At 43.1% G+C, this 141,776-nt stretch overlaps 2 protein-coding genes and 1 long non-coding RNA gene across 4 annotated transcripts; all 3 read right to left on the reverse strand.

Annotated features, from left to right (window-relative positions):
• Nucleotides 1-15,638: 15,638 nt before the first annotated feature.
• Nucleotides 15,639-107,102, reverse strand: BCL2 (BCL2 apoptosis regulator). Its single transcript, XM_052697633.1, has 2 exons — nt 105,367-107,102; nt 15,639-20,432 (listed from the first exon to the last, which is right to left on the reverse strand). Exons 1-2 carry the CDS (start codon nt 105,931-105,933, stop codon nt 20,298-20,300), a joined length of 702 nt encoding a protein of 233 aa, XP_052553593.1. The 5' UTR covers nt 105,934-107,102; the 3' UTR covers nt 15,639-20,297.
• Nucleotides 107,103-110,503: 3,401 nt separating this feature from the next.
• On the reverse strand, nt 110,504-133,394 carry KDSR (3-ketodihydrosphingosine reductase). Of its 2 annotated transcripts, XM_052697631.1 has the most exons (10): nt 133,228-133,391; nt 127,606-127,695; nt 127,150-127,206; nt 123,691-123,756; nt 123,408-123,503; nt 121,888-122,079; nt 120,780-120,863; nt 118,001-118,084; nt 116,072-116,173; nt 110,504-115,731 (listed from the first exon to the last, which is right to left on the reverse strand). In XM_052697631.1, the coding sequence occupies exons 1-10, from the start codon at nt 133,333-133,335 to the stop codon at nt 115,612-115,614; spliced, it is 999 nt and encodes a 332-aa protein (XP_052553591.1). In that variant the 5' UTR covers nt 133,336-133,391; the 3' UTR covers nt 110,504-115,611. The 2 variants fall into 2 exon arrangements, with proteins under 2 accessions (XP_052553591.1, XP_052553592.1); XM_052697632.1 differs by lacking the exon at nt 123,408-123,503 and having other exon boundaries at nt 133,228-133,394.
• A 2,263-nt stretch (nt 133,395-135,657) lies between these two features.
• Nucleotides 135,658-137,432, reverse strand: LOC128087761 (uncharacterized). Its single transcript, XR_008209976.1, has 2 exons — nt 136,980-137,432; nt 135,658-136,689 (listed from the first exon to the last, which is right to left on the reverse strand). It is a non-coding gene; the product is annotated as an uncharacterized LOC128087761 (long non-coding RNA).
• Between the last annotated feature and the right edge of the window lie 4,344 nt (nt 137,433-141,776).

The raw sequence follows: 141,776 nt of genomic DNA on the forward strand, positions 1-141,776 counted from the left end.
GAGGCTGCCCAGGTCCCCATTCAACCTGGCCTTGAGCGTCTCCAGGGATGGGGCACCCACAGCTTCTCTGGGCAACTGCCTCACCGCCCTCTGAACAAAACATTACCTTCTCACATCTAAGTTAAATCTTCTGTCTTTTAGTGTAAAACCATTCCCCCTTGTTCTACCACTATCAGTCCATGTACAAAGTTCTCCTTCTTGTTCCCTTTAGGTATTGGAAGGCCACAGTGAGGTCTTCCTGGAACCTTCTCCAGGCCAAACAATCTCAGCTCCCTCAGCCTGTCTTCACAGGAGAGATGCTCCAGACATCTGAGCATCCTAGTGGCCTCCTCTGGACCCACTCCAACAGCTGCACATCTTTCTTGTGCGGGGGGCTCAAGCCTGCCTGCAGTTCTCCAGATGAGGCCTCACAAGGGCAAAACAGGAGATCTGCAATCCCATACTGCGTTTTCTTTAACAGTTTACAATTTAAAAAATATTAGGCTGAAAAAATATTTCAGGAATGAAATTTGGTTTTCAAAGACACTTAGAACCTGCTCAGATCCATGCCTCGCTCTAGAAGTCACACTGATATGGCTTGATGAGGAGCCTCTGTCTTTATCTGTCTGGAGATCTCTTGTCCCAGGCATGTTTCTGGGTGCCAGCTTGTAAATCACACAAAAATCACACAAGAGGAGCTATCTGGGAGCTCAAGCCACATCACTGTCTCCTAGCATGAATACATTACATTCCAGACTTTTATATGAAAGAATTTATATTAGTAAAATATTTGTGAAGTTTTACTAACATGGTAGGAGCTCTTTCCTCTTTTACAAGAGGTAAGAATTATGAGCAGTCTGCCTTCTCTCTCATTTTATCTGCTCTCCCATCTACTGTTTTTCTTCTCTCATCTGAACACAGATAAAATCCAGTAACAGTGGATATTTGTTTTGCGGTCAAAACTATCAGGATTGGAATCAACACTCCTGGCAGCCATTGGGAAGAGTTCTTGTCCGTAGAAAATTTATGAAGGCGCAAAGATGCTGTGTTCAGTAATGTAGCCTTAAAAGGTATCCAAACATTTTGTTCCTGATTAAAGCACACAATGCTGTGGGACTGAGCTGTTTACATCTGGACTGCCTGGGGCTGTAACACTGGCAAACGTCTACACTAAAAAGGGGGAAAGAGGCATTAAACTTAGGTATCCAGTTCACACCATTTGTCGCAGTTTCGTTTTGACCTCCTGAAAAAGAAATGCAACAGTGGCATCCTGTGGCCTGAACAGCTAACGACAGGTGTGCCTGCTGTGGGGCAGCGTCTGCACTGAGTTCTCCCTTCACTGAGTGGTAAATGGAACGATTTCTATAAAGCTATTATTATTATTTTTTAAGTCTGTAGTACTTCCTGCATGTACGCTGTATGTTTTTAGTCTGAAGGAAGAGGCTAAAAACTGCCCATGTTTTTCACTGAAGGCTTTCTACTGACTGCGTGATCTAATCACTAATTTATCTTACATCCCAATGCTTGTTTTCCCACCAAACTCTTGGGGTGCTCGGGACAGAGGATGCCTTCAGTTGCTCACCTAGGAGACAGACTGCTGGGTAACAGTCTTGTTCTGCTGAACGTTTCCTTGGAGAAAGGAATAGGCTGAGAGTGCCCTGCTTTCAAGTACCCCACTGTTTAGTGCACTATACTCGGTCTGAAAATGAGCATTTCCAGACGGTCCAATCGAAAGACTGGCAAGAGTTGTTTTTACTTGCACCTACATTGTATCCTAGCACGTGTGTGCCTATGTGAGTCTCTTGTGCTTTTGAAAGCCCTAGCCTTTACTTGTTTAACTTGGACGGACTGCAATTTGCTTACCTCCTTACCAGCAGATATTGGCAGCTGCGATCAGCAGGCGTTCTAAAAGCTTGCATGCCTGCCAGAAGGCGCTTTAATGAGGAACATGCAGGCTCACCTGCACTCCTGTGGAGAACTGCCAGAGAAGCTGCTGATAGCCTCATCTCTCCCTCTTCTCTCCATGGTTTTGCCATCGCTTCCCTTTGGGAAAAGAGAAGATATCAAGGTGGTATCTTTAAATCTCTTAGTTTCTACTTCTTACCTTCAGATTTAGGGGTGTAAATGCTACCAAATGCTCAGCGTAGGAAAAAAAAAAAAAGGGGGGGGGGTGGGGGGGAAAGCAGACCTTACCAGCAAATGGAACAGCTTTGATCATTTATATTTTGCTTTTTCCTGTGTCCAGAAGACTTCAGCCCTGTATGTTCTCGTGAGAAGCAAAACACAAGAGACAGGAAAGGACGTCCCTGGATGTCTGTGTGTGGAAGAACCTGTGAGCATTAAATTTCCCATTGTGCAGGAAAGTCACAGCAATTCCCTTCTTGGGAATGTTGGAGTTTGAGGCTGGGGAACCAGAATAGCAGTGGGCAGGGGTTTAATTGCTGCCTTTAATAATGAACTTGAACTCATAAGGTTTTCATGGAATTGTTTGGCTGAGCTTGCACCAGTTTCTCACCACTATTTTTCCCTGGGCTGTCTCTTATAACATTCACATGCCTGAAAACAAACAAATGGTAAGTCTTGCTGTGGCTCCAGTAATGTTAAACTGTGCTCCTTTTTGTCAGTTAAACTGACAATGAAGATAAGAGAAGCCGGTGTTGGTATCATCTGTTGCATAACAAACCACTCTTGACAAAAGAAGCAGCCTCCTGTCAAACGAATTTCCTTTACAACTGCCAAGGGGACTATTTTTAGTTTCATCTGCCATTCTTTACTCCTTAAAAGTCTGTTTCGCTTTTTCAGTTTTTGTCTGTTTTCCTCTTTCCCATCAGCTCTGATACCAGGTGATAATTTGCTTCAGAGAAGCCACTGGGTTCTCTTCTGTGCTGAAGGCCTGTTCCTGGGGCTGGGTGCTGTGAGCACATGTGCACTCCATTCTGCTGCCTTGCTGCTGTATCCAGGTCAGCTCTTGGGAGGGAATATTCAGAGGAGGATGAATAAAAATCCAGACTAGGGGTTTCAAAGACAAACAAGTAAATTAAATCATTTTTTGTTGGGGCCAAGACCCTGTTCAGAAAACATTGTAAATTGTACAAGGGAAGCCACAAATAGTATTTAAACAGCGTCACAGGCAGCAAACTCTTCATATTCCATTAGCAAAGCAGGGCTGAGCCTGGTTTTTTTTTTTTTTCCAGAGATAAAACTGAAGTGCTTTGGGAATTATGGTGTTTATTCCATAGGTCTTGACTCTGTAGTACTGGCTGTGTTCCCTTAAGGTCTGTTTGACCCACTACATGTCCTTTGAGAAGCAGAATGATTCTTGTCTTCTGGTTGAGATATAAAACAGGAGTCCTGCCTATCTGTAATCCATTAGAAATACTGTGGTGTTGGTTGCAAAAGTAGGAGTGTCGTAAGGCTTTGATTGTTCTAGAAATAACAGCACTTTGCTCAGGTGCACATCGTAGTTCTGTCAATTTAAATCAAGTAATTGTCATCCTCTCCATCCTCCTTCTAAAGCCTGGTTCACATGGGTTATTTTATACTTTATACCTTCTTCCTCCATGGTGTACAGGGGTGTAACAATAATGAGTGGTTTTGTGCCCATGCTGTTTCTGTAAGGTACAAGTTGCTATAATACTCATTTTATAGCTGGAGTTGAGGAGCCCAGAAGTATGTGAATAGCCTTAAGTCAACTGGGAGGTATGGCAGCATATTTGTGTCTCTGTCTTCCAACTGAACAAAACAGTCTTGAAATTAGCATACTAACATGTCCCAGGAAAGTGACACAGTTCTTATGAAGAAGGAATTGCTAGAAATATGGTCAAAAGTTCTAACCATTAGTTTTTTCTTAACAAATCAGAGTTTTCAAATGCTATGCAATGTTTGCAAAAGATTAAAACAAAGCAAGTTAGGTTTATGATTGAAATGTTCCAACCTATTTCTTTTTCCTCAATGGAAAAAAAAATGAAGAAAAGCTACTGAAGAGAAAAGCAAAACAGGGACCTGATTTCTCATCTCGAATGAGAATACAAACACATATTTTTATGGGAGAAAAAAAAAAGTACTTTTTTTTCGTCATGCTTTCCCCTCTCTAGTCTTAGTCTATTCTTCACTTTGGAATATAGCTGACTAGTGCAAGAGTGGCCAGTTTCCATGTACCAAAACTTTGGACAACACTGTTTAGCCAAGTAAAGTTAGAGTTAGAAGCGTTCATGTGGCTGGTGACAGCAGCTTCTTACATGTCTGACTGCTTTGCTGTCTGATGGGATCGGACAGGGATATCCTCAGCAGTCTTTGCTGGCTCACCTCCTCCTGCTAAATGGGTTTGGATTATGCAGCAGCCCCCACATTAGCGTACCCATGCTGTGAGTCACCTGGTGAGATCCCAGCCTGTGCATAGCAGAGTCGTTTGGGTATCCCAGGGCTTAAAATGTGAGCTACCCCTTGCTGTGGCATACACCTCTGAGCAGTCTATGGGCTAACATAAAACTGTGCCTGCTCTTCTATTCCTCTTTGTTCCATTCCTTTTATCAGTGCTACTTTTCAGTTTCTCTCTGCTTTATTTTTGATTCTGCAGTTTTCAATCCCCTGAATTAGATTTTGTTTCAATGGCTGGAAGTGGAGGAAGCACTCAAAGCAAGGCTGGTTTCTTATTTTTGAAAATGCTTGAAAGTCTGCCAGCGAGCTGTCAGGTTAGTGATGGCTTGTGACATATCAAAGCAGACAAGTGAGGGTTCATAATAATTCAAGATCTGTTAAAAACAGCATTGAAATGTGGTTAGCAGTGGAAGCTTTTTAAAGAGAAAATACTTATTGTGGGTGTTCAGAGTCGTAAGTAAATTTCAACCATTGCTGTGTAAAAGGTCTATCATTTTAGCTGCATGTATATCTTTTGGGTTTTGCCACTCTCACTCAGATTTTCAGTGTTTTCATCCCAGTTCATCTGTCTCATTCTTTGCCCTGGTGCCTGAAGGGAATGCTGCTCTTACTTGTCTGTACAAGGGGAATCCAGGTTTCCGTGCCACCTATGTGTGCGCAGCCTTTCTTCAACCATTTATTGCCTTGTTCAGTAGTTCCATTTTCTGCCTCTGTAGCCTTTTGTCATTCTATGCAAAGGACACGTTGTGTTTTCTCCTGGATCAGTGGCACGAGAAGTAGCAAGAAACTTCTTGGCCAAGAGCCTAAAAAAAATCATGTAGTTTCCATTGAGTGAAGGGAGTCTGACCTTCAGAATTTCTCACAGCACGCAAAGAGGTTTTGAGCAGAAATGTCCAGAGGAAACGAGAATTCTACTTTCAAAATGGATATGAAATGAGAAAGCTAAAGAAAAAGATAAATTTTCCTCTTACTCTGTGTAAAGGGCCTCTATGCTGAAGACATCACCAGCTGAATGCATATAAGAAGTCGCCAGCAATCATTAAGCTCAATTAATCTTATTCTCGCACGCATGATAACAGCTGTGGATTATTTAAACAAAGCAATGGTGGGCAAGCAGGAGAGGGAAATTGCAGAAAAGAGGTTCTGCTGTAAACACTCGTACCACCATCACCCAAACTACACTGTAATATAGAAACTGGGTCAGAGACACCCTTCCCCCTCCAGGCTGTCAAAGTTATTTGAGCTTCTATTGAAACCATCACAATAGAAGAGTTTGGCTCATGCATTCACTGAGCAAAACTGATTTGTGTTTCTTGGTTCAGAAAAAGCTGTTGGGTAATTTTCCATGCAAGTACAATGCAGCAGTTCAGCTGATCCCTGAAAGCTGATTTCTTGGTGATTTGCCTTTCATTTAATAAGGCTCTTCAGCTTTTATTTAGCCTTTCTAAATTCACATGGTGAATCTTTGTTTAGAAGCCTTAAACCTCTCTTGCTTGTTTCAAGTTTAGGAACTGCACTGGTAGCCTTCGTTCAAAGTCCAGAAGATTGCTGTAAGTCTATTGAGATGCTTCTTGTTTGATTTTCTTACTGGCAGTATAAGTCTAAGTTAATTGGTTTATTTGCTTGTAGGATAATTGAATTAAAATGCATTGTTTAGGAAGTATGGCTTGATTAGATACAAACACAGCTCTTTTGGACTCTTCTCACTCCCCTTTTTAATCCCGTATTTAAGTCTTTCATCCTTGTTTACAGTCCTATTAGTGGTCTCAGCCTTCTGCTGCACTCCGTCTGCTCTGGTTTTTGTGTGTTTTGTTTTTTTTGGCTTCTTTCAGGGAGTCTCAGTGGCTTCCTCTTGTTCTGAGAAAAAACCTAGCCTACTGTTTATGCCCATGATGAGAGGCTACAGAGGTTGCCAGCAAGCACAGGGCCTGGGAGTTACGCTATCGAAGTGGCATTAGTTGGCGGTGCTCATAAGCCCTTATTCCAAAGGTGTCACAAATGAAGTGAAACAACAGGACAAACTAGGTGAAATAAAGCCCCAGTGTTAGAACCTGCTTTCCAATGCTCAGTTAATACATTCTCTAATTTCACTTCCCCTCCCTGCTGCCCTGTGTGTGCACTTTCACCAAGCGAGCGCATGCACTGTCACTCTTCTTTCTCCTTGCATAAAACGCCATTCGTTTCTTGAAAATCACCTCACTCAATGGGCAGCGTTGCTAGGAGGTGTCTGTGGGGTCTACTCAGACATGGAGCCAAGAAGGCTGTTTAGGCTGTGAGTAAGCAGCTGCGGTGTGTTGTATTGTGGAGTGATGTGCTGTGGTGTGTTCAGGAGCTGTGTTTGACTGTTGAGCAGAAGGAACAGCTTTTCCTTGAGTACACTTTCCAGATGAGAAGCTGGTCGTTATGACACAGCAGTGAGAACTTTTCTATCCATTCATGTCCAGCTGCTTCTCAATCTTCACTTTATTGTATATGGTAATAAAAAAAGAGGGGGAAAAAGTGCCCCAGACTGTATGCTAGTTTCAACAGTGAACGTCTTGAACTAGCTTTCTCCAGCAGCACACTTATTGGAACTGCCCATGTTCGTATGCCTTCCTTGCAACCTCACTATCTAGAAGAAAAACAGAAATTCTTGCCATTCCACCCAGCTGCCCAAATGAATAAACTACAGAAGTGATTTGGGAAGAATCTCAAGCAAGGGAGCCATTTGCACTCTGAGGTTTGACAGCAGAATGCCTTCTGTTGTTATCAAGGCTTATCACTCTCTCTGGCAAATGCTCTATCTATAATAATCAAGACTGTGCATATGACATAGTTCTTTGACAGGTCAATATTTCTCAATAATTTAGTAGCACCGCACACTCATGAAAATAGAGTTATAATTAGCTCTCATCCCTAAAGTTGGAAGAGCTTTTCAGTTTGCTGGGGGCTGCTGGCCAATTCTCTTATCTAATTGGATGAAGTTCCTACTTTCTCCCATTTGTATGATGTCTGCTTTTACACAAACTCATTAAGTGCAGCTGTACTCGAAGTTTATAACAACAGCCCCAGTGAAGCCTAGACAGAAGTTTAATAGCAGATGTGTTCTCCCTTTTTCATCTGGTCTCAGTCCATTCAGATGGTTGATGTATGCCCAAATATCTTTCCCTAGCACCTAATTCTGCCCCATTCAGCTTTTAATTATGAATTATCTTAACAATTAGAAACCAGACAAATTATGTTAGATTCCTCTGTTTGTTTTGAAGCCTGACAATTTACAGCTTGCTTGAAGGAAAATATATTTTAAAGCTTTTTTTTTTTGTTTTCTGGACCGATGCATATAGAAATGGTTTTTTTTTTTCCTTTTATTTTAAAGCTGGTGTTAAGGGGCAATCAAATAATGGCTATATCATTTAAGTCTTTGGCAGCATTGAACTGGCTATACAGTAGAAATCAACACCAGAGTTAATGTTTTTTAGACCTTTTTTTTGCAAAAAAATATATATATTTTTGCTTTTGTCAGGATGACTGCATTTTTCTCAAGATCCCGTGTGTAACTGTGATTTTTTGAATTTCTGCTTAGTAGAACATATATGATAATAGAGAAACTTTGTTTTCCAGAACTTGAACTTTTTCTTACTTTGTGGCCTTTAATACAAGCTTACTTCACTCTGCAATACAGATATAGCAGTTTTAGTAGCTTTAGAACTTCTGTAGATTTATACTTTTTCTTGCACTGGAGTGCTATTCCAAGGTGTTCTGGGGAGCTTCCAGCTGTGTAATATCCTTCCCCTACCATGTTCCATAAAAGAAAAGGAAAAGAAGCACAACAACAGGACTCCCTCCTAAGCAAAATTCAGCAGAGAGGGAAAATTCTGTCTGCTGGTGTCTCACCTCCCTGCATCTGCATTCCCTTCAGGTTGTAGTGCTCTCTCAGCTTAGAAGGTCAGCAAAGGCTTGACCTGCATGAGCTTCACAACACCGTTGTCTCTTTCTGTGATCTAAAATTGCAAACATCTTGCAAAATCAAAGCCCAGAAGGAGTAGGGAAGAAAGAGAAAGGAGGAAACCCCTCACCTGCATGACTGAGTCCTGCTTGAACTCACGCTGTGCTGCAGTTGTCTCTTGGATCATGCAATCATCAAAAGATAGTGGAGCTAAACATTTTGTTTCTATTCAGAGCATGAAGAATGAAGAGTGTTGTAACCAAGTCCGTGGTCACTGCTGTCAATGGACCTTTATGGCAAAGTGGATGTGTTCATATTCATTATCATTCTTCTCGCTGGTGACACCAATAGGTGGTTTAATTGATTGTTTTAAAATAAAACAACCTCAGCATGATTCACAGTTTTGACTGGTGTCTATACTAGAAAAATGAATTTTGCCAACATCTCTTTTTTCATATAGTTGGTTTTGTCTGTAGGCTATTATGTGCTCAGACCATTTTTAGACAAATATAAGATACAGGCATCCTTATTTAGTGTCCTGTCCCTTTTGTAGTTTTCATACGGGGCTGCTACCTCAAGCATCAGTAAGGTAAGCTTCCCTCAGATTCATAAGCAAGGGCATTGAGGCCTCTTCTAACAAGTAGAGAACATCTCATTTATAATTCTCATTTATAATTGACCTCTAGCACTCTGTTGTCTTTGAAATATGCGGGCTTATTTTTCTAGGAAATGCTTTATGCATTAAAGGGGCTATTATAACACCAGAACATTTGTTTTGCCAGATACAGTCATCATGGGCACATCATGAAAGTGACAGCAGTAGCTGCTCTGTGCTGTCTAATTTTGCAATGTTTTGACAGAAATTAGGATGTGAATGTATGTTTGTGCTACCAGTCATTAGTGAATCATAGCACTTAATTGGAAGGGTCAACAAGACCAACAGATGTGGTCTTCAGGAAATGAAAATGTCTTCTTTCATTTGTGATTTTGAGCTTGTTTGTACACTGCATTTGTTGGAAGTAGGCTCAGCTGACGGAGATTAAAGAAAAAGTAGCGAGCTATTTTCCCAGCACTTGAGTGAGTGGTGACGGTTGTTGGAGGATGTGATGACAGAAGAGAAGTGGGTTTTAATTTTGTTTTTGAAGTGGGTGGGGGTTGGCAAATGGATGCTTAAGACATATTAATGAAGTTATGTTGACAACTGTTAAGTGTGAAGTCTGTCATGTATCTCCTTGCAATGAATGTGTCTTTATGAGCAAGCTGCCTTACGGACATCTGTGCAATTGTCAGCTGTAAGGAAAGGAAAGGATGATTCGGCAGCGGACACACAGTTGAAAATGAAGGACAGGTATTTATTTGTGTGGGTGTGTATACTTCTGTTTGCCAAAAGTGACATATTTTTGACTGTCTGTTCTTCCCAAGTAGTTAGTAAGTGGAAAAAAAGGAGTTGAGCCAGGGATGTTGTTTTTTTTTTTCTTCCCAATTTCTCCTGTACCAGAGAATTTGAACATTTTAGGGCAAATGGATCATGCCTTTCATAGTCACTTTCTGAAGATGCATGAAGATGTGAGCTCCAGAAAGAGTTGGGAAAGCTTCAGGTAAAATATCACTAGTCAAAATAACAAAATAAGCGAAGAAACTGGTAATGCTTAGATCTGACCACATCTGTGTTTGCACGAGCTGTGCTCACTTGCAGTGCATTTTGCAGCTGTGTGTTATGTTCCATTTTTCTAGTACCTTTGTGACTGGTTCTTGGTGTGGTTCTCAAAGGGGCTTACACATACTGTAAAGGGACAGCTGTGTTTTTGCCAGAGTAAGGGAGGAGCAGGACTTGGGATTGTTCCCTGACTCTTTCCAACTGTTTCCTGACTTTTTCCAGTTACAGAGCTCTCCCCCATGGTCAACTTGAGCTTAAGAAAAGCAAAAATATTAAAAGAAAACCTTTGTTTTTCTTGGGTAGCTGAATAACCTTGTGTAACAAACAGTTAAATCTGTTCTGCTGCTTATCAGTGGTTCCATTTCAAGTGCATGCAGTAGGTGTTAACCCAGCTGATGCTGATGCAGTAGATAATGGTGGGAATAGTTCTTGAGTTAGATGCATGCTTTGAGAAGTGTGTGATGTGAAGAGGATCCTGGATCTACCTGAACTCCAAAGACTGTCTCATCTCTTTCTGGAGGTAGTTGTATCTTTTTTTTTTCCCCCCCCATGTATGCTTCTTCAGCATTTTGAGCATCTCTGGGTTTGCCTTACTTTCCCCCTCCATCTTGGTGGAGAATAAGGAGGCAGACATTAAGTAACAAGGCTGAAATCTAGTTTCACACCTGGAAGCTATTCCTGGGATGTAACTGGAAGCAGTGCTGCCTCAGTTAAAGATTGATTTTTTTTTTTTGTCCCTAATGCAAATACTGGGAGGATGTAAAAGAGTGCTGAAGTAGGTGGTCAGCAGCTGGCATGAAGGGTTTGTTAGATACCTCTTCTGTGGGAAGGAGGAACCAAGAGGAGCTAAAGTTCAGCCCCTTTGTTTAAAATACATCTGTTTCTTTCTTGTGCTCACATTTTTTTATGTGTCAAATATACCAGCTTCTTGTAAAGCTGTGGGTTGGAGGAGTCTGTGCATTCTGCTAGCACTAAATGAATTACCTAATGAGAAGAATGTTTGCAAAGCCTGGAGAGAAGTAACAGCTGCTTTTTCAAGTGCAAAAAATCCCTCTAACATTTCAAATCCATAGCAAGAACAGGGATTTTTTTAAAGACCTGGATGAAAGGAAATCAGTAATGTGTAGGGGGTGCTGAGTGGACCAGACACCTCACCTGCTTTATTCCTAGGTGCAGAGGGAATTCAGAGTTAGACGCCAGATGGAAGGCAAGCTCAGAACCACATGAACTACAAGCCTGTTTCCTTCAGCAACATTAATTTACAGTCTCATGAGAGAACACCTTGGTTTTCTGCCAGTTTTGGCTTCAAGCAGAGTTGTGAGAGGACAGAACAGAGCAGTCAGCAGTCCCTTTCAGGCCACACCGTCTGCGCACTGAAGCAGACGGCACAGGCTGTTAACAGGGCTCTGCTGAAAGAGTTACAGAAAGCGTCTGTGCCCCTGGTCCCTGGTGAAAAGCGTCCAAGTACATTAATTATGATGTGGTATCCTGGCTTCTCCTCTGCCTGCCGGGCATTTTACAGGGTGCTGGCATCTTTATGCTGCAAAAGCTTGCTTGCCAAAACTATTGCTTTAGGTTATTTGATGTGTTTTGCATTGCTGGTTCCTGCTCTTGAGTTCTTTGTTGCTGAGTGGATGTGGAGCAGGTCGAGGAGAGACTTATAAGTCATTCTGATTTGCCTTTAACAGTGCTATGGGATCGCATCACTTGGGATCACAGTGTTGTGATGCAGCCTTTTGGAGTGATACTGTTTTGGGGGAAGTGATTGGAAATACACTGTAAAGTTTATTTTCAAAATGCCTTGTCATGTGTTGGGGCATCTCGTGTGATCCTTTGGTTTACTTTCCAATTTCACACTGTTTCCTTTCCAAACTACCCAGGAGTCATCGTTATGATTATTATTCTTATTACTATCTTTGTATTTCTTCTTCTTTTTATTTGTCAGTTCATATGCATAGGACACACAGCTTTGTGTGTGCAGATTTCTTGTTGCATTTTGGTAGCACAGTAAATCTAAGTTGAGGGCTCATGGTACTTGATCAAAAAAAGCAGTTTTGAAGAAATATGAAGTCTTTGCATGCCGTGCATGAATATAAATGCACTGCACAACCTGCTGCTCCTGTGTAACCCCTGCTGGCTCAAGTTGACCAAATTATTTTTTGAAGGAAAAGTTTATTTTCTGTTGTAGAGTTTTACGATAAATGGAAAACAGCCTGTTTATGTCATTCTAACTAGTTGTTGCTGGCAGGTGGAATCCATCTGCCTCCAGCCAGGCTAAATACTTTAGTATGGACTGTGTGCTGCTTTGACAGAAACGAGATCACACATCTTTTCATAATCAGGGTGATCGTTGTAGATATACAAACCAATAAATAGATTGCCTGGCTTTCCTTTCTGTCACCTGTGGCTTTATAAGGCTTTGCATCAGTTCTGGGCTCCAGATGTACATTTTTATGTGTATGACCATGACTTGCTAAAGATAGTGTTGATTTCAGAGTTTCTCACCATAATCAAGACATTGTGTTCCCACTGCTGTAGTCGTGTGCAGTGGGAGTTCTGGAGGGCACATGTGGAAGAGGGCGCATGAATGCATTTCTCTCACATATCCGGGTGGCAGAGTGGCAATTCAATGCATTTTTAATGAGTTGCATGGGTTGGATCCAGAGCAGGTTTCCCATTGAAGGGGAAGAGGCATCTTCTGGTTGGACTTAGCCAGGAACCCTTCTTAGTAGACAGAATCATAGAATATCCTGAGTTGGAAAGGACCCATAAGGATTATCGAGCCCAACTCCTGGCTCCACAGGATAAAAATAAGTGTGCTTGTACCTTGAGAAGTCCTGAAAAAAAGAAAAAAGAAAAACAAACAAACAAAAACAGGCACTGATGGTTTTACTGACTTGTGTTTTTATCTCCTTAAGGTTTTTTGGAGCCATTCTGAATGCTCACACTCAATTTTAGCAAGCTGCTGTAAACTAAGAACCACATGATCTTTTCTTGTCTGTGCAAGTCAGTCTGTTGCAGTGCACAGATCTTGACTATTAGATCTTTTGCCCAGAATAAGGCCTCCTCAGAAGGAGTTCTTGATACCAACATGTTACTTATGAGCAAAAGGCTAACTCCTGTTAGGGTCAGATATAACACAAAATTTAAATGGCAAGCAGTTATCCAGCAGCTGTTGACACTGGAATAAATTTCATTCTCATTAAATATTGAATAAGCTCAAGAGACAACAGCAGGAACTACCGGTACTGCCAGGCTGAGAGCCTGCTGTCTCAGAGGGACTGCAGCACACTGCCAGCAGTGGAACTTCTCTGAGGATTTACAGTGCTTGAAACCATTGGTGTGTATTTTGAAGAGGGAGACCAGCAAAGCTGGCTTTAGAAGTGCTCCTACCAGTGTGATTTTCAGATGCCAAACCCCTCCCCAGCTATCCGTCTGACGTTCATTTTATCTTTATTCTGACCTTTTCTGTTCTTTGCACACTGTGCTTTGTCCTGCTACTGAGGTAGGCATTTAATCACAGGTGCTAGCCTTCCAGCTTTTTACAAAAACTGGAACGTCTGAACAGGCAGAAAAAGGAGTCTCACTAAATTTACCTGGGCTTTCTAACTTAGTTTACCTCCATAAAGAGCCTTCAGCACACCTTCCTTCCTTAGGTTTTAGCTTGAAATAGGACAGTGCTGAGGATTCTTCCCTCCAAGTCCTTTCGGTCTTCTTTCAGTCTCACAAAATAATCAGGGAAAAAATGGCAGTACGCGCAGAACTGCGGATTTGCTTGCCTCCTGACTTCTAAAGGAATTTGCAGCCTTGTTCTCTGCTCAGCAGAACTGGAACTAGGAGGACAAAATCTATTGCATTCTTCTGCTGTGGCTTCTTTCAGAAAGCTTCAGGCTGCCTTCTACCTCCTTCTCTGTCTTTGAGGATGCAGACATAAGGGCAGATGTTTGTGCATGTGTGTCTAAATTCTTCTTGAAAGGGATTAAACTACTAACTTGAGGCATTCAATAGCTGGGCATGCATGACAGCACACCTTGCATGCTAGGCTGCAAAATCCCCTCAAGTAGTTGGGTAAATTCCTAGAGTTAAATACTCATTAACAAATTCAGCTATTATTTTGTACATGAACTACAGCCACAGAATGTGTGTGACAACATCGGCAAATTAAGGGCCAGTTAAAATGAGCCTTTTAGAGGCAGATTAGCCAAACACCTACCCGTATATAAACAGCACTGTAAAAAACCTTCATCAGTAATGAAAATGCTTAACTTTCTTTTTTTTCCTCTTCCCTCTTGAGATTTGCTGATATGCTCTTACAGCTCCTTTTTACCAGGATGGAAAGTAGTTCTGTAAAGAAATAGAAGAGTCTCATGGCACTTGTAACAAGACTTTGGGAACATGATATAGAGCAGATGGCAGCATCCTCAGGTCTTGAGGTATATTATATACCTGTGTACTGCATTTCACACTTAGCAAAGCTGGGTTACTCCATCTTGAAGCACAGAGACCTATGAATGCTAGGGAATACTGATTGATTGTAGCTCTTTCTGGAGTTTTTTTTACTTTCTTGAACCAGTCTAAATGCAGGTTCATGGGGTTTTGTCCTTAGATGTGATATTGGATGCTCTTTTTTGGGATCAAGAGAAGGAAGAAAAGTAGCAACAGAACTTAACTGCCTGCACGAAAGCTAAACCCTGTCCTTTGTTGGCTGCTGACAGTACAGATACTTCCAAAGCATGCCTGTAGTGCATAATTCACATAGTATTCACAGAAGAAGCCCGCTGGTGCTCTTCCAAGTACTGCCCATAGTAAACCCCGTTTAGAAGTGATTTTGCCCCAAAGTGTCATTTGGAGCTCGCAGTCCAAAGTGAACCTGCCTGAAAGGAGCGACGTGAGCTGACAGACTCACTAAATCTGTGGTTCCAGCCAGCGTGAACTACAGCGAAGGAAAAGACTATGTCAGAGCTGCAGATAATCTCAGCTGAGGTGCTGACTTGCAGCCCTACAGCTCTGAGTGTTGTAGTGAGCGTGACAGGGTGCTGTGAGAGGAAGTTATAGCTACGAAACATGAAGCACCCGATTAACCGGTCTGCTAATGGTCAAAGCAAGCAGAGAGTTCTTCCATCTTCTGCTGTGACAGTCCAGGCAGACCAAGGAACCACCTTAACTACTCCGAATATCAACTCTCCCCCAGCCTTAAGGGCAGCCCCTAAACAGAAGCACGTTAGACCATCAAAGGTGAATGTTATAAATACATTCTTGCACATCTATTAAACGTTTTGATATTAGCTTGAAAAATGTCACAGCATTAAAAAAATAAAAATTCAAAATTTTGCTTATGTGCCTCTGTTACATACATCTCAAAGATGTACACTTTGTTTTGTTTTGTTTTCCTTTTTAAAGCATCTCTGCTGCCTTGAAGTTTAGCAAGGGTCATGTTTGTTTTTAGGAAAGCTCAAACTCAGTTGCCTTCCCAGCTCCAGGGGGCTTTACAAAATCATCAGATATCTTAGATTCAGAGAACACATGTGGGTAAGCTGTGCTTCAACAATGTCACTGTAGCCTGAAGACGTTAACACAGAGCAGAATGTCAACAGAACAACCAGGAAGGAAACACTACATTTCATTGACAAGACTGCCCTCATAACTATTGGAGCTGTGTTTTATCAACCAATCCTAAACAAGTCCAATGCAAAACAAGTCTTAACTCACAGTGTGCTTTATTATTTTTTCACAATATTAACTAGACAGACATGGAAAGTTTAATGGCAGCATGTTCTTATAACATTTTAAAGACAAAGAACGACATAATCATATTAAATGATGATAAACTGACAAACTACATTACCGTACATACATCATCCAAAGGTACTGGATAAACGATATCTGCTTATGTACATTTATGCTGGTGATAATTAAAATTCAAATATTCAGAAGAAAAAGAAAAAAATATGCTAATTAAATTATAAAAATATACATTTTTTTTTCCTGTGGAATTCTTAATGCTGTATAACTTGCCAAGAAAGGTTTCATTGTGTGATGAAGCTGCATTAACTTAGTATAGGAGTGTGATTTAAAAGAAATACAGATTAAATTGGCTCTTTGTCTTCCTTTTGTTTAGCCTTGATTGAAAGAGAGAGAAGAATGAAAAACAAAGCTGGGTTTTTGCAGTGAGAAAGAATTTTTATACTCATAAATCAGAAGATGTTTAAATTTTCGAATACTACTGAGCCATTAACTTGTAATACAAATGAATCATTTTGCTAGCTTGTTTAAAGACAGAGAGAGGAAAAAAGACAGGCTTTAAACATGCTACTTCACTACACTTATAATCAATAGGAGTTCTAGGCTGGTGAAGTCAGATGCAGGTGCATGGCTAACCATAGTGTCATGCTTTAGGGACAAAGCATGCAGTCCTTATGCGCATCTGACTCCCACGGACTCAGCTGGGGAGACTGTGTGCAAGCAAGGCTTGGGTGTCCTGAATCTGTATTCTTGGAACTGTACCACATCAACGTTTCCTCCGCACATCTGGTTTCAAAGAAACATTTTTCCATTATTGTTCTCAATTAGTGCAATCTTACTCAGGCTGTTTAATCTCAAATCACAGCAGCAAACAAATGAGCTCTTGTAACAAGTGGATACTTTTAGAATAATTTTAAAATAATTCTGTAGCTGAACATTCTTAGTAATTGCAGTCACATCATAGTGCATGGTTTTGTAGCTGGTTTTAGTTAAAAGTAATTTTCAGACCATCACGGGTGGACTCCTGCATCATCTGAAACTTGAGATTTTCTTACACACCAGTGTCATTCTCCGTATCTTCCAGCCCCCTTCCCTATCTGTATATTATTCTCCATTACCTCCAAAGCCCTGTTTCTCCTTTCTTAGATCCAGTGCTTGTTCTATTAAGAAACGTTCTCTGTGTCAGCTCTGATTCCAGAACACTGAACTTGCAGATTATTTTCCTTGTTTTTCTGTTTATTCCCAAGATACTGATCTGTAACAGATCTTAAGTGACTGTACAGATACTTTTTTTTTCCAGGGATAAAACGTTTTCCTTCATTATTTTCTTAATAAACGAGGTGGAAAAGAATTAATGACAAATAAATAAAACACAGTCAAATAAAGTATTACTCTCAAATTTCTAAGGATTTTCTGTTATGCAAAAGACTGCCTTCAGCATTAATGAAGTTTTATACTGAAAAATAATTGTGATGAGTCTGTAATGGGTTACTCTGCCCTTGCATTACCCTTTTTCAAGGGGAAGAATGAGAGATGAACCAATTCCTTGTAACAGTCATCTTTAAGCAGGGAGATATTTCAGTGTTCACTTCTCTCTACTTCTTGACCTCTTCCTTTGTTGTCCTCTGGTCTTCCACATCTAACCATCTTCAGAAGTCTCCCTCTTCTCTTCACTTTTTGCTTTGACAACCTGGATACACTGGGAACATTCAGGAGCGTGTGTTCACGTGGTGACAGAGGATGAATTGTCACTGAAGTGTAGTCTTAGAGCATGCAAGTCTATAAGGCAATTTGTGGGAAAAAACTCTATGGGAAGATGTAATGAGGAACAGAAAAGACAGGAATTATTGAGAAAGAAATGCAAGAGTGAGAGGAGAGGATTTTATTAAAGAAGTTCAAGCTTTTATATACATTCAACGTTTCTACTATGTTTCTTAATAAATGTATTATCAACTACCATTATACCTAATGCAGCCACAATACTGTACTATTCTGCAGTCAGGATGGGAAAACTCCGTTAACTCTTTAATAAAATAAAATCATCAACAGTCATCGTGACTCTTCTTTTTGCCTGGTTTTAATTAATACACTGGGTAGTCCAGTGAGTAGACACAGCAGAACACAAATCCTCAATATTCATTTAAATGTGTCGTCATGTGTCGTCTTCATATTATTTCTAAAGCAGCTTTAAAAAACTTTTGCCATTGGAAGGTATTAAAAATAAAACCCATTCAAATTATCCTGGTAGTATAGCAGCACTGGAATTGATAGTTACTCTTTTACTACTTTTGACAATGTAAACCTTTAATAAAATAAACAATTTTGAAACAATTTGAGGTCTAATAGTTCATGAACTTTAATGGGCGTACGGGCACAAATTGAAACGAAGACTAGATTGTGAAATGAAACATTAGCTTGATAGCAGCCAATTCCAGTTTTGAAATCAGCTTCAGACACGTTCAGCTTCGCAGCTGAAAAAAACAAAGCCCACACTCAATCCGCAATACTTGGTTGCTCCCATTTCAGATATTTCTCATATGAATCCTGCACACATATGCCCACTTCTGACAGAAGCTCTAAAAACACCGCAGGTGTTTCTGGTTCTATGAATTTTTTTCTTTTCTCTTTTTTAAATCAATTCTAGTTTTAGTCACACTTCTGTGATCTTAGAAACACTTCCTTTGTATGTTTCTGTGAAATTGTAAGTAATTTCAAATTGGAAAGGTAAGCTCGTTCCATCTTTGCTCATACAAAGTGTAGGTGCCATGACTAAATAGCAGTAAAAATGCTGAGATGTACAACTCTTAAAACAAACAAACAAACAAAAAAGCAGCTTTGAAGACACAACATCAACTACAGCCTTAACATTGAACACGTTACATTCCCAAGTTAATGGAGATATTTTGCATATAATGCCACAAAGTTATCCATCTGAAATCTTGAGGTTGAACCTACAGTTTATTCACTGCATTTTTTTTTCACCCTTATAGCACTTTTGTATTGTACGGTACGTTTCATTCAGAGCTTTAAAACCTTTTCTTTCTATCTCTGAATGTCCATTCACCCACAAATCCCAGGTTTCAAAAGTTTAGTAGAAAAAATAGGAGCGTTTGATTGAAGATGGTGATGTCCATTACACAGAGCAGTCCATGCAACGCACCCGGATTCTTCTGCTTCGTCAGCAATTCCGGCCCCCTCCGAGCACATGGAAAGCCCTGCTCTGACATACATCAACACACCTGGTCTTAGAACACAGGTCTGCTTATAAAACTGTATACCAAGGTATTCTGCACTAACTGTACTTGAGTTGCATTTCTAAGAGGGGCAGATGGCTTCACCCTCCCCTTTTTCCTCCACCCTGTTTTCGCTTGAAACGACAGTAGGCACCTGTGCGATCGAGGTGTCAGAGAGTCTCTGTCCAGATAGAGGAGTTGGAGTTTCTTCTTCATCTTTTCTTCAGTAGACAGTCCTAGGAAATTATTAGCATGAAATGACTTTGAGGGCGAGGGGCAGGAGGATAAAGCTCGCTTTCTTTTTGTTATGAAAATGAACTTGATTTTGGTGTCTGGTTTGAGAAACAAGGATAGTCAGAGCTAATTTGCAACTCAGCTGAGGTCTGTTTCTTGCCAAATAAAATTAAAATCTTTTTCAACTTTCAGGGATTTGGAGACCACATTTAATTGGTTTCAAACCCCTGGAGGAACTCCGTAAGTAAACAGGATTAGTTGCAGATATGAGCCCTAAAGTGGGACGCAGGTCAGGTCTTCAGACTCCAGCTCTGCTCTGTAGAAGCAGGCACTTAAGGTCTCCTGATGTTTCTGTGTCAGTAGCCGTGAAAACTTTTTACTGCTAAGAAAATCACTGGAACAGTAACTTCCTGCAAGCCCCAAAGATTTAACTTCACACATCTATAAAGAAAAGTATTTGAGTTGACACATAGTAGGGTATAGGATGATACTATCATGACTATGATGCGATGGCACGACTGGTAACTTGAAAATGCATGTCTACAAGGCAGAGGCAATTGTATTTCAAGCTGTAGGGATAGCCAAGTCTCCTTCAAGAAGTTGCCATTTGGACTGCACACACGTACCATGTTGAGTCGCTTACTCTGACCGCTCTTGCTGGCAGGACAGGATTAGAACTTTGTTCACGTTGACCTCATCTGTCAGAGCACTCCTGGCCATCCAAAAATTGCAAGGAAATCTACACAATTACACAGCCTTTAGCAGCTCAAGTAACTGCCTTCCTAAGTGTAAGCAGGTAGGTCTTTGTCAGTATACTTGCTCTTCGCAGATAAAATAATCCAGACAACTGCATTAATTAAAAAAAGAACCGAAAATACTTTGGGGCTCATTAAAGTTAAGAATAACAACATGATGTGACGACAGATACAACTTGCAGAGTTTCCGAAAATAGCAGGTTAAAATGTAAATATATTTTAATAAATAATTTTCCTGCAATGTAAAAATAAATGATATTTCCTTTGGCAGTAATAGCTGATTTAATCTTTAGCCAGGAAGTTGTTTTGCTCATAAAATACCATTGTGCTACAGAAAAAAAATATTATTTTGCTGTTTTGAAAGACTTTTGTAATCCACGATAAACTGGGTGACTCTACTTATGTCCAAGATAAGCGCCAAGAGTGATGCAAGCTCCCACCAGAACCAGGCTCAGGATGGTCTTCAGAGAGATCCAGGAGAAATCAAACAAAGGCCTCATACTGTTGCCATACAATTCCACGAAGGCATCCTAGAGAGGGAAATAAAGGAACATCAGAATCACAGTAACTATCGAAGAGAGGGAGGAGAGCTTCCACATGCAGCAATCCTCCAGCAATCCCTCCAGTAGAAAAAATCTCACAACACATCAACGTATGAAAATAGTGATTCGGGAGCTATGTTTTTACGTGGTGCTTAGCACAAAGACCTCCTGCCTATTTCTTAACAAATATTGCTGTAATTACTTACACTCTTACATCTGTTTTAAGCATGCCCCGTCCAATAGCAAATATAGTAAAAGCATTTTTAAGCATGAGTAACTCCCCTTTGGCTCCTGAATGTGTATACACAAAAACAGACAAAGGAAGGAACAGAGGAGATTGAAACTTCATTCTCCGAAACTTTTGCTTCCACTGGAAACTGGGCATCTATTTTGCTAATCAGTATTTAGTGAGTTCCTTAGGGATGGATTCCATGTAGTAGTCACTGAGATGTTTCTTCTGTGTGAGTTGAAGCTGTTAGGGTGCAGTTCTGTGTTACGTCACTGCTGGCCTTTCATGACTCTCACCGAAAGGGGTGACACCTCACTCCTGTGTTCCTCATAGTCATTCCTTTGATGTAAGAGTGGTCTGTTTTTGTGCTCCATAAATACAATGGGATTTTGACTGGGTTAGTGATCAGATCGGTAACACTCTGTGCTTAATGTGTTTCTTTCAAACATGAAACCTGAGAACACTCAGAGAGGTAAACCACACTGCACTGCATGAAAGCAATGAATAATGAAGCTGAATGACTTAAAAAAAAAAGAAAAGAAAAAGGAGAAAAAATAGCAGAGGTTAGGACAACTCTTTCCTTGTGCAACCAATTAAGGTCTGCACCCAAACCACAGAGATAAACCCATCAGACAGCTATCCATTGTAGGGTTTACATCATTCTCTATTATCCTAGGCTTCCAAATTTCTGTAAAAGCAAACATTCTCTGTTTCTGTTATGTTGCCTTTAGACATTTTGTCATGTTACTATGCTAGGCACTAACCTGCCTTCTGCAAATGCATCCATGTCGTGGATTACAGCAAGAATGAAGAGTAACAGCTCTCTGCCATTCTCAGAAACCTTTCAACCAGGTGCATTTCCCATAAATTACATACATTAAATAGCCTTCATCATTAGCCTTTTCTAGATATTGTTAAAATAAGTGCATTTATGGTTATACCACGAGAGGGCGTGTAAGGGTTTTTTATATTGTGCCATTTTGACTCCTGTCCACTAGAGCGAGATGCAAATAAATGAAATGTTTGTAATCTCAAAATGTGCTTTCATATTAAGTAATATTGGTGCATCTGTAGGTAAGAGTGAGTGTGTCAGTAACAGAATAGCTACGGGGTTTGCCCAACAGTTTGACCCAAATCGTCTTCCTCCTAATATTTCTCAATGCTTCCTCCTCCAGGTAATCATTTTCAAACCTGAGTATCCAAGACAATATTGTTAAGTGAAGGCAGTTTAACCTTTGGGGTCAATGTCTTAATGCAAACTGTTCTTCCCTGCAAAAATTCAGCAACTTTTGCATAACTGTGTTGTGTTTGAAATAGACATTGCCAAACCCTGGCCTCAATATTCTGCTGTGCTGATGAAGAGCCGAGAAGTACAGAGTTTGCTGCGCAGTTCTTTGGACGGCTTCCTTTATTTCTCCTTAAGGCTATGAAGTAACACAATATCCTAAAATGTTACAGACTGGGCTAAATCCTGTTGCCGCCAGTGCAGACTCACTGACTTCCATGGGAGCTTTGTCTGGATAGAGAGTTCAAGATCATGCCTTATAAAAATACAAGAAGGGTAAAGTTCAAAACTTGGTGATATCATAATGGGTGGAAAACAGAGGAAATGAAAAAAAAAATACCATGGAAATGCAAGTCATGTGAAAATATTTTAATGTTACATTTCCATGGTTTCTTTCTGTGGGCTGAGTCTCACTTCTGTGTAGTTATGACAGCCGACGCACACCCAGTACCAACTGCAAAATGAGCACATTTTGTGCCTTCTTTCTACCCATGTTTAGCAACGTTCAGCCCAGTTTGCCCGAGAGGCCATTTCTAATAGTTCAGTAGAACCCTTGGAATTCACTGTGAGGATGGATAGAGGGTTACAGTGGAACTTGAAGACAAGGCAAACGTATGCTACAACGTGTGGTTCAAAAGAGGAATGCTAACAAAAAATGTGCAGCATGCAGTACTTTTTTTTCTGAGATTATACAACAATAACATGAACCCAGCCTAATGGTGTCTGCACTATATATTACAAGTAGCTCTTTATGATCATTCTCCCTCCCCTTCTCAAACATCCTGATTAGGCCTATTTCCGAAGCTTGTTTGAACAGCCTGTCACTATTTGTTTAAGTTTCAAACCTGTTTTAAATAAACACATGTCCATTTTATGTACTAAAACAAGGAGAGGGGGAGGGACCCATTACTGAAAATTTTTAGCACAAGGAGAACCCTAAACAGAATCCTGACTGTTTCATAAGGTTTGCCTTCTATAAACCCACATATTGGTCACTGGATTTTTGTCACCTAAACCAGTCTGTTTAAAATAGGAGACTCTGCACTAAAACAAATAAGCTTAACAAAATTGCTTGAAACACTTGATGTCGTCTGAAAAGCACTCTTTGTAATGAAAGCAAGGGTCTCCTCAGCAAATGGACCGAGGCAAGTTTTGGCTTGGTCAGTCCTTCTGGAAATCTCACAAGGTTGGAAACAAAAGGGTTGTAGGCCTTTATTTTAAGACCTGACTATTTAAAATTTAATGGAATGTTATATCCTGGATGTAAAATTATATCAGGGCAGTTAAAAATTATATGGAAAAGAGCTCTTCATTCGGACCTGTAAGTTGCTCGAAAGTAATTTCTTTAGAAGCTTTTATGAAGTCCAATCAGCCTGTCATTCCTTTATGGCCTGCATTCACGCTGACCGTTTCAACATAGCAAGAAAGATGGAAGTGGTAAAGGGAAGAACGCTCTGCTCAGCTCCTCATGGTCCCCGTGCAGCGAGGTGCACGCCTCACCCATCTGGGCCTACATGGTGGGCCAGGGCCAAGAGCCCCACTGCCCACCGAGCTGCCCATGGAGAGGGCAGGTCCCGAACAGACCCCGGTGGAGTTTGGCACCCACGGAGGATAAGGAGGCGTGATGGTGATGATGGTGTCCTGAGTGGTGTCCTGGTTCAGACCAGAGGCTCTCGATTGCACTGCCCCTCTTGCCTGCTGGCCCAAATTTGGCAGTGCTGATCCAAGAAACAAATATCATCCGTAACTACACAAACGTTTGTTACTTGCATTTGGGTTTTAATTAGTCGAAGTCCTTTTGCAGCTCGGCCTCCATCCCTGCCTGAGGGGCAAGGCCTAGCCTCGAGGCTGCAGAGGAGTCAGTACTTCCCATATGCTGAGCCCAGCACTGCATTACTGGCACGAGTGCTCCCCCCGTCAAGGCCAAGGGAAAAGCCAACCTCAGCGTGGCATTATGCATTTATGGCTGAGGGGGTGGTAGGGAGAGCAAACATGAGGAAGTAAAGACTTCCTTTTTCTACCTGAATCAAACAGCTGTTGAGGAAGTGACTTTATTTCCCTCGTTATCATTGGTTTGACAGGATATCCTCTTGAGCCACATTGTACTGAATGAAGAGCTGGTGAGCCTTCCATTTTACTGAGCGGGAATTGGCTCGCAGCTATTCTCTGCTGCCCTCTCTTTGACTCCAAAACAAACAAACAAATACCAGCTCCAGACTTTTGAAGAAACCTGCCCAGGTCTGAATGACACCGTGCTGCCATCTGTCACGGCGGGAGAGGGAATGACATCCACTCCAGTGCCAAGATTTAGCGGCTGAATGACTTTTCACTCACCCCTGCCTCAATATGAGTGACAAAAATTCTCATTAAAGCCTTCGTTCCTGCACGGTTACTCATTCCAGAGGTGATTTGAGGAGGGAGGGAGCGAACAGAGCTGCTTAAATCGTCTTGTATTTTTTTATGCAGTGAAACCTCATTAAAATGTCATCTTGAAGCTAATGAGAAAAGTTCTTGGAACATAAAAAAAAGCAGACAAATCTATCGCAGTTCTTCTCTTGAAGAGCTCACGAGTCCTCTATGGAAACCCAAGTACTGAGGAGATGCAAATCAGGGCAGTTGAGCCGCTGATGGTGTTGTGCCAAGGTGCGGAGTTTCATACGGCTGGTGTCTTTAGACGGGCTGGTGTCTTTGTACGCCCGGGAGTGCTGACATGCCGGCACTCCAACCTGGTCTACTTCATCAAATCATAATGTGCAGGAAAGGAACTGTCACCACTGACCACTGGCAGAGGTCGCACCCAGGGACTGGCTTCGGCACAGCTACACTGATCAAATCCCCATCCAGGTGGGGCTTTTTAACCCCTCACCTTTTCCTGTGGTAGAAATGGATCCGTTCTGGATTCTCTGTTTTCACAATACAATACATAGTCCTAGAGCTGCAGCTTCAATTAGTTTGTGTCTTCATACCCTTTTTTCTATCCAGTGATACCTGAAGTTTGTGACTGGACAAAACTGGTTCTTGTCACAGCAGTCTCACACATCTTCTTCGTTCCATGTTTTTTCTTTTGTTTAAATACTTACATGGTGACCCTATGTTCTGGGGCACGTCTTGCAGCTCTTATTGATGCCAGGCTCTCACTGAAGAATATGTAAATTCAAATCAATGGAAATACTATTTACATAGGGCTGACTAAACACAGCACTCAGTTGCAGACATTTATGGGGTAAGGAATAGTCGCGGTTAGATTTCTTCATAGGAACTGATGCATGTGCTTAGAAATGCATAAATAAATCTGACTGGGTATAGCAATGGGGGTGACTGTTCCAGTTCATGCTGCTGGAAAGTGAACCTGTTGGCAGATAGATTTCCTCCAGAGCTGACAGAGATGAAGGATAAACCTACACTATGGGGAATGGTCAAGCTATTTCTCTTTAAATATGGGTTTAGTAAGGTGCGGATCATTCAGCTTGCATGGAAAGCCATGCAGTGTTCAGACAAGGCTGCATTCTTGTTAAACCAAGTCAGCATGAGAAATGTTTCAGCAATTTTGTCTTGGCGTCTCTGCTTAATTCAGTTAGACGTGGCCCTGCAATATGCAAAAGCCCAGACCTAGGGGAGGTTGCCTGGTTTTCTTATTCCTGGAAAGGCCCACACTAAACTGAAGTATTTCTGGCATCAGCTGTGCAACCTCACTGCAGCAGTTCATTGGTGGTATTTAATGGGTGCCACTTATGGGGAAGCAATACTAGCATTAAGGAAAGAAAGAAGGCGAGGAGGCAGTCTGGAGAAAATCCTCCATGTTCAAACTGCTCTGCTCAGTCCTTGACAAGTTCTTCTTTTCTGCAAATTGGTGAGCCCATTCAACCAATTTTCTATTTCTTTATATTGATATATAGCAGCCTTAGTTTTAACTTCCAAAGTTACACTACTTGGGCTGAATGGTAGAAGCTGTATGTAATTCATACATAGAAAGAAATTGCAATGCATTTTCACCCATCTCAGTTGCACCAGAACCATTCAATTTTAGGCCATCTTCTTCTTCCAGTCAAATTTATCAAACCATTTTTAAGAAGTTTACATTCACATACAGAGGTAAACTTAGGAAACGCCACAGAGATTTGTGGACCACTGTGGAGAACAGAACAGGCATCACAGAACTGGTAAAGGAGCTCATCCTCTAACACCACAAACTTGATGATCCTTGGGGTTCCTTCCAACCCAAACCATTCTATGATTCTGTGCACACTTTGCAGAGAAACACCGTGCTCTGGGACCACTGACACAGCTTTAGAATGATTCTAAAGTAAAAATAATGGCAAAATGGGCCTGAAAGATGACAGGCCTGATTCTCTCAAAGTCTTGTCTAAACTCTCAGTAATTTACTTTTAATGTGAGTGACCTTACACTGGAAATAGTCTACCTAATTTAAAACCCCAAATTTGAACATTTGGTTCTGGCAGGTATTTTGCTAGTAATAAAGGGAAATACGTATATGTGCACACCATTATGTTCCCCACATGCTCCAGCTGCCAGCATCTGTCACTCTCAGGATGCAGCATGAGAGTTAAATCATGTAACAGTCTGAGAAATGGGAACTGAAAGTAGCTGCTTGTAGAAATGCTCAAAGTGTTTGGCACAGCTTTTGTCATCAGCCCACCGCTTGGGCAATGGAGGGCTTTGTTTAATAAATTTATCCTGCTGTGCCATGAAAGGGCTCAAGGCATAGGTATTAGCTGAGGTAAACAGGTAAAAAAGAAAGACAGAAGGAGAAAGGGTTTGCCAAGGCAGGGCTCACTCAGAGTGGTCTCTGCCAGGACAGGCAGCGCATGTGAATGTGGAGGGTGGAATCGAACTAGTCTGAGCAGGTTGTGCCATCAGCTGAGCCACGAGGGACCAGTCACACATTTTCCCTGCTGCCTGTTTTAACATCTCTTAGGGAAATACTCGATCGGCTGTTTGCTGTCTAAACACAGAGTTCTGATCCCCAGACCCCTTGGCTTGCCTGCCTTGCACTCCGCCTTGAGTGCAGCACACAGAAGCATTGCTGTGGCCATAGCGCTCTGGCCCCACACCGGCCAACACTGCACTGCTGCAGAACCTCTGGTAGAAGTTCAGGCAAAGCCACTGGCACTGTCTTCAGAAATGCCACGCATTCCTCACATGGCTCATAGTAGGCTTTTGCTGTTGTTTTTTTTTTTTAAGATCTTGTGACAATCAGTTGATTTACGAAGGGAAAGAAACAGCGAAGGTTATCTTATGATAAAGTAATCTTATGATATATCTGCAACTTAGCAAGTAAGCACCAAAAAAAAAAAAAAAAAAAAGAAGAAAGAAAGAAAGAAAAAAGAAAAAGAACAAAAAAAAGCTTGAGCAATATAAAAAATGCTGTAGGCTTAAATGGGCAGGTAGAAGCTACCAGGGACCATATGGAAAATATGAATGTGCGTGTGTTTTCTTTGGCGAGCAGCACCTCATTAGCAGCCCAGTCCATTTTTGCTCACCTGTGAAAGCCTTATTTGAGGAAGGGACAGGCAGAGATTTTTGGTAATGGATTTCCTATGCCATTTCCTACACCTATCCTTGTGTGCTGTGCCCCAGCTGGTGCTGTAGGAGCAAGCTGTAAGCCCCCTGCCATCGCCCAGCACACAAGGGGGGGAAGACCTCTGGCATCAGCACACAATGCATTGCTGGATCACCTTGTGGGGCTGTTCTACTCTGTGCTGTTCCTGAAGGCCTCTCAGTGGCTTGTTCTATGTTTTTATCATGTCACAGCCAAGTGGTAATGGGGAATTAACACAATGGGAAGTTCCTGGCCTGCATTGGCTCAGAAGAGGTTTTTTTTGGTCCGAGTGCCTCCATTCCACTCCTCCTGTCTATTCTGTTCACCACAAAACCACGAGACCTGGGAGACTAGTGATGGGTGACCAAGCAGGGAAGGAAGCTAGAGGCTGTGCAGACTGAGGAAAGTGGGAATTTAGGCAAAGTCAACTGCCTGTCACCTGTTGTCAAGGCAGCTTTATGAGTTGCCTGACAGGCACTCATAAGGGCGGGCTGGGAAAACCTCAAGTATTCTTTCATCTAGAAAGCCGTTTGGCAAGTACTGTCAGGTAAGAGCTAATAGGGACTGTATGAAAAGAACAAGGAAAATCAGGGTGTGAGGATATGGTTCACAAACTGATTGAAGGGCTTTGTTTTGCTATTCAAAACAGCTCTTAAATTAATTTGCATACACAGTTGTAACACATTAACTACAACCATCAGGTTTATTTAAATGCCACCATGCAAAAACAAAGTAAGAAGGCTTAATGAAATGCAAATAATCTCTGTCCCTCCATCTCCAAAACCATCAGCAAGCATCCCACAGGAGAAGTGCTAATAATTCCCTTTCCCAGGACCCACCTGCTCTTTCCTCCTTTCTAATCCTTCCTCCCACCCAGAAGCAAGTACCATAGGGATGTTTGACAGAGACACACCTCTGACCCTTACACATGCTTTAATTCCTCTGTAAAAGGTAATGATGTATAGCTGATACATGAAAGGGCACGAAGTCTGTGTGTTTCCTCCCAGCGGAAAGCTCTGAAAAATGTCAGACATTGGTAGCAGGAGAAGAAGGGTCATTTTCTACAACAGAAGCTGTGCCAGTGTCACTGCTCTGGCCAAATCCCTTGATGGAGACAAGGCTTACACCATCAAAGGAAGCTCCAGCATGCTTGAAATACCTCCCAGACAACATGAGCTGCACTGACAGAAAGACTCTGCTACCCCGTGTTAAGTCCACATAAGTCTACCTAGTGGGAAGGGGAACCGTGCCAAAAAGTTATCTCTGCAGACTACCATAGTGATTTTTTCCCCTTGAGATAGTTATGCTGGCCAGACTTCATCAGGTAGACCTAAGGAACCATTATTTGCAAAATAAGATTGTAATTTATTTTAACCAGATGTTCAGCACTGATCTGCGTCTGTGCACTCAACCTCATTTTTACTGTGAAAGAGATATACCTTGGGCACCAGTGAGGTTTTAAAAACTTAATGCTGAAATCTAAGGCTGTAGCGGGTTCTTCTTTTCTTTTAGTGTTTATGCGTAGTTCCCAATGAAGTAAGCAGGTGTTCCTGAGCTTTGCTGCTATCAATCGGATCTCCTGCAGGTTTTGCAGGGCAGAAGTCTCAGCTCTCCTGTGTACCAGATGCTCGCATTAATTGCTGGAGCAAGTCACGTGCTGCTCCTTACAACCTGGCAGCACTGGCTGCTCAGGGTGAGGGCTGAGGCAATCTAGAACACCAGCCCTCTGAAACAACAGGTCCCTCGTGGTTTTCTTTGGAGCCCAGTGCTTCTGAGAGGAGACAGAGGCTGTGCTGCTGCAGGATGATGGACACAAGGGCGGTCACACTGCTGTCACCGGAGCCTGAAGCACCGCTATCAACAAGTTACACATACACATCCTTGGGAACAGCTGAAATACAGCTCAACCTGCATTCCTATGGCCAGTCATTCAAAACAGAAACTAAAGGATTTGGTTAACTGCTTTTTTTTCTTTCCTTTTTTTTTTTTTTTTTAAATGCCTGCATGTCCTTGCAGATCATTCACAAAGAGCTGAGCATTTATATTTCCTGTTGACGAACTTTGAAAGGGAGAATGCCAATGGAAATTGGATCTCTTAATGAACAAGTTCTGTGGACAGCAAGTCAGATGCAAATTCATGAAGTATTTAAATCTGTCGTTGTGACCTTGAACTAACACTGCTAGGAAGCAGAAAGCCCTTCACTTAGGCAGGAAAGACTGGTAATTACTTGGTGCGTCGGTGTTTCCAAGGGAGCAGAAATGTCATGCTAAAGTTCAGATACTCAAAGGAAAGACTGAGAAACAAAATCGTGAATATCAGCCAAATAAAAAAAGAAAAGAAAAATGCATTACCTATGAAATCAGTGCTTGAAAGCTTTCCCACTTTTTAAGACAAATACGACTTCACAGATTGGAAGCTGCAGATCAAAATGGCTATACAGGCCAAAATCAAGCCATTTGCTTTTCTGAAAACTTCTACATGCAGGTGGGCCTATATGGCAGAATGCAGTTCTAAGGAGAAAAGAGGGAGCTGACCTCATGCCAAACAAGCTGGCCCAGGGGCAGGTGTATGGGTGCAAGTACTGTAGGTGCATAAGAACAGTACAGCGAGCAGGCTAACTACTCCTGCTGTGAAACTTGTGCAATTATTGCATAGGCACAGTTCATCTACCAGAAAGAATTGCTGGCTTCATTTGTGCACAAAGAACTACAGCACTGCCTTCTCTGTGTAGCAATGCGCACAGTGACTCCTGCCCAAGCAGCTGCTGCTGCAAGGCCAGGTTCTCTTGCCCAGGCACTTCCAAGTAGCCTCAAGAATTTCATTAAAGCATTCACCTGCCCTCAATGAAATGCCAGAGGAAGTGGTTGCAGGAGCTGAGGGATTCATGTGTGGTGGAGGGAAAAGGGCCAGATCTGGAAGTAGGTTTTGCAGTTATCTAGAGGATTAACCACAAATAACTCTTGTTTGCCACACCTCCTGTGCCTGTCTCTCTTCAGATGATGACCTGTGTTCATCTAGACCCTCTTTGCATCACAGTTCAGCTATTACGGTCACCTTGCTTTTTCTTCATCAAGCATTCCATCGCAGATGTCTGCTGCTTCTGTCCCAGAGCGGGAAGCCACCAGGTCTGTTTCCACTGGCTTTGCAATAGGAGGAGCTTCCTGCCACAGCAGCAACCCTCAGTTGCTGGCAATGAATGACTGGAATCCAGAGTATAAATGACATAACCCCCCTCGGGAGATGCCTTCAGAATCTCCTCTAATCAACTGTTGCTGCTATAAGTTTAGACAAATCCAGGAAATCACATGCAAAATGCTGTCTGATTTTCTATCTAATCTTCTTCTATCTAGGTTCTTGTACCACACACATTGCTGTGGTATCTGAGCATCTTGGTGCCTGGATGCAACTCAGTCGAACCCTTTTCAAGCTAAGCTTCTGGCCAAACACTACTCCTACCTGCAGCCAACTGTTTTGCTATGAACAAACGGCGAAGAAGCATCTTCAAAGACTCCCCCAATGTACCAGCTTCTCTTGTCTTCCTTTCCCAGATAATGTAAGATTGGGAACCTTGCCAAGCATCACACTAAACCGAAAGAGACATTCAAATTGCTGCAAGTATAAGAGCCAAGGGAGCCCAGTCTGCCAGAATGTTATTGCAGCAGTCTCAAGGAGCTGACGGCATTAAGACTTCATTTTGTTGTGTGCCTGCCTGTCTAGGAGATGCTTCACTGGAGGCCAGAAAAGCATTGCTTCCTCAATATTAAATCCTAGCGATTTGGACAACTGCAAGTCATTTGTTAGCTTCAAGCTTTTGAATCAGTTTTCTTTCTTTTAAGATTGGAGGCATCTGATCCTGTGGTTACTGTTGCTTGAAACAGAACAACTGCTTTCAGGGGGGTTTCAAATACACGCCTTTCTGGTGAGCATATAATCAAAGCAGGAATGCAGAAAGGGACCAACAGTCAGAAAGGTGATGAAAAGAAGCTGTGTTATATCTGGATGAGAAATACTAGACATAGGTTTGACTGATTTAAGCCTCAGTAAAGGAAGAGAAAAGTTCAGAACTTATCTACATTTTAACTGCAAAGAAGCAATCCTCCCCCCAGGATGAACAGTTTATACTGTTTATATATCAAAGAGTATTCTGAGTCATTAACTGAAATATGTTGTGCTGGTAGAAGACAGTTATATCAGCAAGATTTTGCCTACATAAGGATTTGCACCAGCATAGTTTATATCCCTAAAAGAAGTCAAATGATGAACCAATACCAGCATAACATACAGTGCAAACAAGGCCAACGTTTTAGGCTGTGCGTTTGTCTTTACAATTTGTGTTTTAAAAGTTCCTGTATGTGTATAAAGACAGCAGTTAAAATAAAAAGCAATCACTTAGAGCAACAAGAAACTAAAAGTAATCTAAAATCCCTTCTTTGTTTTGTCTATTTATTCCCACAGCTTTATTTGCAGAGGTGGTGGGAGTCAGCAAAAGAAGCTGAGATGAGCCTATGATCATAGTATTAAGTTGATTTGACTATTAGATAACTTTAATTTAAATGTTCCCCACGGGGTTTCTAGTATTTTTTTTCCTTATTTACTTCTCGAGACTATTTAATACTTTGACCTGAAGGAAGAAGATTTTGTACAAGCAAGAGGATTAAAGGTTCAAATTAGTTAAAGATGAAACAAATCTACTGATTCAACAAAGCCCTGTGTTCCCAGTGTCACCAATAATATTATCATACATTAAACTGTTAATGTGCTTGAAATGCCGAAAAAAAAAGGCATTTAAAGCATAGGCTACAGGTAGCATTTGCTTCAAAAAGAAGTACTGTTCCATTGCACACTTTTTAATCAACTTCTCAGAATTGCAGAATCACAGAATGGCCAGGGTTGGAAGGGACCTCAAGGATCATGAATCTCCAACCCCCTGCCACACGCAGGGCCACCAACCTCCCCATTCAATACTAGACCAGGCTGCCCAGGGCCCCATCCAATCTGGCCTTGAACACCTCCAGAGATGGAGCATCCACAACCTCTCTGGGCAGCTGTTCCAGCACCTCACCTCTCTCATAGTAAAGAACTTCCCCCTGACATCCAACCTAAATCTCCCCTTTGCCAGCTTTAAACCATTTCTTCTTGTCCTGCCATTATCAACCCTTGTAAAGAGTTGATTCCCCTCATCCTGTTTGCAGGCTCCCTTTAGGTACTGGAAAGCTGCAATGAGGTCACCTCACAGCCTTCTCTTCTCCAGGCTGAACAAGCCCAGCTCCCTCAGCCTGTCTTCGTAGGGAAGTTGCCAGCCCTCTAAACATCTTCGTGCTCTCCTCTGGACCCTCTCCAACAGCTCCTTGCCTTTCTTGTACTGCGGGCTCCAGACCTGGACACAATACTAGAGATGGGGCCTCACAAGAGCAGAGTAGAGGGGGACAATCACCTTCCTGTCCCTGCTGGCCACCCTTCTTCTGATGGGAACCAATGGGAACTTCTATTCCACCCAAGTGGACATCCTATATGTCTGTAATAACCATGGGTTGTTAAATGGGCTCTTGTCATCCCTGTTTCACCTGGTATACTGGTTTTATCATCTTTGCCACTGATATCCACTCCTAAATTGTATGTACCTCTAAAACTTCACTCTTTTTGTATCTTGGGTTGGTTTGAGTGTTTGTTTCTTTTTTTTGGTTTCTTTTTCTTTTTTTTTTTTTTTGCATTCTCTGTCCAGGTACTCACTTTCAGTGTGTTTCTTCAGCTATGCCACGTGTGATTCCCTGTTCCCTATGAGGACAGATTGAGAGCTGAGGCTGTTCAGCCTGGAGAAAAGAAGGCTCCAGGGTGACTTGATAGTAGCATTTTAGAATCTAAAGGGGGACTATAAGAAGGAAGGGGACAGTCTCATTAGCAGGCTTTGTTGTGACAGTAGAAGGGGAAATGGTTTCAAAGATTTAGATTGAACATAAGGAGGAAGATTTTTACAGGAGGGGTGGTGAAGTACTGGAACAGGCTGTCCAGAGATGTGATGGATGCCCCATCCCAGGAGACACTCAAGGTCAGGATGCATGGAGCTATGAGCAACCTGATCTCACTGTAGGTGTTCACTGCAGGGGAGTTGGACTAGGTGGACTTTAAGGGTCCCTTCCAACACAAACAATTCTATGATTCTATGATTCCTTCCTTCTATGCCTCTGTGACCTTCCTTCCTTCATTGCCTGTTTTTCTTATTCATTTCCACGCACGCAGTATTGCCTTGCACGGTTTCTGCAAAGTATGCATGCATACAGAAGTTACACCTTTTCATGCTGATATATTGCTCTACAGAGTCGAACTTAGTACAAACACAAGGTTGCCATTGTGCTAGCTAATCGTGCTTAAGCTGTGATCCCATCAGGCTTTAACTGCAGCTGGATGCCACAGTGCTGAGTGCAGCTTAGGTGAGCGTAATTGCTAAGTCACATGCACTGTGAGGCTGCACAGTTCTAGTGGGACTCTTCAAAGTTGCGTTCTGACACAGGCAGGAATTTAACGGGAAGAACAGCCCTGCTTAGTTCTCTGTGAGGCTGCAACATACATTTTGCATCTAGGATAAAGCTAAACTGCAATAACGATCCAATAAAAGGAGGCAGAGTTGGGCACAAGTGTTTGAAACCAGTTGTAGTTGGTTTGCTGCGAAACCGGCAAAATACCCTGCTGGAAAGCAGGAACATCTGGGCACTGAATAGCTGTAGTCCAGCCCACTCAGTGAATACCCAGCATACAGCAGGTGAAACACAAGTGGTAAGCTTTATCGTTAAGCTGGTAGCCACTGAACTATATGATCTGTCCGAAGGTTTTCAGTCTCCTGGGTAAGGGAACAGCTTCTCAAGTCCTTCTTTTCTGGTCATTTTTTAAGAGTAGACTCAGAAGGAGAAAGATGAAGTTGCTCCTTGCTTGATTTCCTAGGTAGTAAAGTATGTTCTTATGTAACAGTTTTCAAAAAATTTGAAGTAATACCACCTTGCAGAGATGAAAGTTTTGATCCACGTACATAAGAGCTGCTCAACTGAATCAGCCTTGTGATCCATCTGGACAGTCAGACTTATTGAGCCAGCTAATATCAGACTGTGAGTAATATCAGAGTTAACACTACTTTCTTCCTTTTGGGTTTCACTTTTCCAAGAAGATGTTGCACAAGGTGTCAAGAAATCTCTTCTAATACCTCCTGATCTGATCAAGCCTAGGGGAGTAACTGAAGTTCAAGTTACTACAGTTTTGTTAGCAGCTGGAGTTCTACACTGTTCACTGTTTCCTCTTCTTGAGTTGGGGATTATCAACAAAGACCAGCTAATGTCTTTACTTTCCTGAAGTTGTTAAAATGCTTCTGAATTTCTAGTCTCGAATTTCTTTGTCTTTGGAGATTCAGTTGTGTAGTGCTTGCCACTTAAAGGTCATCTAAATAGTGCGTATGCTATGCTATGCTTCCATACAGAAGCATCTCCTCTGCTTCTACGGACCAGCCTTTCCTTCCTCAACACTTTGTAGGTCAATATAAGGTCAATATAATGTTGTAGCACTTTATTTCCCTACTGCCCACTATAATTGAAATCATCCTCCATGGCAAACGCTCCGATTGTTCTTTTGCTTTTAAGCTTGTTAAATTTGTTTAAATACTTACACTTACTCAACTCTTACATCCAATACCTTCTCAGTTTTACTGAATTCCCTTTTATGCTTTTACCAAAATTACGACTCTCTGATGATCGTAACTGGCATCGTGTTCTCTGAATTCACAAGGTGCTGCCATATACACAGATGTCTTTAATAGACATATCTGACTAATACGTTCCCCAGATCCTCATAATTTCTTGCTTATTTGCCACGTCTACTTCTGTTCTGATTCTCTCCATTTTCTAGGCTCTCCCTTCCCCAGGTTTCCTCATTATCTCTCAGAGTTAAATGCCACCTCACAAAATCTTTTTGGCCACGCTCAGAAGTGCAGAGCTCCCACTGCTGTGCCAGGCTTGCAGATGAAATCAGGAACGACTTAGTCAAAGCGCTGTCTTGGACCTAGAGTTTGCCCATCTATCTAGTCAAATTAAATTAGTTCCCAGACAGTCTCCTGTTCTAAGCCAAATTCCTGTTCTTTTGACTGCGTTCCCTGGGATGATTGCGGGTGTTTGCTTTGCTGGTCTCATTTTGACCGATGGGAAACCATCTTCTGTGATAGCATCTTCAGGAAGGTGATCTAACCCTTGGCTCTGGCTTCTTAAAACAAAGTCTTGGCCAGGCTGTATCTAAGGGCCACCCTCCCCTCCCACATGATGTTAATCCTCTGAGCTTCCTCAATTTCTCACAGACATTTCTGGGATTTCAGAATATTTGAAAGCGAAGAAGCAGAAGTGTTATGAGATGTAAGGTCCTTAACAGAAGATAACATGTTTTAAGCAGTTCCCTAGCCAAAATAAGAATTGCTATCTTTTTATCTGTCCCCCTTCAAATAAAATAATTAAAAATAACTAAAAAGTGAGCTTTTGGTTGTGCAAAAAAAAAAGGTCAGTAGCAGCATTTCCCAAGAGTGTTCCTTCTCATTCTCACTGTGATGTATCTCATTTCCTTCAACCTTCAAAAAATAAGCTTTCAAGTTAGATTCCTAAACGCATAAGTAGGCACTTAAATGAACAGACTGGTTTTCCTCTTTTGGTTGCCTGAGGACAGTTAGGTGCCAGCCTTTGAAAGTTTTGGATGAAGGAATACATATCAAAGCTACAGTTTGAATGGAGACAACAGAAGCCAAACTCATGGTTCCAATTCTAAAATATTCCGCATTGATAAACATTGCATTGATAATCATGTAATTAAAAATTGTTGAGGCATTTTAAAAATCTTTTCTGAAAATCATGCTTGCATTTCCTGCACTATTTATTTAGCGGGTACCAGAATGGACAAATGAGATGGTGAGAACAGAAAAAACTTTTCAGTGGGAAGACAGAGGGAACTGGAGCTAGTCCTGTTAGTAAGTAACCAAACAACTGAACAAGGAATCCATTGAATAATGAGTGACGGGGAGAGTGAACATAGCTATGGAGTCTCCACACTCCCAGTCCCAGGTACTTCAGTTACATAAAGGAATGACAGCAATTCAAGACTGGTAAGACAAAGTATTTTTTGCACAGAATCACAGTTAGACCATCAGATTCATTGTTACGGGATGCTGAGACAGTGAGTTTAGCAAGCTTCAAAAAATATTACATTTCTTCTAGAGTGAACAAAACCTTATAACAATTAGTCTAAAATCATAAAAATTGGGAGAGTTCTCCTTGAAGGATTTCACCAATCTCTGAATTCCTGGGATGAGTTCTTCGTGAGGACTATGCAGGGCAGAGGAGGGGCTGGGAAAGAGATTACTCTACATCTGCCTCTTGTGTGTACACTGTGGGTACAGCTTGTGCTGGATGGATCACGATTTTGTTGAAGAACGTATTTATTAATACTTGTGTATTGGCTGGGCAGGGGAAGTTTGTGTTCCTCAGTGTTTAAAGAGGATTTTCCAAACTTTTTAGTATCCATCTGACTAAAAATGGCTCTGGCTGAGACTAAACCCATGGGAGCCCTCAAGTTAAGATTCATACAGAAATTTTAAAAACTAAGCAACATTGTACTCTTAAGAAAAAACAATATATATTTATCCAGAAAACAAGTATTACTATTTAGTATTAAAAAATTAAAAAAAAAAAAAAAAAAAAAAACTGCTGGAAGTTAAATGCAAGTCATCATAACAGGGTCAAGAGAGATTTTTTTAAATGGAAAAGTTTTTTTAATCTTAAAGGGAACACTTTATTAAAATCCGTAATGAAAACTAAACAGTTAACAGTAATTATTTGTTTTTATCCAAATTGAAGAAATAATAATTAAACATATAATGAAAGTAACAAAAAAAAAAAAAAAAGAAAAAAGAGACTGCATTAAGAAAAAAAGATAATTATGCTCTTGATTTATTTGAAAACAAAGCTCAACAACCTGCTAATGGATCTTCAGCCTGTGCCAGGGCATAAGAGCTACTGTTCACATGTGGCTGCCCTCACTTTTTTGGCCATCTACAGCTGGAGGCCACCTAGAGAGGCTTCCCTGCACAGTGTGGGGTCAGAGATAACGTGTGGGTGGAAAGCCCCAATGCCACCAGTTGTCCCCTGGGCAGCATGGCCAGTGGCATCAGTTAAGGACACTGGAGTACATAAGGCTCCTCCAGCCCTTGGAGGTACAGCCAGACCCTGTGGACCCAAAGCTAGAGGGGAGGCCTTAGTGTGAATCTCTGCCAGGTGCTGGTGCCCTCATGGAGATCATCCATAGGATCAGGACCCTAGACTGCCTGCATGTGATGGTACTGCAGAAAATAACAAAGCCATGTTGAAGTCTACAAGGCTGCATCAGTCTTATGCTTGCTCTCTACTCTCCCAAGGACTCCTCTGTTTATTTTCATTTTTCAGACTTCCTTGAATCTCCTTCACTTCCTCTCCTTCTCAGCTCCACACTACTCCGTTACGTATTTTTGGAGAAATGCATGTGTGTATTTTTAATGAGATTAACTATTTCCTGAGAATAGAAAACAGGTGCACAGAACTGTGTCTGCAGTGTGCCAGGGGCAGCACGCTGGTGTCTTTCTCACCGTCGGCACTGCCTCCCCAGCTCCCTTCCTCCCTGTGCAAGCACTTTCACTCCTTTCCTTTCAGACCACTAACCAACCACTGTTGATCACCTCTCAAGCCCCAGCCCACCACTTTCACTCTCAGTCACTTGCCCACTACTATCTCTCTGCCATGGTGCACCTCACCCAACCCTAGCAGACGCCCACTCTTTCTTGCTCACCTCTTGAAGCTTTTCATGCAGGCAGTGATATTTAACCAGGGGTTCAGAGAGAGCTGCTGGCACTGTGGTAGATACAGACAAAATTCAAAGCACAGAAGGAGAACTGAGTGACGGCGGCACCTGGGGACATGGCATAATGGGCATGGTGAGGAGAGACTTGATAATCTCAGAGGTCTTTTCCAACCTATGATTCTAGGTGGGAAATTCCTTATCCAGAAGCTTTGGAAGGTATGGCTGTGTTAGAGGAACTGCAGGGGTTCAGCTGCTTCAAGCACTTCCAATGCAACGACTACACCCACAGGAAGATTCCCTCAGGTTCAGTGAATATAATGACAGAGAATGAGGTACTCTTCCAGAAAGTGAGGCTGTTCCAGAGAAGAGGGAGCCTAACATGGGTATCCCCAGCTGCCTTCTGGAGAAACCTCTCCCTCTGTTGACTGTACAGGGAAAGTCCTCGCCTACATACCCGAGTGTGAATGCCCCACGTAATCTCTGTTCATCATCTGGGGATGGTGGTCATAAAATGCTTGACTGAGGCATGTGGAGGAGTGTTCCTGGAAGGTGAGTGTTACTGCAGCTGTAGATCAGCTCCCACAGTGGGAAATTACAGGTTTCTCTGCATGTGCACAGAGCTGGGAAGTCCCATGCAAAGATGCTGTCCATGCCTGCTTAGACTAATGATACATATGAACTTCTCTGTTAGTATGGCAAAAAATGGTCATCATATTTTCTTTTGCAAGTTATATATCACAGCAAATGTATTTGGTGGTTTTATATTCCTGTATTAGTTTGCTCCAGTAAAATGAAGACTTCCATTTGCATTTGCATCTCTCATGATTTTTGCACGTAAAATAATAACGAAAAGAAATTTCTCAACTACTCGTCAATCTGAACTCTGCTTATCTTTTCTTTTAGCTTGCCGTTAAATGAAATATCATTTCAAGTTGAGGAAGGTGTTATTTGAAAAAACAATAGATATCACTCAACACCTGTCAAGTTAAAGAGTAACTGGAAGTTACTACATTCTGATCCATTTATTATGTGTTACGCAGAATCCATATGTACTTTTCCATGTAAATAAATATTTAGACTAAGTACTAGAGATATATGTACATAAATATGTATTTATATATACTTATTTTTGTAAAACTGTGTCTATATATGTTTACTGCTGAATAGATTGAACAAGTAAGTGAAAAATCAAGATCACTGTAAAGAAATTACTGTGTTACTGTTTTCCCAGCTAATGACCATGCTCTGAAATGGTAGGTTGGTTATAGTAGAGCTGAACACGGAGTGCTTATAGATGCAATATATCCATCTTAGACATTTTAAAGGCTGAGAGCTGAGTTTTAGAGCCTACACTTTCCTTACGCATTTGTTTCCTCCACAGATTTGATGTCAACAGAAAGAGCTCCCCTGTTTTCACTTGGATTTGGTCAGATCTTCAACAACTTAAACTGAACTTATCCAGAGTTCAAAGAAAACTCTCTCATCTATGAAGAAGACCCCAGAACTATGCTTGTTGTGTTAGCAGGGTCTGAGTAGTATCAGCAAAGACAGCAGGCAAATTCTGGGAGAGGTCTGTCTTGGAAAACTCATGGAGGCTTTCCATTATGAGGTTCACTTGACCAAAAAAGAAACGATGTTTCCTTAATCTTCCTTGATTCTTCCTATATTTGCAAATGTCACAGAGCCATCACACATAATACTGGTTTATTTGAGCTTCCGCCTGGGACTGTGACCTGACCCCAGACCACTGAAGAATCGATCTCATCCCAGCTAGCAATTGCCTGTGTGAGACCTCACAGTCCTTGTCCTTCACAAACACTTCTTAAAACTACTGTCAATTAAATTTCCCAGAGTGAGGCAAAGAATGATAGCAGCATTTTATATGTTCACACATTCTCCAGACTGATAGAACGCTCAGTATATATTAAAAGGGAGCTCAGTCCATTCACAACACACAATAAGTGTGCAATTCAATTAACTAATGCAATTCATATTTCATTAGGACAGAAGCTGTTTGTGACCTTAAACGGACAACAATTTCATGACAGCATTGTAGAATTTTAATTAGATAGGAAAATAACAAAGAGAAATGAAACAGAGGGAAAAAGAGCTGCCTGGCAGAATTGTTCCAAGGAACTTAAAAACAAAAGATGCATTTGTTCTCCTATGTCCTCCTCCTCCTTCCCCCTTACTAATGATGCAGAGAACAAAACGTTATTGCTTTTATTTGGCTCTGATTAACCATTTGTAGAGAAGGCTGTCATCTCAGCATTGAGGGTATGCACCTGGTGGCACCAAAAGACACAGAAAAGAGAAATGCAAGGTCCTGCCTTTACCTTTTGTTCAAGAGTGTCTAAGTGAACAGCAACTCCCTTAAGACTTAAGAAGAATTTTATACCAGTTTTATACCAGTTTTTCATTTGTGAAGGGAAGTGGTAAACTGGTAAAAACAACAGATGAGATTAATAAAATCAAATGTTAATACGGTTGTTACAAAATAGCACACAGAGTCACTGTGCATAAAGGGCTGTGATTAAAACTGAGATGGATTCCAAAGTTAAGCTGCAATTGCTTCAGTATTTCTTTCTGTGATACTCTTAAGAAAATGAGAAGAGATTAATAAGGTTAGTTATTATGACTCTGTAGTAATTTAATATTAAATCTGAAGTATTCCCATCTATGCTGACCCCTATGTGAGAAAAATGGCTTCCTGCAGTCTGTAATTCAGTTTCATTAATTGTGTATCGCCAAAACAGTGCCCTGTATTACAGAAACATGTAGGGAAGGTATCCTTTTTGTTTTATACAGTGCATTTAAAAAGATGGTAGAAGAATGAAACTACCAGGTCAGAGTTCATGGTCTGTCGGACATGACCCTCTCCCCTCACCCCTCTCCTGGACAATGGCTTCTGCTTCTAAGATACAATCAGTACAAAAATTCTGTCAGATTTTGCATTAAAGGCAAGATTCTGCAATAGAAAGCCAAAGAATAGCAAGATATGTCTGTTTAATCAGGATATTTGTTGATCTGGGTCAGTAACAAGACGGTTATTTGTCCCCGACCAGTGGGTGGCAATGGCAGCAAATGGCTTAGAGGAGACAAGAACTGATTTTGATAAACATGTCCAGATGGGTATGATTTAAATCAGTAAATATATTGCTCTGTGGAAAGAGAGGTTTTAAAAAGTAATTTTAAACCAGTGTTTACAGTAAGTTGCTTGTATCTATCAGTCACTAAATGCTATAGATATACTCTTAAAATTAAATTTAAGCCAGCAACGTGATCAGCGAAGAAAAAGAAAACAGCTTTGCCTTCTCCGATCCTAGCACCTCCGATGTTTTTTTCTTCATAATGTATTATACCAAAGACCCGTCGTCTGTACCAGGAAGTCACAAATATCAATATTATTTAGTACTGTTCTTCTCAAACTCACTCTGAGCTAAGGCTCATTTTACTGGAATGGACTTAGTTATTTTATTGGCAGTATCGTCAAATAACTTCTTAGTGCAATGAAAGCATCAAAAAGTACAGCTGCTAGATGAGAGAGATCGTGAAAAGGGAGTTTCCAGAACTCACTGATATTAGCTGCTCACCCATACATTCCCTTCCTCTCAAGTTTCAAGATGAGATTATCATTAAAAAAAGGCCGACTTGTCAAAAAAAAAAAAAAAAAAAAAAAAAGAAAGAAAAGAAGAAAAAAAAAAAAAAAAAAAAAGAAAGAAAGAAAGAAGGAAAGAAACTGTCTGAACAAATCTACAAATAAACCAGCTTGGGGAATTCCCACGTCTGTGCCTGACCTCAGCGATCAAAATAAGGCATCCTCAGTGCGATAAAGCATTGCCGCCATTTGTTGCCCTTAACTCTTCCCCGACGCAGTGTGTGACCACCACAGCTCGTGCTTCACCAAAGCTGCACCTGAACTGTGGGCAGCCCAGCCTCTACCAGACCCACGGCTGTGTGGGGGTGACACCAGCAGGGCCCAGCTCAGGGAACAGAGTAGTAATGCTGGGACCTATGCAGGAGCCCATCCCAGGCTACTTACTGTAAGGAGAACTGCTGTGCTGCCAGATTGCTCTGTATGCCTTCCTTTCGATCTTTGTTCCTCTTAAATTTTTGGCTTTGCTATTGGAGGAAGTGCATCCCAGCAAAACCATTGTCTGTCAGACCTGCTGGCCAGGGCTGACCGCGATGGAGACACCACAGAAAGCTGCTGTGTTAGCTGGGTAAGAAGTACCGCATAGGCCCATCAGTACTATGCCATTCAAGTCTTCTTTTTAATTGTTTTTTGTGCCTTTTGTATGCTGGGATTTACTAATTCAATGTGTAGCTTTTCTTAGAGTGTTGCAAAGCTGGAGTCAGTCCCTGCGCAGTGTTGGGATCTGCACCGAACAACCACTGATGCCACCGACAGCTTTTAGAGAGAAGGAAACTGAGGCTAAAGAGCAAAGTACTTCTTGCCTTGCATTGTTCTTGGAGACTATTTCTGATGCACAGGAAGGACTCACAAAATCACTATCATACTTATTTTTGTTAAGCCCGTACGTGACTTGAAGTATTCCAGAGGTGTGTGTCAAGCTCTGAGAACTGATGGAAAATTTCATTCGCTGGTTAGAGGTAGGAAAAGAAGTATGGCACTCCTGGGGATGGCTGGAAGAGCTCTATTATAAATGGAGGGGAAACAGCCTTCAAGCGCTACACGAGAATATTAACGGGAGTAGCTCCAAATATTGTAGTCTAAAACGAACACTTTGATAATCACAACAATGTGGTTTGAAAAGCATCACTTTAAAAGGTCAGCTCTAACACCCTCCGACTGCACATTGAAAGCATAGCGGATATATTGAGTCATACATATTGTTCATTGTCATTTGCATTTGGTGAAATCCCTGTATTTTACCCAATTTAGCAAGCAAGCACCGCCTCGGGCTCCCTTGGCAATACTGAGCCTAAATGTTGTCACTGTTTGTTGCTCTTAAACAACATCTTGTCCCAGCCCACTATATATCACTCAGCGTTCTTTTGATAAATTTTTGTCATTTAAAGCACGTGAGTCATAGTGCATAAATGGAAAGAAGGGCAGCAGCACACTAAAGCGAGATGGGCATTTTGGGATTCACCGCTGGGATACTTCCACGCACACTGCTCGGAGCAAAATGGCCATCTATGGCAGCCTGCAGGCAGCCACCAGTATGTGACAACGCAATAACCCAACTTCGCAATTGTGTAGATAAAGACCTTCTGCTTAATTCTACAAACACCACGTAGCTTCAGGCTGTACTTCGAGAAAAGGCTCTTGAATTCAATAAACACTTTATGCATTCCAGCAGTTTTCTTAAAATGTACTCAGGATTTGACCTCACCCCATTTTCTCCTCATTTTTTGCATATTGCCACGATTAGGGACTGCCTGACTTTCCAGCCATCATGTGAGCAATGTTTCCAACCAGAATATGGCGGAAGCTGTCCTCACCCTTCCGGGGGCTACACCTGAAGAGTAAGCAAATTTTGTGGGTATTTTAAACCTTTTTTTATTTTCTATGAGCAATGTGAAGATGACTCATTCGTGCTTGGGCCGGAATATACAGTTGGTAAACATTGGTGGTGAGAAATCCTATTGCTACATTTGTAAATAAACAGTGCTGGCCTTATAGAGGTGTAAATAAAAACAGTGCTGGCTGCAGTTCTGTTAGTGATGGGAGTTTTGGGTAGGAGAGGCAGGGAACATTGAGTGGCACACACAGCTGGACATGACTGCTAGGGCACACGACCCCAAGCCATCCAGCCCATGGGAGATAGCAGGGGGAGAGGTGCTCCTCTGTGTCACCGCACTGACACGAGCTGTGAAACAGTTCTGAATGAAAAGAAACATAAAAGGCCTTGTGCAGATGAATGTATACAGAGCAATGCAGAGCCTAATGCAAAGGCCGCTGAAGCTAAAGAGCATTCTGCTCTGTGCACTTAGTTTACCCTCCATACACTTTGCCTTAAACTGATGATTTGAAGAAGACATTAGCCTGTATCGTGGAAAAGCACATGTCATGAAAAAACTGCTCAGGAAAGTAATTGCCTTCAAGTGCATGTGCTCCTGTAAAACATAAGGCTTTTCTATCATGATGTTTGCAAGGATTACATTAATGTTCTCCATACACAAGTCATGTGCCTCAATATGTACAGAAAGACCAGCACAGAGAGAACTTCATGTAGACCCCTAACCCAAGCTTCTCAATCAATATGGAAGGGAAATGTGGAAAGGGAACCTGGTGGTTCGCTCCTTCTCTGCTCGCCAACAGGACTGCACAGGACTCCAACTGTGGCAAGATGCTGAATGCCAGACATGGAGCCTTCTCATTTTCCTGGCTTTGTTGTGTTGGGGCTACTCCAACGCCGTCCTGCCCAGCAGGCCGAGTCTCCCTGTTCCCACCCAGTGACTGCAGCTCTGCATCACTCCACTACTGCCTGGCCATGCAAAGCATGTGTGAGACTCAGCACATGCCTTCAGTGACACTAGATTGGAGTTACCCTGATGAGTAATAGCGTGTAAAAGTCAATTACATTCAGATTCATAGGCGCCTGCTACTTCAAATGCTAAGAGTGGGGAAATCTGCCCTACAGGAATGAGATGGGGGCAAACTTTTATTAGTCTCATGTTGGCTTTATCTATTTTAAATGTTTCATTATCGTAGGGAGAGAAGTGCCATTGTTAACAGCATTACAGGCAGTCAGCTGGACTCAATTTAAAATTAAAAGGAGAAGAAAAAAGAAATGAAAAGAAAAAAAAAAAAGGGTCTGCTTGATGTACTGCATTATGGCAGGCGATGGTAGCTTGCCCCAGAAACGCTTATTGAATCCAGCTCTTCTGTACAAAAGAATTTGTTAACCTCCTCATGATGCCAAGTTTGCTAAAATTGGCCCAAGCAAGGCTGCTTCCACAAGCCGTAAGGGCTGTGTTCACTGATCAGCATTTAGTCCAGGGTTGCATCTACAAGTAAATATTGTCAAGCTGTGCACACAACAGAGGTTGTCCTGGCTCTGATGCCCTGCTTCTTCCCTGACCAGGGCAGTGCTGCTGAAGTCAGGAGCAAAGCTCAGCTGAGCCCAAGGCACAGCTATACGTGTTGGGTGAAAGGATGGCATTTGGGACTGCAGAAAGGCTACTGGTGCGCTAAGAGACCCTTCTCCTGCCTTGCTCCAGTGCAGCACCAGTTCCTCCTGTGGGCACCTGATCCTGCCAGGCTGGGTGTACCTGCCCTCAGGGATCCTAATGCAGCACAGGTCCACTCCAATGAAGGTAGCTCAGCATAAAGACCAGCAGATCCAGATGTGTTCTGCTTGAAAAGTAATACCGCATGAGTACAATCCTTCTGTTGCTGGGGATCTTTGCTTTTGGAAACGTTCTTTTACTGGGCTTATAAAGCCCTGCTTTACACAGCCCCCGGGTCTGCCTCATCCTGCAGTGCCCATTCAGCTTCCCTGCAGCCTCAGTGTGATTGAAAGAGTCCCTGCAGAGCAAACAGATAAGGGTTTGGAGGAACCAGTCGATATATTTAGATAAGGTGCGACAAGGATACGTGGCAACCCGCGTCTTTGTCAGCTCTCAGTGGTGTAAAGATTACAAGAGTGGAAAATAGAAATCCCCGTGTTAGCTGCTTCAGGCTGAGTCCTTCTCTTCTGCACCGCTGTTAATCGACACCGCTGTAACCATGGAGCTGGCGTACAGTGCGGATAACGCGGTGGCATTATTCGGAAACTCAAACACAGATACAGCCGGAAAGTCCTGAGCCTCCCCAGCAAATGAATCCGCTGAGCCCGGCTCAGCCACCTGCCCCACTGCATACACTGTCCTTACCAAGGAGATGCTGGAAGTTTAAAAATAATTCAGAAGGTGTTAGTCATGCTTGAAATGGCCAAATGAAGATTAGAGCAAAACAGCAAAAAAAAAAAAAACAAAAAAAAAACCAACAACAAAAACCCAACAGCTTAACTAAACATAATGTGACATTAAAGGCTACGTAAATATTTATGTGCAATTTTGTAACAGTAGACTATATTCTGCACTTTTTTTTTTTTTTTTTTTTTTTTTTTTCTCACATTAACTGGAACTTCTTGATGGGGCCAGGAGGAAAAAAAACCTAGAACAGCATCGAATATGAAACAGCTTTTGAGAGAAGAGCCACTTGCATGACGAAGGCTGTGTTCAATTGCCTCTGCTGCTTTTTTACAGGGAAGCAGCTGAGCAGTTTTAAATAATGGAAGAAAAGGGTCTGTTTACAGAACAAACTGGAAATGAGACTCTACCTGCATCTGCAGAATACATGGCCAAAGTCTCCTCTGGCTACACTTGAGCTTGAGTTTACTACAAACCTAAACCAGACATGTTTCATCCTTGTCTTCTCTCAGCTATGTATATATAAATATGTACACACAGAGGACAAAAAGTGCAAGTCAGTCTATATAAAATCCCCTCTATCTTTAGCAGAAAATTTTTCTGCTGTGTCAAATTCAGAATGCAGTGCAAAACCAAAATCTACAGAAGAGTATTTTGAGACCAATTTAGTTTTGAGGGGATTTTTTTCTCATAGATAAACATGAAATTCAGTCTATAAACTTACCTGTCTTGAGTATAACACTGTGTGTTGTAAGACGATGCATTTAGCATTGGAAATTCACCAATTACACATTATAACAAAGCTGTTGCTAATCAAATTTTACAGAAAATCTTATCAAAATGCTTATGGGGAAAAAGAAACTACCAACATCCCATAGCATCTGCGCTATGTTCCTGCTGGCAGCTCACACCGCACTATTACCCACCAGCAGAATGCCAGTCAGCCTGCATCCAAGGGCTGATGTGTAAGCACAATGACAGGTGCCTCAATCTACCCAGTTTCCTTAAAAACAATTCAAAAAAACTTTCTTGATAGCTTAGGCCAAACGTTCAGCTGTGATTTTCACTTGGGTTTTCATTTGCTGAGTCCACCAGATTTCGAGTGGTGTTTTGGCCTGAGGCACACCTCCCACCCATCTGATGGGAAGGCTTTCCAGTTGCCTCCAATAGGTAACAATGAACCCTTCAACTGCTGGAACAGTTGTGCAGGCACTAAAAGACCCAGGCATCCACACAGATCACTGTTAGGATCAGGCCTTACAAAAAGAGAAGTTTATTATCCTTGTGCTACCACTCGCGTTCTGATGAGAACCACAGACCTACAAGGCTACTCTTTAGGAGAATATCCCTCTATTAACGGATCTCCCTTCTGTCGAAGTTTTCCTATTAAAAAAAAAAAAAAAAAGCAAAAAAGCAAAAAAGCAAAACAAACATTTAAAACTAGGCACTGGAAGAGGATGATCCCACATCTCTCATCCAGTCCAACTCAGTTTGCAGTGGTGTCCAACACAGCCAAACAAAATGGCTTCCAGATGCAGAAGAAACACGGCGTCTGGGGAATCACTACCCATGGGAAGGTGCCTTGAAGGAAGTCATGGCTGCCCTCAGCCAGCTCCCTGTGAAGACCAGCCCAATGCATGTGGTGATAATGCCTGAAGGTTGCAGGCATTACTCCCAGTGCTTTGCAACCCTAACATTTGGACTGGTACCAGAAAGAAGAAGCTAATGGCCAAGTGCAATTGTAAACACTGCTTACATTTTAGCAAAGTGTAAGTCAACAGATAGATCCCTACAATTCAGGAAGAGATGAGCTATAATGTCCCTGCTTTGCCTGCAAGAGCCAAGGATACTGTAATAATCATGAGCTTAATGGAAATCAAGTACTTTTTTCCCTGTAACATTTGCTTCAAAGAATCCTGAATTAACTCTAGACATAATAATGATACAAATAGTCCTGTGATCACCTAGGGCAGGCACATGCCAGCTGTCAGAATGTAACACTGTGTACAGGTTTTTCCCCTAGGCAGAAAAAAAACCAACATTTTCCAGCACAAAGTCCTGCAGAGTGATCAACAGCTGCGACGGGGTGGTAGCAATATCACCTGGTTAGCAAAGCCTAATGCCTAGCTTCAGAAGAACTGTTTCCAGCGATGTGAGATTTCTGGTGCACTTCCCACACTGATTTTGATGCACTGGAGCTTTAGATAGGAAAAAAATAGCACGTCGCTTAGCAGATATCAGAGACATGCAAAAGCAAAGATCCTGTGGAGAGGACCAAGTCACCTGCTGTTACTCTGCCTCACCTAAAGCCCCAAGAGCATCTCTAGACTCTCATGTCCCAAGACAAACACTTGAGGAGAAAGGAGCCCAGCAGCATCCTTAGTTGCATCTGCAGAGCCAAAGAGGCAAATCCTGTTTGGAGAAACAGAGAGCTTAAGCAAGTTCCTCTGTTGGTGGGGCTGCCCAAGTTGTCATGTTACTGCTTGCAGACAGAGAACACCATGCTAAAGTGTGTTTCACCTGCATATCCCAAACACTCTGCATTTGTTCTGCTTGGATGGGTTCAGCGGTTCAGTTCACGTAAGCTCAGGCTAGTCTGAACCTGTTAAGTGCTCAATTACGCCTGATTCGCTGCACCTCTTGCTTTAATTTGTGCGTAGCTGGATTCTGCTTTTTTTTCCATGACACAAGCATTTCACCAGTCTCTTGGAAAAGGTGTTTAGCTGAAAAGCACAGAGCGGTAGGAAATTGTTTGCTCTCAGTATGCTTTGACAGAAACATGATAGATTAGTACTGAGCAAGTGGAAGTTACCACTCCCAAGATGTCACACTCACACTTCAGCAAGGAGTGAACTAGAGCTTTGAATAAAGTACCAGCAACATCGCCACAATATACATCACTTAGAGCAAAATAAATGCCACAGAGAAAATTGTTATAAGCTCGTGCTGAGCCATACAAAGCCCAATAAATGTTGCTTGTCACAGAGCAAAGCACGCAGAGGAAATTATGTCTGCACCGCAAAAGTGTGTGTCTGGATGTAAAACTAGGTGGATGGATCAGTACTTCATCTGGTGTAAGTCAGAAAAGCTGCAGAGATTTCAGTCAGGTTTTAGATCATTATTCCTAACGAGCTCCTGCTCCATAAATTCAGCAGAGACACTTGGTTTACAAGGCCACTGCTTTGAAAATTCATAATCTTCCTCTTAGGTTGCTCCATAAGGAATTCTTTATACAGATTTGTTGTTTGATCCTCCACAGGAGGCAGAAAGCGGAATAACTCCCCTCTCATTTGGCTCCAGCAGACAAATTGACATAGGCACCAAAATTACAATTCTGCTCAATTCAATTTGGAAATGAAGGAACAACCTGACTGGGGAGGGAGGGAGAAAAAAGCCCCCACAGCAGATTGCCTCTAGCAGCACTCGTAGGTCCTCTGAGCTGCTGTGCCACAGTAAAGCACACCTCCCAAAGCAGGAGTGGTGGGGGAGCTTCCCTTGAGGGCTGTAGCTGCAGCTGATGAACATGCAACTTCATTAGCAGCTGGTGACCCCATTGGATGGGGCTCTTCATGTCTTGGCTGGGACAAAGATCCCCAGGGACTTTCGCGGTTGTGTGCTACATACAGGGACCTGGCAGCTGGAGGGAGGGAGGTGGCTTTCAAAGTCACCTTCAGGAAAGGCTGTGTAATTCAAAGATCATCCTGAGGACTTAGGAGAAGAAAGCATTTTGTTCCGTGTTGTTGTTTTGTTTTGTTTTTAAAATTATGTATGTGTGAGTGCATCTGAGTACAGCTGCCATAACTTGTAGAAATACCTACTCTGCAGAGTGTAACCTCTCAAAGTCCCAGGTGAGGAGCTGACACTGAAAATCATATCAACCATAACAACGCTCCTCTGTATAATTAAGTTAGATGTATGAGGATCCTTATTTATATCATGACTTCATATCCTTTTTTTTTTTTTACTTTTTTTTTTTTTTTTTTTTAGTGAAAAAAACTGAAAAACAAAGAAAGAAAATTAGTAAGCAGCTGATGACCTGATGGCGGTAGATCAGCTACAGAAGAGTAACTGTGTTCTCCTCACAAAAGACTTTTGATACGAAGAGCAGGCAAGCAGTGATTTAAGATGGGCTGGAGCTGAGGGTGGTAATGGCAGGGACATTTGCGGCAGGCTTGAACTCTTTGGTGATTAACTCAATCCACCACAGATCTTGGAATGGGGCTCTCCAGGGTAGAGGATATTTGAGAAACTGTGACTGCACCCAGCTAGCTGGGGGATGTTGCTGACACCCAGCTCTGCCACCTCATTCCTTTACAAAGCAGAAGAGAAGGAAGTAATGGTGCTGATGGGATCCTTGGTGACCCTGGTGGGATGGACAGAGAGAACTAAGCACAGTAGGCACCAAGACTAGCAGGATGGTTCAAACATCTGTTTAGAAGAAAGGAGCTGTAAGAGCAATGGGGAAGGAAGGGTCACACTGAATGTCCCCTTTTTCACTATTCAAATCTGTCAGATCGCAGATGCACTCGAGGAGCCTGTGATGCTTTATGTTGGCTTGCTCAAATAAGCACTGCCAAAGCTCTGACCTGAGTTTAAAACTTGGTCACAGACATTAGCAATAGAAGTAGCATTCAGCCAAAGCTTACAATGACAAAAAGATGTGGCTAACGCTGTGCTGACAGTTTCATCAGCATGCTCTGGATGCTTCTGTAAGCTTCCTGCATGCATTTGGGAGAGAAAGGAGATATAGATGTTGTCATTTGTACATGCTGTATCAACTGCTGTTCCTAATGCGTTAGTCTGGCATGATTTTCTGTTCCTTTCCTTCAAATTTCCTTTTATGGCTGCCATGCAGTAGATTTGTTATTTTTAAACTACCGCATTTTTTTCTCCCTTAATACTCATCTGATTGTTCAAAGCCTAACCATGAATTCTCAAAATATATGTCTGTGTTCTTCCACAGTTTCATACTGAGTTCACTCTAGATTTTTATCAGAAGGATTTCAGCCTGGGAGGTTTCACAGCATTCACTCGGTGGCTACAGGTGGGAAGTGTTGATTCAGCCATGAGCAAGTCTGAAGGCTGCAAGACAACCTTCTGCCAAGGCACTGGGGCTAAGCAGTAAGCTAGCTGATGTAATGGAGTTTTCAGTGTATGGTGTGTTTCGGGAAGCATCAGCAGTTTTGTATGGCTGGTAACACTTAAGGGTAGTTTTTAAACAGTCCCAAACTCGCCCCTCTTCCCACTTTTGCATTGATGTTCTATTCTGGAAACTTCTGCTGATTTCTATGCGATGATGCTCTCGTGCATGAGAGCTGCTCTTCTAGGCAGGGCCATGGCCGAGGTGAAGCGGTTCAACTCCACCGACTTTTGCTGGAGATGTGCCAGTTTGCACCACTTGAGATGGAGCCCTCTGAGCATTTTCAGAATCAGATCTGCTGTATTTAGAAGCAAAAAATCAATTTCAACAGTTTCTTAATCTTGTTAGCTCTATAAAATCACGCAGCAGGGCAGGGAATGGCAGCTGGCAGGCATCTGTTACAGAACAAATTTTACCAGTGAATGGAACATCTCCTTAACCATCTGTTTGTAACGCATAGAAAGAGGAATTACCATCAGTGGTGACTTCAGCCTTGGAGATATTTACTGGATATCTTATGTGGTCATTCAAAAATACCTTCAATAGTCATGCACTCAGCATGCTTGAGATAAGTACTGATCTCACTCAGATGGGCAAAAAAAAAACGAGCTTACAGCCTTTCGAATTAGCAGGTGGCTGTGCACAAAGACGACCTTATTAGGATCAGACAGAATGATGCACCAACCAAGGAAATGTATGACAGAAGCTTAAATGGGTTGGTATCTCAAAGCTCGAAGTGTTATAGTGATTGGTGGCATGCGTTACAAGTAGAATTACCAAAACACATTTCTATAAAAAGATATCCACAATTCCACGGGGAAGTTCGAAACAAAAACAAAACCAAACACCTAAAGCTATTAGTCTAGACAGAAGGACATTTCTACTTAAAAGAGAGAGATAGAGGCAGTGATAAAGCATACTAAGTGAGGGGAAAAGGCCAATTCATATAGAAAAAGCATTTAAAAGTCAGTACAAAGTCTAGTGTGAAAAGTCTAATACCTGCTTCCACAGTCCCAGCCCAACAAATGCATTTAGAATCACAGAATATTCTGAGTTGGAAGAACCCACAAGGATCAGAGTCCAGCGCCCAGCTCCCAAAATTCGGACCACATGGCTGAGAATGCTGTCCAAATGCTTCCTGAACTCCGGCACTCGGGGCTGCACCCGCTGCCCTGTGCAGCCCATTCCGTGCCCACCGCCCTGTGTTGCAGACCCTTTCCCTGACCCCAGCTGCCCTCCCCTGACGCAGCTCCATGCCGTTCCCTCAGGCCCCGTCGCTGTCACACAGAGCAGAGCTCAGCGCTGCCCTCCACTCCCTGTGAGGAGCTGCAGCCGCCATCAGGCCTCCCCTCAGCTGTGCTGAGCAAACCAGGAGCCTCAGCTGCTCTTCATACACCTTGCCCTTCAGACTCTTCACCACCTTTGTAATCCTCCATTGGACACTCTCTAACAGCTTTATGCCCTGCAGTGCCCAAAATGAGGCTTACCCAGAGGGGATGCCTCACATTCGGAAGCCACATGTAAGATTGCCCAGGACAGCACAGAATCATGCTGATAATGGAGCCTTGCTCCAGGACAGGAGTGGTGAACGTCTCTGTCCTGATCTGCTCGTGTTTCTGAACCCACAGTTAGCTTGGAGCTCGCACAGCTGCCCCACACATGCATGATACACAGGCAAGTAGTGTAGATGAGTGTAGCTGCTACACCCCCAGCCAATACAGACCTAAAGAGAAGCGTACTCTTCCCACTGATCAGAAACACATGTAACTGCCCTCCAGCCAGCTCTGTCCTGGGCAGTGTGCAGGTGGCAAGACCTCCTTCTCGTAGCAGAAGTCCCTCAAAACCACACTGTGGTAAGTTCAATGGCAGAGGAACTGCGTCAGCCTCAGCAAAGCCCTGAGGAATGAAGGCTGAAAGGTATTTAAATACATCTGCAGGTATAATGTCATAAGCAGATAACTTTTGTTTGTGTAGCAAAAACAAAGTCTGGTATTTTCAAAGCGCACGTGAGATAACAAGCTCTGCTACCCCACAGAGTCTCTGCAGGGAAAGGAGACCACATGCTCTTGAGGATAAGCATATGTGGGGCAGAGGAGCTCCTGGAAAGCAGATGAAGATGCTTATCACCATCAGAGTTTACATCAGAAGAACTGTGCCCCTCTACATCCACGAGGAAAAAAGTCAAGGGCTAGAGAGTTTGGTTGTGACATTTCTGTGAGGAGGAAGAGCCTAGCAGATGCTGTAGGAGACTGGGTATAGCTCCTGAGCTGGCCTGGCAGTTTGGTTTGGGGAGGAGGAGAGTCATACATTTTAGCATCTGAAGGCTGAAAGGTTTTGCAGTGACAGCCCAAATCCCCATGTCCACTGCTCCAGTGGTGTAGAACCTAGCCAAGCCCACACGGGGTGCCAGCACTCCTCTGCTCAAAGCAGTAGAGTCCAAAACACGTAAGAAAAGATCAACTGGCTGAGCTAGCCCAGATGAAATGTGGGAGACAAACCATGCCCTCATTCCAAGGCAACAGCTGTGTGAAGTTGGGATTGCAGAGTGATACCTTCATCCTGGGGATGCTGAGACTCCTGCATTTGGAAGCAATTACTTTCCTCCTAGGAAACAAACCCAGAGGCCTGCACACTCCTCTTCCTTACTCTTCTGAGCTAACCAAGAGGCTCTGGGCTCATCCCTTGCTGTAAACTTATGGGAGACCTGAGATCATTCCTCAGCCTGAAGGGACAGCAGCCCACTATTTCACTTTGCTTACAACTCAGCATCATGGATTATCCTGAGATGATGAGGTAGCAAGCTCCTCCTGCTGAGGTTTCCTCAGCTCACAGCTAATTTAGTGAGACAGAGGAGCAATCCTTGTGATCCAGCAGCAAATGCCCTCATCCAGGAAGAATCAGCACTATTGCAGTAACTTGAGAAAGGTGCTGCCTCTCCTTACAAATCCTGCCCTCCTCTCACATGAGCATTCACCAGGGTAAGCAGCAAACTCCAGATCTCTGCACGGGACCTCAGGCTACAGAAATGTCAAATTATCACTGGACCAGTTCCTTTAGAGGTATGCACAATACGTCTTCTTTCCTTTCTTCAAAAGCCAGCATGAACATTTAAAGGAAAATAATCCTTTATTTATTCCACTTTTGAAAACAGAAATCAACTTGTGTGTCTAGAACTTCATGTAAAACAAACACAAGCTCTGATTCCTAACTCTGTGAAGAGGAAGGTAAAAGAATTAAGGGATATGGAAAACTTCTGAAAAATCAACATTTTTCATGCATCTTTGAGAAAGATCATTTTATGCATCTGTTTCTTTGTGGCATGACAAATGTGCTATGAACCAGTAGATCTGAGCAGCAGGGTTTGCTTAGGTTTTTGGTGTTGTTTTTTAAAAAAAGAATGTTCTGGATTTGTTAGGTCTCCCCACTTCCTATTGCTTCACTTGGCTTAAAATTAGAGCTATTGCACTTTGACCTAGGACTGATTGGTTTTTCTAGACTGCTGCCCCTGATGTTTGTAATACAACAACCCAGGTTATCCAGTATCTAATTAAACACAGGTGGAGCTTGAATTTCTTAACAGGAAAAGAGCAGAAACCATTTTAAGCAGGCTGTAAGAGTCAAGAATACATTAGTAGAGAAGTGTGGAGAACATAGTGGGGGAAGGCAGATCACTTTTCTACTGAAGTCAGTAACAGTGAATCTAGCCTCTTCCAGAGGGATACACAGAAGATCAACTGTGTCTTCTACTACCAAATATATGCCTATCTATTAAGCTGGTATATATTAAATTGCACATGAACTATTTTTTGTAGTATCTGTTGCATCAAGAATTTCTTTATGGGTGAAAGGCTTCATCTGTAACCTACAAGCATCCCGCCAGTGCTCACTTATAAGACAGAGCTAGCTAACCCTCAACAGCACCTGTTTTTTCTGAGCCTTGAATGAACTTTGTATTAGGTTACTGCTCCTTGTAAAAAGCATTATGTTTCCCACCTGCTGCCTGTAACTTCACCATCAGCAAAGTTAATTTTGAGGCCAAAGGCTTTCTCTGAGCCCCACTTGAACGCACAGCCACCTCGAGGTCAATGCCATGGTGCTGGCCTCCAACAAGCCTGTCCCATGCGAGCAGTTCCACGCTCTACCTCCAGATGCATCACCCACATCAACACATCGTCCGCACGTCCTTGCCCTTGCCACGACCCATTCCACTGTCCATTTCACGCCGCCTTTGCTGGGACTGCCCCCTCCAGGGCACGGAAGCAGCAAGAGTTGGCCAGTTGGAGGCAGCACTGCTGACAAGAACTCAGCTGGCCAACGGGCTCCCAGCTCGCCTTTTGATGAGAACAGGCAGAACGCCGGTTGCCAAGCAGCATGAACGACGGCAGAGGCAAAGCAGTGGCGGTGGCAGTAGAGGTTTCTCCCCTCATGTTTCCCTCTGCCTGCCACAGAAAGCCTCTCGGATGTGACAGGGACGCGGCGCCCTCCCCCGCTTCTCAGAAGCCCGGCTCTCACCACTACCGGCCTTCTGCGAGGCTGGGCGCCGTGGCTCCGTTGGCGGGTACCCGCCCCTTCTTTTCACTGGAATCCCCTGGTTTTAGCTATTTACAGCTTTTTCTTAGAGAGAGGCAGGAAGCTGAATGAATCAGAGCCATCTACGGTTACCTCCTGCACCACGTGCTTGTGTTATGGGGCTGAAGCAGACTAGAGGGGTGATGCACAGAAGCCTCCTCCATCCTGGGGCTGCAGATCTCTGGGGCAGGGAGAAGCCGGAGAAGCCCGGCTGCCCTCTAGACTCGTGGGAGAGTGGAGCCATGTCATCTTGTCCAGAGGGAAACAGAGCAGGGATGTAAGCCTGCAGCGAGCCGCAGAGAGGAGAGGTCTCAGGGCAAAGCTGAACGTCCTCTCCACTGGTTGCCTGTGCTAATCCTGAGCACATGGGAGTGCAGGTGGGAGGGAGGAAGTGCTTCAGGGTAAGATGGGCTGTTTCCACGGAAAAGTAGAAAGCACACATTCCTCAGAATGAGTGCACTGTATACAAAAACACCGCGTGTCTTGTCAGAGGAAGCGTATCCTTTGCTCTTCTCTCACAACACCTGGTTTACACGCAACACAAAATGCTAGCAAGCCCTGCAGCTTGTTCCCTGGGGACAGGCCATCTTCGTGCCCAAACCTTGAAGCATAAGTTAAGGAGGCAGCAGCAGCTTAACGCTACTTCTCCCCAGCAAAGACACAAACCCGCAGAGCAAGGACCGAGTTCTTCCTCTGTGCAAGGGAATCAGGGTTAGAATCTTTGCTGCCCATCAGATAGAAGAGGCCCCCTCTGAACTGAAATGATGCATTTGTGGGCTTGCTTCTGTCAGCCTTGCTGTCAGACAGATGGGAAAGCAGACAGGGGAAGATGAGATGGCATCTGAGGAGTAGGGAAGCCATGGGTAGCTGTTGTGCTCGGCCCTTGACATGCAAGTGGGCCACACGGAGCTGCCAGGAAGCAGGGAACCAGAGGCCTCCATGGCCATGCAAGTGCACAAGCTACAAGGAGAGCCAGGTCCTTTGTGCCAACACAGGGAGCTGACGGTTGTGTTGGGAGGACTAGAACAACACGCCCTTTGTGCGTCTCATATGAAGTTGCAAAACAAAGTGCACGTCTTCTCTTTTCCTTAAGGGGAAAAAAGTATCTGTCAGTTACAGCAGCGGGACATCAAAAAATACCTTCTCCAAACAGAAGAACATTACATTTGCAAAGGCCAGTGCACCAAAGATAGAATATGCCAGAACTGAGGCTGCTGTTCAAGCCCAGAGGAAATGGGCAATACCAGTGAAGGACAGACACTGTACTTCATTGATGGAGAACTGCATTTGCGGGTCTCCTCTGGCCACTGGGCACTGCTATGGAGTAAAGAACAAATCCAAACACTTCTTGCAGCAGCAAGGGACCGGTAGGGAGAGGTGAAGGCAAGCAGCACCAATTCAGTGGACCGTGGCCTCTCTTGTACCAAAGTTCCACTTAGTCCCAGCAGGAAAAAAAACAAAGCTCAGCAGCCAGTTTGGTATCATTTTAAATCAGTTTTACAGCAGTTCAACTCCACTACTTGAAAGCAGGCAAGCACTTCTCCTATGCATCAGATTGCTTTTCCTTTTTTTTGGGAAAGGAAAACGGAAAGAGAAAATGAAGTACTCTTCACTGATAACCCACTGTGTGGAGGCATTTTATGGGAGCTACATTACATAAAATAGAGCACCAAGGCAATATTTTGGTCTTTACTGAACTGATGCAGCAGAAGATGCATTTTATTAGCATCAAAAATATCAAGCTATGTTATTTAGAATTTGCACTCACATATTTTTGCATTGTGAATGCAATCAAAATAGTTTGGGTTGTCAATTGCTTGGCCCCAATACTAATTCTGAAACTAAATATCCGTGCTTACAAACAAACCAAAATATTCTGGCAACCCAAACTCATGCAACTACGCAGAGTGTGCACTCTTTATTTTCTTAATCTAGCCTGCCTCCCAGCAAACAACTGCTTCAATAAAAAGGTGTCTTGTTTGGAAATTCAACATGACTGTCCTGGAAAAGTGTATGTTCCAGATGTGGGTCAAAGTGGGTCGTTTTGAAGTTTCATTTCTGTGGTTTCAGTTTATCACGGGGTGTGATTTATTAGAAAAATACAAACAGTGATAGAAATAAAATATCCGATGACCTTTCACTGCAAGGAACAGCAATTTCACAATGCATTCCTAATTAGAAAAGAACATCAACTGATTCTCATGCTGGTATAGCTGAGCAATCCACAAAATCACGGGATATTTTTTTTTCACTTTAAAAAAAAAAGCACACAAAAACATAAACACAAGTCTACACATGTGTTCCCAAGTGGAAAATGTCTAAGGACCTTATTTACTGACTCAAAAGCAAAGGAAAGATCCCTTAGCCTTGTAGCCAGTTTTAGGAACTTTCAGGTTTTTCTTGGCAAAAGCTCAAATGCAACACCGATGCCTTGCTTTAGTCAACACGATTTCTGTTAGACTTACCTGCTTCGTGAATTGGGCAATTGTTTGGCCTTATTACTACCAAACAGTTATTTTAAATAGTAATCCTTACAGTTAGCGAAATGACAGCAGAGGCCTTGGCTTAGATACGCACCAGGAAGAGAGCATTTTCTTAGAAAAGCATAGTTCTCAGTAAATGATAAACCACAGAGCTACTGCTGTGCACATTAAACCACAAAGCTACATTCATATAGAATTAAGGGTCTTAAATCCCACCTCCACCTTTGTTTCCTAGCTTCTGCCATCCAAAAGCATGGATTTGCATCTAGTATTCTGACACCCAACGCAACCTCTCGACCCACCCTATTAAGCACCCACCTTACAGCCACATGGGATGTAAGACCTTATTCCATATGCCTGTTTAATTTAAGGCATCTGAAATGTCTCCACCAGGTATTATTACTGATCTTTTGGGTTACAGTTGAGCCCAGAGGCTCTTCTGTGCCAGAGTCATAGCAAAGTAAGAGTCCCTGCCTGGCAGGGCGACAGCTCAGCGCAACCACAGAGACACCAGGAGTCAGCCAGAGGAAGCAAGTGTTGTGATCCCAAACACATACGGGGAAAATAAATCATTCGCCAAAACAAGAAAGCATCCCAGAACACAGTTCAGGAATACATTTAAAATGCCCCACATTTGGCCCTGAGCAGAGACCATGGGGACTGGCGATCTCCCCAAGCTGTAGTTTGCCTGGGCCACGTGTTGTGCTGCTGGCCAGGACATCGTGGGCTTACTTGGTTTTTTTCCAGTGGAGAAGTACAGTGTGTACAGTGTGCTGGCATCCAAAGCCAGGTCCCTGTGAGCTAAGCGGGTACAAAAAGCATTTGACAAAGCACCTTCTGTCCTGGGTGAAGGGCAAGGCTCATCAAATGGGACAGTAAAACAACCCATGAAGATGTTTTTCTGTGCCTAATGTAACAAACTGCCCGTAATGTTACCTTTGTGGGTTGTTTTCCCTATGCCAGTTAGGCAAGAAGAAATGGGACTTAACAGCCCTGCACCTGTACAGTGTGAACCATATCCGAGCTCTGCACACAGAAACAGGTTATCAAGAGAAAGAGACTTGTGGAGCACAACCCACACTCCTCCAGACTCACATATTTCTGAACCTTTCCTATGGAGTATTCGGGGAGGAGAAAAGGGCACGTGGACCTTGAGTGAGCACAGCCTTCAGACACTGCTGAAGACCTGCTAGCATATGGTAGTGTTTTAAGAGCAATGCAGAGCTTTTCAGGTGCCTTAAAATCCTTTTAGCCAGTCTGGGTTTAAACCTGCTTTCACCTAGGAAAAGTAGCTGAAGGCAAACAGCATCTTTCAATGAAACTATTAGTGGCAGGGCATCTTGGCATGCAAGGGGCACTGTGCTTCATTGAGCACGCTCCACTATCAACCTGAAGCTGCAAGGACTTTGTTATCCCCCAGCTGACAAAGGAAAGTCTCAGGATCCCCTGGTTAGAGGAAGAAGATCCAGGTGGTGATAGCTGGATAGTTTCTGGCCTTCACTATTAACTGAGTATCAGGATTTTGCCACAAGTCCAAAAGAATTGAAAACTAAGTACTTCACCAGTAAAAGCCAAGATACTCTTTGCAGAATAAAATGGCCACAGGTTGCACCAAATCCTCAGAAGCACTGCTGGTATTTTCCCTGAATGTATTTGCAATTTTGAGCATTATCTGCCTCAAAGTGACAACTCCCTGAACCTGAACTGGTACAGAGTGATTCAGGATATCCAGGTAGATTGTATCAAATTCATGCAGTTCACAAAGCAAACAATGATTTTCCTCCTCTTAACCCAGCTGATTCATTAGGGCACCTGTTATCAAGTGAAGTCAAACACGAGGGTCTGGGCTGAAGGCAGAAGTGGTTGTTTGACCAAGGTTGAACAGGCCAGAATGCTCCATACTGCAATTTCCAGACTGCAGAGGAGAAAGGCAGTTGTGAACTAAAAGTACTTAAATGTCCCAATGTGGAAATAAAAAATATAACTCTGGTACTGATGATTTCTGTATTAATAACGTATTAACTGGCGGGAGGAGAGGAACATTTCTGTCACATATCTAAGGAAAGTGGGAATGCATCATTATGCTGGAAATATAAATGCTGCTTGAATAACCCTTGCTACAGTTAAAGGGATTTCTGTTTGGGCTAATTAACTAACTTTTCCCCCCAGGCACTGACTTATGTAAGTGCTTTCAATAACACAGAAGACAATGAGTGAAACAGTCATTGTGCTTTGTAAACTCATGTGCCCTATAACCTCCTACTATGAGACATTTTGGACAAGTTTTATTCCCCGATTTGCACATACAGCTCCCACTGAAGTCAGTGAGAGCCTCTCTTATGTTTCTTAAAGACAATTTTTCCCTATAACGTCTAACTGCAACGAGTGTGAAACAAATCCATTTTTTTTTACAAACCTGGTGACTGGAAAAATGCACTAAGTATTTTTAGAAGGCAGTTAGGAGGACGCTCCAAATCTCTGGCTTTACAGTGGCTCAGCTCTAATTTATGAAGCAAGAGTCTGGCGAGGAGAACAAAAGCACGTGGATTTACCTATTGTACATCTCATGATTAGTTTTTAAATGGAAAAACAGGTGAAAGATACTTGATTTTGGAATAAAGCTAGTTCAGTCAAGGGTTTACATAAACTCAATGGATCTTGAAACACTTCAAAGCATTACCTAACATGAAGGCACTGTTTTAACGTTACATTTCTATACACTAGGCAGTTATCATCAAAAAAGGAAATATCTGCCTTTTTGATACTGCACAAGGGAACATGCACATCCCATTTATTCAAAATAAATTAGAAGAAAGAAAGAAAGCACCAGAAAGAAAACAGCAATTAAAAGGTGGGGAAAGGCAGAACAAGACCTCCCACTTGTGGCTCCTACACTGCATGTTGCACAGAGCAGATCATGGGAGCAGGACTGGCTGTCAACAGCAGCCTCAGATGATGGAGTAACCAATTACTCTGCCACTCTGATGAGCTGGCATCTAGGACAAAAAGTTTAATTGCTGCATCAAATTAGGGGAACTCCCAGATATAAATGTAAGAGTGGCTTACATCTGCAAAAGAGTCAAATGCAAGTGCCTGGGAAAGTGATGTGTTCAGAACGGGTCTTAGACAGAAGATACGTGAAGAAATGTGAAATGGAAAATACCCAATGGAACTGTAATGAAAGCCCTCCTGATAAGATCAAGTTAGCTATAGGAATAAAACCACTACCACTAGATGCATACCCACTTTCACTAGACTGTCATAGATGTCCCACACCCTAGGTCGCAATCATTTCTAGTAAGAGCTTTCTTTGCAATAGATGAGTAGACATGTGGGAGCAAGGTAATGGTTCTGAAATGCTCCCACTACCAAAAGTGAATGCATAACATAGCAGAGGAGTTTTATTTCACGCTAGAAGTTTAACAAAAGCCACCACACCATAAGCCTTTTCTGTGAATGGTACTGATTTTGCACAGAGCAAAGGAGGTGATTTCACATCACTGTTCAGGTATTAATAGAGGGGGTTTCTGGAGGAAGAGCTACTCAGACAATGCTAGAAACCTTAGTGGCTCGGTGCTATTCCATCCAGCACTCCTGGTTCTGAATACTCCTTCCATGCTGCTGGTTGTTTGTCAAAAAGTGTATCTCCTGGAATTGGGGCAACCAAAAGCCCAAATGTTGTATTATTCCCCACTTTGCACTGAGAATACACGGCTTCAAGAGTTTTCATGAAGGGATTTTTTTTCCTCCTCTGGCTTGCACAGTGAATGGCAGAGCTCCGAGTCTGAATAAACAGTGTGGGTGGTGACTGCTCTGTGAGGCCCATGTAAAGGATGCAATCATTTTCTTACTCTGTTCAGCATTAAATCATGTGAAACTAGCTTGATTACCACACATAACATTGACTCTGTTACAGACTATAACATACTGTGTATCCTTTCCTAACTTTGCAGGGAAAAAAATAACAATTAATTCTCCCAGCTTCAAGTGTTTAATTGTGTATAAAGTTCATTGACCTCACTAGTTGCTGTCAGATGATCTTGCTAAGGCCTGTGAAAAACATCCCAGGAATGCAGTGATGTGGGCAGAAACAAAGTGAGTTCATGCCACAAAATGCTTTAAATGGAACAAAATCAGCAACCATCCAGAGAGACTGCACTGAAAACAGAACTTCAGAATAATCACTGGTTTAACCTCACCTAAGCACTGCTAGTCCTTGAAAAAGGGACTGTTATAAATCATACTCTTTGAAAAATAAATCCTTCAGGGATCCTGCATGTGACTACATGAAGTAACCTTGTTTACTGGTGAATCTCTGCAGCTGACTGGGAGTCAATGCTTTGGAATGATTGGGACATGCAGGAGATAAGCTGGGAACAGGGAACCTGTTCTTACACTGTGTCCAATTCCAACCAAATGTGACCACAGATAAGTCACTCGGCCACTGTGTGACTCGCTTTCTTCTTCTATAAAAGTGGAAGTAGGACGGCTAATCTACATGCTTGTTTGTGATGCTTTTTTTCTATGCAGGGAAACCACTGTCAACAAGAGGAGTTATCACACATTTGACACGTACGTGAGTTTTCATACTGCATTTTTTTAACGGCTCTGCTGAGTTCTAGCACAGGAAGTCTCTTCCTGAATGGCTCCAAAGCAGCTTGTTGCAATGTCTATTTCATATGTTACTACTCAGGAATAAATAAAATCAGTATGAATTCTGTAGGTCGTACTGATTAAAGTACGCACTACTTCCATTACATAGTTTTCACAGTTGACTTACGCAATTTCAGAAGGATGTCACAGCCTAATTTTCTCAGGAAGCTGTTTATGAACCACTGATTAGATGACAGCTTTCCTTAAGCCCTGAATGTTAGCAAAAGTCAAAAGCACATCTGCTGAATCTCTACTAGTGACGTCTTTCAGACAGAGGCTGGGACTGCCTTGGTGCTTGGATAGAATCCTGGTGGTCTCTGTTGAGCCTTCAAGGTGATGCTGGTGAAGAAACCCTGCATCCCACCAGGCCTGCCAGCGTGGTGCTCAGTTGAGCGGAGGTCCCTGCTGCAGAGCTCATGGTGTTTCTGGTGTTCTTGTTGGCACCTCTTGCAAAGCCTCGTCATGCAAACTGAGTTCAGTGTTCATCCAGCAAGTCTCACAGCGGAGAAATTCTTCAACACTGTCTTCTCATTCTCCTTCCTTCCTCCTCTCCTGTTAGAGACTGTCCAAAGATGGAGAAGGGTCTGGAGGGCAAGGTGTGCGAAAAGCAGCTGAGGTCCCTGTTCAGCCCGGAGCAGAAGAGGCTGAGGGGAGGCCTCATGAAGGCTGCAGCTCCTCACAAAGGGAGTGGAGGTGGAATGGCATGGAGCTGCATCAGGGGAGGGTCAAGAGTGGGGTTAAGAAACGGTTCTTTACCAGAGGGCAGTGGGCATGGAACAGGCTGCCCAGAGCAGTGGTCATGGCTCCGAGTGCCAGAGGTCAAGGAGCATTTGGACAGTGATCTCAGACATAGGGCTTGATTTTGAGTGGCTCTGTTTGGAGCTGGGAGCTGGACTGTGATCCTTGTGGGTTCCTTCCTCTGGATATTCTATAATCCTCTGACTACACTGAGGTATATTGTCTGGCAGCAGTTGTCTTTAGTTTGCTGGGGAGACTTCTGGGTGCATCGTGATTCAAATATACTTGTGGTATTTTGCATTTCTGGTGATAGCCACAGAAGATAAGCTCCTGAAGAAATAATTCCAGTGAGATTATTTTCCTTTTGGTTTTTTTGGTTCATTTTGGTGATCGTAACAGGCTTGGATTATAACTTCTACCATCTGGAATTTAATCTTCTTCACAGACAGATAAAACCAGATAATAGCCATATTAAATTGTGGATTATGATTTCTCTCGGTATTAAGTTCTAAAGTCTTACCTCGGAGGGGTACAGGATTAAGACAAACTACACTATTAAATGCACTGAAAAAGATGTAGTTCATGATTTCTCAGATCAATTCTATCCACTCATTATCAATGATAATAGTGGCCTTTTAAGAAAATGCTCCAATCATACTCTGTAGCCAAAACAAAGTGTATGTGGGAGAAGGGGGTTTAATTAATTTTTGCTTTTCTTTCCTTAGCTGCAAGTGTTTGAGTGGGAGGGGGATGGGGAAAGAGGAATAAAAACCAGAACATGTGATGCAACTTAATGTTTATGGGAAAAATATTCAGAGGACAAGATATCTATGAAATCAATGGGTTCCAGGCCACAGCCAAGTGTTTCATGCTTTTCACAGATGCTGACATATAAGACGACAAAATGGGGTTTCTGCAGCTGCAAATAAGTACAAAAACTGTAACCAAATGCCTCAAAAACCTACAAAATACAAAAGCAATTTTAAAGTACATTTTAGAGAGTATTTGAAAGAAAATGACATACCATCCTTTTGGTTTGCATTTTTTTGTAATAATAAAGCAAAATACCTAAGCAGCAATAATAAGAAATAGGTTTCTGAGCAACACCCACATATTGAAAGGTACCCACAAAGCCTTGGGTTTAGTTCAGTCATTTCCAAAGTTCAAGATAAATATTCTGAACAAAGGACTTAACGTAAGTACAACCCTATTTTATTACTCAGAAAACTATGCCCCACCAGAATAAACTGAGAAAGAATTCCTGGGTTTCACAGTTTGTAAAAAACTGAGATAACATTAAACTTGCTTTAGGGGAAATACACACATATGGCTATCCACACACACACACAGAGCGATAGAAGAGCACAGAGATTTCTTCTTACCTGAACATGTTATTCTATTCTATTTGGGCCTGAAAAACACAACAGTAGATATCTATCTCTGAACAGCTGGTGAAAACCAAATAAAGCTAGGAAAAGGTCTGCGTATGGATGAAGAAATTCCTGCCATCTCACTCCCTTCAGTTAACATCATTTCAGGAAACCTAACTGGTCCTGGAAGCAAGAGTTTTATCTCAAATAGCAGCGTCCTTCAGTCACATTTGATGCCAAAGAACACTTTGAGGCCTATCATCTTCCCACCTGCTATCTGCTGCAAAATTCCGAAGTGACTTTAGCAGCCCCCTAGTTAAAACTGCCTAGTTCACTGGACTAGGCACTCCTTGCTTTGTACCATCTGAACACTACGATTTTGCACTGTATGAAGAACAGGCTGTGATATCTAACTGTTCCTGACAAAAAGGACAGCAAAAGCATGTTAAAATTTGAATTAAGATGACAAATATTATCTGTACATACATAGATAAAGACCTTTATTTGTATAAGTTTAGTACCCTCAGATGTTATAGAGCTAGAATATTGTTTGGATACTGCTGCAACAGTATAATCTTGGCGTTCCCGTGGGATACAGCATGTGTTTCTATCCTGGGTGATTTATGAGCTATTGGACCTTAAAACTCTCACTGCTTCTTTCCTCTAGCAATGTTTTGCTGGCACACGTCCAGCTGTGCATACAGCAAGTCCTCAGCCTTTGACTGTTAAGCGTATTCCATGCCTCCTCATTTTGAGGTAATGGACCCGGAAAATCTGCACAAGTGACTCTGTAAGGTCAACTTCTGGATGTGTGTGTGCTGTCACAGCTCCACCACGTTCAACAGCGCTGTACTGGTTAGGATCCCTCCAATGGTGCTCCTTCAACATATTAAGAATAAACAAACATTTCAACTCTGAATTCCCATTAAGATAAAAATGCGAAATCACCATGAAATGAAGGGAGATATTGCTGTCACTTCCCAAAGTGAGGATTAAAGGATTCCTGTCTCATCAGATAAGACTCTGGATTTTCTTGTCTAGCACTCTTGTATTAATCCATTTTCCAGTTCTATATGAAATGAATTACAGAGAGATCTGCGCAGTATTTAAAGACATAAATCTATCCTACCAAGTATTTGAATTTAAAATATACACAGCCTAATATCTTTCATGCCTGAAAAAATGGAAGCAAAGTCTCAGGGGGAACAGAGCAATTACCTATTTCAGTCAACGTGTGAAGATTAGTCAAATAAATGGGCTAACAGGCCCACCAGCTGGAAAAATTAAACTGAAAGCCTACTTCTGAATATATGCATTATATCACCCTTAGCCAGAATGGCTTTAATTATTCTTAAATTTAGCAGCAGAATGAGAAATAGGAAAATCTTACAGACCTTTTCTCCCAAAATGAAGAAAGAGATTAAAAAAAAAAAAAAAAAAAAGCCATCATAATTTTTATTGCCTTTAGATAGATGGGTAGTCTTCTCAATCGTGGTAATCCTTCTTGGTTTCATATATCATCTATTTTGCCCAAGGATACATTTTTTAACGCTCATGAATTCTGTCGCTCACCCATCGTCTGCTGGGTATGTAAACAGCACTGGACCCATTTTGCAGGTGGGAATAAACACCGCTGTGCCAGCTGCAAAGCATGATCGCTGAGCGGTCATTGATGATCGCTGAGCGGTCGTTGCCAGCTCCCTGCTCTATTAGGCCACTCAGAAAAAATTCAAGAGACGTAGGGTAAGATTCGTTTTACCTAACCTGAGTTGTCTTAAAACTACAAGTCTAGACTAAACTAATCACATAGATTTCTCCCCTGGATGAATCATCTAGCTTCACCCTACCTATTTTAGGACAAGATGAATCACCTTCTAAAAGTGTCTGCCTGCTGGATGCCTAATTTTTAGATACCTCAAATCCATTCTGTGCAGAAAAGCACAATCATCTCTAGCTAGTAAACAGTTAATAAATGCTATAGTGGATCCACCTAGGGCTAATAACATAACGGGCTAACAACATAATGTCTTTTATCTTTTATTCTTTGAATGTAATGACAAAATACCAAGCTCTTAATTTTCATAATCTCAAAAATCTCTCCTGAAAGAAAACAAACAAAAAGCCACTACATTTCAACATAATATACTCAGAAAATGGTACTTTGTCAGGCACACCACACAATTGAAATGAAATATCTCAGTCAAGATAGTGAGGAAGGGAAAACAAACACATTGCCAGACTTCACAGCAGCTTGCCTTCTTCCCTAGTTCTAGCTTTTTTACATAGGTTTCTTCATCCATGTTTAATGAGGGGCTAAATTTACATTTGTATTTTCTCTGTAGTCATCTGCTAGATGGGCTCATCCTTAAGTACGTGTTGCCTCGGGAGCTAGTTTTGCCTGAAACAATACAGAGGAGTTTCTGTGTTGACTACACCTTGATGCGACATCTGGACACAAACTTCTGTTGTCCACAGAAACCCGCGTCTATCATCCATTTACTCTTGGTGTCCAGGACCAAAGAAGAGAGCAGAGCTCAGAACAGATCTCGCTGTAGGAATTAATTGCTTTAGGATGACACAGATGACAGTTTCCCCTCTGGAAAACTCCCCAGTGAATTCCCATGTGAGAGCTAAACCCCATTTAAGCCATCAGCTTAAAAATAACAAGTTGGGTTTGGAAAAAATGTAATTCTTGGGGGGTTTATGGAGCCTCTGTTTTTGACCCTTTAAGGCTGTACAGGGGCTTAGCTTTCAGAGAACATCTCCGCAACCAGCTCCAGGAGCAGAGACCTTAAGAAAATTAGTCAGAGCGGGACTCAGACCTTTAAGACGTGGCAATACTGCCAATGTAAATGGCAGCCTGAAAAGGCTCTGAAACCCAAGAGGCCCATCTGAACAGAATTATAGACACAGCGCGTCTCTGATCCCACAGTAACAAGTGCCTTGGAGAAACCAAAGGCACTTAAAACAGCAAGTCAACAGACAGACTGCATCAAATTCAAACTGGTGAGTCTATTTCACAACTGATTTCACTCTTGCGGGTAATCCCCAGGGTAAAAAATTCTCCCCGTTTAATGCCAAACTGTTACCAACGGGTTTTAGGGAGGTTGTGCATAGCTTGGGGATTTTTCTTTAAGTATTTTAAAGCCCTGTGTGATGGAAAGACACAGACTAAAACTGAAAGCATGGGCATTCTGCACTATGTGCAATTGCCATAGAAAACTTCAGGGTCTTAGGGTTCACGGCTGGTAAATGATGATCTCCTTTGCATGAAGTCGTAAGCATTTAGCACACTCCCACTACTGCAACATTCATTTTTTGATTTCACAAACAGAGAGAATTGAGGTGGTTTTTTTTCTTCAACCTGTTTCCCTAAAACTTTTTTTAAACCTCTGAGCAGAAATGTATTGAGCGGATGGGCAGAGATCATAGAAGGACATCATGTGTAGTTCCAAAGCATAGTTTCCCTGCCTTGAGCAATTAGTCAGCTCTTAGATGTCTCAGTTGCAAAGAAAACCTTCTGAATGTGACCTGATGCAACAACTTTACTCTTGAGCCTACCAGCCTAGTGGTGGAGAAAAGATCAAAGTTTTGGGAATTGCTCCTGGACAACTTAAATGATAACAGCAGCAAATTACATTGCTGATAATATTAATGGAATAATCACCTTTGCACGTGTAAGAGCAGAGAAGTGGTTATGGGTGAGCGTGAATAGAGTTGTACTTTTTCCAGCTGATCTCTAACCTTATATTACCTCCTCTACCCAAATAGCCGACAAAAATAATGAGGATCTCAGATCTTCTTATACCTATGAAATGAAATCAAGGGAAGAGGTCATGTAAGAAAGGAACTGTTTTACCTTACGATGAGCTAATTCCACCTGAGCGTGTCCATGCCAGCACCAGGCTTCTGAAGTGTACTGTCACCGTTAGAAAAATGGATAGGGACACAGAACATAATTTGCTGCTAAAGAAGTTATTTATCAGAGAAAACAGCAAGAAGGGGGTCAAAGATCCCAAAATATTGTAGTGCAAATTCTTTTAAGATATGTAAGGAAGCAAAAAGCAAATAAAGGGTTGTAAAATTGGAGGCACTTTCTCTATTCTGGGTGATGAGATTATTTGGGATTAACTTCTGTATTGGATGGATGACTCTGAGTACACTGTGGGTAAGGAGGAAATAATACACATTTTTGTGGCTACAAACACTAAACCAAAAAAACTAAGCTGTCTGGCTTCAGACTGCTAAAACACAGAGTTGTGGAAACACTGCTAAACTTTTGTTGGTACAGACCATTGTGCTGCTCATTGTACTGTCTCTTTCACAATTTCTTTATCTCATGCCTAATCTTCCACTTACTTTCTGTTTTTTTCCTTTTCCTCTCCCTCCTCCTCTGCCCATTAGCATTTATTTTCTTTCTTTCTCAGGTAGAGAAAGGTCAGTTAGCAAGGAAATCCTGATGCAATTGTGATGCTTTCCTGTCACCCTTCATTATTCACTATAACTACAAAATCATAATGAACGATATCATGATTACTAAATAATAGTCCCCCTATGGCATCTTCCCCTCTGGCAGGACCCTGGCCATCGAGGTGGGCAGCTGCTTCCTGGAATTCCTTTAGAAGACCTCCTGCATCCTCTGCCTTCCTACACCCACAAGAGGAACAGGAACCACAGCTTCGCTGCCAGCAAGAAGCTGCTAACACTCAGCAGAGGTGATGTCCCTGCCCTGAGATGAGAATGGAGACAGGCTTGCTACGTTTCCCTTCCCTTCAGCAAATAACATGGACATAGATAACTCAGACCTTTGAGTGGTGGGAAGGGTTTTGAAACTCTATCCTAGGCTTGAAAAGCAGGTCCTAGCTCCTTCTTTCCATCTGCCACCTGTGCAAAGTTGTAGCCACAATAAGATTGGTGAGGTAGAAGAAACGAGGCATAAACAGACTCGGTCTAATGATTCCTCCATGGCAGGCTGGTATGACATCCAACCTCATTTGTGTAAGGAATATGTAAAAACAACGTAAACCCTTGCCAGCTGTGCATATAACCATGAGATTTGAGCTATTCCAATTTTTTCCCCTTTAACCTAAAAAAAGGGAAATTTAGGGGAGATGTTAAGAGGAAATTCTTCACCCAGAAAGCAGTGAGGCTGCCCAGAGAAGCTGTGGGTGCCCCATTCCTGAAGGCACTGAAGGCCAGGTTGGCAGCCTGAGCTGGTGGGGGGCAGCCCTGCCAATGGGCATGGGGTTGGGGCTGGATGGGCTTAAAGGTCTCTTCCATCCTGATCCTGGTTCTATTCTTCTATGATTCCCAATTTTAGTCGCTACCGACATGCACAATGTGTTTGCACCTCAGAAGGTGCTCAATTGGAGCCACTATGTGCCGCATGCAGGGGAAACGCAGTCCATCTGTGGCCATGTGCCAGTCCCAGACAGATAAGATCTGGTATTGTCACCTGATGAAGTCTGCATGGCAGGAAAAAAAACAAACACAGCGAGCAAGTTGTCAATGGCATGTTCAGGCTGTGCATATACTAAAACAGATAAACCCAAGTTCCCTAGAAGCCTAAAAACATATAAGACAAAGACATGGATGAGAGAAGGCAAAAATTTCAGAGCATCCTTGAGTGCTGAGAGCAGTCAAAGCCTCCAGAACAGTCAAACCTCAATCAAGAACAACTAGATTTCTCTCAGCTCCTCGTATCCCCCCCATAATAATTAATCAACGTCTGTACAGAATGGACAGCACAGAAAACGCACAGAAAGACAAGGCAGCTGTTTCAAATACTTTTTCATGTACAAATCACCAAATGCTTCCACAGCAAATTGTTATGCAGACCGATGCTTGATGGAATTGGGACTAATTAAACAGTCTTATGTCAGAGTTGGACTCACAGAAGAGCCTTATATGGGAACTGAGCATTGCCCTAACGAGCACGCATCCTGCTAGGACTCCACAATTAACGACTGAGGGGGCTGATTAGAAACAGCCAGCAAGGCTTTGGGGTTTGGGGGCTGTTGTACCCCATGGCATGTGGGGAGCAGAGCAGGACACAACACAGGGAAATATTACAGATGTCCTGCGGTGCTCCTGCTGTGCACCGCCACAGTCAGTGCACATTCAGTTAAGTTGCTTTTTGTACACAAAGAGGGTTTCAGCTGCTGCAAGGCAGATGGAAGGCACTTTTGGCTGCACTGAAATGTTTAGTACAGCCCGTGCTCAGAAGCAGGCATGGGGCAGGAACAAAACGCACTACTGTGCAATTTGTCTGGTAAAAATCTAATTCAGCACAGAGCTGATGAACGACAGGAAAACAAGAGAAGCAGTGGCCTGTGCTGCTGCTCTTTGTGAGGCACTGGAACAGGCTGCTCAGGGAGGTGGTGGAGTCACCATCCTTGGGAGTCTTCTAGAAAAGGGCAGATGTGGCATTGAGTGACACGGTTAGTGGGCATGGTGGGGATGGGTTGGCAACTGGACTACATTACCTCAGTGGTCTTTCCCAACCTCAATGATTGTATGATTCTATGACTCCACTTTTCCCATCCCCCCAGGAGGGAGCAGCTCACCTGGTGGGTCAGGAACCAAGGATCACACAGGAAGGTGAGGGCAGTGGCAACATCACATGGACACGGGCTTCAGAAAGTCTGAGAATGTCTTTACTGGAGCAGCAAGCTCATACGGTGAGGGTGATTGCATCACTGAAATATCTGCTCAGAGTCTTAATTGGGCAAGTGTTTTTCTATTTAAATTTGCAGGTCCCCATGGATTTACCTTCCAGTACCCCTGGCCTGTTAAAAATCTTTCTCCCAGTCCGTTTTTGCATGGTGCTAACATCAACCCACATCAAAGTCCGCAGGAATGCTGCACATGTGAATCCAAGTTTAACCAGGAAAAAAAGGGCTTGGGTTTTTATTACGTGAATTTTATTGGAACATTCCCTTCATGTCCCTACATACAGCAGAGCGCCTGGATCCAGTTACAGCTGCACTCACTCCCACACATCTGCTCGCTCATTGTTATAGTTACCTTTTCTCAGGGGATTTAAGAAACTCCAAAAAAAGCCCTTCACCTTTAGGTTGGCGAGGAGGAAGATCAAACAGCTTCCAGCATTCCTGCACCGTGATACTCGGTGTGAATTATGCTTTGAAGCTGTTTAAATATCACCCCTAACTCCTGCCTTCTTAGCTGAGCTGCTGGCATTACTGCTGGCTCTCCACAGACCCACATGGACAGTGGGCCCATGCCACGGGAAGCTCTCCCTTCCGGTCCCCATAAGTGCATGGCTGTCAGTTACACAATGAGCCAGTTTCACCCCGTAACACAAGGTACAGTGCAGTTCCCTAGCAACAAATGCAGAAACACCACAATACACCCTGGAAGTGTGGGGCTCCAATTATTGCACAATTGCTCAGCAGCCTGTCTGATGGAGAGCACTGCAAGGACAGCTCCGACTGGTGCTGGGTCTGCTGTCTGATGTCCATGGGATAACGGGTACTCAGCACATAAAAAACATGAGGAGATGATAGTGGCAAAATCATATTTTAACATATTTTGATCACCAGCTGCTACGGTATGATGCGAGACTCGTCCCTCCTTTAAACATTGCCCATGCAGCCCCTCCACAAGGTTTCTGTGTCCGTCTCCAGCTGAAGGCACAAGGGAAGCTCTGGTTTATGTCAGCAGTATAAAGAGCGGGCACTGGAGGAAAAGACAAGGAGGATGCCAGGGCCATGGGGCTGTGGCACCACAGCAGCATGCAAAGTGTGTCCCTTGGGACAGGGAGTGGGGCGGGGGGAGTTCTGAAAGGTGGTGAAAGGATGAACCACTGAGCTACTGCAGTGATGACAGCAGGCATGGCTGTTACTGACATGGGCACAAAAACATGAAAAACACACTCTACTCTTGAGTGCTCACATTAGCTGGTTAAGGCCAGCTAGCATGTCCTTGGGGCTGCAGATTGAATGGATCTAGAGACTGGCACTGGCCATGTTTCCTAGGCAGGAAAGCACGATCCAGGTCCCAGCAGCAGTCACTTACACAGCAGGTAGTTTAAAACAATTTTAGCTATGGATGGACATGACTTAGAAGAAGCAAACTGGCGAATTGAGACATCTCCATGGCTGGGATAAAAGCTAAAAGGAAGCATCACTTATCCAAATCATCTCCTAATAACTGTTTATGAGGGTGGATAGTGATAGGACAAGGGGGAATGGTTTTAAACTGAGACAGGAGAGGTTTAGGTTAGATATTAGGAGGAAGTTCTTCACTCAGAGGGTGGTGAAGCGCTGGAGCAGGTTGCCCAAGGAGGTTGTGGATGCCCCATCCCTGGAGGCATTCAAGGCCAGGCTGGATGTGGCTCTGGGCAGCCTGGTCTGGTGATTGGCGACCCTGCACATAGCAGGGGGGTTGAAACAAGACGATCATTGTGGTCCTTTTCAACCCAGGCCGTTCTGTGATTCTATGATGATTCTATGATAATCCCAGCAAGGCTCACTGGGACCCACCATGCCATGCAGTTGTGGTTCTGGCTGCATGCTGCCCCGCTTGCAGGTGCTCTCTGGGACAATGTGCGTGGCCATCCCATTGCTCTGGCTGTACAGTAGCAGTCCAATCTGAGCCCTGTGAGCAAGGAGAAACAGCCCACTCCCCAGCTTGTAAATTAATTTAATTCCTGGAGTGCACTTACAGAGTAATGCCTGAGGCTTACGAGCACAAAATGGAGCGAGAGACAGCACATTAGTCTCCGGAGAGACGCACCAGCTGTTTCACGTCCCAGCCCCTCTGATGGGGGTAGGGTGGAAAACAGGGCTGAGCACAGGCTGCGCCATCCATCTGAATTGAGAGCGTTTTCCCCTTACTTTCCCACACTATTTAATAACCATGAACCCAAATAAATATAGGAAATAAGCAACTTCTTGGAAAAGCATAAAGTCCAAATCGTGCAGTACACTTGTAAAGTAACATGCTGGAATAGGAATGGCAGGCTTCTCCTCTTACAGAACATTACCAAGAAATAATTATTCTCTCTGATGAAGAAACAGATTAAAAAGGAAATTAAACTACAGATTTAATTTCAATAGCAGTGCACCCCAGTCAATCTGAAAATAAGCCAATTGGGCCATCTAAATTAGGCATCAGCAGAGAATTAATGTTGACCTATAGGAAAATTCTAAGCCCTAAAAAAAGTGAAGAGTGGATGGCTGTCTTCTCAAATACAAATCTACCACCAATCCTCAAAAACGAAATGAAAATTATGGCCGGCAAATTAGATTTAAGAAAGCAGATTTAAGAAATATGTAAAGGGTTTCCATCTCAACCAAAGGGGCAGGGATGGACCCAACCCTTGGATCTCAATGCTCCGTAATTTTGCACAGTCCTAAATCTGCGTATGGGCACTGCAAGCAGCCCATGCATTGTGAATATGCTTCCCTGAGAGCCTGCATTTAGCCACCTCATCAGGCTGCTGCACCCCAGACACTCAGAGCTCTCCCCAGACCCTTCCAAACGCTTACATAAAGTAAGTGCTGGGGGTTCTCTCTCGGGCATTCTCATTTCTGCCTCCCAGAGGGTGGCAGTTTGCATGACTCTGATTGGAATATCACGACTGCAGCTCAGCTCGAAGCAGCCAGGTAAGGCACAAAGCTGCCAATGGCCTGGAGCACATAATTACAGTGTCCCTGAGCTGCTCACAGGATGCTGGCACTGAGAAAGTGGGAAAGGCTAAAAGCATCATATTAAAATGTCATAAAACATTAATTTTGCATGATTAGAGAAACTGGTAATTAGCATTTTTGTTTTAGCGCTCAACTTTTTATTCCAGCTGCTCTAATCCAGCTTCTTTCTACGGCAATTATTGCCAGGAAAGCTGAATTTGGCATTCTTTCCATGTCCACTTTAAAACTTGCTCTGTAATCTGTCAGCGAGGCAGGCCTCATGCACAGCATTTGAAGAGAAATGAGGGACTTTTTTCCCTAGTCAAATTATGTCCATAGTAAACTTCAATTGTTAAACACTGAATTGTAGGAATACGTCCATACTGCATGAAACACATTATACAAATAGGTTTATCCTCTATTAGACTCCATTTATCTTGCCAAGGCTGAAGTTTTGTGTAAAAGGACTGACCCCAGGAGTGTGTATCTCAAGCTGAATTAAGAAAAAAAAAAAAAAAAAAGCCATATCTAAACTTCCCAAGAATAATAGGATGTTGATTAAATTGTTAGAAAGTTAAATAAACAAGGGTTTTTTTTAAAACTGACTTTTGAATGCCTGAGACTTTCCGCTCGCCCTGGCTTTCCCTCAGGGTGAAGAGATGACACAGACCATTTCCAGAGGGCAAGCAAGTTTCAGGAGGCAGTTCTCTGCCAAAGCCTTTTGAGTGAAGTTGGGCAACCCACTGCAGCCTGGGGTATTTTGACATCTTATTTCCATCCCCTTAATTCAGTTGTTGTAGGAGTAAACACAGAGTGGAGCGGGAGATGCTAGAAGCAGAATGGCTTCAGCAGGAGCTGAGAGCTGCAGTGCTGTTCAGCGCAGGGATGCTCATTGCTTGTGTGCTGTCCTCTTGTAAAGCAAGTGTCAGCACGAACCTGCTAGGAGCACAGCTAGAAAAGGAGGGTTGAAAACAGCTGAATAACATGAGCTATTGCGGGGATCTAGCTGTAATATCGCTGCTGCTAGGCATATCAAGAGAAAAAGACAAAAACCAGTACCCATTTATGGTGGCTGCTTCAGAGCATGAGACGGCCATGTGCACAGGCTTGGGTAACATTGCCATGTGGGTATCACAGGCTGGGAACCTCTGATCTGAGGTGTGGAGTGGGTATCCCCACAAGCTTAAAGCAATCATCCATCTTTCTCCCGCTTCTCAAGGTTCTTCACTTGGGTATCACTTTGGCCGGGTGTTAAGAGAGCAATCCAGCTTCACATTTGCAAACATTTGGCAGGGGATAACTGCAAACCTTAAAAGTTCTTAACCTTTCAGAGAAAAACCTCCTTGTTTTTTTCAATGGCTCCGTCAAGCCCTTAGCATCATGTCTCATGACATAGGTCATGCCTACCTCAGTGGCTTGGACCACCCATCAGCTGAACTGCCTCCATTCTGTTGAAGAATCATGCAGAATCCTAGAATCATGGGAGGAGTTGAGAGAGACTTTAGAGATCCAGCTCCAAACCCCTGCCACAGTCAGGGCTGCCACCATCAGCTCAGGCTGTCCAGGGCCCCATCCAACCTGGCCTTGAGCACCTCCAAGAATGGGGCACCAAAGCTTCTTCAGACAGCTTGTGCCAGTGCTGCACTGCCCTCTGAATGAAAAATTTCTTCTTCCACGTGAGAGTGGCACTAAACTCCAGGTTCTCATCAATCTTGGGGCCAGCCTCACACTCATGTTTTCAAAGGTTTTGAACAGGAACTGGCTTAACCTCCAAGCTGGATGAAGTGAGATTACCACTGGGTTGTCTGCATCCCCTCACTGCAGTCCACAACCTCTTGAAAAACAGAACACATATTTTCTCATAAATGCCTTTTTAGCATACCTCAACTAACACTTTTTATTCTTTCCTGAATCCCTGCAGGGCTATCAATCTCTTTCTGACAACAAGTTTCATTTTTTTTCCAGTTCTTCACAAACTGGGCATAAACAGGATTGCCTTTCTTGGCTCACTGATAATTTCAGAGAGGTAACCCCATTTCTTCTGCTGTATGATTTACAGTTTGGTTTGTGATTTCATATTACAGAAAGGCATGTTACAGGATGGCATTAGCCAATTTTATTTCCCTAAAATGGCACATGAGATATTTTGTTATATATTCATTATTATTAGATATTAAATTAAATATTCCAATCACCTTCCAGGTCATAAAATTCCTACTAAGAACAGCAAGCAATAAATGCTCTTCTATAAATGCCAATAAGAAGTACCAATATTTTCACACATTGCCAGAGCTCCTTAGTATTGGAGAAACTTAGAAAGTCGCTTTTATTATTTTATCTACAAAAGGATCTTATTAGTATTTGAGAAGGAAAAACATGAAACTCCAGATGTGGAGTTCTTCGTACAGGAGGGGGGAAATGTGGACCTGCTGGAGCACATCCAGAGGACGGCCACAAATATGATCCAAGGAATGGAACACCTTCTCTGTGAGGACAGAGAGCTGGGGTGGTGAAGCACTGGAACAGTTTGCCCAGAGAGGTGGTGGAAGCCCCATCTCTGCGGACACTCGAGGTCAGGCTGGACAGTGCTATGAGCAACCTGATGTAGCTGTAGGCGTCCCTGTTCATTGCAGGGGAGTTGGGCTACATCAGAGCCTTCAAAGGTTCCTTCCAACTCTAACAAATCTATGAATCTATGATTCTGTGAAAATCAATACCAAGAAATACAAACACAAACAAGGAAGATATTAAATTAAGCCACACTTGAAAAGTTTCCTACTCCAAAGAGTACATGATGTTCAGCCAGAAACCTATTTACATACTACAAAAATATTTAAGTGAGCACATCAGCAGCGGGCTTCTGTGGGAACACATACTGAGGCTCTTGTTCACAAAATGTATGCAGGTAAGGTCAGATTTAAGCAGTCAACTGAGCACTATGAGACACCCTTGCCTGCTGTCCACATTCCCTGTTACACACAGCTTTGGGAAGGCGATTGAGGCAGACTTGTCAGCATTTTCAACACCTCCATACATATGGCTGTGGATTGTCCTACTTCCTCTCTGCTTTTCCCAGACTGCAATTTCCAGCATACCTGTTTTTTCCCACCAGTTTACCATAGCAGGCAGGCAAGAGTATTTCTTGCTGCCTAACCACACCTTCAGCCTGTCAAGCTTATCTGAAACCATTCCCTGCCTTTTTGGAAGCCCTCACCTCCCTTTGGCAGGACTGACACAAAGGGCCCTCAGTTAGCAGGCAGCATCTTGACCACAGAAATGACTCTAGTGTAGCCAAACATAATGCAGTGCCCATTCTGGGCAAAACCATCTTCTGTCCTCAGACGTAACGGCACAGCACTCTCCTGTATCCAAGGCAAAGTGGAAAGGTGACATCAGACCTCACAGGTGGAACTGGAAGAGCAATACTCTCCTGGGACTTAGGTTTGAGCATAACCAGCCCTTTCAGTCACTCCTCTCTTCAGCTCACAGAAATGGTGAGCTCTGTAAATGGTTTCAATAGGCTGCTGTTCCTTTTGTGCAATTATAAATATTTTAACGTATGACATCAGTACAGTATGTTTTCATTGTGTTTAGATCTCTTTAATTAGGATGGGGCCTGAGTTCTCCTTGCTGCCTTTGGTACTTAGACTTGGCAACTAAATTTGTTTTGTCTCAACTTACTGATCTTTCTTCCAGTGCGGGAGGAGCAATGTGCACTTCTATTTTATTTATTGTTCTTGATAATTGGCTTCATTTTTAGTCAGAACTGATCTGATCATCATGGAAAAAGAAATAAAACACATAAAAAAACCATTAAGGAATATTTATCTCCAAGTTAGAAGGGCAGTGAAAATAACCAGAAGGATGAGATAAGTGGTATTCCTAATCTAAAGGATAAAATCCCCACTTAAACATCTACAGACGACAATACAGCTTTCAAATGCAAATATTTATGTCCTTTTATTTCTGGACTTTGCACTTAATATGGTGGTTAATTTATAGCAAGCAGAGGCTTAATTTATGGGATTGCAATGAGCCAGAAGCACAACCCTGATATGGAAGAAGTCAACAACATGCCATCCCTTCCCTTTCATCACAAGGGCAATGGCTGCACACACGGCTACACCTGGGCAATGTCACCAGCCACCATTTAAGGTACAGACCTTGGGGCGCTCCAATAACCCAGCTCTTCTTCCCTTTGGGCTTTCGTCAAAGAAAAGAGACTCTCCTCCCATCCTCCCTCAACGTGCTCCCAGTGCCAAGTCCTGCTTCCCCGCATCGATGCTGGGAAACACAGGGATTTGTTCACTCCCAAGGCTGGGAGGCTTGCGTGCTGCTTCATAATGTGAGAAGTACCAGCGAAGGGTGCTTTCCATCACTTGTTTAACGTTTACTGGCAATTGCTCGCCATGTAGAAGGGGCCAGAGGGGCCCAGAGGCTCAGTGCTGTTGGCTGGTTAGCCGGGGGCTTGGCGAGCGGTGCAGCGCAGGCGGGAAATTTCTGTTTGGGTACATCCAAGTCTGCAACTTTTGCTTGCTCATTTTGTGGTCATCGAAATTACGCTGCCACACCGCATTATTAGTCAAAGCAGATACTAAAACAACCGAATCGCTAGAACATGGAAATAAGCTAGTTAGAGCGGAAGATTACAAATTACTAAAGTACATGGAGTAAGAATGCAACTCTCTTTGTAAGCCAATATGGCAAGGACAACCGTTTTTTCCCCCTAAGCAAGCTAATAAGGAATGTTAAGCAGGGCTCCATTTTCTCCCAAGAGAGAGTCTTTTTAAGTAGATTTAAATGTATTAACTAACATACCGAGATGCTTTATGAGAAATCCTGGCAATAGAATTACAGAGGTTGACAGCAAATTCGAAGTGAAAAATTAAATCATAACTGGTACGTCCTGTCTAATCCCATTCATTTCAATCAGTGTGAGAGCAAAACTTGTCATCGGAAGAACGAGAACTAAGTGAACAAAGTGCTCAGGGACTTTCTGGCTCTTTCCCTGATGTCTGTCAGAGACATGCAGAGTGGGTTTCACCCTATGATTCAGCCAACTGGCTGAAGACTGCAGCATTTAGGTAGAACACAGGCACAGCAGGTCTCTGCGGGGTCCACGGTGAGAATCAGAGAGCCCACGTCAGCTCTGTGGAGCTGGCAGAACTTGCTAGGTCACCACAGTTTTATTTTTTCAAAGCTGCCCAACCCAAGCAGGTAGGGACCTATTACCCATAGAGCCAAACCAGTAGAACATGCAGAGGTCCAGTTTCTCACACATGATACCGCTCCTCTCTTTTCTCTGAGTGCACAGGGTTGCCTCCTCTAGACAAGCAGTGAGCATTTACCAGGAACTGGCTTTCTCAGCCTTTGCTCTGAAGGGTTTCAAAGTTTCCATTGACAAAGAAAGCAGCCTAACTACATGAACATGGGCTGTCCTCCTTGGTGGAGGAGGACAGTCTCCCATCCTTCACTGTGAAACTGCCCATCCCAGTGAGCAGGAAGGACAAGGGGAACCAGGAAGACAAGAAGATATGTGGGAATGGGTTTGGGAGTCACATGGGACGTGTCCAGGTCTCCACACCATTATCACACTACTTCGGTTTTTAATCCAAGATCAACTGGAGATACAAAAGCATACGTGGTTCTGGTGGCAAGGATCAGACAATTGAGTTGGCCTCTAAATTTACAGGAGGGTATCCTCAGCATCGGGCCATTTTTGTGACAGCAGACATCTCAGTTTATGGGTACATCTGTGTAAAAAACATACCACTGCATAGAGGCATCGAAATGCAAGCTAAGAACCAGATTTCAGATGCAGGAACTTACACTCAGCCTTACACCAGCAAACTGAGCTAGTTTCCTGCGCAGAAAGAAGGCTCCAGATGCAGAAACTGAATTTCCAGAGGTACTGTAAATGATGCAGGAAAAATGTTCAGGACCGTGTGTCTTTGAAGTGCTACTGGGAGAATCAATCCTATTACAGTCCTCTCGAGGAAGTGTTAATCTTCCACACAAAGAAACCAAGGCTCACTCTTCATGAACTGACAAGTAGTTTTGCTTGATTCTGGCTCACTTTATTTGCTTAATGAAGGCACATCGAACTCAATCTTTTTCCAAACAACTAAGCCTACAGCTCAAGTGAAAGGCAAATGGAAGCTACTAGCCAACATCGGGACACATTTTTTAGAAGTTTATGGGCCTATATTTAACCATTATTGTGGAAACGCTGCCCTTGAGGAAACCAGCAAAATACCCCATGGGCAAAAACGGCACTAGGATCTTATTTTTGATTTAGAAATTGTTGGCTATTGTAGAAAGACAAGAAGAGAAAGAGCACGTTTTGAATGTTCAAAAAAACAATGTAAGAAAAGAGGCAGAATGCTAGGAGATAAGCTACATCGATAAAATGTAATCCTTTTATGTTGGAATTAAAAAGGATTCCAGGTTTATATATCCAATGCTTTAGACTGCATTTATCATAAATAAGCCTAAGTTAGTACAACATGGTTGCATAGTCTGTTGGGAAAAATTTACAAATCAGCCCCTTTATTAGGATTACCGTTACTACTTTCAGGGCACTCAAATCCAAACTCAGGGCTTTTTTTTTTTTTTTTTTTTTTTTTTTAAATCTACCAGAGACAGATGAACAGCTTTTGGTTGGGGATTTTTTTTTTAAAAGTATAAAAACCAATTACTGGTTTTGACTGAAGCTGAATTCAATTCCTTTTTTGATGTTCTGCAGTGTACTTCTGAGCATCTTTTGGAAGCTATGACTAGTGTACAGCATTTGCAGTCCCTCCAAAAAACAGAAGATATATTTGTAAGCTCATTACTAGTGACACAGACACGATGCGCACAGTTTGTTCTTGCAGAGGTGATGAAGAAAATTCCTAGTATGAGTAAGGGGAAAATCAGAGCCATCAACTTCTGATTTATTCACTCAGAATTGTTTTTAACACTTAGGTGTAGATTCTTCAGATTGGATGTTTTCCACAACTTGCATCTTCTTGAAGGCAGGTCCCAGAGAGCAGCATCCTACACAAGCCTCCATTTGCTTTTCCATTGTACGGCATAGCACATCATTTGCAAGCTGACCCTGGCTCTGGCTGACCAAGGCATGGGTTGCTTATGGCTCGCCTGCTGATCTCCCCTGGGGCCCGTCTCGCCCCTGGCCATCAGACCGCAGAGAAAGAGAACAATTTGTCATCTCCAGGAGTGCTCCATCTAGTATCCAAGACCAAGACTGGGATAGAAAATGCAGTACCTGTGTTTGTTGTGGAGACAATGGTGCTCTGCTAATGCATCTGCTCCAGTTGGATATTAAGAGGGAAAAAATGCTCCGTGGAATTGAGTTATTACATTAATTTGATTTTGTTGAACAGAAACGGGAAATAAAAAGAGACGTACTAGAACAGCTTCAGACATAAACAAGGAGTGTATCCCATTTTGGACAGCCTTACACGCAGCGTATGGCACAACATGTAGTTTTCTTCTTCTTGTTTGTTGTTTTCAGTTTAGGTTTTATCCAATTATATATCTATTGTGTGACAGGCCTGGCATGAGAGATTCCATTTACAGGAAATATTTCTGAGATCACGGGCCCTGCAGGCTAAATGCAAACACTGGAGCAGATGGTAACTGATCCAGTAGAGCCGTACCTAGGGGTGCTGGAAGGGGAAAAGACTTGGAAAGTAAAGCTGCTAACAAAATAGCCTCGTGTTATTAAGACTTAAAACCACATTGGTCCACTGAGCAGCAAGGGACCTCATTAGGGGTGCCTCTCACCACTGTTCGCAGTGAGGGGCCATGCTCTAAGCAGAAGCCCAAGAATCAAGCAGAAGCCCACCTTTTCAGGTGGTGGCTCCCAGGCTTTCCCCTGGGCATCCCACAGGATTCTGGGGATCACCCTGCACTGTGGTCTGGGTGTCAGGCATGGACATTCGCTCAAGTGGTGGATGAGCAGTGCACATTCCTCAGGGGGGTGGCACTGGCCAGCTTGTATGGGATGGACTGGGGTGATTCTGAGAGAGGGTGAGGGTGAAGGAAGGAAGCTTCCAGCAATGTACTCCTCACCACTTTCTTGCAGCAAAAACACCCTCTGCATGATGCTGGGGAGGCTGCAATTATAAAACTGCCACGATGAGAAATCACAGCCCTAAGGAACTATATGGAAGCAGGAAAACAATAACAGAGCAAAAGTAGGTGCTCTGTCTCCCCATGTATGTAAAGTAGCATCTATTACAGTGGATTTCCAACCTTGGTGCTATGACAGCTTCTCTCAGTAAAGATGGTAACTGCAGCTTTTAAACAAACAAGTGGAAGTTCGGAGAGACTGGATGGTACAAGTGAGATTCCAGACCAGTAAACTGGAACAGCTGACCAAAACCCTTGAGAAACAGTGACTCATTCATCATCAGTATTTTAAAGGTTGGTAAAAGTTACATCACTTCAGAAGGCGGAGTGCAAAATACTGGTTGGCTCCAGCAACTTCACCTACTTTTTTTTGCTGCAAAGGAGGGACAAGCTGAGTTAATTTACCTACAAGATTTGTATTGTTTCATTACTAAATATCTCTGCAAGCTTCGTTACACTAGAGGGAATGCCTATATCATCTCTGACAATCCTGCTCTTGTATTGTTCCGGCTGTGGAGTTGCCACAAGACTAACCCTATCATCCTTTAGCCCTTCTGCACTTTCACAGACCAAGTGAGCAGAATTTGCTTTGATTTTCGCCATGAACTATGTTCCCCGGGGCCATGGGGAAGGCCTTTGGACTCCCTCTCAGATTTTGTCCAAAACTGGACTCAGTCTACAGCTGAGACCTTACCAGCATGAAGTCTCTGTACCATGGTTTCTCCACACACCCTATATCTCACTCCTGTCTATACATTTCTCCAAGTGACTTCTTCACCCTCTGGGATGCAACAACAGGCCTTCATTTACACTAGCCATCCAGTTTTACCAGGATCCTTTAAAACCAGCCCCCGTGCTGCTGCAGTGTCCTGTTTAAATCAAGGGACCTTCACATAGCTGAAGATGTCTTACAGAAAGATTGGGATGTAACTGTCACAGTTATTATGATTTGGTAACATTTAGCAGCTGCGATTTTTTGCTGTAAACATCAGCATTTTACAGTTGAAACTGCTCCTTTAATTTTTTTGCAAGACTGTTTAGCTATTTTTTTGGTCTTGTTGTTTCCTGGACTCCTAAATATAGCCAAGTGGAATTACTAGCACCTCTGTAAACTGCTGGTTAAATGCCACAGTAAGTTTCATTTTGCACTCTGGAAGGCCATTTAAAACACATCAGATTTGTACAGCTCAAAATTTAGGAAATTATTTACATTCTGGGAATAGCTTGTAACCATTTCCTCAGGCTTTTCTGCCTTTAATACATGTTAATGCCATTCCCACCAAATAAAAATGTGGCTTGAAAAATATCAGGTGTCAAAATAAACGGCACTTCAAAGTTTAAAAAACACAACTGAAAAATGAAAAGCGTGAAAGGTTGCTCTGCTGTCACGAGGTGTTTTGTTGCTGTGATGTTAAACAGCAAGCTGATCGCTTTGGACGTCACGGATAATTTCAGGCATAAGAGGCAAAATCACTAGCAGCAAACGAGGCCACTGCTACAGTTAACCCTATGGAGCTGAGTTCATCAGTATTATCGCTTTTTAGTACAAAGACATACTATTTCAAAACTAAAAACATGGAATGAAGTGTCTCATCTCTGCACAAAGAGGAAGTAAGACTTCCATCCGTATAATGTCTACATGCCACAAGACCTAAGATGGCAAACGACGTGGCTCTGGAGACAACAGATGAATCCCTTACTCCATCCCCACAAAAAAAACAAAAAAAAAAGCCACACACACAACATCAAGCTGAGGTACAAGGGTCAGTATTTGAAAGCATGTTAAGTCCTCGATGGGCCAGAAGCCCTTACTACATCCCTTGACTCCTAACATACTTGAATAGAAACTCTGGATTCTTTCTAAAATGAGAATGCTTGACCAAAAGAGATTTAAAAATTGCTTATTTGTTCACTCTACTGTCAACATTTCAAAGGAATTGTTATCCTCTTTCTGCAGAAATTAAGCAGCTTGCCCAAGGTCAAAGAATGAATTAACTTTAAACTAGATTACAGAATATCGTGGTTCCCATTCCTGTGGTCAATCAGCTAACATATGATTAGGTCACCCCAGCACATTTAATTTAAAAAGAATGTTGAATCTAACACTCTGCCTAAGTGCTCAGGCCTTCAATAAAAAGTCATGTGAAAGTGAGAGAGGGAACAATAAACAAGAAGGCTGCTTAAGCCTCCGTAACTTGCCAACCCAAGGAGACAAAGAGCAGTGTTAAGTAACCGTACTGAAATACCTACATTTGCTGCACAAAGATCCGCAAATACTCTCAGTCTTCGGGGCACAAATGCATTCTGCAGGATCTGCACTGTTGTGGCACTGGGTAGGCTCAGCTGCTGTTCTCTGCTTAGCTCAAGCAGTCCCATGAAACTACTGCCTCCTCAGCTTCTGCACAGATATCACAGCCTGGCCAGGAGGAAGGCATCACGACAATTAGGTGTCATGAATCACCTGTAAATAACTACCTATCCTCACAGATGAGCACCTGTAACCTATACATTTAATATCCTCAGATCAACCTTCAACTCTGAAACTGTACTTTGAAGCAGCGGGAAACTAACAAAGATTGTGCCAAAAATATATATTCAACATAATTTATTGACAATTTCAAACATCAAATAACCTTCTGTACCTTTTTGGTTATTTAAACAAAGCTCATTCAGTTTGCGGGCCAAACTAAATGTTTCTGAAGTCCTCTTTCAGACAACCACTAGGTAACATAAACTGTGAAGACAGGTCTTCAGAAAAAATAACCAAAGCATCAGCTGACTGTCAATCCAAACAAATACCATCTAGTCCAAAACCAAGCCTTGCAGAACAACCACAGAGCTAAGTGAAAGAAGAGAGCTTGTATTTTCATGGGATGGCTGAGGAGCAGATATTTCTGAATCCCTCCATGAGCTGACCCTCTTGCTCTACAGTGAGTGGTTTGTTCCTCTTTAGCTGAAACCAACTCCACAATACTGTAAATACAGGAGCCTCTTTCCAAAAAAAAAAAGACTGGTTCACAAATTCCTTCAGGAAAAGCTGCTCCTCCACACCTGTTTCTGAAAAGCACCTCACAGGCAGACAAATCCTGAGAAACCTGTGTCACCAAACATGTGGAACGACGGACTCGCGCAACGTTAGCCACCTACATGCAAGGTTGTTGGGCACCAAATTTAACAGACCATAGAATCATAGAATCACAAGGTTGGAAATGACCTATAAGATCATCCAGTCCAACTGTCTCCTCATCACCATTGCCACCACTAGTACTAAACTGCATCACGCAGCATGTCGTCCAGATGCCTCTTGAACACTGCCAGGGACGGCGACTCCCCCACCTCCCTGGGCAGGCCATTCCAGATATTAAAATAGCCAACTGCCTCGGATCAACGGTATGAAAAGCTGCTTGTAAATAGAAGAACAGTCATTATAAAACCTTAAAAATAAAAAAGAAGAGTGTCTGCTGGCAGAACCACTGTGGGTTTTCCAAGACTTGTGTGGAGCTGTCCCTGTGGCACCACATTCCAGCTTGAATACAACTACATCTCTGGCGAATTTTATGGCTTATCAATTTGTATACATATAATCCATCTAGAGCATGTCTTTTAAGACATAAAGTGGTATTCTTACATGAAAATTTAGTCTTTTTTTTAGCTAATAACTTCAGCCTTCATGTGAAAAAATGACAGGCAAACAAGCCCATGAAAATTAGTGTCATGTTTTCTAAATTTAATTACAAAAGCACATTGCACAAGAAATAGCAAGAAGACATACCAAAGTACAATTCTCATAGGATACTAATTTCTTTTCCTACTTTTGTCTTTCTAGTGACTTCTCCCGTATCAATGGAGATAATACACTTTACTTCAAAACATCTGACAAAGGCTTGTGTAATAAATGCACAAGATGTGCTTCCCATAAGTTGCACGAGTGTCGGTAGGGCTTCATTTCAGTAAAAAGAATTGTAATTATGACCTAAAGAAATCTTTCTTTATGAATATGTAGCAGTGAAAAAGAATGTATTCATTCATCTGTGCAAGGAGGTCTCTGTACATGAAGATCCAGTGAGGTCCCTTAGTTGTATAGGGAGGATGTGGGATGCCTTTCTTCCTGTCTGCTTCCCCAGGTTTGCATACCTCTGAAACTACCAACATGGCTCTAGAGCTCTGCTGGTAATGTCACCAACCAGTTTTACCAGCCCTCTCCTTTGACGCCCACACAATAGAAGTATCCAGCTTGCACCCAAATCTTGTATGCTAGCATGGAAGAAAGCCTGAGAGCTACTGCTACACCCACGGCTGTGTTCCACGAATCCAAAGAACACAATCAGCCTAATAGTTTCTTTGAAGATAGACCATCCTTTTCCTGTGGCCTAATTTAGACTGAACATTAAAAGTACATAAAGCTAAAGGTGGAAAATCACTCATAGTTGAACTTGTAAAATGTAGACTCCATTTTTTCATGAAACAATTTTACACTCTATTTTTTTCTTATACAGATGGCTCCCTACCTCACACAGAAAACACTACATGAGTGGCCTACTCCATTACAAACTCCAGCACTTTTGATCCGTAGCAAGTAGGACACAAAACAAGGTGAAAAAGGATGGCTTCAGATCTGCTTCAAAGCGTCCCAAGGTCAAGTGAGAGTCCTCTAAGAATGGACTCATGCCTGCAAGAACGGCAGGCCAGGACAAAATAAAGTACATGACAGAAGAGCGCAGAGGCAATTGCAGGAGGCCAATAAACCTTCTCCTGAAAGTGAGCAGCTGTTGGGTGTTATGATGAGCCATTACAATAATACTGTTTACTGCCAGTGAGTAAGCAGTTCAGAGTATGCTTACGATCATGGAATGTTATACTAGCAGTGCTAACAATTTTGAAACACAAAGCACCTCCATTCAAGGGGAGAAGCTGAAGATGCTATATACTCAGTAACAAGTTGGTCTCAGGCCTTTGGGTCTGGGTTGTGCCCAGCTGGCAATGCGACCTCCAAACAAGGACTGGTGTGCAAGGAGCCCCCAAAGAACAAGTCTTAATGGGTCCTCACAAATCCCGGGAACTGTGCAACCCATTCTTCAGCACCATCTACTGGTACCGTACCTAGCATCAAACTACTTATTTGCTTGTAGGTCACAGCCAGCTGTCCCTTACCCACTCCTGTGAGAAAACTAGGAGCCCCATCAGCACTAGGATCCATCTGTCACTAATAACAGCCTTTCCCTCATGGTGAAAATGCTCCAATTATGCTTCTGGGGCTTACCAGGCTCCTTCCCATGCCAATACGCCCACAGCTTAGATTTGATCCAGCTCATATGTACCTGGGCCATGCCTTCAGGCTGTTGCTGCTCAAGAAACGAAACAACATATTCCCATAACCAAGGCATTGTGGACTATACTTGCAAGTGTTGGCCTATAAATACCCTTAGATCTGCTGGCCACAGAGTACTATTTGATCTCTGCTCTTTTTCATGCCTCTGTCACCTTCTGCTTCTGTTGTGTCCAAGTGGCATCCTCACTCTGGAGTGCCTCTGACAACACTGTGCAGTCGAGAGTGGCTCAAATGAGACAGAAGACAAAGCAGCATCCCAAAGGATGGTTTGCATGCTAAGCACACACAAATAGGCATGCTTAGCACAAGGGAAGCACAGACAGTCCCAGCTGAGCATCTCTGGAGCAGTAAGGTGCTTGCTTCCCACCACGCGAGCTCTGAGTAGCACTTGCAAAACCAGAACCCAGCAATTACTGGCAATGCAGCTCACAGCTGGTTAGACTGCTTCTGGAAAGCAAAGAAGCTGAAGGACATGCTCTCATTAATAGAAAGAGGCTTTTTTTGAGGTAGTGTGGACAATTCTGGAGACTGGAGGCAACACAATGCCCAGGCTCCCATCCCTGCTTCAGAGTCCTCAAGCCCTATTGGTTTCACTGTTTCAGCTGAAAGTTGGGGAAGTGTTGACAGTGGTTTCAAAGGGAAACTACGAGTCAAAAACACTGCTGAATCCAAGCCTTTGGTAGCTGTTTTGTTGCACAAGAGAAAGGAGGGAAAACATGAAGAAAGAAGCCCATGGCAGGCAGTGTCCCAGGGCACAGGCGCAACCACAGAGAGCTGAGGCTGAGCGCCGGGAGCTGCTGGTTCTGTGCCATGCCCACCCACCAGCCCCTCAACATCAACACCACCAAACTGGTCAGCGTTGCTTGTTTAAGCTGTAATTGCATGGTAGCTGTGTGGCATTGCCACTCGCCAGGCGGCAGAGCAGACATCCTGCTGCACCTGGAGCCAGCCCTGGTGGCACCGAGCAGCGCATCCCGCACAGAGCTGCACATAACGGCAGGGCGCTGCCAGGGAACTTGGCAGAGCACAGAGCATTGAATCACAGCTGGCAAGAAAAAAAGTCATGAGTCCCAAATGGAATTTTTCACCCTGCTCTGCACGTGCAAGGACAAAAATCATCTTTCTTATCTTCTTGTGCAGGGCAGCACCTGTGAAGATTCAGAATGAATTTGCCAACAGGAGGAAGACCGAAATACAGACGATAGCTACTGATGTTCCATTTAAGCCTAATTTTTAAGTCTGAATGTAGCATTTAAACATACAGTACATACTGTAGGCAAAAATTAATTTCACCCTCTGCTCTCCCCGCTTTTTTCCTTACTTGGCTCAGCTATTTAAAGGGAAAACTTTCCCCTTGAACTCTAATCATTTTCAAATGAATTATTAAAAACTTTACAAGCAGCCTCCCTTTTATATAGAACTGCACACAAATAAAAGAGGAAACTGATTAAACAAGGACCGTGGCAGCATTCACTTGACAGCACACTCTGTAAAAACCAAATGGTGCACGTGCGGTGTGTGTGCATACATCTGCCTGGGTGACAAGGGGTGGCTTTTTTCTTCAGGCTTCTCATTTAGAATAATCACATTCTGGCATTTTTACTGTGAATACAATGAGCTAATTATGGTTTATTCTTTTTTAAGTTGGTATTGCCTTTTAAAGAGAGTAAATATTTCAGCTCGCATTTTTTTTTTTCCTTAAATTTATTTCAAATTAATGGAGCTTACATTGCATTCTTGAAAGGCTCGTGTTTCAGCTCTAAAAAAATCTAAGTGATTTGGGAATACTTCACTTACTTCTTCTAGATTATATTCATCATAAAAAAAAAAGGATGCTGCCAGCACTCTTTCTAACAGCCACGGAAATAAGATGTCTACACCTCGCTACTTCGTGTACTTACTCACGACTGACAAAAGACTTCTTTTGAAGTAAATTATAAGCGTGCAGCACCTTGAAGTGATTAAAAAGAAGTAAAATACTCAAATATGCCTATTTTTTGTGAAGATGATAACGCCTCTAACAGTTAGAATGCAGTGCAAATGACAACAGCTCTCTTGTAGCTCAGCCTGGTGAAGCAAAACCTTCCTGGGGATGGATGGGGCCAGGGGTGTGTGAGCCCCCACATCGCTCTGCTGTGCTGAAACGCCCATGGGAGGAGAAGCAAGAAGGAAGGATGTACATTTGTGCCCTCCCGCCAGCAACTTGGGCGCTTCGCACGCCTGCTGCCCTTCCACCAAAGACCTTGCCAAAAAGAACAAGCGACCCCAGCATGCTGCCTGTGAGCCAGGCAGTGCTCACGTCACTTTGCTCTTCCCCTGCAGTGTGCTTTTCAGATCCTTGCTGCCCATTTCTGTGGAGGAGGTATATACTCACTGATTTGCACATTTGGCTTCGCTAGATACTACTAGCATATGAATCCCATTTAAAAAAACTATATATATATATATATATATATATATATAGGAACATGGACCAAATTAGGTTCATAAATAGGAACAGAAAATTACAAATCCAAGCAAGAATATGACAACAAGATGATTTTGAATGAAAATTGAACCAGAATAGCCTGAGCCTAAGGAATGCCTCCTCTGATACTAAGGGCACAGAAAACCAAAGCTGACATTTCGACATTTTCAACTAAACTATGAATCTCAGGCCACGTGGCTACCCAGAATGACACCAGTTACCTCTGCAAACCTCCCCTGCTGTTCAGAGGACAAGCGCAAGCCCACACATCACATGAAGGCCAGCTGAGGCTTCCTAGAGAGGAACCACAGAACTGCTGCTGATGCTGTGCACCAAATCTCAGCGCTGGGCTGAGTTCTGCCCAGCACAAGTGACTGGAAGGACACATTCCCAAGCGATACACCAGAGAGCAAGCAGCCAGGTCACGCACTCAGTTATGTGCTAACAGCATAGGGGAGACAGCACGTAGCCCCTCCAGCATGTGGCTCCGCAACCTCTGGTGACGCTGACGTCCAGAGCCTCTTTGCCAAGACATTGACTGCTGCACTGGGCCCTTGGGTCGTACATCAATGTTCACATGCACTGACAGATGTTTATGTTGGTCATCCTGATTTAATGCCCATTACATCACTTACCAAGCCACTGATGGTATCATAAGTGCTAAAACAAGGCAGCAAAGGAGACTCGGAAACAAAATTGATTCCCTCATGATATGAGGGTATTACACCCCAGGCTGCATCTTGCTCTTGAATTAAACTGGACAACTCTACTGATCCTTTAATTCATTGAAATTTTGTGTGGAAAAGAGCCTTTTGGTTTCAGAAGACTGACTTCATTCATCGTTTGGCCATCACAGGATGAATGAAAGGTACTAAAAGGTAACGTGGGAGAGTCAGACCTTGGATCGCCATCTACTAAGACAAAACAAAAATCTGTTCTATACTTTAATTCAGGCTGGGATTCACATTAGCTACGTTCACTCCTGACTGCCTACGGCTTAGCACTTCCAGCCACTTCTGTTTTGTGTCTGATCAGACTATTTTAACATACTGAAAATCAACTCAAAGTTGCAAGGGAGCAAAATTAATAAGCACAGGAAGTCCTCAATCTATTGTGCATGCATGCATAGCATGTTGGCTGCCTACCACAGAAGTACAGCCTTATTATCAAATGTAAGGGGTTAAATTTAAACTCCGTGACAGCCTCTCTGTATGCTTGGTTGTTGTAGATGTCGGGGGGGGGGGGGGGGGGGGGGAAGGGGGGGGAATAGGAAACACTTCACACATCTTGTTTTCCGCTTCTAATACATTTTTGAGTTTTCTAGTACAGCCTTTACTTGGATGTGTAATCACTGTGGAATGGCTACTATACCCTCGCTGCACTGCATAATACTTTCCCTTCCTCATTCTGTAGGATTCCTCATGAAAATAGGCACTTTGTGCTTTTGGCCCTAAGGACAGAACATAATGTACTGTCTCTAGGAAAAAAAAAATAAAAAATCATTAAAACATTTTCCACTACTTAAAAAGAAAACAACACATGAAGTACTACTGTATTTCTTTTATGCGCATGACCTCATAGATACATGTGTGTGCACACACACACACAAATGCATTCAATTTAGCTATTTATAGAGTTGTATAATTTTTCCTGGCTGAAGTTTTAGCAAGCTCCTCCTGATGGGGTTCGGTTCACACGGTTTCCCAGCCCATCCACATGGATGGAACATCCCCTCCCAATCCCCGCCTCCTCCCAGGATCCTGTTTAGCGTTTTGCCAGTGACACTGGCCACTTGCTTTCTGGACTCATCAGGAAAAACAGAGGGCTTTTTATTTCCCAACAAGCTGCATGCATTTAGTCACTTTTCCTTATAGTCTCCTAGAGGCAAAACTCATGGATGCAGCCTTGGACAACCACCTCTGTTTTGTTGATTCAATATTCAACTTCAAGAGGGTCTTAGGGCAGTTGCATGAGTCATTGGGCCTTGATAGGCACCTATGTTGCACTTACTGTTTTCTCACTCCACTTACAGTGAGATGAATGCAGGCATCAAGGCTGGGAAAACTTTCTCATCTTGGAGGTAATCTGCTCTTTGGTTCCCCCATTTTTCATCAAATGGACTCGAATGGGTGAAGGGTGCCCCTGGCTGATACAAGACAGTGGGTTCTGCAGGGTTCTGCACCAGGGGAGGTTCAGGTTGGACATTAGGAAAAAATTTCTTCTCAAAAAGAATGGTGAGATGCTGGAACAGGCAGTCAGGATGATGGCGTCAGCATCCATGGAGGTGTTCGAGAACTGTGTAGATGTGGCACTGAGAGACACGGTCAGAGGGCATGGTGAGGATGGGCTGACAGTTGGACTACATGATCTTAGAGGTCTTTTCCAATCTGAATGATTCTATGATTCTACTTCATCTCTTCCCTTCTGGCTCAGCCCAGAGAGGCAAAGCCTGCACTAAGGGCCGAGAGGCACAGCTCAGAAAGTAAAAAGCTATTAAAGCAAAAACCCATGAGGCAGATTACAACTTATGACAGACTTCTCCAAATTTAAGTGTTGATTGTTCAAAATTTATGCCTAGATTTTTCTTAAGAATGCAATTTCCTGGCACATGGTACAAGTTGCTCTAGACCTGCATGTCAGCACCGCAGGCATCCTGTTGCAAAGGTTATTATGGAACTATTGAATGTTTTCATGCCAAATTTGTCCAAATTAAACCGAAGGGAATGGAAACACTTTCCCTGGATAGGTGGTGGTTGTTTTAGGTGGGTTTGTTTATAAGGAGAATGAAAGTTACAGCTAAATATAACAGCAGATATATCATAATATTGTCTGAGAACTTGAATAACATGTCATTCAGCCTGTGTGCTGTGGAAAGAACATTAAGGTCAAGTCTAAAATAAGATCAGTGACTGTTTGACAATAGAAACATGTAGGAGGTAGAACAGGAGAATTTTCCACATTTTTTTAAAATGACATTTTTCTGTAGAAAAAAAATTCTTGCCTGTCTTGCTACAGGTCTGATGTAAACCCCATTAAACTCATAGCAAAACACGCAGTTGGATTCAGCATGTTTTTGCTCACCCCCTGACAAACCTGCATTAGTCATTTGTGCCAACTGTTAACTTTTTGCATTATACTCAATTTGGAAATAAGAGGAGGCTTCTCTGTTGCATTTTTGTTTTTAAAGACTTTCACTTTCTGCTTCAGTCCTCTGATCCTGCTCCCCTGGAAGTCGATGATTTCAGCAAGGCTCCTGCTATGTTTTAAAGGTAAGCACATCTGTGTTTGCAACATCGGGGATCTAGCAGAATTCCTGGCAAGGTCAAAAAGAGCAGGAAAGTAGGGAAATAAAAGGCCCAAACTACTCCTTTAATAAGTTATAAAACACAAAGCCTCCTTTTTCACTTAATTCATCCACGCAAACCTGGGTTAAAGGTATGACTTCAGGCACCTGGCATTTCCAAAAGCAAAACACCAGCGGGATGCCAGCTTCTCCAGGAAGTCAAGAGCCCTGGGCCCCAGCCTCCACAGGGACACCCAGCACTCTCCCTTCTCCATCCTACCTCAGTCTATTCACTGTTAAGTACACTTACAGCCATCTACAAAATGAACTTCCCTAACCACCTCACTGACATGAGCCCATGGTTTAGAAGCAAAGGCAGAGCCAGGAATAAATCCAAAGCCAGGGGCTGATAGCAATGCCTGCTGCCACCATCTCACTGCAGGGGCTCCTAGGCCTCCAAGAGGAGGGTCTGGGGCACAAGAGGGAGGTGCACAGAGCATAGCATCCTCTCATGTTCCCGCAAACCACCATGGGCCTGGCTGCAAGGTCCAGCTGCAAGAAACTGCAGGAGCAGGAGAGTAGCGAGGGGCCAGTGGCCACCTCCAGCCTGACCTCTGGGTGGACACAGCCAGAATTAGTATCATGCCGAGGGCTGGCACACGATGGATTTGACCCTTATCTATCCCGTTGGGAGCACAGCATTGTTCTGGCTCTATTAACTATAATTTGCATGTTGTCTAATGGCCCTGGGAGCAAAAAATAAAAATAAAAAGGGTGGTAGGCCTTGAGCAAGGAGAAGAGGAAATGGGAGCGCTGCCACGTTTTTCTGAGAACTGGCAAAATAAGAAGGCTGACTTTCCTACGGAGCCAGAGGTAAAACTAGTCACTGCAAAGTTATTTCATATCTAACACATCGCTCACCCTCCATCGCCACACTACAGGGCACTGAGAACGTGGGTCACTCAGTTGCATGGAAGAGCTCCTGTTCAAGCAGCCCAGCATGGATCTTGACTATAAGAAGCTTATTCCAGAAGGACCCTGAGCCTCTCCCAAGGGCTGACAAGGATTCACTCTGAAAAGAAGGGCCTGAGCTATGGGGAGAGAAAAATGAGACCTCTACACACTATGTTCCTCCAGCTCCCTCAAAGCTTTGCTCCTAACAGCAGCCAACAGCACCAAGTTGTCCTGGTTTCGGCTGTTTTTGCTGAAAGGTTTTTCTTTAGGGATCAAAATGTCCTTAAAAATAAATGCTGGCTGTCCATTGCTTCCAAGGGAACAGGTAGTTTATTCCAGCTGTCAGTGACGGCAAACCAAGCAGCTCCTCTCTCACTGTCAGTTCTAGCTCTAGGCCAGTTATTAAAATTAAAGAGTTTCATTTGTGAGAATGATGTATTTGTGTCTGCAGGGGGCAGAGAAGGCAGCAGAGAGGGGAAAAAGAGAGCAAGCTTTCTAAAACAAACCCTAAGCCCATTTACACAGCATAATGGCATGCCAACGCTGTGCCTTTGCTCAGCCCATTGAACTGTCACAGCAGCCCCAGCCTGCAGGATGTGTTACCATACTCCAAACATCCTTCTCTCTAGGTTGGAAAGATGGGAAAAAAAAAAAAAAAAGAAAAAAAAAAAAGAAAAAAGAAAGCAAAAAAAATTCCCCATTGATTGCAAAATCAATACACAACATCCCAGTGAAACAATCGCCCTTGGAAGATAAGAAGAAAGGAACAGAGATGACTCAATGGGTTTCTCCCACCACTTGTAGCACATGGAATGGAGGGTCTGCCCAAGTGCTGTATAACACTGGACACCACTGTGTCCTGGAGGGAAACTTTACCACATTGGAAAAATGTATCTGTTGGCTACAATGGGGCCAAGATGCCATGCACTCATTCCAGAGTCAAGAAGGTGATTCTTTTACTGCAGGACTTCTTGCAGATAGCCTTGAGCTACTGCAGGAGCCTGAGTGCACTCCAGGCTTGGTCATTTATTTGCAGTCTGACTGCCACCTGACAATTTGAATGGAGGGTGTCATTTCCCCTCTTCCTGGTGTGCCTTGCTGCTGCACTCTAGCTGGGAATGAGGAAAGCATTTCCCTCTGCAGGCTTCAGAGCTGCACTGCTATTTATTGCTGTGTGTTAGTGGGTCTGGGCAAGGAAGAAGGGAACAGGCCAAGCTAAAATTTGCAATTAATATGTGCGCTAAGTCTCCTTCTGGGTTATACTTGGGACCTTTTGCATCAGTCAGCAATTGGAATTAAGCATTTAGCATAATTTAGTGCAATTTGCTAGATGACTTCATGACTAGTCCCATGACTTTGGATAGGACTAGCTGAACTTAAATTTGCAGACACTTGGAGCACAAATGCAGGATTTACTTTTGTTATTAATCAGGGAGTTTTCTTACTTCAGTTTTTTCAATGTTGTTTTTTACTTGAGCAGTGCAAATGATCTTGATAAAGAAATGTTACCAGTATTCAACACTGATCATCTTATTTTGCTAAGTACAATACTAACACATTTAGTATGTATATGAATCATAGAATGGTCTGGGTTGAAAAGGACCATAATGATCATCTAATTTCAACCCTCCTGCTATGTGCAGGATCACCAACCACCAGAGCAGGCTGCCCAGAGCCACATCTAGCCTGGCCTTGAATGCCTCTAGGGATGGGGCATCCTTCTCCTTTAATTTTTTTTTTTTTTTAACCTAGAAACAGGGCCCTCTCCTACATTCTATATTACGTGCTCTGACTATATGATGAATTTTCTTAGAAAAGTTGACAAAATGTACTCCCTCCTGAAGACACAACACAGGACTCCTGGTACCTCAGAAGGAGGCATTCATCAGCCTCTAATCCAAGGACCTGTCTTCCCAAGGACTCATGGAGTTCTCCCCAGCACATGCAACAGGAATTCTGTCTCCTAAGCTTCAATACAGAAGGACAGTTCTGAGGACAATCCATGGTCAATCCCAAAGGTTTGATCACTTAAAAAAAAAAAAAAAAAAAGGTTTAAAATTGTTTTTTTCTGACCATATCTGAATGCTTACTAAAGCTGGCAAATGGAAGTAAAAGAACAAGTGTGCACAGAAACACTGTGCATCTCTGTATGCAACATAGCTTATCTCCGTTTCCTCTGAAGAGCTGTAGCTGCTGTTACATGAAAATTTTGTGGGAATGGAAAAGGGAAGAAAATCTCCTCCATTAAGTGTCTGATGAATTGTGCTGATACGTAGAGGGAAAAACTAAAGTAAAATGCCATTCCCCATGTTGTTTGTCCTTTTCCTGAATACGGGAAACAGCCACAGACCAACAGCTGAAACAGATCTTTTTAATCTGTTTGCCTCACATCCAAACAGCAGATCAGAAGAAGTTTAAGTTCCATTCCATTTTCAATTCTCTCTTCTTCCTTGCCTCTCTGGTCCACCTCATCACCAGGAATTTTCACCACTGGACTCACTTTGGTCTCTCCTAGGCTGGAGAGCTCCAGCAATGATAATGTTCAATGTTATCCATTTTGAATAGTGGTACCCAAAGTTATCATGGCAGGTATTTTGTTCAACATCGTATTTTGCGTGACTTTCTTTGCCCTAATTAAAAAGCATGAGCCTAACTCATGATACTGTAGTGTTCAACGCCATACCTCCCAGACCTGTAACGACATATACCAGCAGGATTGCTCATTTCTTAGCGGAGCTGACTGGAAAAAAGAGCCCTTAACGATCTGCACCAAATCACATAGTTTACTCAGTGCTAGAACCATGCTGAGTTTTGACTCTCAGCAGCGTTCTCTAATAACCAGGTGACAGCCTCTGAATCACCGCATGGGGAAAACTGGGGCCTCTTCTTCTTGACTGTAGCTGGCACACCTACTTACATGACTCACTGATGTACCCCAAAGCCCTCCAAGTTGGCTTTGCAGATAGCAAAATGGAATCATTCTTTTGGTTCCTCTGGTAAAATAAAATAGCAATTAAATGATGCAGCCACTAAAAGACGTTGATTATTTCCTCGAAATAAGAGATCTTCAGTAAGTTAGTGCAGGAGTAAATCCAGTAGTGTGGCATGCTTAACCAATAGATAACTATGAAATAACACGCTCTGGAGAAAGGCCTACCCTCAGCACTTCATGATCCAATTTCACCAGGTAATGTTAAATTTATCTCGTTTCATCAAGGTGCACGATTGCCCTTCAAAGCAGTATTATTCAAACTAAAGTTCAGACATTCCTCTTACCCTTATAAATACCTAAACTTTCCTTTAACCCAGGGTAGTACTTCCCCCCAAAAGCTCTTCCATGGAAACAGCTACCAAAGGTTAACCATGCATTGCAGTAAAGGCTATTTTTTTTTTCTGTTAGTTGAAAACCTGTGGCTTTTTCATTTGATCTTATTTTTCTTGCCGCATATACAAAGTAAACACAACTACAATTGTCCAATTAAGTGCCTCTTCCTGTTCCTACTGAAGTCAATGGCAACACTTTCTAAAATCAGGTTTGTATTCTTATTCATTAGCTGTAAGATCCAGAAACCTGCAAAGAACTTTCCAGTGAGGGGAATTTAGCTAACTCTACCAGTACGCAATCATTGTAAAAGCAAACTAGCATTAGTATAAAATAACAGAAAATAAATTCCAGACTTTAAGATGCATTTGGAAAAGTTATCTGGTTACACAGTCTTTCATGAGCCAAAAAAAGAAAAAGCAAACAAAAAGAAAAAAGAAAAAAAAAAAAAGAGAAAAAAAAGGAGAAAAGCCATCCGATTGTTAATGAAACTTAAAGCCAGAGTAAAATGAAAATCCCTCAGACCTGTCATCAGCATTTGTGTTTGCCAAGAAGGCCTGGATGCTATCTATCTGCAGAAGAGAAGATTTATGGCACTGCACACCTTCATCCATCCTATTATTATATACAAAATGGAAAAAGGAGCAGGCCAGCACTGCCCTCAGAAATAATCAGTATTTTGCTGCAGCTGAGGAACACGTGTTATCATCATTGCCAGGTCACCAGGTACGAGTTGCCGTGAGGCACTCATACATACATTAAGACAAAACTCAAAGGAGAAGAGCTGTGTTCCACCCTGCCCACACAGCCACAGGCAGGGCCTGGCCCCATGCAGCTCAGTGGGATGGAGAATGAGCAGGAGCTCATTAGCAGCTCTCCTGGAGGCTGCTACAGGATGCTCCTGACAGCACTGCTTGGCCAACAGGGCAGCTTTGTCCAGAGCCAGGTCCAAGCTCTGCTTTCTACCACTGTATGCTTTGGTGACCACCTCATGGGGATCCAGCACTGGTGGAGATGATGGCAAGCACAGCCACAACTTTGCATCATGGCACCAGCAGCGCATACAGGAAAGGAAAGGAGTGGAAAGTCTGGGGGAAGCTGAGAACCACCAGCTGCATATGGAGCAAGAACCACAGAACTGACAAACAATCAGAAATCAGCTGAATGAACCTGTGCATGGGGAGCAGGGACCTCGTTCTAATAGCTTGTGATCAGGCAGCTGCGCTTTCATCAGCACATGCTTCACCTTCACCTGCATTACTAAATGGGATGAAAAGAGAACAACCAAAAGGCTTGGAGATCTTCAAAGTTCACCTGGACATGGCAGCCTGCTCTGAGTAGCCCTGCTTCAGCAGGAGTTGGACCTGACGACTTCTGGAGGTGCCTTCCCACCTTAACACCACTGCAATTGCATGACAAGCTGACGTTGCCATTGGAGATTTGTTATTTAACCCCATCCATCATGCCATTTATTAGTCATGAGTCTCCACTGCCAACACACATCATACCCACCTTTGCCCTAGGCCAGAAGCTGCAGCATATGCCACCACCAGCAGTGGAAGGCCACCAGCAACATGGCCAGACGGCACTGAGGCCAGTAAGGCCAAAAGAGAACAGGGATGCAGAAAAGCTGGCCTGCCTGCATGCCGCAGACCAATCATTACACCAGACCAAGCCACAGCAGAGGTTTCTAAATGACACCCAAGCATCGCTTCCACCTCCCCATCTACCACGCTCCACCATCCCAGGTCCAACAGACCTAAGACCAGTGCAAGGACAAGCCACAGGGCTTCATTTTGTTGCTAACACAGCACACGGTCTCTGCATCACATTAGAGAGTCCAGGCCCTGCTGCATGGCTCCTGAGAAAAGGCTCCTGCTCCACACATACATTCATACACTGCTGCTCCAGCCTCGGGCCTCTGCACACTCCTAATTTCAAGAGCAAAATGAAAGAATTTATTTTTCAGCAGAGCCAAGGCAGAATCTCAAGAGAGGCCTGCCCCAGTGCGGACAGAGAACTGTCTTCTTTCTCAATACTGAAAGTAAAGCAGAAATTTTTAACAGGATTGCTGCTTGAACTTCAGGGTTCTTTGCAAGATCAAGGCAAATGACATCACCTCCTGTATAATCAAGGTGTTATAATTACAATATAATCAAGAGAATTAGGCAAAGTAAACAACGATCACAAAAGAGAATAAGTAGAAGAGCTTACCCCTCGGCTGAGCTCACCAGAAGACACCAAGAGAGGCAATCTCCAGCAGAGATCCTTCCCCTCTGGTAGCCAGCTCTTAAATAGGTCTAGGAGGGCTGGAGCCTGGCTCCACCCCTTCTGGCAGCACAGGAGAATTGCCTTCACCTGTGCTCCTCTGGCTGCCTCACGGCTCGCCTCAGGTGATCAATCAGAGGTTCAGGCTGTGACTCAGCAGTTCCCATACACCTCCATAACTGAGACCAGTGGCTCTGAAATTTTAAAGGTCACGGTCAATACATTTATGTAAAATAAAGAAAAGACAAAAAAAGATGAGACTGCTGAAAAAATACGCAACCTGAATTGTCTCAGGTTACACAGAACGCTGTCACAGCGACAAGAGACCAAGAAATACCCATCATTTTCTCTCTCTCTCTCTCCTGGTTCTTTCCTCCCTACTGCCACACAGCTTCTCCACAGAATGGATTTCTCTCCAGCAACAGCAAAAAGAAAAATATTTTGATAATATTTTGAGAATTCGATTATAAACCCACAAAGCCACAAAAACTGGCAAAAGGACCTAGAAGGTGCAACACTTGAAACTGCCAATTCATTTACTTCACTCAGTGGATTTCAGATCGCTTCCTTTCGACAGTCAAACAGTGACTTGGGGTTAGCCCCAGTGGGGATTCAGCCGAGGCCTCTCACTGCCACAACCCATGGCATCTGGTGGCCGCAGGGCCCTGCCACGTGCAAGACGAGGAGACACACAGGAAAAGCAAAGCCAAGGTGCTGAACACCAATGCGGGGTTGGTACTCATGCATGGGCTTCAGATGGTCACCTCAGAAAGCACACCAGAGCACAGCAGTCAGACATCTGGCCTCTTCCTCCTCCACCACGTGAAATCTCACCCCTGCAGAACAAGGAGCCCTGCTGCCAAATAGGAAGATATAGTGGCAAAACCACCACTCATCTGGCGGGCGAAGCCTCTTGAGATGCTGGAAACGCAGGAGTTAAATCCCATAGGCTGCAGGAGGACTAACAGGAACATCTTGGGAGAGGGCTCCAGTGATGGAGCTGCTAGGCAAAGCAGTGGCTTATCCACAGCCATGTTTATGAATGATGTTGGCATGCATGCGATGATGGCTGGGCTCAGAGGATGCCTGCTTTTGGGACATCATAGGTCATGGGAACCTGTGCTGAGCCAAGTGGTTCCCCTCTCCTGCATGACGCTGGGGCCATTCTCAGCTGGCTCTGGTAAATACTTAAAGGAACATGAGGCACCTAGTGGAAGCATGCCCTTATTGGCCACCCACAGTCCACTTAAGGCATCCATATCCTTCTCTATCAGTCCTGAACTGCGGAACAGAATAAAGAGCTGCAATCACAGAAAAGAATTGGATGGAAACATACAGCTATCACATCTCTGATTCACATGACATTGTTTTTATTTTAAATGATTTTATTATTATTTTTTTAATTTTCAACGCAACACTGCTTCTCTCACCTGGGCCTCCTTGCATTAGCATCAAAGATTTATCTGCCTAAATGCATGATGGTGCCCATGTCTCCTTCCATAGTTTCTATATTCTATGCTAAGTCCTGCTTTTTGTTGGAAAGCTCATGGAGGAATCATAGAATAGGTTGGGTTGGAAGGGACATTAAAGATTGTCCAGCTGCAGCCCTGTGCCATGATCAGGGCTGCCCCCCACCAGTTCAGGCTGCCCAGGGCTCCATCCAACCTGGCCTCGAGCACCTCCAGGGATGGGGCACAACAGCTTCTCTGGACAGTTGTGCCAGGGCCTCACTGCCCTCTGAAGGAAGCTGTGCATTAGACTACCCTGAGAAGGGCTAGTGTAACAGTTACGTGCCCAAAGTGGGAACCTTTAACTGCAATAGAATTGCAGTTAGTCTCCACTACACCAGCTGCACCACATTTCATATTCCCTCCATCAACATGAAAGCTACAACATGTGCTAGTCCACTGCAAAGCCTGCAGTACTGCAATTAAGACGTCAGACAGTACAAAAGAAAATGAAGCCATTAAGGTGTCAGTCAGAAAGCACACATTATACTGGGGACCACAAAATTGCAGAGATGAGCTGGTCCTCTTATTTCTCTTGTAACACAAGGAAGATGTTATTAGGCCAAAGTACAATATTGTGGCATCCTGACCTATGTAAAAATCTTTGAAAGCTGCATTTATTTGCCACCAGAACCACAAGCTCATAACACAGCCTTCAAGCAGACACTCTCTGTCTGTTGCTTGTTCCATGTTTTGAACAAACTCCGATGCTGTGTGGGCACCATCAATTCGCAGGCACTACCAGCAGTGTATGTCCCGTGACTGCTGAAGTAAGCACTCCAGTTACACCCTCTCCACACCAGTTACATCCTCTCCAACCTGCACTCCAATGTCCTTTTTTTTATTGTCTGTTTTCACAGAATCATAGAATGGCTTGTGTTGGAACGAACCTTAAAGATCACTATAGTTCAAAGTCCCTCTCTAGCTCCTTGTAATAGAAAGGATTCATATTCTTCTAAAAATAATGTCCAGCAAGCAGCCAGAACAGATTCAGACTGGGCAGATTAAGGCCTCAGCCCAGCATCAAAGGTGGTGTAAGCCCCTGGCCCACACAATACCCTAAAAGCACATGCTGTCCAACTTGCTGCATAACACGTGCTCCTGACTAACTGTGACGCTCTCTCCCAAAGTTACATCCTGCTGCCACACAGCCTCAGGACCACACACTGCTCCTCAACAAGCCAAGGGACCACCCCATGACCACAGCAGGCAGCAGTGTTTGCTCCAGGAACCTGGACAACACAGAGATCTCATGGACACTGAGGTCCTATAAAACACGGTCACCTATTAGGTGAGCTCAAGAGCAGCCACTGATACTCTGTCATGAGGTTTGCATGCAGGGCATGGTGCAAGTGCCAAGCAGAGGACTGAGAGCTTTGTGGATCTGTACTAAAGCATACTTTCCCACTGACGTATCCTGAAAACTAGAAAAAGAAATGATCCATTGCTGTGCCATCTTTGATTTCTTCTGGCTGCGGACAAGATCCTAAAGGCTGTGCTTGGAACTTTGTTTCACTCTTTAACCCCTTGTAATGAACTAGAAGGCTCCGCATGTGCTTAGCAGATTGCTTGACTTGGAGGTACCAACCATTCAGGCAAAAGCCACAGCAGGGGAGCAATCTGTACATCTTCCACACGTACACTGCAAGTAACACACAGCAGTAAATGGCATCACATGCATCACCCCGAATAAGGAGCTTTTGTTTATAAGAAACTTCAATAAACAACGAAACGGATAGGAAGTATTGCTGCCTTTTAAAGGCATTTAGTGTTTCCAGTCTGAGTTACTTCTAACCATCCACAATGAGCTCCAGCATTTGCCTGCTCTGGCCAATGAGTCCTGCTAACACCTGTCCTTTCACGGTCTCATTTTTGCTCACGTTTCCCCTCACACACTGCACTCACAGGACAACATCTCAGCCTGATCACAGATCGGATCCAGAGCTCACTGCAGTCAGCAGGATGACTTCACTGGCTCTGCAGCGAGCCGAGGGCCCCAGCTCCGTGCACGGGCTTCCAGCCTGGAGTGGGACTTATGCACGAGTAAGGCATCCCAGCCCAGACATGCAAGCTGGAAATCCCTAACCCTTTCACTGCTCGTGCCGTGTCTTAACTAGCAAAGCTCTCTGGCAGACTGAACTCTTCACAGATTTATTTTTGTTTTCCTCCCAGCATCTGCTCCGTGAGAAAAACAGCAAGCAGCAAACCCTCGGCACACTGATGTCCCTGGGCTCCTGTGCCTTGGCTCAGGTGAACTCAGCAGAGGGAAGGCAATGCATTTGATGTTAACAGCCAGCCAGCGTGGGCAGCAAGTTGAGCCTAACACCAACCTAGCAAGAAACCAAGCATTCAAAAGTTAACTCTTTGCAACACTGGCCTTACAACCATGCTAACCAGGCCACACGCACTGTATTCCTTCACGCGTACTGTGCAATCCATTCCCCTAACTGGCTGTGTTCCACAGGAGAACACCCCTAGAATAAAACACATCCAGTGCCAGGGGACTGGTACTGACTCCAGCTGTATGCCGAAGGTTCTCCTTCAGTACAGATGTTGCTCATCTCCCTACAAAGGCACTGATAGCACAGCCTTCACATGTACAGCAGACTTAGTTTGTGGGAGAGCAGCTAGGACCACATCTTGTTGCAGTGAATCAATTAATACAGGAAAAAGGAAAGAAATACCCTCTCACTTCCAATGGGGTTGTTTATTTTGGAAAGAGAGAGAGAAAAAGGAAAAGCACTTGATCGACCACAAGCATAAAAGCTGTCCATTTTCCATAAGTGGAAACCCTCGTGTCCTGGAGGATGCTGAAACCAGCCCCAGCCAGAGGTGATTTCTACCCTAGAAACTCCACAACAAACACCATTTTTTCCACAACAATCCCATGGACACATCTACCAACACCTTCGTTTGGTGGTGAGACAAAGACAAGTTTTAACACTGGGCACAACCTCCAGCTGCCACCGCAGCACCCATGGTCTAGCACCGGTCCCCACTCTTGCTGCACATTAGTGTGCCGATGAGGAGCACATGCCTGCACACCTGGTTGCCACACCGGGACCCCACCACCCCTGGTGCTATCCCCAGCTATGCTGGAACCGTGCCACGCTGGGACCTCATCACTGCCCGGCTCACCAACAGGCTGGGAGAACAGGGAGCTCCGATCTCGCGTCCCCCCACTGAAGTGACCCCAGAGCCCACCAACCACCGGTGGAGGAGAGCGAAGCGCAGGCACGTACCCAGCCTCCGTTGTCCTGGATCCAGTTGTGCAGGTGCCTGTTCAGGTACTCGGTCATCCAGGTGGCAATGTTGTCCACCAGCGGCGACATCTCCCGGTTCACACTCTCGACGCACATCACGCCGCCGAACTCAAAGAAGGCGACAATCCGGCCCCAGTTGACCCCATCACGGAACAGCTCCTCCACCACGGCCACGAAGCGGCCGTGGGCCGTGAAGGGCGTCAGGTGCAGCTGGCCCGACATCTGGGCAAAGTCCCTCTGGTAGCGGCGTGAGAACTCGTCCCCGGCCTGGCGCAGGGCGAGGTGGACGCCGGGAGGTGCGGGGCGCAGCCCTTCAGCCGGGGGCACCTCACTAGCAGCAGCCGAGCCGGGGGGCTCGGGGCGGTGGTGGGAGGAGGCTGCAGTAGCAGCCACCGCAGCGGGAGCAGCAGTGGGAGCCAGGGCCGGGGGCACGGGCGGCCTGTCCTCGCCGGCGGCCCAGTCGTAGCCCCGCTGCGAGAGTTTATAGTGGATGTACTTCAGCACTATCTCGCGGTTGTCGTAGCCTCTTCTCCCGGGGTGAGCCATGGTTTCCGAGGGGAAGCAGCGAGTGGGAGGGGGAGAGGAAGGAGAGGAGTGGGACGAACCCCCAAAAGTAAAGCAGCCAACGGTAATAAAATTAAGAACAGCAACAATTATAATCCAGTTAAGGTGTGGGGCACGGTTTCATTCATGGCGAGGCGGGGGGCTCTCAGAGCGATGCGCGTCTTCTCGGCGTTGCCTCCTCAGATGGAGATGCACGGCATAAATACAGACTAAAACACGGCGAACGCTTTACTTCCAGACGCACGTTTATTACTTATTATAAATCTACTTGAGCAACGCTTCCTCCTGGCTGTCGGAATACATGTTAGAGGGTGTTACGCCTGCCGGGAACCAGGTGCATGTTCCCCTGTGCTGAGATCCCGCGGACACAAAGGAGCAGGCGGGCGCGCTCCGTCTCAACGCCGACACGGGAACCTCGGCACCGCTCTGTTAAGTTACACAAACTAAATTTCCTCTGAAAAGTACTTACTCGGGGCTATAAATATGTTCCTCTGTCAAGTTTCCTCCGCAAAAAAAAAAAAAACACCAAAAAACCAACAGCGACACAAAAACCCAAACATCCCAAGTCTTCAGGAACGCGACGCTTTGATGCTTCGGGTCACCGCGGGGATGGGGACGGGACCCAGAGGCGGTCAGCACGCTTCCCAGTGTTTTTCCCCGGGCATCTCCGGCGATCTGTCAGAGCTCAGCGATCCCCGGCCCGCAACCCAGCCGGGCGAACGGCCCCGCGGCGACGGCAGATCCTGGAGAGCAGATGGGGCGCATCTGAAGGCAGGCTGCGGCCGAAGCGCTCCGCTCGTCCCTCCAGCGCGACGCACCGACAGCTGCATTTACGTAGTTTCATTCAGACCCTGATCGCGGGAGCCCAGCGCTTCCAACACGCACGCACGCACACGCACACACATTAAAAAAAAAAAAAAAAAATACAAAAAAATAGAGATATATTTAAGAAATTAATTGTTTTTCACCGAGAAGAGCCCGCTTAAAAAATAATCAAAATTAAAAGGCAGATCGCTTCCGACTGCGGCTCCGGGCAGCGGTGCCATTTCCCAAGCAGCTTTGTACCGCCGAGCAGGGCCGGCTGCGCTGCCACCGCTGCGCCGGTGGGGACCGCGGCCGCTGCCCGCCCGCCGCCCGCGAAGCCCCGCGCACCGCCGCCTCCGGGCGGCTCCTCCGGGCGCTCCGCGCTGCTGCTGCCGGCGGCGGCTCCGGGCGGCGGCTCCGAGCGGCGGCGGCGGGCGCGGGCGGGAGCTCCCGGCGGCGGCGGCGGCGGCTGCGGGGGGGAGCGGAGCGGGGGCGGGGAGAGGCGGGGAGGAGCGGAGCCCGAGGGGGAGGCTCCGGCCCCGCGCGGCGCAGCCGGGCGCGGCGGTTTCCTAGAGCTCCGCCTCACGCTTCATTCAAGAAAAGGGGGAAATGGGGAGGGGGGAAGCAGGGAGGGTGTTCAAAAAAAAAAAAAAAAAAAAAAAAGGAAAAGAAAAGAAAAGAAAAGGCCAGGGCCCGCCTCCATCGCGGCGCGGGGCGGCCGCCAGCAGCACCCCGAGCAGCCCCCTCCCGCAGCGGGAAACCGGGCGGCGGAGCCGCGGGCGGCACCGAGTGGGACGGGAACGGAGGTACTGAGCACCTCTCTGCGCTTCTGGTGGGGAGAGCAGTCGGGCGGAGGAGTGCGATGAAGGCCACCCGTTTGGCTCTTAAAGCCTGCCTGAAGGCGACGGGGATGGCTACCCCCTCTCCGAACCACGGCGCAGCTCCCCGGGCGCCAGGCCGGGCCCTGCGCACCGGGGCAGCGCCTGCACCTCCTGCTTCCCTTCTCCCCCCGCGGGTGCCGGGTGCTCCGCGGCTCCGCTGGGGCCCGTGCGCTGCTGTTGCCCCCCAGCGGCCGCCGCTCGCCTCCCCCCCCCCGTTCCTTCCCGGGCCGAAGGCTGCGGCCCACCCAAGCACGGGTACAGCAAACTTCACCAGACAGATACTCCCTTTGGAATAGATTGAGTAAGGATGCTTTGTCCTCACTGGCTCAGCACTTCCCTCTGGCAGTGACAGATCCCGGCCTTGTGAGAGGGCTAATGAGAAAATAGCCGTCACAGTTTGCTAATGCCAAACACAGCTGAGACTGCCTCAAGAGAAAACCCTAGGAACTGCTTACTTGAAGCAGTTGGATGAGTCATGGGAAACAAACTGTGCCTTGAAGAATGACAAAGTGGACTCTGTAAAAAAAAGTAGCAAAACATGATGATGTACATTGCAAGTCCTTTTGTTCTTCATGTGGTAAACGGGTTGCATCTGACCTGCCTTAAAAGCACTGACAATGCCACCAGACTGGGCCATGAGCATCCACTAAAGTCTCACAGGTTTGCATTATCGTGCTGACTCTTACCTTGTCTGTCTGCTGGATAAAGCAACAGCAAAACTACAGCAAAACTACAGCCAAAGACAGTACGCAGAGTAAATCATCATGAGAGGCTCAGGATTTAACAAGGAAAGTGGAACAAATACATAAAGTCAGTCAGGGAATCACTGCTGTGTTTTTAGGTATCCCAGAGGCAGGAGCACCCACACCAGGCCTCAGCCAGGGCAGAGCAATGGTGAGGTACCTTTCTTACCTGCACTTGGGCAGGATCCTGCAAAGCTGTGCTGTTCCCTGAGAGCCTCCCAGAAATACATCTAAGGACTGTAAAAAGGAAAGCTCTTATTGTGAAGAGTGGTGAAGCATAAGAACATGTTGCCCAGAGGGGTGGTAGATGGTCTCTGGAGACACTCAAGGTCAGGCTGGATGGGGCTCTGAGCAACCTGACTCACTGTAGGCGTTCCTGTTCATTGCAGAGGAGCTGGACTAGATGGCCTTTAAGGGTCTCTTCCAACTCAATTCCATGATTTCTTAATGGCCAATTTCTTAATGGCAGGGCCATTGCCTGACCATCTGCAAGAGGACACCTTTTCCCGTCATGCTCGTATAACATCAGCAGGACCTGAGCAGCAGCTCCAGTTCCTGGTAACCTGCCACCTCTTATTCCCTTTGCTTGTGGGCAACCAAGTTGCAGAGAAGCGAGCAAATGCTGAAAGGACTGCCCAGGATGCATGTCATGGGGATGAATGGGGTGATACATTGCTCTATGACAGGACTCAACATGAATAAGGACACTGCAACATCTCCCACTGTGAATCTGCAGACTTTCTATTCACAGACAGATGATAACTTACGGAAGAAAAAGATATATATCTGAGTAACCCCTCTAAAAGTAGAATTCAGTGTGATAAAGGTAAATACAATGAAGACAAACAGAGAGGTCCTTTGCTCCATGGTGTTCTAGCACAGCTTAAATATGTCTTTCTCCCAGTAAAGCCCACTTGGAATTCACAAGCAGTCTGCACCTATGAAAACCACTGGGCTGCTCCTCACAGTCAGGGGCACCGTAAATGCTACCAGTGGTACCTGTGCCACCCACAGCCTCACCTGTGCTCTGTTCAAGGCATTCAGTGCTTCTCCTCATGCCAGCCTGTTCACTCTGCATGCCCTTGTGCTTGCAAGAACTGCTTGTTCTACCACACAAACCTGCCCTGACTAAAAGTAGTTATTGACCAAAGTATCTATTGACTAATGTACGCGACCTCACATATTTGTTTCTGTCCACAAGACCATGACATCCACAGACCTATGATACCTTCACCAAACTGAAAAAAATGCCTTGAAAAGAATGCTCTTTTAGTGCCTGGCATACATGCATTTGCCTGCTCTCAGTGTCACACCGTTTATTATACTGATGCCTCATCTATTTGGCTCCAAGTGTTGCCTTAACAGCATCAGCCAGCAGCAGCCAGGATTTACAGTATAAAATGCTTTCTGAAAAAAGTATACAAAAAAAAAAAAAAAAAAAAAAAAGCATTGACAGAACTTAGATGTGTTTTCCTCATTCTTAACCAGGACAGGGGCAGGTTAACTGGAACAAATGAGCACTTCTTCAGAGCACATTCCTGAAACAGGAGATTGTCTTTCATCCTCCCGGTCTTACAAATGCTACAGGTGTGGAGTGGATCCTTCTTGCCTGAAGTGCTTGCAAAGCACAGAATGCTACTGTAAGAAGTTTGAAGCCTGCTCAACCTACAATTAGGGTTTACTTCATGGAGCCTTAATTGTGCTTTCCAGGAAGGGCAGCAGCACGAGACGCTTAGATAGCATCCAGCAGATCCAAATAGCAAACAGCTCCTGACTTTCAGCTCCTTTTACTGTACTTATCCCTCAGCCACCCTTCCTTCAAGATTAAAGGCAAGAGGGAGACAGAATGGCTGCGCCCACCTCAAGCTGACAGGCACCATGAGCACCTGTGGAAAACCTCCTCCTTGACACCTGCCCTTCATACACAGCAGCAGGGTCTTGTCTTAACAGTATCAGAGCCATCCCCCCACCTGGTGCAAACTGCCAAAAACATTCTTGCCACTTCTCTTTCCACTATGGAAAGAGAATCAAAAAGCAATTTGCCCAGTCAAAACAGTAGAAGCATTTCTCCGTTTCAGCACAAAGGTTTGGGAAATGAGAAGAACGTGCCGGACAAATGGGAACTTTCATCTCATTAACTTTTTAATTACTTTTACAATTTTCTCAAAGCTTAAACAAACAAACAAAGAATTGATTATTTGATGAAATATCTTGGAAAAGAAAAAAAAAAAAAAGACCAACTCACCTCATTTTCGTTACTTTCTTCGAATCAGCTTTAAAAAGCATATTTCCCTAACAAGTAAACTGCAAGCTGCCTAAAGCATTTCCATTTCTTTTGAGACTTGTTGTTAAACACTGTTTACAGCTGTTATCTTTACAGATTTAACTCCTTACTTTTGGTCAAAGAAATTGCTTCTCAGTGCTTGGTAGCATGATAGTATTAGGCATTTTGTTTTACCCCCTTGCATTTATTTATATTTCTCTAGCAGCACAGAATGCGCTCCTAGATAGAACTAACTCAAAAGGTTTAAAATTAACTTGGGGATTTCCCCCTCAGCTGAAAACAATCTTGTTTTCAGCTTTGAAAAATAAAATCTCAGACTGCCTTGGTGGCACTGCACCATGAAGCAGGTTTGATGCTATAATCCTCATTCAGGATTCCACCAAAAACAAGACTTCCCAAGCTAGCTTTTGCTCTTCTTTTTCCCTTTCAACTCTGACAAGCAATATTTGGATTAAAAAAACACCACCACTTTATTTCTGTGCAAGCTTCTGTTCAAGAAGCAAATAGCATTATTTCACCTCCTCCCAGCCCACAACATGCAGATGACCAAAGTCTTCTTTCACCACTTTAGGGCATTGGGGTTGAAAAGCAAGGAAATAAAAGAGGATGGGAGGTGTGGCTCCAAAGGAGACACCTCATTTAAAAGGTTCTGGTCTCATGAGAGTCTCCCCCAAGTGACAGAGGAAAGCAAGCGACTGAAGGTTTTGCTGTCAGCTCTGGAAGGACACCCACCTACTTGAGTGTGCCTGGTACTATCCCTGTGTAAAAGCAAACCAAAAAACAACCCTACCCAGGTAGTTTAGCCTCTTAGCTGAAATCAGTTTTTGATTGCTGTTTTATTTAATTTTTAAAAAATGCTATGTATTTTTGTTTCAAAAAACGCCTACAGGAATGAAGAGCAATCTACTTTGCCTGCTAATTCTACTGAAAAGGAAAAACATCAGCAGCTCCCAATGCAATATGGCTGCCTCCTGTTACAAAACTTCTCATTACCTAACGAACACCCTCAGCTCCTTAGGCCCCCTCAGCTTTAAAACATTTTACATAGCATACCTCCCTTTACCCATTATTGATTTTGGAGGATAAATCAGCAAGAATGGCTTTCTGAAAGACTGAATTTCTGTGATCCTGGATTTGACAGTAGCCATCTTCAGGGTATTTCCCCATGACTAGTATTATCTTGGAGTTAGCCTTTCTCTCAAGCTGAAAGATAGTACAATAATTTTATATACAGGATCATGTTCAACTGTGTCTCAGAAAGACAGCCACCCTAACCTTGTTCATTCCTGTTCTTTCCCACTAGAAAGAACGAGCACCGCTTGGCTCATCAGAATTCACGGTCGCTTCCAGAAAGCACAAGTACTAGTTAAGTTCTGGAAGCAATCCTACAATAAAAGCAGATCTTATCAATTTAATGCCACTTTCCAATATCAATTTAGTGTCATACCTATGTTTGATGACACACTACTGAATGGAGCGCCGTACATCTTCCCCCATTTGCTGCACTCCTCTGCCTGGGCTGCCAAAGCAAAGGGGAGATGTATTGCCCCCCCGCTCTTCTACCAAATTAACAGGATCCTGCTGAATTAATCCCAGATTAAAAAAAGAAAACCGCCAAGCCTTGCAAATGAAGGCACCTACTGCTCTTCATCCCTTCAAAGAACTTCAGAGCTACACGTTTTGTTGATCCTCCGTTTATTTTGAGAAATATAAAATCTGAAAACTAGTTTACAGTTCTGGCACAAAATAGATGAAGCAATAAGCACAATTTTTATTTTTTTTTTTTTAAACAAATGGTACTATGTATTTTTACCACTTAAAAGTGCCTCAAGTTTTTCACAGCAAATAAAGTTTACCTATATCTTTTGTCTTAGTAAAATATTAAATCCATTTAAATTGCACATGAACACCTTGGTAAAGTTATAATAAATCTGTGTTTAAAGCAGACGGTCATTAGAAACTACACAGAATAGAGAAGACTATCAAAGTCCAAAGTGACTCTTAAAGACTGACCAGGAAAACAAGAGACAAGACACTGCCTGATATGGCACAAGTGATTAAATTACTGACAGCTTTACAAAATGGTAGTTGCATCTATTTGAAGTTCCTCGTGGATTTAATACACTGCTAAAATGCTTCGATGCAGAGGTTCTGTAACATTTAAAGTAGCAAAAAAAAAAAAAAATATATATATATATATATATATGTATTTTTTACTCAAACATTATTCCACAAGATTACAAGGCATCTCCTTCACTTAATATTGGACCTTAAAATGAGTATGATCGTAGATTTAGAACGGAGATAAGAAAAAGTTTACATTAAAGGCTGCTGCATTTGACAACATACTCCATTTTGACAGTAAAACAGCTGGAAAGTTTATCAGTTAAAATGAACCATACGAATGTGCAACAACAGAAGCTGGAACATTCAGAAAGATTATTCTTGTTTCTTTTCAAAGTTTGCCTGCTTCACATTTCTAGAATTGCTGAGGGGATGCAACCTACAATTTTACAGCCAATACAACTTCTTGCAATATGGAAAAACAGGTGTGAACTGAAGCACCTTTACCTCAGGGCCCTAACTTTCACCCAGTATTCCTCTTCACAAACAGTCCTGCTGAACTACAATCAGTCATTATTTGGAGCATTCTTCAGTCAAGATTTTCAGAAAAGTGACTGGTGATTTAAGATGCCCAACCCGAAATATTCTTAAGAGGCCCAGTTATCAGAGTACGTGCACTCTAATCTTCTGAATTATTTCTTAAATGCAAGCCTTTTAATATCCCAAGTTGAAGATCCTATAAAATTCAAGTATCTGAAGTCTTATTGGTTTCAAGACTTGACCTTCAAAGCTTGTGTTGCTCTAAAGTCATTTGCAGAAGCAAATGTCTTCCAAACTACCGCATAACCAATTCACCCACTTTGGTATCATTTTGCAAATGATCAAAGGAATGTTTGATTTTTGCACCAGGATAACAACTAACGTAGATAACTGGGTCCAAATAGCATTGCTATGTTGCTTTAAGAAACATGGCAATATTGACAATGTATGAGAAATGCTCCACTATGTGTCATTCACATTAAGCAGCACAGAAAACACAAATGCAGACTAGATTTCTCTGCACTGATGCCCAGCTGACTAAAAAATGCAGGAATATAGTGTACTCTCAAAATTAATTGTATAATATAGGCATGCACAACTTTACATATCTAAAGAAAATCAAGAGGCAGGACCTAAAACACAGGCTTTAGGAAGTATTCTGCAATGCCTTAACGTTTGCAATCCAATGAAATTCTAACCACTGTGAATGAGAGCACCAGTGTGACTCCTCCAAATACATTTGTAAAACAGACATTAAAGCAAGTTTAGCCTACGTGAACAAAAGTTTTTGAAGTGATCAACTGAAATCAGAGGGAGAACAACCAAGTTACATTTCTAAGACTTTCCCCTGTTAACCACCTATTCTTTCTCATCTCAGCTTAATTGAATACCTGTTCTTAAATAGGTATACAGAACATCTTAAAAACAATCAATTTTGCTTGCTTTGCTCTTAAATACTACTTTCAAGGAAGTGAAAACGCCAAGTCTTAACAGTAGTTTTAGGTTCAGAGTACTGACTGAAAACGGCAGATCTGACATTTACAACACACTGGCGCTAATAAATACAAAATACACAGCTTTTGGGAAAAAAAGCTCACAAGGCACTTGCTATAGTGGTCCATTAAATAAACAGTGTATATAGTGCACCCTTAAAACATCACTGTTATGCATCAAGCTTTTCCAGTGTTAAACTTGCAATTTATTAGAAAAAAAACATTGTGTTCTGTGTATTCTGAAGCAGTTATGGAGCAGTCTTGATTCATATATAATGTAAATCAAGCAAATGAGGAGAGGGACAGAGGAGGGAATTTAAATAATTTCTTGTTGTGTTAGAAGTTTTTCTGTGTAACAAACAAATTAAGCACAGATACCATTCTGATTCTCCTCCCTGTCCCCTGTCCCAAAAGCTACATTCCTGCTACCTTAAGAGCCCAGTGTCCGAGTCTATCATCAACTACTGGCGTGGCTCATCATTTGTGGCTTTGAAAAATAATGTGCATGACAGTAGCATGAAGCTACTTCCCCTTCCAGAGCAAAAACTGGCAGATAAGAAGAGTGTACAACTTTGACAAATACTTTTCCAATGATTTAAAATGTTGAAAGACATAATCACTCTTGAAAATGGTTTGATTTTTTTTTTTGTTCACAGCATACTTCAAGGGCCAGTTACACCTCCTAGCATTTCTCTGTAGGAATGGGTTCTTCATCTCCCTTTAGAAAGTATGCATACATTAAGTCATACTTTTTAATTACTCCCAGACTGAGAAACCTTAGATTAACCAAAAAAAAAAATGCATCTGTCATCTTGAGGTTTCCACAAGTGTGTGCTGAACAGAATAAAGAAAGCTGTCTTTGACTGAAATATCTGTAGATTGGCCATCAAAGGAAAAGTTAACATTCCAAATTAAAAACAGTCCCAAAACATTAGCAAGAGTACTGACTTGTTCAGGGGACTTTAATCTACTTCAGCCCAGTCTGTCATGGTATAGTTATTTTTTTTCCACATAAGCACCAAAGTGAGAAAACTTAAGCATTTGTCCAGAATTACCACACATGGTCCATTCTCACGTTCTACCCTACAGATGACTTACATGTTCCCAAATTCTCTCCAGCTCAAATCACCAAAGGAAAAAAAAAAAAAAAAAGCTAATCCTCAATCTCTCTTTTGCATAGCTTGGCATTTTCTGGAGTTAAGCTTCTGTTTTCTTTCATTGCTTTTGAGAGGACTCATCTATCACATAACCAAGTACCTTCAGTCTACATCCTTCAACAGAGAAGCTGAGTCCCACTTGAGCAGCAAGCTGTCCAGGACTGTTTGACATTCTTCTTTCAATTCAATTCAAGATTATTCAGTCTTATCTGTGTTTTCAGATTTTTCTCTTTGCATCATGCAGCGTCGAACTATGCTGTCAAAGCTTCCTAGGTAAAAGAGGCCAATGATGCGAAAAATGCCCATGCAAACAACCTGGAAACAGAGAAACATCTTTCAATTCACTTATGATCCTGGATTGTAGCGCGTTATTTACTCATGAAGTAAAAGTTCCATACAGGTAATGTAATCAAGAAAAAAAAAAACATATGAAGACATTCTTAACTATGTTCCAGTCCGGGACTGAGCAGTGTGTAGTTATCTCTGCTTTCTTGCCACATTGCTGCTTCAGCTCAAGAACATTGCTCCAGTTTCCTAAATCCAAGCCTCCACGGTATTGACAGCTACTTGATGAAAAAATAATCAATGTTTGCATAACGTTCTACATATTTTAAACTACAAGGAATTGTGACTATGAGGCCTTTGCAAACCTTACCTGCTGAAGACCTTCAGTGATAGAAGTGACTGGTGACATTCCACTTGTCAATATTGATAGCATGTAACCATCTGATCCAACAAAGCTGTTAAAGTTCCCTTGCTGAATGGAAGGAAAACAGTAATTAAGGAAAATGTAATTTACCCAGTTGTGGCAAAACATGACATGCCTTAATTTTACAGCTATTTATAATAATCATACTTAATTTCATGTCACTATGAATGAATACCTCAATGTAAAAAATATGACCACAATTAAGAGCCTATGTTTTAAGAAGTATTTTGTACCATACAGCAACATTCTGGAAGACACTCCCTAAAAATAGAGGTGTGATAGATTTCTAAGAATTTCTTTGTATGCTAGAAAGGCTCTATGTTTCTTCTTGAACTATGCCTACTGATAGAGAAAATGCACAACATTCTCCCTGTGAACACGTTTCAGAGAGAATTACACCCTATTTCTGTCAGATCACCAATCACTGCTGTACTCAAAGAATAAAATACTGCTAAACTTTTTTTTTTTTTCCCCAAATCAGGTTACTACTGTGTGAGACTTATTGGAGGAGGTGTCCTTCAAACACTGTGCAAAAGGTTCACCTTCACTTATATCAACGGCTTTGATTGGCTGTCCTCAAAACTGCCAAATACACTGCATACTAAGAGATTCAACTAACAGCAGAAGGGGAGGCTCCCCAGGAGAAAAAGGTGTGGATTTTTTTTTTTGGGGGGGACTACTCATCAGAAAAGACTGCAACTCTGTAACTCTGACTCCTGGGCTTCTCCCACTTCATTTATTTTTTTCTCCTAGCAGGTTATGCTGGAAAACAGGCTTCCTGACACAATGCACGATGACTGTGGAGCGCAGAAGTGAAAGGGGAGTGGAGGGGTGTTCCTGAATCACAATTATCTATTTAGAGCAGTAGAGGAGATGATATGTGAGTGAAGTACTACCCAACACACACCTGAGAGAACTGAGTTCCTACAGTCCAAGAACGACCTTTTAGTTTCAATTTTAGTCTCTCAGCTGAGGGTTTGACGGCATAAAGACCACACCTCAACTAATAGACCACCGCTGGAAGGAACGGAATAAAAAGATCAGATGCTTACGATTGGAAACCGGATTGGTTGTCCTTAACTACCAGTGCAGAATACCACGTGAGGACATACTGCATTTTGAAACTCACCACCCCAAATCCAGGCGTGGCTTTGCACTTATCTGCTGCATTTGTGAAGCTATTGTGAAAGTTGCTCAAAACCTTGTTAAAAGTATTGTAATGTAGAATTGTAAAATAATAACAGACAGGATTCAATTGCTGTACTCTAAGGATATTAAATTCCAGTTTTATTTCCACCTCAGAATGTCCTTGCTGTTTGCTTCTTATTTTGTTAAGAGGCAATCTTCAGCACAAATCTCTACAATTCCTAAAAATGCAATGCTCCTTTATAACTAAGAATATCTTACTGTATTCTAATCACTCATAAATCAGATACTTTAGACATTTATAGCCAAAAAGGCTAGACATCTTCCATTTATTTTAAAATCATTTTGATCTAAGCTCATATTCAAGAAAAATTAGACTGTCAAAGAAGCTTTTGAGGTTAGACAAATGGTATTTGATACATAAAAAGCCAATATAGTTCAGTGCTTTGAAACACAGCCATAACCTGCTTTTGAGACATTGTATCATCCCAAGGCAGCCTTTTATTCTAAAGGACAACTTTGGATACATTTTAGTTCAAAAAGATGGCACAAAATCATTTGTAGGCACAGCCGCAAAAGAGGAATAGAAAGAAACTTCCTGCTCAAACTAAGGAGAGACCACCACTTCTTGTAAATTGATCTTATTTTTAGCTCAATCATGCTCTTAAGCATTACAAGCCATCTTGGTCTCTCCTTTGAAGGTCATACTTTAAGAAATGATTTACTTACTATGGCATCTTTGACTATAACTCTGGCCACTTGTTCCGCTTGGCAAACAGATGAGGTTTCAGAAATGAGCTTTGTCTCTAAGGGCTTTAATAGAAAAATGTCATTAGAATTTGGACTCAGAACACACAGGAAAGAAAACACGAAGGACAAATTTTGGTTTTGGGTCTTTCAGTGCAGGTGGTGGTGCTGCTTATAAGTGGTACCGTTCTGTCACTTAAAACATCCGCTGAAAAGAAAAAGCACCTTCACAAGTAGCAGTTTTACAAGGAGAGCTGCCAGCTTCTAGGCAGTACTTTCCCCCTTGGAATTTATTACCAACAAAAAAGGAGATGGTGTTCTTTCCAAGTATTTGATTTTCAGAAGGCAGAAAAATGCTTAAGCTATGTCTCCTCAATGCCTCCATTTTTTCTTTTAATGAATTAAATAATTAAATGCCTTATGAATTTGTTTTGTGAGATTTTGCTTAATTTTTTTTTGTTTGTTTCTCAAACACCACACAGGATACCCACCAAAATCCAACACTGTATTTCACTTTGTGTTTCAGAGCATTTATGTCATTTTACCTTACTAGAAGAAAGCAGCCACAGCAATTTGATCAGTCACAATTTCTTTTACAAAAATAAGTCTGATCTGTTTTAAGAGCAAGCAGTAAAAAGGTTTGAGAAGTATTCAGAAGCTTGTTTGTCATTTATTTGCTTCTATAATGCTGGAGCTAAATGCATGGCAAGCTGTTTGAATGATAAATATATGAAGATAAATGGTTCTGTTGATAAAGAACAAACTGCGCTAAATTAGGAATAGAAGAGTGGTTACAAGTAATTTGTTACAGAGAAGAATTGAATTAGATTTAATGAAGTTGAATGGAAGCATTCAAACTTAGTCAAATACTTAGTATCCATAAAGCATTTTAAGATTAATCCTTTGAAACACACACACTTCTTGAAAATCCCACACTTCTAGGGAAGAAAATTACAGGCTTCTCTCTCAATTTCAATCTTTAGTATCTGTGAAATTGTGAATCCCCATGTGCTGACCAGGCTCACTGGTTTATTTTTTAAACATGTATTGAGAAAAAAAAAAAAAAAAAAGTCAGTGTCTTTGGCAGAGGAAATCACACACAAACACCTTTCACCTGCTTTCCTACGGTGGTATGGCCTGTGTCACTACATCTCCATTTCATAACCCATGCAAAGTTTAATTCACTGGCCAGTGTCGACAAAATCCACGAGAGATACAGATGTCGAAAATCCACTACAGTACTTGAAGTTTTGGAAAAATCAGCAGCTATTCGAGGGCGTCTCACTAAAGTTAATGACATGCTGAGAAAAAGGCAGGCAGAGCTCAACCATCAAATACTCCATCTGATTAGCCAGTCAAAGCACTGTTACGATTTGTCACGCAGTTATCTCAGAAAAAGAGCTTAGTGATTAAACACAAGGAAGAAGCATCCTTGCAGCTGACTTTTTTGCTTAAACTAACTATGAGCGATGATTACAGAATAAAACAGCTTAGCCTTAATGAGATGCAAACCACAGAAACAGATGTTCTAAACTCAGCAGTACTAAATAAATGCAACCAAAATGAATGACATTCTGAACTGTTAAATGACAGAATATTGCAGTGATTTAAGGTATCAAGGTAGTCACACAACAAAAAGACTTCATGTGTGCTAAAACGATGCATAAACGTGTTTAAAAGACAATGCCTTTTTGATATAAAAAAAGTCATATATATATACACATCACTGATTCCCCTTAAACAGAAATCTGAGATCAACAGAACGTTTTGCTGGAGAGTATATTTCCCCGCAGCAGGCTATTATGAAGAAAAGACAAAGAATGTGCAAACTACACAAGTATCTGCAGATGTGTAATTCTTTATGTGGATGTGTGGAAGTATGTTTAATACAGAAGATCTATTACCAAGAAGTTACAAAGAATTGTGTTACACAGTCCCTACTGATTCCTACAGAAAGGGTGAAAGACAAAGCAAAACTTAACCTCAATTTCCTATTACACATTATATTAGATGAAGCATCTTAAACGTGGCTAATCTACAGATACCACTGCATGGTTAGCAGACACATCAGCGTAAACAGGGGCTCAAAAGTAGCACTGCCAGCACCCTTTTTTGATATTCCATTTTATGCACAGGAATTTGCCAAGTGATGAGAAGCAACTAAATTTCTGAAGGTCAAAACCTGCTTTAAGCTAAGCTAAATGAAAAAGGCAACCACTGATACACCTCTCTGAAAAAGCAGTAGTGCCAAACAGAATGACAAAGCTTCCTTTCTACGTTAATAGTGGTTGTTCTTGCATATAAAATTGTGCCCTAACACGTATTCACATAGAACAGTTGGTTTGCACATCTCAGTGAAGAACTGGAGTTTTCCTTTCATCTGCCAGGACCATCCTAACAGCACAATATCAAAAGGTGAAAAAAAGGTACACTATTGTGGCTCATCAAGCTTTTATATCAAAACAAGTTACAGTGGCTTTAGTTTGCTATTTTGCAACATTCAGATTGCATGCAGAAAAGCTTATTAGTGTTTCAGCTATTAAAGTTAAGCAGTTCTTCCATTTAAAGCCAGAGTAAACTACACTGGACAGTGAAGTTGATAAAAACCAAAGTGTTTGATCATTTTAAACATTTTAATATGCACTGTTTCGAGAAGTACTACAGAAGTGAATGATACCTGAAATGCACTGTTTATTATAAAGTATACCTTTTCAACCATTTACCTTTATAACCATTACAGTGTTGCTGAAGGATGATTTACCTTTGTTTTACTTTCTTCTGCAAAGCCTGGTGTGTCAGTATCTGGAGGATAGGCCACTGTTACATAGATATTATAAGGCTTGACCTGCAGTTCACAAAAAAAGAAGTGTTATCTTATGAGAGAAATGTAAAGGCTGTCAGTAATAATTTTGTTAATTTCTCTTAAATTCACGCTTGCTTTATTTCTTCAGATTGCTTGTGGTGATAAATCATCCACGCGCTGAACACCTGTAAGACTCGGAGCTTTGTCAAATGGGGAAGAAAACACAGATTTTAAAGATATGGTTGTGTTGCCTTGTTTGGTAAACACCTTTAAGAATTCAACAAAAAAATATATCACCAGTTTGAAGACAGACTCAGCAGTCTCACTGCTCTGCAGGCCACAACCCTGTAATCCTGACCAACACCATCCACTACACTGAAGGAAAACAACAGTAATCATGCAAGGTCTAGAACCAAACAGATTAAGGAAAATCACTTCCCAATCAATTTTACCTGTCTTACTGCAGTGACATGCTTCCAAGCCTCATCTTATCAAATAATGAAAACAGTGTTGTTTTCGCTTTTTGTCTCAACTTAAACGTAGGCTTAGAACACTGCAATATATAAAGCTCACATATACCAATGTCTAGAAGAGAGAACCACTTCGAACAGAGGATTTGGTTATTAATTCAAGCTTACAAGTTTTACTGTCTCATATGGCTCACATACCATTCATTTAGCATTGCCTTGCAATCTGCTTGGGAATCACAGGCCTACACACCAACCCCTCACATAACCATGAGATCTTCAATACCATTCTGCTTAAAATTCAAGTCCCTTTCATTAAAATAGAAGATATTTAGACATAAGATAAATAGAACATATAAGTTCGTATGCGGTCATCTTCAGTTCTAGAAACAAACTAAGTTTCTTCTCTCTTGTGCAATTGAAAGCTTAGTTTCCACAGTCCTGCACAGAGCAATATGATTGTACTGCTCCCAAAGAAGCATCAACGCAACAGGTATCAGCAGAGCTGCACAAGACTACTGAAATAAAAACGTGCTTAGCAGCTAGTGAAAATATATGTTCTTGTTTACAAGCAAGAATACTTCAATCATTTCACACACCTCCATTTGCAGGGCTTCGGCCAATCCTCGAAGAGCAAACTTGGTTGGAGAATAGGCTGTATAACCAAAAAGGCCCAACTGCCCAGCCTGAGATGATACAAACACAATCCTTCCCATCCGCCGTTCTTTCATGGTAGAGATCACTGCACGACTCGGGTAAACACTACCCAGATAATTGACTGCCATTAATCTCTGTAAAAAAGGATATTGAAATGGTATCTGAGTCACAGATTCAGAATTCTTCAGATGCTTAGTATTATTTCTCAAAAATCCCTACTGAGGCTTGCTTTAACATCAAACTCCACTAGATTTCTATTTCTATCAGCTAGCAAAGTAAACAATTGTTTTCTCCTGTATTAGTTTCATAAACCATTCTATAGCTAAGAATCTCACCATAAGATAAAAAAGAAAATGCACTGCATATACAAGTGTTAATGGCATTCAGGATACTGATAATGTGAATTACTATGGCCTTCACAAAGAAAAAAGGGTAAATTACAAAAAACTGACTTGAACAGTGTCTAGAAAGCAATGCGTTTATACACAATGTACAAAAACATACTGAAATGAAAGTTTAAAGGGCTTCCTAAAAAAGAAGCAGAAAAAAATAAATCCTTGTACATATGCACAAGCTCTCATTGTAGACAAGTAAGATGAATTTTTCTGTTTCATTCTCCTGAGGACCTGGAGTCTCCTCCTCTGGAGATGTTCAAGACCTGCCTGGATTGTGTGATCTGGTGTAGGGAACTTGCTTTGGCAGGGAGGTTGGACTTGATGATCTCTGGAAGACCCTTCCAACCCCTACAATTCTGTGATTCTGTGACCTAAAACACAACTGGTGGCCTGTACAAACAACAAAACAGATTATTTACACTTACTGTTACACTTACTATAATATTATGCCTATTTAGTATCAAGCCTAATTAGCATTTTCACGTGGCTCAGTGATGAGGTGGGAATCAAAGTAACCAAAAAGAAGAGAGGATGTTTTTGTTTTTTTAAATATACATTTTGGTTTGGGCTTTATTGTTGTTTTATTGTTTGTTTTTGTGTTGTTTTTTGGTTTTTTTTTTTTTTTTTTTTTTTCCTTCCCATCAAGCTGCATAAAGTTACTAACAATTTGTGCACCTCAGAGTTGAATGCTGGCAAGATGGATTCCTCTTAAACAGATTCAAAATACGGGAAAAAAGACCCACACATCTTCACCAGGAAAAAAAGAGACCATATGAAATTCAGTGTCTTTCACTGAATAAATAAAAGCACATATCAACCTTCCTTGCCATCTTGAGGTCCTTCCCTATCCCAGGTGCAAAATTCACTGTTCTGAACTATCCATGGACCAATAATCAGGTTAAAAAAAATAAGTTGCAATCCTTGCAAATCTATAAATGCATACAAAAACCATCACTAATGAAATATATGGCTACTTATACAGTCTGGAAAGATACAGTAAAATAATCTATTCCTTATAACAGGGGAATGACTAATTACTTGCAATGAAATAAAGCATGATCACTCACTTCAAAAGAATTCACTTCAATATCCTCAAATTTTCCTGTAACTGATGTTCCTGCACAGTTTACAAGCAGGTCAACTGGCCCCAGCTTTTCCTGAGCCTGCAAGAGGACAGAAGTTAAGCTCTCTAGCAGGAAAAAGCATTCATATAGTACAGTGCCATTATAAGTTATGTTACCACTTGGAACACATCACACAGAAATGACATTTATATATATATATACACACACATGTATACACACACACACACACACACACACACACACACAGGTAAAACAGTTGCCTCACCTGTTTTAGAACATTCTCCACCTGTTCATAGTCTTTAGATACATCAACAGAAATACATAGCACAACCTAGAAAAGGAAAATGAAAGAAATTTTATAATTTAAGTCCAAGAATGGTTGGTCCCAAGCCTTACAAAAGAAACTGCACACTGCTTAATTAGGTCATATGAGGGACAAAATTAGAAAAAAATCAAGACTAAGAACTGATTAGTGGCACAGTGCTACATATGCCTAAAACGTGATTTAACATTTACTCCTTGTCCAGGAACAAGAGATTATGGATTTAGTTTGAATGACACAAGAAAATGAAAATAGACACTGGCCCATGGGAGGATATGTAAATAAATAACAAAAATTAAAAGAGAGACAGCAATTGCCTTAAGTTTTGTTGCAGCTGGAAGTTAGGTATTGCTTTTCTTTAAAAGTGCTGGTTACATTTAGCAACATCATCTCAGAATCTAAGTTTTGGAGACATCGTCCAGTCAACTTCCAGCCAAAGGAAGCACTGACTTTGGGGTATCACCAACTCTAAGATCACAGCCAACTCCAACTTGGCCAGGGATTTACAAAGAGACTATCCTCTCTGCTAAACAATCAGCAACATTCAGGGGCAACTCAGTATCTTGAAATGAGAAGCAATCACATACCATAATAAAAGTAGAGACTGCTACATTCTCATCCCGATTTCTACGCCTTACTTTACTTTGTTCAATTCATTTAAAGCTGGTTTCAGGTGAAATAAAGTCATCGCCAGTTTCTAACGAGTGTCATCAGGGTCACTTGTCATGAAGCATGCCAACAAAAATGAAGAAAAGCTTACCAAAGTGTAACTAACTGCTTTGGCAGCCAGTCATTTGTCAGTTTTGCCTCTGGTCAGACTGCAACACTTCCCAGCTACATAAACAGAATCTGCTTGCCATTCCTGTGCAGCAGGTTGGCTATTCCTGCCTTCCAGCACTGTGCATAGCTGGACGTCAGAGTAATCTTGTGGTGCAAGTTATTGGTTGGCCAGCAAGCATCTCCCCTCAGGGCATTTGTAGATTTTAGAAATATTTATCTTTACCGTAAGTTTGAGAACAACAATAACAGCTGAGCTAAGATAACACTGATTTACTATCTGGATGCCTTCACAAGATCAGCAAGGTTAAAAAAAAAAATAATCACAGTTCCATATGAAAATTGGACATCGGGCCACAGATCAGTTAATCATACTGTGAACAATATACTCAGGAACTAGCAATGCTTGTATTGGCTAACACCACGTTATACAATTCATCTTTTTGCTTCTATTATTGTATTTCCTTTCTGCTACATTAAGTTGATTATCTCCAGTCCAGAGCATGCACTGTGAATGTGGTCCTAATAAACAGATTATGCTGCCAGGAAGTCCAATATCCTCATTCCAGTTCCTCACGTTTTGTTCTAATAGAGCATTGTCTGATCATTCCTGAAGCATTTATTTCTCAATAAAAGCTAAATTCCACTCCCAGCGAAGTAGCTAGGAATATTCCATACTAGGAAAGGGGTTTTTAAAAATTTCCAAAAAAAAAAAAAAAATCATGGGCAAGTATTTCATTCCACTGCACACCTTTATTTGTACAGGCTGCACTGTCAACATTCTAAATAAATCACATATAAATGTCTTTCAGAGAAAACACGCCAAATCAAACACCTAAAGGTATATAGACACCACAATCCTGGTTCTCAATGCTACTTAGTATTACATATACATACGTGAGCAGAATGCATACAGCATATAATCAGGTAAAAACTGGTATTTCCTCTGGATTTTTGCTCCCTAGCTTGACATCTTGCAAATGTAACAGCCTCTGTAGTCTGCCAATCCATCCCAGACAACTCCATGCTTTCAGCAATCTTCTTGTACAGCCTCTGTCTGTTCAGCTGCCCTCATTTGTCAGCTTCTTATCTGCTGTTCCAGACACTCTGCTTTTTCTGTTTGTATTCTTTGAATTTAGCAGTCTTCCCTGCGACAATGACTACAACTCAACAATAGATACACGAGGGCACTCCCACTACAGCCAGTGGAAGTACAGACAAGTCTAAATTTGCTAGTGTTAAAACAATCCTGTTTAGCCCACACTGAAGCTTGTTCAGTCTTGAACTTAGTGAAATTTTAACTGAGACTCTTGAAGGTATACCTAGTATTCTTCTTCAGAAAATAAAAGTGTAAGCCCACATCTGTCAAGCTTGGACAGATTTTTAACAAGAGCATTTTGACAGTGTTTGACAAAATTCATCACAACTCTGGGAAAAGACCAGAGCATGGAACCATAGAAAGGCCTGGGTTGAAAAGGGCCACGATGATCATCTCGTTTCAGCCCCCCGCTATGTGCAGGGTTGTCAACCAAGCAGCTAAAGGAAAACTGTTACCGGGATTTATTTGTTTTAAAAGGGGACAAAACGTTGCTCCTCCTCACCTCACATGATTAATATTTCAAAATAAATTTGATCTGAGTAAGACAACGTGCACAGAAAGATCACCTTGAGCCATTTGACAGGAATGAGCAAAGACAGAATCAGAGTTTGCTTGATATCTTCATTTATATCAGCTAGTACTAGCATTATTGTACCACAGTACTACTGTATTATAGTACTAGCTCCCCAGTGTTCATCTTCCTCCATTGCTTCTTTTCAAGAGAATATCAAACTTCCTAATTTACCAGACTAAAGAAGTGACTTATTACATCCAATAGACTCTAAATTCCTTATCACAAACAAATTGCTTGCATTTGTAACAATGAAAGTAAGAATCAGCTTCTGGAACATGAGAAAGAGGAAATCAAAGATGCAATGTTCTCAATGCTGTTTCCCTTTTCCTTTCAATTATGAGTATCAAGAAAAAAAACATGGTAATATTTCATCTCGAAATTGTGCTTTTTGAACACAGAAAGCTGCCCCTACTTTAACAGCTAGTAGTCCAGCAAGCATTAATGCATTAAAACAGTGCATTAAGCATAAGTACACTATTTATTTACTGAAGTACCTTCAGTGTTTAGAAACCTCAGTGCTTTGCCAGGGAAACAGCAATACACAGCACAACATAGGGAACAAATTCTGAAAACAAATACCTAGATTTATTCCCCATTACAATTGCTGCATTTATGATCTCTCGAAGAGAGACTTGAAAAAAGTAGGTTATTCTCCTCAATCTTGAACAATACAAACACTTATCAAGTGACAGCAAACTGCAGCTATCAAAAAAATTCTGTTACACCTACAGCCAAAGATACCAATCTTTTTCTCTGAGAAAAAAGTTAGTGTACTAACCAGGCAACATCAAATGTACCAGAGTTTGGAACATCACATATGGACAGATTGGAATTGTTTGAATTCAAGTGAGGCCTCACCTATTTGTGAGCTTGGTTTTAAAAACCAGACTACTAGAGTTATGCTGAAGTGACTATCTTGAAACACAACAGTTACAGGTAACAGTGATCTTACCTGCTTGTCATTAACAGAGTACTTTTCTATTTCCTTCTTTGTCTGTAACAGCTTGTTCTGAAATGGATAACAAGAACAGCAAAAGCAGCACATATTAGTCTTCAGTATTTCAAGAAGCCCTAGAAACTTTCTCTAAAAACAAGAACATTATCATCAGCTAATGATAACACTTTCCTATATTCATCTTAGAGATTTATGAATATACAACCAAAACATCAACTCCATGTGATAGCAACAGAAGAGTTTTAATGCAAGCCCATCACAAATCTTATGTTTGGATACACCTCTTAAAAAGGCAGCCATCTCTACCCTGAAAATACATTAATTTCAATTATTAGGACCACCTTACAGCATACAGTGAAAAAAAGAATGAGTAATTATCAATTCCCAAATTACTCCTCAGCCATACCAATTTCATTAATATAGTGTAGCCAGCAAAAATACAAATATGCTTACCTCATCTCTTGCAATCAGTGTTATGAAAGCACCTTGCTTATAACATTCAATAGCAATACATTTTCCAATTCCACTGGAGCCTCCAGTTACCTAGAAGTTATGTGAAAGTCAGTTAGTCCATTATTGTCATCCATACTCCTATACCACAATAAAAATCAAATCAAAACTCTAATAGTGTACTGAGATTCAAATATTATCCAGTGAATTATGAATACACAAGATATACAGAAGTTAGTTTTCTTACTCAGTATGAATGAAAAAACAAAATCTCACCGCCCTGTCAGGCAACTCTTTCTGCCCCAAATATCAGCTTTACCTTGGTGGTATTTCTTCATGTTTCTTTTGTCAGGCTCACTCAGACCACTCTCACTTTGATTAACTTATTTTTGAAGTACAGTAATAGTTACAAGTTTGAAATCACTATTAAGAACACAATTACATACTGCCCCTCCAAAAATTCATAAAGCGAGCAATCACAGCCAGTCTGCCAAAAACATCATGTAAACAAACACAATTTTAAAAGTTATCTTCTTTTTTATTAAATAAACATCCTTGATTTGACAGCTGATCTGCTGTAGAGCACGTCTCACAATTCGCATCTGGATACTGAACTGCCTGTGCCATCCCTCAATGCCTTTCTGTGGGGATCCCAGTTTTAAGCCTCCACAAGCCTTTCCTTCTTCCTCTAAACCATAATTCTCAGTGGTCTTCCATGCAAGCAGGAAATAACCAGTCTGACTGCAGAAAACACAAGGTGATGGCTACAGCCCCATACTAATAAACAGGTTAAAGTCACCTTAACGTCCCCTCACTGCCCTCATGAAAAATCTATTTGCAAACTCCATTTAAAACAAAACATAGATGGTGACCCAACTGCCCTTCTTGATAAAGATAAAAGCCTCTGCCTGACATGACTTCCAGGTGATTTGTTCATTTAAACCCAGTGTCTGCACATGCCTTTGGTCCTTCAATACAGAGTTGTATTTTCCTTGTATGGCAAAATTTGTTGAATCTTCTTCTAAGAGCATATCACTGAGAAAATACCGGAATGCTTTATTGATGAAGTGAGTTCTGAAACACAGGCTTAAATATTTGAAAAAGAGATTCATATTCCTCTGGAAGTTGTTACTTCTGCTCTTTGTCAAGACTTCAGAGAAAATAAGGTATCACCTCTATTTCAACTATGAGAAATGGAACACGCTGAGCCAATCAGTGGAAGAGCAAAGGCTCCCAGTCTCATCTGCACATGCCTCAGTTTTGTTTTCAGACTTACTACCTCCAAAATTCTTTCATATTCCTGGAGGCAGTAAAGTCAAAAGAGTTAGAAGTACGCTCCCATGAGTCACCAAACTCTTCTTTCTTATGAATGTCTCATCACAAACCTTCAAACAAAACAGCTCAGTACACCAAGGGTGATCGTGTAACTTCAGAAAACTTATTTTCAACATAGTCTACATTTTTTGTCTAATTTGTCTGCTGTAATGGGTCAAGAACTTACAAAGACTAACTCCAGCTTATACAGAGCTTCATAGACTTCCTCTATTAGAGAAAGTCACTTCAAATCATCTTCTAATTGACTCTTCACTACACCAACCTTTGTGGGTGACTTCAAGATGCTTGTTCTGTTCTGCAGATTATAGAATGGTCTGGGTTGAAAAGGACCACAAAGATCATCTCGTTTCAACCCCCTGCTACGTGCAGGATCTCCAATCACCAGACCAGGTTGCCCAGAGCCACATCCAGCCTGGCCTTGAATGCCTCCAGGGATGGGGCATCCACAACCTCCTTGGGCAACCTGTTCCAGTGCATCACCACCCTCTGAGTGAAAAACTTCCTCCTGCATTCTGAGTAAAGGATGAGTGTTAATGTTTGGGGACTCCAGCAGAATCTCAGCATCATTTAATTCTTCACAAGAGTTAAATTTTTTTTATTCCCAAAGCATCTTTCAAGAGTCCAATAAATCTCTAGAAGGATCAAGAGATTCAGTTTGATGTATTCAAGCAAACTTCAGTTCCACAGATGACCTTTTACAGATTTTCAGCAGCAGTTGATACATCAGCACAGGAACTAATGAACGCATGTGGAAGATTGCTCCAATTCTCACTTCTGGCACAGCACTGAGGCACAGCTGATTGCCACCTGTACAAATTGCTAAGTGTCATGAACTGGTCAACTACACCAGTGTTTGAGGAATTCTTTGAAGGTATATAGCCTCTGGATTGTCAGACAACACTAACGTTCACTTCAGAAAGACGAGGTCTGAAGTCGAGCAAGAAAAGGAAGTTTTTATTTTACAGACATACCCAAGAACGTTAGATATGGGCTCATGTCAGATAGGTCAGTGACAAAAGGCAGAATCAGTTAGCTGGGAACTTCAGTGTTTAGGTGGAAGGCTGTTACTAACACGTTGGAGGTTGTTACTAACATGCACCATGAGGTGCAGCGTAACAGTAAGGACAACTCAACGATCAATGAGTAAGTGCAATTCCAAATCACCACAACTATCATCAGAAGCAGTCAAAATGAAGACCTGATATGCTCTTTCCAGCAGGGCTTGTTAGCTTTCACTTAGCAGCAGCACAGGATGCAAGCTGGCTTCGTGCTTCTAGACAGTGCTCTAACAGCAGGTATTTAGTTCCACTGAAACAGAACATCCCTGTAACCTACTCCGATTGCCTGGTGTGCCTGACTGGACTCCAAATGACCTCCTGCTGAACCTCTTGATGCATCCAAGCCACAGGTCACAGTGCTCCCAGTGCAAGAGCTACAAAGCTGAGACACAGAGATGGGTGAACTCCTGAACACCCAGAGCCTGCTGCCGTTATCTGATGGGCTCTGCACAGAACTGCTGAAACTACTCCTAGTCGTGAGATGGCCCTTACACCTTTAGCTCAGGTATGCTGAAGCTCAACTAAGTCCAAGTGAAAGGCTCTGCTCAAACTGAAAGGAAGACAATCACAAGCAGCAAACATCCTTACATTCCTGCCATAGTTAGCACACAAAAGCAAACATACATATAAAAGCATTTTGTTTTACTACATAGCAAAACCTGATGCTCGAATCAACCTGATAGCTGCAAAGTCCTTTCTATTTAACAGTGCCCTCTGAGGTTACCAAAACACACAGCAGATACGGAACAGAAAAACCCCCCCACAAGATGAGATCAGTAATTTGGAGTTCTGTGGAGTTCCATTCCTCACTGACTAGAAGAGACTCCTGTGGTCACGATCCCTCTCTAAAGCATACCTCATGTTACACAGCAAGCACTTCCATCACAGAAGTGACTCCAGGAGAGGACAAGAGGGAAAAAAACCCCAACAACAACAACAAAAAATAACCACACATTTTCTGCCTCAGATTCCTGTCCTCATAGCTTGAACACCTAGCTATATTAACCACTACAACTGTTAGGAGCACAGAGAAACAGCCTCTACAAATGATTGACTGCGAAAAAAAATGCTGATTTAAATTGAGATTTCAACAAGTAACTGCTAGGAAACAATATACACAATTGTGTCCAAACACATCCAATGACCTTCTTTAAGAAATACTACAGGTATTCTCTTGCACACGCAAAGGAGGAATTACATATACAGATCATATAAACGGATTTTGACCTCTTCTGTGAAAACACTTCAAGGAATTCTTGGAACGGTGCTGGAGTCCTGAGTATTTTCATTAAATCTTCTGATAATCTCAGTAGCAGAGAGCACTCACTCCCATTATATGATGCAAGAATTCACATTGCACATGTGATGCGTAAAGACTCCATGAGCACAGTTTCAAATTTACAGAACTATCATCCAGTATTTTTCCTTACACAATTCACCCAAACATTTGAAATCCAAACATGCAAGTTTAACAGCATCAGGGTTATTAGCAGCACCTCTATATCCAAAAACTAAAATTCTGAAACAAATGCTCCACACTTCATTTGTTTGCATGAATGTTTTCAGAGTATAACTGAAGCCAAAGTCAAACAAGTGCTTCTCCCAGCAGCAATGCCACTGAAGCTCATCACCCACAGATTTGTAAGGTTGTCAATGGTTTGCACAAAACCATGAGAAAGGTGATGCTGATAAATACCTACAGTCTTTCTTCTATTGGTGTATCAATACAGTTAATCCTCCAGAGGGTGGTGATGCACTGGAACAGGTTGCCCAAGGAGGTTGTGGATGCTCCAACCACGGAGGCATTCAAGGCCAGGCTGGATGTGGCTGTGGGCAGCCTGGTCTGGTGGTTGGCGACCCTGCACATAGCAGGGGGTTGAAACTAGTTGGATCACTGACATCCTTTTCAACCCAGGCCATTCTATAGTCCTATGAATAGCCATTTTGAGACCTTCACTTGTGTCAAATTCAGCTTACGTGGCTAATATAATTAGCAGTAGCTGTTGTGAGGGAAGGTTTCTCCCACGAGATTATTCTTTGTCTTTTTCTATGTGAGCCAACTGAAGTGGTTCTTTGAAAACCGAAGAACCAGCAGAGTAGCTTTGAAAAAAGCGTAATGACATGAAGAAAAGACAACATTTGGGATAATCAGGTTAAAAACAAACAAGTGAACAATATTCTGGAATGGAATACACCACTTTATTGTTTATTATTTTATTTTCACGTGAGCATTGCAGAAGACCCTTATCCTGTTTCACCTTTGCTTTTACGCAGTACAGAAGGATTCCTGCTTAGCAAGCATTACTGCTGTGGGAAGAGACTCAAAGAGAGAGCCTTCACTCACGGTCTAATATCTCATGATGCTGTAAAGCCAGTTACAGTACCCAGCAATACCCACTGCACCAAGTAACTCAGGAACACTGTCGTAACTTGGACAGCTTGAAGCATGGACAGCTCTACCTGCAAAGAGCAGTCCTAAAATAGGCAGACAAAAATGCAAACAAAAAAACAAGGCACCGCAGGGAGCTAAAATATATATATATACATATATCATACATACATATATATATATATACATATCCCCAGAGCCGAGCAGCTGTCAATCCCTTCGCACCTCAAAAGTCTAACTGCTGCATTACCCCAAGCCCTGCTGTAAGGAGGGCGATCCGCAAGCAGATTCAACAAGCAAACAGCACAGCTGTCCTACGCAGAGCACACCCGGGCGAACTACAGCTAGTCCCGCCATCCGACTGAAGGAGCACCGCTGTCCCGACTCGCTCTCACGCACCCACGTGCCGCACCCGCAGGCCCCCGGCTGTCGCTCCCCATCCTGCAGCCGTCCAGCTTTCGGCGGTACGCACCTGGGGTACTGTTCAAACAAAAGCTACATTTTCCCAGATAACCCCCCCAAAAAGGCTCGCTCCTACCACGCTGATTACAGACAAGCAAAACGTTGCTCGTGGACACGGATACCCGCGCTGCGTGCCGTCTGCCCGCTTCCCTTCGAGTCAGCCCGCCCGTTTCCTCGCCCCGGCTCTCCTTTCAGCCCGCGCCTTCCCCCTCCCGCGGAGGGCCGCGCTCCAGCACCCCGGCAGACGCAGCCGGGCCTTTGCCGGGACACGGCGGCCGCGGCCTCCCCGCTCCCTCATCCCGCCCAGCCGGACCGCTCCCCCGCGGTCGGTCGGCCAGCAGCGGCCGGGATCGGGGCGGGGAGAGGCATCGCTCGACTCACCACGACGTGCGCGCCGGGCAGCTTGAGGGGCTTGGGGCTGATGAGCGGCGACACCATGTAGAGGAGAAGGACGACGGCCACGATGAAGGCGGCCGCCAGGAGCAGCATGGCTCGGGCCGGGCTTGCCGCTGGGGAGGGGGGTGGCGGGCGGTGACGCGGCCCCCGGGGCTGCGGGAGGCGCCGAGCGCGGCGCGGCCCGGCGCGGACAGCGGGAGCACAGCCGGTACCCGCCTGCGCCGCGGCGCCACGGGGCCAGAGAGGAGGAGGAGGGAGGAGGAGAAGGCGGCCGCCACTCCGCGCCCTGATTGGCCGGTGGGCGGGGCGGGCGCGGCCTCGAGCGCGGGGATTGGCCAGTGAGCCAGGGGAAGAAGCTCGCGGATTGGCCGAGGGGCGGGACGGTGCTCGGAGATTGGAGCCGCAGGCTGTTTGCGGGGTCACCGTTGGAGGCAAAGGGCGGCGGAGAAGAGAAAGTTCCTACGGAGACGATGGGGTGCGGGAGGGCGCCCCCTACGGTCCCCGCCTAGGGTGGGTGAGGCGAGGCGTGAGGTAGGCCCCGCCCCTTCTCGTCACGTGGGGCTTCCCGCCGAAAGGAGGGGGCGTGGCTCCGTGAGGAGAGGGCGTGCGGCTGAGGTGGCGTTCGTAGAGTGACAGAATCGCAGAATGGCCTGGGTTGGGAGGGACCTTAAAGATAGGAATCCCCAACCGCCCTGCCACGTGCAGGGTCACCAACCTCTCCATTTAATACTAGACCAGGCTGCCCAGGGCCCTATCCAGTCTGGCCTTGAAGACTGGCCTAGGAATAGGGCATCCACAACCTCTCTGGGCAGCCTGTTCCATCCAGCACCTCTCCACTCTCATGGTAAAGAAGTAAAGGGCATTCGTGCTCTGATACCTGAGGGCAGCTCTTCACGGGGAAAAACAAAAATATGTATATATATATCTGTGTGTGTGTGTAAAAGCGTGGTTTCAAAGCATAATAATAAAAGATAAATTAAAACAAAAACATCCTGGAGCTCAAATAAAATGATTCCATGCCTTTGACTTAGTATGTCTGCTTACGTTCAATATTTCCTTCGCTGTTTATGACTGAAAGGAACTCCCTGAAATGATTTACGTTGCAAATGCTGTGCAGCCTCTGACCTGTAGAGAGGAGTTTGCAGCGTATACAGCGTTATGGCCTCGGAGAGATTAGGATCAGACAAAAGCACTGGGCAAGAGGGCGTGCGGAAGGGTGTGAAGATAATGCAGGAGATGAGATTGGAGCGAGGAGTAGGCGGAAATGGGAGCAGGGCTGCGGGCAGGGATTAGGCAGCTGTCAAAGGGAGAGCAAAGAATCTGTAAGAAAAGAATCCAGAAATTAGTTCTGGAATGGGATTGAGTCGGGATCGGACTTTGGTGACACTTTGACTGTGGTGCTGCGGGGTGAAGGTGTGAGGACATGAGAAGAAAGTGTGCGTGCTGAGCTAACAGCTGCCACAGCACGGACGGGGAGAGAGCTGACAAGTGGCTTATCCGAGGAAAGGCAGTGTGGAATCACAGGCATCCTTAAGCTTGGAAGAGGCCACCAAGTCCAACCAGCAGAAGTTGGTGCGGGATGTGGACTAAAAATGCAGCAAGCAGAGACATCGACTTCATTCTTTACATACAGGGTGGTGTATGTGTTATCTTTTGTAGAATATTAATTAAACACAAAAGAGGAGATTGATAATGTAATAGAGCCTATTTATAGATATCTACTGCAGAATATGGCAAAGCTTGAAAAGCTCAAATGTCAGCAGCATGGAGATAAAGCAGACAGAGATAAATCCGTCTTTCACAATGCGGTATCGCTCTCAGAATCAGCATGGGGCGAGGGCATGGATGAAAACAATCATCTGCAGCTAATGTCTAGTAAAATGAAGGTTGAACACGTTGGTAGGGGGCCTTTAAAAACCGCTTGATATGCTCCTGATTGGTCACGGTTACGATCACAGATTACTAAACATTTGAAAAGCCCTTGCCGATTAATGAGGAATCCCCTTGGTAAATTGGAGAAATCTGTACTGCCTTTTGGCTAAGTGGCCACTTTACAGCCTTGTGATTGACAATCCAGGTAGCGTCCGCTCTGGTTTTGTTCCTGGGGCAGTGAAGTGTCATGAATTTATCTCTGAGAAAAAACATTCAAAAGTGAAGTCCCTGCGAACTGATTATAACTCAGCAAAGTATTGCCACAGCAGTAGGTTTTGATTCCTTTTAAGTATGCCGGCAGGCACTGAAGTTTGCCCTCCTGAGCTGTTTGCTGTTTGATTTGTATTTGTCTCATGTGATCTCATCCACTAAGGAAGTGCATTCCTGACACACGGGAATGGTTTGCTATGAAACTGTTTTCTCGGTGACTGTGGAACTGGAAATTGAACACTGAAAAAAATGTTGAAGCTCTCCAGTCCAAACTTTGGCTGTATGTAAAGCAGTATTTAATTAATCTGACCTTGACAAAACAACATCAAAAAGTGTAATTTTGAAGCACAAACTGACCAAGGTACGTATGTCCTTAGGGATGGGTAAGTAAACAGAAAGGTTAAAACATGTTAATTGCTTTGCTAATTAATCCTTAGAAGAAGCATCAACACAACAGTGATGTGTTTAGAGAAGAAAATCAAATACAAGTAGATTAAAGTGTCCAAGCGATAGGACCAGCTGTGGTTTTCTGCTTCCTCAATTGTTCATTTAAATCTTTCAACAGACGTTTGCAATAACAATATTGTGGGTTGAGATAACTCAGTATGAACAAAGCGCGGAACCAAATTGTGAAAGTAGTCATTTAAACACGGAAACAAATGTATGAATTGGTAATATTGCAATGCAAGTGGCTGATATTAGAGGTGTCCTTTTGATCTTCTTGAAAGGTAATTGTTCCCAAAGCATACAAGGTACACACAAAAGAGATGCAGGCTGTTTTAGGAGAGGGCGTAAAGCCATTAAGAGAAGGCATAAAGCTTTAGCAGAGCAGATAGCGAGGCTGCAGCCTGGACAGACTTTCTTACTGTGCTTGAGTACTCATCTGCTGGATTTTCTGGTTGTGTCATATTCACCTTAGGGAGAGAGGAGGGAAGAGGATGCGTAGGCTACGCAGTGATTAAAAAAAAATCTGGAGACTTCTTCGTGTGATTTCCATTCAGTCAGTCCTTCTGCTTTTACAGAAAGCAGCAGGAAGGAAAAACTTCAATAGCCAAGGAGAACAACTTTTTCCTTCTGTTTTTCTGAATTATTTTCTTCTCCAACCTTCCCCCTTTTATGTAGCAAGCATAGGTGTTCTATGTTCATTTCTTAAGAGGTCTGTTGCAGTAATCATTATGAGACATGAAAGGCATGTTGGCAGTTCTTGGATTCCTGCAAAGCTTCAAGCTTTAGGATAATGGCAGTCAGGTGAGTGGTTCCTGGTCAACAAGCTGTCTTGATCCCCTGTGTCCCAGATGAGAAGAGCTAGTAGGGACATAAGAACTGAAATCAGAAAGGGATTTACATAACATGCTGGCAGTAGAGGAGAATTGGGAAAGAAATAATGATCTGCACATGGTAGTGACTAAAGCAGCGTGACTGAAATACTTATCACACCCAGCTGCCTGCCTTGCTGTTCTTCCCCAAACAAACAAGCAAACCCCCTGAAGCTGAACAATAGCTTCTTTACTAGTCCCTTGTGCTGGAGAGATCATCAGCTACCCCATGTATAGCTGGGTGAAACAGCTCCCAGAGCACTGTGCAGGTCAAAATACCACATGTACTCTGTCTGCTGGAGTGCTATCGCAGTGATCTTCTGGGTATTCCTAGAAGGAGATTTCCTGCACTCCCAAGCTCAGCATATCCTCCAGAAACGCTCGCCTGCAGCAGGGACGGGTTCTGGCGATCTCTGCAGCTTCCAGCTATGCCGCATGCCCTTATCGCGATGAACTCAGGCTGGGCTGATGGCCCAGGTGCTGGAGGCTGCCAGCACACAGGCAGGGGTGGTTGTAGCAGCTCAGTTCAGATCAAACCAAGGCTGCTTGCTGGGGCAGAGAAGGCTGACTGTGGTGCAAAAGCAGGTAGTATATACATACGTAGCCCAGCTACCAGCCAAGAGTCCCAAGGCTACTGCAGTAGTTTTGCAATGAGCACGCAGGAAACAAGAAGATCACTGAAAACACTGCTGAAATCAGATTTTTGTCTTCATACAGGTCAAGCTGATTTAACTGTTTAATGTAATTGCTGTAGTTATTTGGAAAAAAAAAAAAAAAAAAAAAAAGTAAAACCACATCCAAAATGAACTATTCATAACTGGTGGCCCATTACGTGTCACAACTGATTTTGCCCTGAATAAATAACTGTTCACAAATCAAACAACATATTTTTTGAAATAAAAATATTTTACTCAAACCAGTGGTAAAAGGAAGTCTTTGCTGTCTAATTTAAATAGATATAAGTTAAACTTGGGACCAAGAGGATCTTGGATTTCATTTAGTACCCACAGTTCTTTTTATGTGGTACATCTGCTTACACTAACTATCACTCTAGAGCAGCTTGCTCTTCGCTCTCAGATGTCAGAACTGCTATAGATTTACAATAGCCTTGAGGGTGCTGTAGTTTGGAAGGCTGAGGCCTCCCTCTCATCAAGTGCCATGGAAAACACCCTCAAGTGAGCATGACTGAAAGCAGGCAGGATGAGGGAATGGGCTGCCATTTCCTTTGCACTGGAACGATCAGTGCTAAAACTTGTAAATATCTGTTAGAAACAAACAGGGATGTCCACTTCGTCTTGTGATGCAAGAACACCCATTCTAAATTTTTGTCTCCTGAAAAGTTGTATTGAAGCTGATGTTTACCATGGAAGTTCATGTTACAAGATAACCTTTGATACTAGGGTAACAAGTCCTCCTCTTTGATGAAGTGAAGCTACAATCACAAAGCATGCACTTGTCTGACCCTTTGCCTGGCTGCCTGTCCAACCATGTTGCACCATTGCACCCAGCCCCAGGAGATCTGCTCCAGGGCCAGGGAATGGAACTCTTATGGGAAAATGCTTCATACAAGAATGTTGTGCTTGTGAGTTGGAAAATGTAGTTCCACCAAAACCTCCTCCGATGCAATGAATGTATTTTTTCTCTGCTACTTACTGCACTTTGAATGATAATTAAGAGTACGTTTTGATTTCTAATGAAACTATTTTTTCTTCTAATAGTAGGCACACTCCAGTCCTTATTCCAGAAAGCTCACTCCTTGAATTTTGAAGGTCTTATCCTGAAACTGGGATGCAGAGCCATTGTGAAAATGACAGTATTTTAAGACTTTTCTGAACTTACTCTGGCATTCCACATACCTTCCTCCTGCAACCTTCCACCTCCCAGCACTGCAGTACAGCCTTTCCTCCTCTGCCAGAAAACCCGATACCACAGCCCTATCCCACACCTCCCACCTCACGGCAGCTGCCTTCTTTCCCAGGCCCTCTATGGAGGAGCAGAACTGCTGAGTGCACAAGGCAAAGATCTGCTGTTCCGAGAAAGCAGAGAAGGGTTGCTCAGGAATCACCGCACTGCTCCAGCACTGTTATATTTTGCCTTTATTCAGAGGCAGTCCTTCACCCGTAAGTAGCATTACTACCTTACTGAATATGCGTTTTCAGGAATATTTTCACTTTTTAGCCAGACAGGGAGCATTTTTTGCAATTAAACTTCCAGCAACTTAGGGCCAATTACTGTTTCTCCTTCTGATTCCTGTCCAGCAATGTGGTTGCAGTTATCGTTTCTCCAGAGCAGGCAAAATTTCTTGCTTTAGGAAATGTACACCTCGAGGTAATCTTTGAAGACTGATAGGTTCTAGAGTTCACAAGTTTGATCTGCTCTGGGATTAAGCTACCTGTTAAACCACCACACATCATCCAGTCAAGCCATTTCTATTATGTGCGTATGACTGATTCTTATCACAAAAGATCAAGTTAATGATTTGCAGTCTTCGGCAAGCCTCTGGTTTCTTTGAACTTGCTTTTTGTAAGCAATATTCTCAGGTAGCTTCAGTGCTTGTGAAGCTACTGCAGTACTCTGGAGATTTTCTTTGTGCTTCTGGCTGTCAGAGTTGTCGACCTGCTTGGCCAACCCCACAGCACAGGGAGATCTGTACTCTCCCATTGCCCTGTACCTGCACTTGTAAAAATACTAGAGGAACTGAAACTACTTCCAGGTCATGCCACATTGTTTTTCAAAGCAATTCTAAGAACTTTGCTCAATCTTTTCACCAGAGTGAAATCTGCTTCCAGTTGCAGGTAACGCATTTATCATACACAGCACTGGCAAGACACTGCTGTTTATTTCTTGGATGCAATTCCACAGCATGTGCCCTTGTTATCAGTCCCTGATACATTGTCTTTGGCATTTACTGCAAAGAAGCCGCTGTTATCCAATGGAAATTTAGATCTCTTGCTTAGCTTACTTCTCCTCTAACCCAAGAAATGAGTACAATATAGCCTGCTGAATGCAAGGAAACCTGCACCTGCAAACTTTTCTCCCCACTACCAAGGTTACTACCAAGGTTACTACCAAGTACATCAGATTTGCTTGCACATCTTAAGTCTGTTTCCATCCTCTAATGGCATGAACCATTGTCCTCCTGTTGTCAGCCTGCAAAGAGGCCAGCGTGTACAGATTTGCCCTGTAGGATTGAATGGAAAAAGGGAAAAATCAGAGAAACCACCAGCTTTTGTTCTATTGCTTGTAAGCTTGCTTTGGTAGAAAAGTTGAAGAAATAGGAACATGCTTTGAAATGGGATTTTAAAGGAATCAGCTTTTTATCTTCCCTTTGGGAAAAAATAGTGTGAAGGACAGAATAAATCAGACAAAAAAAGAAACTGACATGAGAGAACTGGTTGGGCAGAAAGAAGGAGGTGGAAAATACCCAAAAGCAGCAGGAAAGAGGGAGGCACAGATTGCCAATTAACGCTTCGATCAAAGGAAAAGCCCGATCAAAACCTTTTTCCTCCTTTAAGAAACATCACCCCTTTTTACCATATACTGCAATCAAGTGAGCGTGCCTTAGACTAAGACTCAAGAGAATAATCCCAATACCAGTAAAGCCTGCAGAAATCTTTTTTTTTTGTTTCCACAGCTGTCACCCCAGGCAAAATAAATAAATAAATGAACAGTGGTGCAAAACATCAGTGCCGTGGCAGTCATTCCAGCAGTCACTCTTCCTCTGCGCCAGCGATAGGAGTGCTACAACACAGACCAGCATCTCCCAACCTGTGCACTTCTTCATGGACAGATTTGCATCACACAGACCCTCAGATTGCCCAGAAAAAACAAAACTGCTATGCCTAGAAAGAGCATGGAATCTCTCAGAAGTTAGCTGCCTGCTGGACATAGCCCAGCTACACCTGGAACAAGCAGGCACCTCTCTGTGCTGCTAATGCTGGATGAAGAGAGCTGTGCAGCAGCTCCTCCCTGAACACTGGCTAGGTTGTGACACCAGCCCTGTGGTTCCTGTGGCAGCTCCTGCAGTTCTGCAACTACATGAGCCTGGCTGGCAGGCCACCTGTTTGTTTCCGTATCAGCAGTGGCCACACGCACCGTGGGCAGGAGGCCTCCAGGCAGGTTAAAAAAAACCAAACAAAAACATTTCTTAATTGCAGAGGCAGAGCAAGGCTGGATATGAACAAACAAAACCATACCAAAACACGCACACGTGTAAAGAGGGGGAAAAAAAATCACAGCTTTGCAGTTTATGTTCAGAGCAAATCAAGGCTGTGATTAATTCATTACACATCAGAACTCCAAGCCACTGCAACTGGCATTGTGAATGGCACGCTTGAAAATCAGCCAGGTAGGTTTCCAGATTTACAGAATAGAATAATAGAAGGGCCTGGGTTGAAAAGAACCACAGCTATCATCTGATTTCAACCCCCCTCCTATGTGCAGGGTCACCAGCCAAACAGACCAGGCTGCCCAGAGCCTCATCCAGCCTGGCCTTGAATGCCCCCAGGGATGGGGCATCCACAGCCTCCTTGGGCAACCTGTTTCAAGATGTCAGACTCTCTAACATCTTACCACAACATAATAATGAAAAAATATTTAAAAAATCTTTGACAGGCAGGAACTGCCTGGCTGCAGCCCATGCTCCAGCCTTCAGGTGGTAGAGGGAAATGATCATTTCTAGTTGGAATTTTCATTTTTTTCCCCTAGCTATCAAGTAGGCAGATAATTCACTTGTCTCTTCCAGAGCTTAAATCACTGCTGTAAGTTTCCATTTGCCATTTTTATTTCCTCTGTGAGATGGTGGTATTTATAGCAACTTTCTCGGTCCCTTACTCGGTTGACTCGTGATTGCTAGGGTTCTTGCAACCTCATTACCAGAACAGCAGCAATAGACAACTGCTCCAGCACCGGTTTTTGTAACCCATTACCTGTAGACACTCATCTGCCTACAGTAGTATGAGTCAGTGGAAATTACTGTTTATAGTTTACAGACCACATGTGACATTGAGCATGTTTGAAAGCAAAGTCCCTGCCTTGAATAGCTGAGATTTAAATTAGCTGAGGCAGCAGAGGACA

The sequence above is a fragment of the Tympanuchus pallidicinctus genome, unplaced genomic scaffold, assembly GCF_026119805.1.
Source record: "Tympanuchus pallidicinctus isolate F22 unplaced genomic scaffold, pur_lepc_1.0 scaffold31, whole genome shotgun sequence".
Taxonomy (NCBI): domain Eukaryota; kingdom Metazoa; phylum Chordata; class Aves; order Galliformes; family Phasianidae; genus Tympanuchus; species Tympanuchus pallidicinctus.

What these genes read in the sequence shown, in the direction of transcription:
- KDSR (XM_052697631.1), bottom strand. Translation starts at nt 133,335, where the DNA reads ATGCTGCTCCTGGCGGCCGCCTTCATCGTGGCCGTCGTCCTTCTCCTC. An exon ending in TTGAAGTGAATTCTTTTGAA is followed by an intron (nt 122,080 to 123,407) that starts GTGAGTGATCAT and finishes CCTTTTTTACAG; the next exon opens with AGATTAATGGCAGTCAATTA. An exon ending in CCGAAGCCCTGCAAATGGAG is followed by an intron (nt 120,864 to 121,887) that starts GTGTGTGAAATG and finishes TGTGAACTGCAG; the next exon opens with GTCAAGCCTTATAATATCTA.
- BCL2 (XM_052697633.1), bottom strand. Translation starts at nt 105,933, where the DNA reads ATGGCTCACCCCGGGAGAAGAGGCTACGACAACCGCGAGATAGTGCTG. An exon ending in TCCAGGACAACGGAGGCTGG is followed by an intron (nt 20,433 to 105,366) that starts GTACGTGCCTGC and finishes TTCCCTCTCTAG; the next exon opens with GATGCCTTCGTGGAATTGTA.